This window comes from Bubalus bubalis, chromosome 1 (assembly GCF_019923935.1).
Source record: "Bubalus bubalis isolate 160015118507 breed Murrah chromosome 1, NDDB_SH_1, whole genome shotgun sequence".
NCBI classification, from domain to species: Eukaryota; Metazoa; Chordata; class Mammalia; order Artiodactyla; family Bovidae; genus Bubalus; species Bubalus bubalis.
The window spans coordinates 98009745-98153923 of NC_059157.1; the positions used below are offsets into that span (position 1 = coordinate 98009745).

The following is a 144179-nucleotide window of genomic DNA, read 5'->3' on the forward strand; positions in this document are numbered from 1 at the left end:
TCTGGTGACCAGTGTCCTTTGGGGACCCCATTCAGTCTTCTCATTAGAACAAAGATGCTCCTAATGTTCCTATCACTTAAGCATTTATTAGTTTCAGGAGCTCCATGTCGGAAACTGCGATGGGGGTGGAGTTGGGAGGGTCGGGGGGGAGGGTGGGGCAGAGACCAATGTATAAATTTCTTGCTATTTCACAAGTTGCCAAGCTTTAAGCCAATTTTAAAGGGAGAAAATGGGAATGGGAAAGATCCCTCCTTTTCTCTCTGGTTTAGGGAAGTATGTGTGTATGTGCACAACTGTGTGTGTGTGTGTGTGTGGTTCCCACATTTCTTAGTGACTAGCTTTATCCTTGTACTCTCTTCAGATCCTACATGATTATTGGTTTGCTTTATCAAAATTTTAAATTAATTGCTCAAGTATCAGGTCTCACTGATGCACAGTTATGATCAATACAATTTTCATTATTTTTGCCAATAGAAACTTGTATTTTCTCAAAATACCCTGCTCTCTCATTTTGGTAAAAATCAATCCATTTAAATTGAGTCTTACAACCTTTTTCTCTACAGTGTGTTTAAAGACAGAAGTGATTTCGAGTGAGTCCAGGATCAGGCTAAGGAGACCGCCCTGCTTATGTCTGCACCGCCGCTGGAGGCTATCACCTAGCAAACTGCAGAAGAAACGATTTGTCTGAGAAACTGAAGAGCCGGAAGATGGGAACTCCTCACAGAGGGCATAGCACAGCTGACTCACCAGACCCAAGTCTAAATCTTCAGTTCTCAGTAAAGATGGGTCTTTATCCCAACCTTTAGTTCAGTTCAGTTCAGTCGCTCAGTCACGTCCGACTCTTTGCGACCCCATGAACTGCAGCACACCAGGCCTCCCTGTCCATCACCAACTCCTGGAGTCCACCCAAACCCATGCCCATTGAGTTGGTGATGCCATCCAACCATCTCATCCTCTGTCGTCCCCTTCTCCTCCTGCCCTCAATCTTTCCCGGCAACAGGGTCTTTTCCAATGAGTCAGCTCTTTGCATCAGGTGGCCAAAGTATTGGACTTTCAGCTTCAACATCAGTCCTTCCAATAAACACCCAGGACTGATCTCCTTTAGGATGGACTGGTTGGATCTCCTTGCAGTCCAAGGGACTCTCAAGAGTCTTCTCCAACACCACAGTTCAAAAGCATCACTTCTTTGGTGCTCAGCTCCCAACCTTATATTGACTCAATTTTCAGGTCCTGAGAGAAAGAAGTCTGTAAGCAAACATAACAGGGCTATTTCCATGAATGATTCTCTCAGAAAAGAGCTTGCATTGGTATCCTTTGAGCAGAAGGAATGCATAAAGGAGACTGGTCAATGTCAGGGTCCCCCCATGTTTACTGCACTAGCTGAGCTGTGCCTGCAAAGGGCGGCAGCTGTACCCAGCAAAGGCAGCAGCAGAGCCTGCGGGCTTTGGGAGCATCCTGCATGGAGTCAGGAGGGCAGCAAGGGTAGAGAGAGGGGGAAACAGAGTGGAGACCACACAGAAGACCCATGTGGGGAACTGAATGATTTCATTCATGAGCTACTCAGAGAAACTCTCTGGAGCCTTCCAAAAGTATCAGGGGAATGGGTGCCTATAAAGGGGGATTTGCTGGGTGCTGAGGCTCCATGTCACAGATAAGAATTAAAGCCTAGGCTACACGCATAATTTAATCAAAATGCCATGTATTTAGGAGAAGGCAATGGCACCCCACTCCAGTACTCTTGTCTGGAAAATCCCATGGACGGAGGAGCCTGGTAGGCTGCGGTCCATGGGGTTGCACAGAGTCAGACACAACTGAAGTGACTTAGCAGTAGCAGCAGCCATGTATTTAGACATCCGCTCTGTAATAAAATCACAGCACAAGACAGAATGAGTGGCTGTGGTCTACACTTCCATTTCAGCCTGAGTAGCTCTGTTTCTTCTTTCTTATGGGGCGTCCACATATGATTTCATTTGAGGAAAAGGATCCTGAGCTAAAATCCCTGAGTGGGCTGCTCTCCAAGGGCCATGGCCACCACTAGGATCCATGGCTATTCCTCTGTGAGTTAGGAAGCAGTGGTAGATGCTATGATAAGTTTTAAGACCACAGCTTCTTGGAGCTTCGAGGCTGTGGTCTGGGAGGGGGTACCTGAAGTCTGAGTGCTTCATACTTCAGTAGTTCTGAGTGCTGACAAAGTCCAATCCCTGTAGATGGCAAGGCCATCAGGACAGCTGTGGCAGTGTTTAGGGCAGGGAGATGATCCTTGCAATGAGGGCTGAAATTCCTGGAGGACATGGAGGTGGGCAAGGCCCCAGACCTCGCAGGCTATTCTGAGCCAGGAATTAGGAAGCTGTTGCTCAAATTCCCAGCGTTGCAGTGTTCACATTCAGTCTGTATCACCAGCTGGCCTTAGCATCTCTCAATGTCCCCAGGGAAGGAGGCCATTTCTAAACTAACCAGAACCCAAATCAGAGACCTCATTCTACCATGATTGAAGTGTTCCGAGTAATGGGATTTTGAATAAATTAGTTATTCATCATGGGAGAGGTATTATAGATAAATACCATTCCTCATTGCTATTCTGAGCTGTCCACCAGTCATCTCCTTTAAGGAGAAAAATAGAAGAATTAATGTGGTTCTGAACAGTGATCTGCTTAATGATTTCAAGGTTTTTATCTGGAGAGGATTTCAATAAACTACTTTAAAAGAAGTGGAATGCAAAAAAGAAAAAATGTGTGAAGGGCCTATATAATTGCTGAAAGGTAAGTTCTGTAAGGCTAGAAATCAACGGAAAGGGTGAATGTTATGGAAAGATTTTTAAGTACTTATTCAGAAGAAACTAAATAGAAAATCAATCAGGAAAATAAAAAATTCATAAACCCAATTGCTTCTAATTGGCTCAGAACATAGTACAGAATTCAAAATGTTTTCCTCTGAACAGCTCTGTCTCTCGAAATTATGACTCTTATCGCAGGAAAGAGTATTCAGGTTATTTTTTTTTCTATCAAAGAAAATTCATCAAGGCCAAAGCAATTCTGCAAATGTCTCAAGCTGAAAATCTCTTCATTATGGATATTTATGGAGAAATTCCTACTAAAGTTTTACTCAAGCCAGAAAGAACGTATTTTTCTTTCAAGTCTTTAAAGATGTATTAAGCCCCTACTATGTACACAGTATTAAGCAGGACATTATGGGAAATGCACAGATTAATGAGCTGTGATTCCTGAGTATTCCCAACTTAGAAGGGGAGTCAAGTGAATGCCTAATTAACTTTAGGACAAATACTAATGCAATAAGGGCTTAATAGTAGAGACATCACCACATGGTATGAGAAAAATAAAGGGTATAGGTGATTTCTGACTTAGGAGATCTACACAGTTTCCCCCAGGGAGGTAAAATCTATATCAAAAGCTTAGAGGATATTCCACCCAAAGGGAAGACTTGGAGCTAATGTCCAGCAGAAATGTGAGCTAGGCTTGGGGAGAGAAGAGTATTTTATAATAACTTAGAAGAGTTGGCACAAGGTGAAATCCTGAAGACCATGACAATTATATTTAGTACTATAAGCTCTGCCTCTGTATCTCAAACTTTGGTGGGCGCCCTTCATTTATGTGCTGCCCTCATTTCTCTTGTTCGAATGAAAATTTCCTGATAAATATATACACTCCTAAGTATTACTCGGAGAAGGCAATGGCACCCCACTCCAGTACTCTTGCCTGGAAAATCCCATGGGCGGAGGAGCCTGGTAGGCTGCAGTCCATGGGGTCGCTAAGAGTCGGACACGACTGAGCGACTTCACTTTCACTTTTCACTTTCATGCATTGGAGAAGGAAATGGCAACCCACTCCAGTGTTCTTGCCTGGAGAATCCCAGGGACGGGGGTGCCTGGTGGGCCACCGTCTGTGGGGTCGCACAGAGTCGGACACGACTGAAGCAACTTAGCAGCAGCAAGTATTACTGATTTCATAGGTGACCTCTACCAAGGAGTATCTGCTTTTTTAAATTAAAAAAAATTTTTTTGGTTTAGTTGCGACATGCAGGATCTTCGATTTTCATTGCTTTCATTAGTTGTAGAGCACAAGCTCTAAGTTGCAGCACTTGGGATCGAGTTCTCTGACTGGAGATCGGACCTGCATTGAGAGTGCGGACTCTTAGCCACTGGACCACCAGGGAAGCCCTGCAGAAGTTTAAAATTTTTATTATGTATTTGTTTAAGGTATAAAAGAACTCAAGATATGGAAGTATTCATGATTTAAATGGTGAAGACAAAATAAGAGGTGTCTGGTCCCCTTTTCTTTGTCATGAGCATTTTTCAACATTCCAAAGCTTGCTCAGTGTTTGTTTATAAAAGAGGGACATGAGGAAAGAAGCAGTCTTTTGTTTCTAAGGTATTAACTCCTTTCTGGTGGAGGAATTGCAGATGGTATTTATTTTGGGGGGTGGGGGGGACTGACCCAGGAAGGTCTGGGAGTTGTCTTACTATTGTGGAATGGGCACATATTTTATTTATTTTATTTTTTAATCAGATGATAATTGTTTTACAGTGTTGTGTTGGTTTCTGCTATACAAGAATGTGAATCAGTCATAATTATATATATATATATATATATCCCCGCCCTCTTGAGCCTCCCTCTAGGCACATACTTTAGAGACACCAAGCAGTCCTGAGCTTCAACTCCAGCTCAGCCTTCTGATTTTGTTTTTTAATTATTTATTTATTATTTATTTTGGCTACACTGGGTTTTCCATGCGGTTCAAGGGCTTCTCACTGCAGTGGCTTCTGTTGTTGCGGAGCCCAGACTCTAGGGCAGGTGGGCTTCAGTAACTGCGACACAAGAGCAATGAGCCTGGAGCAAGTTTCTCTGCTTCTTGGAGATGCCTGTGCAAGCTGGAGGTGATCACCGACCCTTGCCGAGATGGAGAGGAGGGTAGTGTCCCTTCACATCACACCAGGAGGGCTGATTTCACCTGACAGCAAAGTCATTCCCAGCACAGACGCAGAGGAGGGAGGGGCCGTGAGCGTCCCAGGGCAGCTGCATTTTAGGCCGTGGGGACCTCATGCTCTCTAGCTCAGCACGGCCCATGGTCCTCTCCCACTACCCTACTGACCCCTACTCCCCACCCTCCCCAGTTGTTTCTTCTGGTTGGTCAACTTTCGAATTTCAGAAGAAAATTATTTTTTCCAGGAGGCTTTCTCTCACTGGGTTGGGTTCAATATCTTCTCGCTGTCAAGGCCATTTCTAGTTCACTAGCACTCAATGCCTACATTCCTTGCTAGACTGTAAGTGCCAGGAGGGTATCAGATCAAATTACAGCCTGGCTCTTGATTGATGGGCTTGCATGAAAGTGAAAGTTGCTCAGTCGTGTCAGACTGTTTGCGACCTCATGGATTATAGAGTCCATGGAATTCTCCAGGCCAGAATACTGGAGTGGGTAGCCTTTCCCTTCTCCAGGGGGATCTTCCCAACCCAGGGATCGAATCCGGGTCTCCCGCATTGCAAGCAGATTCTTTACCAGCTGAGCCACAAGGGAAGCCCAAGAATACTGGAGTGGGTAGGCTATCACTTCTCCAGCGGATTTTTCCATCCCAGAAATCAAACCAGCATCTCCTGCATTACAGGCGGATTCTTTACCAACTGAGCTATCAGGGAAGCAAGAGCTTGCATATTCTTGAGTAAACAAATAAAGGAAAGGGGAAAGGAAGGGAGGGGAAAAGAGAGGAGGGAGGGGAGGTAGGAAGGAAAGTGAAAGTGAAAGTCATTCAGTTGTGTCTGACTCTTTGCAATCCCATGGACTATACAATCTGTGGAATTCTCCAGGCCAGAATACTGGAGTGGGTAACCTTTCCCTTTTCCAGAGGATCTTTCCAACTCAGGGATGGAATTCAGGTCTCCCAGATTGCAGGTGGATTCTTTAACAGCTGAGCCACCACGGAAGCCCAGGAAGGAAGGAGGGACCCTATTAAAATTCACTCCATTATCACTATATAAACCATCCAGAGGGTGGAAGGCTGGTGTATTCAGAGAGTTGTGGCAGCCGCTGAGGAAGAATTAGGAGAAGCTCTGATTCATATGCTGTGATCTTTCCAGGCAAACAAAAAGGCAGCACCGGGGCCACTCATTCTTTCAGATGTCAACTTTGCTTTCCGTGCTATTCCTGCAAATGTTTAAATGGCAACATCACGGCCCTGGGGCCTCGTGAACTGCACATGATAAATTCCCACAAACTGACGCTCTTCTGCTTAACAGAGAGCTTCATAGTATCTTTTACCTGCTTTGCAAACTGGACCTCTTTTACTAAGTATGGTGGTGAATGAATATTTTCAGACCTGTTGCTGGCCAAAACCTTGGCTTTCTCTGCCCACTGAAGCCGAATAAAAAGTACAGAGACAGAGTTTGGAGGTAACAGAAAGGTGGCTTTAATTGTCAGCTGGTAGAAAGGGGAATACCTTTCCATTCCTCCCTTTATGAGGAGCCTTGGGGCTCATACAAGATGAAGGCTTGAAGTCAGGAGTCACTAATGATGATCAAAGGTGTTAAGATCTTGATTTCTTCCTCTAACTTTGTTTCAAAGACAGTCATAGACTGGCATGGGTAACCCAGTAATTGAGTCTGGCAGTTCGGTGGCTCTGTGGCCTTCTTTTTGATTTAAAAAAAAGAAGAACTATAAGTGGAAGAGTCTTGTAAGGGCAAACACCAGATACAGGATGTATTTAACATAGAGTCATTGAAAAATAGGTGCAAAGTGTAGCTCCTGCAGAGTCAAGGGGGCAGAAAAGCAAACTTAGTTACAGACATGTAGAGTTAGGAATAAAATAAAAAAGCTAGGAATGATCAGGCCTGTTCACTCTTCTCTTTATCTTCCTTGTCCTCAGAAAAAGGAAAGAAAAAAAAAACCCTCATTTTCCTCTCTCTCTCTCTTTTTATTTTTTCCTTTTTACTGCTACAGAACCTTTCAGAATAATATAATAGACTATTCCATCAGAAGACATTCTGCTTCTGTTTGTAATTCAAAATATCTTATGGGATCTAAGAATGGAGAAGTTGGATTATTCCTTGCGTTCTTATCTTGACTTCAGGTAGTTCTGGCAAGGGAGGGGATGAAATTAGAGAGATGTGAGGACGCAGTGAAAGGAGCCTTTTGGGACTCAGCATTCAATCCAATTCAATGCAAGGAACATCTACGAGGTACTTATTGAGTTGAGTGATTCAAAGGACTAGCAGGTATTAGACATTGTATTAATAATTAAAATGTTTATGCAAGTATGGTGCTGGATTATCTCATTTAATATTATCAGCCCTAATGTTGGTATTGTACTACTGTTATCCTAACTTTATGGATGAGAAGCCAGGCACAGGGATGAATTTTTTAAAAAGAAACAGAAACAGATCCGTGCCCAGGGCCACGTAAACGTTGAGTGGTGAGGCCAGGAATCCAACAGGGAGATCAGTGCTTCAGGCTGTGCAGTTGGCCACTGCTGGGAATGGGAGGGCAGGGAGAGAACCTGGAGATCCCATCTCCACCACTTAGAAGCACACGGTCCGTGTAGATGTCTCAGAGCAAGAACCCAGACTCCATATTTTTTATACTTCTTTGCAGTTCTGGGGGCTTCCTTTTGGAATTGGAGAGAAATTTATCCTGCCTTGTACCTGCCACCCCTACAACTCTTTCTGCCCACCTGAACCTGCCATTGTGTCCACAGCTGACTGGACCGCAAAAGCTGAAGGAAAATGCACTTTCTAGGCAGAAGAAAAGAGCCTCTGAGAAGTCCCTGTGGTAACTTTTTCCAGGGACTCAGAAAAGGAAGGTGTGCAGAGAAAAGAGAGACAGCCAGCCAACAGAGAAAGAGGAGCGAGGGGTATGCATGACTGGCCTGAAACATGCCCAGTTTTGTAGTTCAATAACTTGGCACCCTTTAAAGCTTTGTTCTTTAAACATTTACTCAACATTTATTTACATGAGAGGCTGAGTGCTGCCTGGGAAAAAGGCAGAAGAGGAAGCTGTGCTCATTTATTTCACAATCTTAATTTAGCTCTGACCTCAGGCTTCACAGACAACTCAGCCAAGCAGAGGTTCTGTGGTTAATGAGGCTCTTCCATCTTCATACTGTACCTCTCAACCGACCTCAGATCTCACTCTAGCCATCAGCTCTTTTTCCTACAGTATCCCCTTTGGGTAGTCTCACCCTCTCCTTGCCACTCTTGAGAGTCATGATTTCCCTGCTCCCACTCCCAAAGGTCTTAAGCTCTATGGTGGTGGTTTAGTCGCTAAGTCGTGTTCAACTCTTGCGACCCCATGGACTGTAGCCTGCCAGACTCCTCTGTCCATGGGATTCTCCAGGCAAGAATACTGGAGTAGGTTGTCATTTCCTTGTAGTAATCCCTGAGCAGATACTTCTCTCTGTGTGTGTTGTTTGTTTTTTCAGTTGGAGTATAGTTGCTTTGGACATGAACTTGGGCAAACTTCGGGAGATGGTGAGGGACAGGGAGGCCTGGTGTGCTGTAGTCCATGGCGCCAGCAATGAGTTGGACATGACTGGACGACTGAACAACAATGACAATAATATTTGCTTTATAATGTTGCTTCAGTTTCTGCTGTACAGCAAAGTGAATCAGCTATATGGATACATAAATCCCCTCCCTCTCTGGTGACAGTTTGGTTCCAGGTTGTATTTTGCTATCTCTCACAGAGGTTTCTCCAATGGAATTGCTTCAAGCTGGTCTTTAACTTGCCTCTGAGACAAGGATAGATGAATTGGAGAGTGTCAAGTTTGTGATCATTTGTGGCATTTACCTAAGGGCATTGGGAGCCACTGGAGGGTTTTAAATGGAGTGGTGTGGCCTGTGTTCTAAGCAGACTATCCTGGAGGCAATGGACAGAGTCCTACCTGGGCCTCGATTGATGGGTCTGGAGAACTGAGGATGGAGGGGATGGAGGAGAAGACAATATTGACATTCCTCAGTTTTCAAGTCTGCCCAAGTCCTCAGCTCTGTTTTTTGTTGTTTTTTTTTTTTTAATATTAATCACTGTTGTCATTGTAATCACTTTTGTTATTATAATTTGCAGGGCCCTGTACAAAATGAAAGTGTGGAGCCCTTCTTTTAAAAGTTATCAGAAAGTTTAAGGTGATGATAGCCTGTGGGAGGTTCTCTGAGCTCAGGACTGAGAGACTACATGGGTCACACATCCACAAAACCCATCCTGCCAGAAGCCATACCATCTCTGTCCCAGCATATCCCACCAGCTGACTCAGTTATCCCTGCTTCATCGTCTCCTTATTTGACTTTTCAGTCAAATATTTGGTCAAATATTTGACTCTATTCTCTTTTTCTGATTTACAGTTTCGGCTTACTGCCTTCTTTCTGAATGTCATTTGGCCTCTGTCTTGCTGCTGACTGATGATTTTTTCTGAATATCTCATTTTCAGACCCTACACACGACAGAGTCTGGTAATGTTGACATGGATACCATCTAACAGAGATCATTTTTGTTAGGAAGAACCCCATCAATAATTAGTCTCAAGGTCATAGGCTGACCCTGACTCAGGTGTCCACTTCTGGCCAGGCTGGCAGGGGCACATGAGCAGAAGGGGGTCTTGATGTAGCCTCTGCACACTGGTGCCTAAGAGCCTTTAAGATAGTTTCCGGTGAAGTTGAAAAAGAATAGCTTTATTGCTTTGCCAGGCAAATGGGGATACAGTGAGATTGTAACTGCCAAAACTATTTATCCCAACCCACAAGGGATCTGATAAGGAGTTACATAGAAATAGTTTAAAGGTGAGGCTGCTGATAAACACCAGGGTGTGTGCAGGGCCTGCAGAGCCTTTACTCTGGACTCAGGTGTTCTGAGGAGTTCCTGTGGTTTTCAAATTTATCAAACTGTGACCTGCTCTCTGGATTGAAGAAAGCTTCCTCAAGTAGTTAACATCATCCATTCATTGGGAATTTTAATTCTGCAGAAGTGACCAATATTGTTAAGTGTGTGTTTCCCTTGAGAGGGAAACAGGATCCTGTCCCAAGGCTGTACTATTGTTTCTTGACTGTTCCCCCTTTGTCTCTGCTTCTCCTCCCTTTCCTGAAGAGCAACTGTTTGAACCTGGCCTTTGGAACTTCCTTTCCAGTATTCTGGCCTGGAAAACTCCATGCACTGTATAGTCCAGTTCAGTTCAGTCATTCAGTCATGTCCGACTCTTTGAGACCCCCTGGACTGCAGCATGCCAGGGTTCCCTGTTCATCACCAACTCCCAGAGCCTACTCAAACTCATGTCCATTGAGTCAGTGATGCCATCCAACCATCTCATCTTCTGTCATCCCCTTCTCCTCCTGCCCTCAATCTCTCCCAGCATCAGGGTCTTTTCCAATGAGTCAGTTCTTTGCATCTGGTGGCCAAAGTATTGAAGTTTCAGCTTCAGCATCAGTCCTTCCAATGAATATCCAGGACTGATTTCCTTTAGGATTGACTGGTTGGATCTCCTTGCAGTCCAAGGGACTCTCAAGAGTCTTCTCCAACACCAGAGTTCAAAAGCATCAATTCTTTTGCACTCAGCTTTCTTTATAGTCCAACTCTCACATCCATACATGACTACTGGAAAAACCATATAGCTTTGACTAGATGGACCTTTGTTGACAAAGTAATGTCTCTGCTTTTTAATATGCTGTCTAGGTTGGTCATAACTTTTCTTCCAAGGAGCAAGCGTCTTTTAATTTCTTGGCTGCAGTCACCATTTGCAGTGATTTTGGAGCCCCCCCAAAATAAAGTCTCTCACTGTTTCCATTGTTTGCCCATCTGTTTGCCATGAAATGATGGGACTGGATGCCATGATCTTAGTTTTCTGAATGTTGAGTTTTAAGCCAAATTTTTCAGTCTCCTCTTTCACTTTCATCAAGAGGCTCTTTAGTTCTTCTTCACATTCTGCCATAAGGGCGGTGTCATCTGCATATCTGAAGTTATTGATATTTCTCCCGGCAATCTTGATTCCAGGTTTTGCTTCATCCACAGTCTGGCATTTTGCATGATGTACTCTGCATACAAGTTAAATAAGCAGGGTGACAGGAGGGTATGCAGCCTTGATGTACTCCTTTCCAATTTGGAACCAGTCTGTTGTTCCATGTCCAATTCTAACTGTTGCTTCTTGACTTGCATACAGATTTCTCAGGGGACACAGAAAGGCTTCTGTGTCCAGGAGCCCCAGAGAGTACTGCTTTGGTTTCACTTCATAGGGAAGGGAGAGATTTCTAGACTTCTCTCCAGTAAAAAATTTAGGGTTGAGTCCTTGTCCAGGCTTTACAACTATAATAAATTATAAGAAACTTGATGGGATCTTTCTTCTTGTGCTCAGAGGGCTTATAAAGTAAGAGAGAGGGCTTCTCTCTTACTGGGGAGAAAGGAGATTAAAATCTTGGTCATGTTGGGAAGTACCTGTTGAGGACTGTGATAAGAAATGCACCACACAGGTTTTGAGTGCTCCCCGCCCCTGTCCTCCCAGGGGTTTCTGGGGGGTGGGATCACCCACGTGGCATTCCTGGCCCCATCACTCGATTGTCATATGTCTTTAGACATGTTCTTCCATTTCTTTGTGCCTCAATGTTCTCAGTTGTAAAATTAGGACCATAAGAGTACAGTCCTGGTCTCAGAGAGTTTTGTGATATTGTATGAGATCATCTACTCCTTGCTCAGTAAATGATTTGCCCTAATAACTCCTACCATATATCTTTGTCTTCTTTTATTCCTAAATTTCTCCTCCCCTTGCTGAAGAGGCAAATCGTATCCCTCTCTCTCCAGAAGGTCCATGCTCCTTCCTGCTCCTGTAACTTTGCTCAGAGTGTCTCCACCTAAGTAAGTCTTCCCTCCTCTCACCCCCTCTTTCCTTTTAAGCCTCATCTATTATTTTCACAACCCAGACTCAGTCCAAGGCCTTCATACAGCTTCTCTTGATTATTTCAACCCCACATAGTCAAAGAGCTTAGATCTCAGAGTGCAGCTCCTCTTTACAGCTCATAAAATTGAGGCTGACAGAGTCAAGCCTCTTTCTCTTTCCTAATCTCCTATTTACATCACACATCTGTACCATCCCTCATAACCCTTACCTACCACTGCCTCTGTCCTCCTGCTTCCTGTCTTAACAGCTATTCATTTTAGCCTTTAGATTTCAGTTCAAATGATTCTTCCTCAGCCTTACTCTCCCCAGAAAAGATCAATCCTATGGGGTGTCCCTTCTCATAGCAACCTCCCCTTGGAAGACTTCATCAAAAAGCAATTCAAGGTTTATTGCTGTAGTTAGTTGTTTAACACCCATCTCTCTCACCTACTGGAATGAAAGTATTTTTTAGAAATCATTTTCTTATTGGGTTCAGTTCAGTTCAGTCACTCAGTCATGTCCAACTCATTGTGACCCCATGAACCGCAGCACACCAGGCCTCCCTGTCCATCAGCAAATCCTGGAGTCCACCCAAACCCATGTCCATTGAGTCAGTGATGCCATCCAACCATCTCATCTTCTGTCATCCCCTTCTCCTCCTGCCCTCAATCTTTCCCAGCATCAGGGTCTTTTCCAATGAGTCAGCTCTTCGCATCAGGTAGCCAAAGTATTGGCGTTTCAGCTTCAACATCAGTCCTTCCAATGAACATCCAGGACTGATCTCCTTTAGGATGGACTGGCTGGATCTCTTTGCAGTTCAAGGGACTCTCAAGAGTCTTCTCCAACACCACAGTTCAAAAGCATCAATTTTTCGGTGCTAAGCTTTCTTTAAAGTCTAACTCTCACATCCATACATGACTACTGGAAAAACCATAGCCTTGACTAGACAGACCTCTGTTGACAAAGTAATGTCTATGCTTTTCAATATGCTGTCTAGGTTGGTCATAACTTTCCTACCAAGGAGTAAGCATCTTTTAATTTCATGGCTGCAATCACCATCTGCAGTGATTTGGGAGCCCAGAAAAATAAAGTCAGCCACTGTTTCCACTGTTTCCCCATCTATTTGCCATGAAGTGATGGGACCAGATGCCATGATCTTTGTTTTCTGAATATTGAGCTTTAAGCCAACTTTTTCATCTCCTCTTTCACTTTCATCAAGAAGCTCTTTAGTTCTTCTTCACTTTCTGCCATAAGGGTGGTGTCATCTGCATATCTGAGGTTATTGATATTTCTCCCGGCAATCTGCATCCCAGCTTATGCTTCCTCCAGCCCAGCGTTTCTCATCATGTACTCTGCATATAAGTTAAATAAGCACAGTGACAATATACAGCCTTGATGTACCCCTTTTCCTATTTGGAACCAGTCTGTTGTTTCATGTCCAGTTCTAACTGTTGCTTCCTGACCTGCATATAGGTTTCTCAAGAGGCAGGTCAAGTGGTCTGGTATTCCCATCTCTTTCAGAATTTTCCACAGTTTATTGTGATCCAGACAGTCAAAGTCTTTGGCATAGTCAATAAAGCAGAAATAGATGTTTTTCTGGAACTCTCTTGCTTTTTGGATGATCCAGAGGATGTTGGCAATTTGGTCTCTGGTTCCTCTGCCTTTTCTAAATCCAGTTTAAACATCTGGAAGTTCATGGTTCACATATTGCTGATGCCTGGCTTGAAGAATTTTAAGCATCACTTTACTAGCATGTGAGATGAATGCAAATGTGTGGTAGTTTGAGCATTCTTTGGCATTGCCTTTCTTTGGGATTGGAATGAAAACCGACCTTTTCCAGTCCTGTGGCCACTGCTGAGTTTTCCAAATTTGCAGGCATATTGAGTGCAGCACTTTCACAGCATCATCTTTCAGGATTTGAAATGGCTCAACTGGAATTCCATCACCTCCACTAGCTTTGTTATAGTGATGCTTTCTAAGGCCCACTTGACTTCACATTCCAGGATGTCTGGCTCTAGGTGAGTGATCACACCATCATGATTATCTGGGTAGTGAAGATCTGTTTTGTACAGTTCTTCTGTGTATTCTTGCCACCTCTTCTTAATATCTTCTGCTTCTGTTAGGTCCCTACCATTTCTGTCCTTTATTGAGCCCATCTTCGCATAAAATGTTTCCTTGATATCTCTAATTTTCTTGAAGAGATCTCTAGTCTTTCCCATTCTATTGTTTTCCTCTATTCTTTGCATTGATCGCTGAGGAAGGCTTTCTTATCTCTCCTTGCTATTCTTTGGAACTCTTATTGGGTGCCTGTTGTCAAAGTCAAGTTCCTGTGCTAAATACACAGAGGTCAAATAAACCAAAGCATAGGAGGTTGGAGAGAGAAAAATTTATTATGAAAGCCTAGGAAGGAGAAAGTGTGATATGTGCCCAAAATACCCAAACTCCCTTCATTGTCTTCAGGGAAGAGTTTTTAAAGGCGAAACTTGCAGGGAGGGCTATAGGCTGGTGATGAGGTAACAGGGTGAAATTCCAGGAATCTCAGCCATCAACCTTCTGGTTTCAACCAGTTTGGGGTTTCCAACTTGCTTGTTCTCAGGCGGAAGTTACCCATTCTGGGTAGGTGCCTTAGTTCCTGTAAAACTCGGAGATATGTGTCAGATTGCTGTGTTTATCCCTTGAGCAGGAGCTATAACTTTTTTTTTTACCGCTGTGCTATTATTTCTTAAGTGCTTTTCCTTTGTTTTTGCACTCCTCACTTCCCTAATTAGTAACTATTTAATTCAGGGAAGGTGTGGGACTGAAGCCTTTTTCCTAGAAACAAGAAATGAGGGACACAGAAAGGCTTTTGTACAGGGGAGGGCCCCACAGGGTCCTGTGCATTTTCATGCCTACCACATGCATTAGAGTGTGCTGGCTATTGGGGATTCAGTGTGAACCAGGCAGATTTGATCTTTATCTCCATGGGTTTTATATAAAGTTACCAAATTAAGAAGTGAGAACAAGTTCTTAGAACTTTGGGGATCTTTCATAGATGGGAAACAGTTAACGAAAATGAACAGCATGAGAAAATTTAGCCCCACTAAACTGAAGCAAAATACTGAAGATATTTTTACAATCAAGGATAAGATAATGGAAATATCTCAAGTACTCTGGGTAGTAAGTACAGTGAAGAAAAATATTTTGAAAATGAAATACCATCTTCTTTGGGCTAGATTCTTCTTTTGAAGGCCAAGAGTCAATATTTATTCCAGTCTTAGTTGTCTAAATACTCCAATGCTTTGTGTTTCTCTGACTGTTTCATAAGAACAATCTAGTTAATTATTAGTCAAGAGGCAGAACCCTGAGCACCTGAGCAGTTATCTTGCTTTGTAAACTAATCTGAGTGCAAACAAAGTCCTTCTTTTAAAGTTCAAGAGTTTCTTCCATCTTTTATTTAAAGAAACCACAGAGTGAATGGATGGCTTATGCCCCAAACACCCAAACTCCCTCATAGTCTTCCAGGAAGAATTTTTAAAGGCAAAATTGGGGGGAGGACTGCAAGGTGTGTGATTGGCTGGTGATGAGGTAACAGGGTGAAATTCCAGGAATCTCAACCATCTGCCTTCTGATTTCAACCAGTCTATGGTTTACACTGAATTATAAGCACACAATCCATTATTTTCCAGGCTTCAAATTGTCCATTTAAGGAAAACATCTTCTGCTGGTTGCTTGAAAATACTCTCCTTAGAGATTACAATGTTCACTGCTGCTGCTGCTGTTGCTGAGTCACTTCAGTTGTGTCCTACTTTGTGTGACCCCATGGACGGCAGCCCACCAGGCTCCCCCGTCCCTGGGATTCTCAGGCAAGAACACTGGAGTGGGCTGGCGTTTCCTTCTCCAATGCATGAACACTGTCCTTTAAATGTTAGTAGATTTCAACTCAGAGAAGGCAATGGCACCCCACTCCAGTACTCTTGCCTGGAAAGTCCCATGGATGGAGGAGCCTGGTGGGCTGCAGTCCATGGGGTTGCTAGGAGTTGGACATGACTGAGCAACTTCACTTTCACTGCCTAATGGGCATTTCTGTTTAGCTATCTCATAGACATATCAACAATCCCCAAATTGAATTATGATCTGATAACTCCTTTTTCCTTCTTTATATCTGTTAGTGACAACTCTGTACTAGAAATTTGAGATGCAATCTCTTATTCAAATGCAAATTCATGCATTTTTAACCTATATATCTGCTGAATTTGCCTCCCAATCCCCTCTCCCACTCTTTCTCCTGACATTCTTCCTTCCCGGCTGGCTCAAGTTTTCATCTTTTTCACACTTTCTGCACTTGAACTGTGACCTAATTTTTCTTAACACTGTACCTCTGTCTTTCTGAATCTTACACTCCCATTGTACCATAGCCATCTGTCTGCAGTTCCCAATTCTGTCAGTTCCATGTTTAAACCCCTTTGGGGGTTTTCTATTATCGCCAGCAGTTTTCTCAACTGGGTAGGGCTCTTTTGAAAGTTTGGGAGGGACAAGAAGGTCTTCATTGTGCTGGGCTGTCTCTTCACATTGCAGGACATTAAGCATCTCTGTAAGCACACTACTAAATGCTGACAGAAAATCTCATTGTGCTGAGGAGTGTTCAGATCAGATCAGATCAGATCAGTTGCTCAGTAGTGTCCAACTCTTTGCGACCTCATGGATCGCAGCACACCAGACCTCCCTGTCCATCACCAACTCCCGGAGTTCACTCAGACTCACGTCCATCGAGTCAGTGATGCCATCCAGCCATCTCATCCTCTCTCGTCCCCTTCTCCTCCTGCCCCCAATCCCTCCCAGCATCAGAGTCTTTTCCAACGAGTCAACTCTTCGCATGAGGTGGCCAAAGTACTGGAGTTTCAGCTTCAGCATCATTCCTTCCAAAAACATCCCAGGGCTGATCTCCTTTAGAATGGACTGGTTGGATCTCCTTGCAGTCCAAGGGACTCTCAAGAGTCTTCTCCAACACCACAGTTCAAAATCATCAATTCTTCAGCACTCAGACTTCTTCACAGTCCAACTCTCACATCCATACATGACCACAGGAAAAACCATAGCCTTGACTAGAGGAACCTTTGTTGGCAAAGTAATGTCTCTGCTTTTGAATATGCTATCTAGGTTGGTCATAACTTTCCTTCCAAGGAGTAAGTGTCTTTTAATTTCATGGCTGGAATCACCATCTGTAGTGATTTTGGAGCCCAGAAAAATAAAGTCTGACACTGTTTCCACTGTTTCCCCATCTATTTCCCATGAAGTGATGGGACCGGATGCCATGATCTTCGTTTTCTGAATGTTGAGTTTTAAGCCAACTTTTTCACTCTCCACTTTCACTTTCATCAAGAGGCTTTTGAGTTCCTCTTCACTTTCTGCCATAAGGGTGGTGTCATCTGCATATCTGAGGTTATTGATATTTCTCCCGGCAATCTTGATTCCAGCTTGTGTTTCTTCTAGTCCAGCGTTTCTCATGATGTATTCTGCATGTAAGTTAAATAAGTAGGGTGACAATAAACAGCCTTGACGTCCTCCTTTTCCTATTTGGAACCAGTCTGTTGTTCCATGTCCAGTTCTAACTGTTGCTTCCTGACCTGCATACAAATTTCTCAAGAGGCAGAACAGGTGGTCTGGTATTCCCGTCTCTTTCAGAATTTTCCACAGTTTATTGTGATCCACACAGTCAAAGGCTTTGGCATAGTCAATAAAGCAGAAATAGATGTTTTTCTGGAACTCTCTTGCTTTTTCCATGATCCAGTGGATGTTGGCAATTTGATCTCTGGTTCCTCTGCCTTTTCTAAAACCAGCTTGAACATCAGGAAGTTCACGGTTCACATATTGCTGAAGCCTGCCTTGGTGAATTTTGAGCATTACTTTACTAGCGTGTGAGATGAGAGCAATTGTGCGGTAGTGTTACTGAACTGTAATTCAGCTGCTCTAGTATGAAAGGCAATGCTCAAGAGGTAAGTGCTGGTAGGAATGGAATGGTTGCTTTATTCTGAAGGCCAGTGACACGGGGAGATGGCGGACTTGTGTTTAAAAACCAACTCCAAAGATTTTGATCAACCATGAAAGTTTTTAAAGAGAGGATCATTTAGGGAGGAGGTCAGCATCTTCTTTATCTTACATGGTATACAGATTTTCTTCTGATTGGTCGGTGGTGAGGTAACAGGGTGGTGCTCCAGAAATCTTGTGCTCAGCCTGGAATTACCACCCTTCATCAAAGGTTTTATATTATACACACACACATATATATTATATACACATATATATATAATATACATATATATATATATATATACATAATAAATACATATATTTCTTGAGGAGGAGCCAGGGTCCTATCCCTGGGCAGCATTATTTTTTCTTGACTGCTCCTCCTTAGTTTCTGTATTCTCTCTCTTCCCTGATAAGCAACCCTTTGAATCTGCCCTGTGAAACTCAGGGAAGATCAAGGAGACTGAATGGAGTGTGTTTCCTACAAACAAGAAGCGGGGGACATAGAGAGAATTTGTATCTGCAGGGCCCCACAGGGTTCTGCTCCATTTAAGGAGGGGGCAGGATGCATCACCACACAATACACCATTTTGGCACATTGATTAATTGAATTAAATTTGTTTTGTAAACACCAGTGCAGGAAGGACATTCTGACCGCCTTTTGTTCCCCTGAAAACAGGAAATAAAATGGACCCTCCCTGGATCAGGAGGAAGAAAGTTATCTTTATACCAGACAGAGGAAGTTTAGGGTCAAGAAAGCTATATAAACAAAATTTCTCATTTATTTATCAGTTTACAATCCATGTTTGGATCACAAAACATGGTCCACTGGAAGAGGGAATGGCAAACCATTTTAATATTGTTGCCTTGAGAATCCCATGAGCAGTATGAAAAGCAAAAAAAAACATGACACTGAAAGATGAAATTCCCATGTCGGTAGGTGCCCAATACACTACTGGAGAAGAGTGGAGAAATAGCTCCAGAAAAAATGAAGAGGCTGAGCCAAGTGAAAACAACACACAGTTGTGAATGTGACTGGTGATGAAAGTAAAGCCCTATGCTGTAAAAAGCAATGTTGCATAGGAACCTGGAATATTAGGTCCATGACTCAGGGTAAATTGGAAGTGGTCAAACAGGAGATGGCAAGAGTGAACATTGACATTTTAGGAATCAGTAAACTTAAATGCACTGGAATGGGCAAATTTAATTCAGATGACCATTATGTCAACTATTATGGGCAGGAATCCTTTAGAAGAAATGCTGCTGCTGCTGCTGCTAAGTCACTTCAGTCGTGTCCGACTCTGTGCGACCCCATAGACAGCAGCCCATCAGCAGTAGACCTCATAGGCAACAAAAGAAGCTGAAATGCATTACTTGCGTACAATCTCAAAAACAACAGAATGATCTCTGTTTCTAAGGCAAGCCATTCAATATGACAAATCTATGCTGCAACCACTAATGCCAAAGAAGACGAAATTGAACGGCTCTATGATGACCTAAAAGACTTTCTAGAACTAACACCAAAAAAAAAAGATGTCCTTTTCATTACAGGAGAATGGAATGCAAAAGTAGGAAGTCAAGAGATGTCTGGAGTAACAGGCAAATTTGGGCTTGGAGTACAAAATGAAGTAGGACAAAGGCTAACAAAGTTTTTTGCCAAGAGAACACACAGGTCATAGCAAACACTCTCTTCCAACAACACAAGATATGACTCTACACATAGACATAACCAGATGGTCAATACTGAAATCAGATTGATTACATTCTTTGCAACCGAAGATGGAGAAGCTCTGTACAGTCAGGAAAAAACAAGACCAGGAGCTGACTGTGGCTCAGATCATGAACTCCTTATTGCCAAATACAGACTTAAACTGAAGGAAGTAGGGAAAACCACTAGACCATTCAGGTATGACCTAAATCAAATCCCTTATGATTATACAGTGGAAGTGAAAAATAAATTCAAGGAACTAGATCTGATAGACAGAGTGCCTGAAGAACTATGGACAAAGATCATAACATTGTACAGGAGGTGGTGATCAAAATCATCCTCAAGAAAAAGAAATGCAAAAAGACAAAATGGTTGTCTGAGGAAGACTTACAAATAGCTGAGAAAAGAGAAATGAAAGGCAAAGGAGAAAAGGAAAGATATAAGCATCCGAATGCAGAGTTCTAAAGAATAGCAAGGAGAGATAAGAAAGCCTTCCTCAGTGATCAATGCAAAGAAATAGAGGAAAACATTAAAATGGGAAAGACTAGAGATCTCTTCAAGAAAACTAGAGATACCAAGGGAACCTTTCATGCAAAGATGGGCACAATATAGGACAAAAATGGTATGGACCTAACAGAAGCAGGAGATATTAACAGGAGGTGGCAAGAATACACAGAGTTCAGTTCAGTCGCTCAGTCTTGTCTGACACTTTGAGATCCCATGGATTGCAGCACTCCAGGCTTCCCTGTCTGTCACCAACTCCCAGAGCCTACTCAAACTCATGTCCATTGAGTCGGTGATGCCATCCAACCATCTCATCCTCTGTCATTCCCTTCTCCTCCCATCTTCAATCTTTCCCAGCATCAGGGTCTTTTCCAAAGAGTCAATTCTTCACAACAGGTGGCCAAAGTATTGGAGTTTCAGCTCCAGCATCAGTCCCTCCAATGAATATTCAGGACTGATTTCCTTTAGGATTGACTGGTTGGATCTCCTTGCAGTCCAAGGGACTCTCAAGAGTCTTCTCCAACACCACAGTTCAAAAGCATCAATTCTTTGACACTCAGCTTTCTTCATAGTCCAACACTCACATCCATACATGACCACTGGAAAAACCATAGCCTTGACTAGGTGGACCTTTGTTGGCAAAGTAATGTCTCTGCTTTTTAATATGCTGTCTAGGTTGGTCATAGCTTTTCTTCCAAGGAGCAAGCGTCTTTTAATTTCATGGCTGCAATCAATATCTGCAGTGATTTTGGAGGCCAAAAAAATAAGGTCAGCCACTGTTTCCCATGTTTCCCCATCTATTCGCCATGAAGTGATGGGACTGGATGGCGTGATCTTAGTTTTCTGAATGTTGGGCTTTAAGCCAACTTTTTCAGTCTCCTCTTTCACTTTCATCAAGAGGCTCTTCAGTTCTTCTTTGGTTTCTGTCATAAGGGTGGTATCATCTGTGTATCTGAGGTTATTGACATTTCTCCCGGCAATCTTGATCCCAGCTGTGCTTCCTCCAGCCCAGCGTTCCCCATCATGTACTCTGCATATAAGTTAAATAAGCACAGTGACAATATACAGCCTTGATGTACTCCTTTTCTTATTTGGAACCAGTCTGTGTTCCATGTCCAGTTCTAACTGTTGCTTCCTGACCTGCATATAGGTTTCTCAAGAGGCAGGTCAGGTGGTCTGGTATTCCCATCTCTTTCAGAATTTTCCACAGTTTATTGTGATCCACATAGTCAAAGTCTTTGGCATAGTCAGTAAAGCAGAAATAGATGCTTTCCTGGAACTCCTGCTTTTTTGATGATCCAGCGGATGTTGGCAATTTGATCTCTGGTTCCTCTGCCTTTTCTAAATGCAGTCTGAACATCTGGAAGTTCACGGTTCATGTCCTGTTGAAGGCTGGCTTGGAGAATTTTGAGCATTAGTTTGCTAGCATGTGAGATGAGTGCAATTGTGCCGTTTGAGCATTCTTTGGCATTGCCTTTCTTTGGGATTGGAATGAAAACTGACTTTTTCCAGTCCTGTAGCCACTGCTGAGTTTTCCAAATTTGCTGGCATATTGAGTGCAGCACTTTCACAGCATCATCTTTCAGGATTTGAAATGGCTCAACTGGAATTCCACCACCTTCACTAGCTTTATTTGTAGTGATGCTTCCTAAGGCCCACTTGACTTCACATTCCAGAATGTCTGGCTCTAAGTGAGTGATCACACCATTGTGATCATCTGGGTCATGAAGATCTTTTTTGTATAGTTCTTCTGTATATTCTTGCTACCTCTTCTAAATACCTTCTGCTTCTGTTAGGTCCATACCATTTCTGTCCTTTACTGAGCCCATCTTTGCATGAAATGTTTCCTTGGTATCTATAATTTTCTTGAAGAGATCTCTGCTGCTGGTAAGTCGCTTCAGTCGTGTCCAACTCTGTGCAACCCCATAGATGGCAGCCCACCAGGCTCCCCCGTCCCTGGGATTCTCCAGGCAAGAACACTGGAGTGGGTTGCCATTTCCTTCTCCAATGCATGAAAGTGAAAAGTGAAAGTGAAGTCTCTCAATTGTGTCCAACTCTTAGAGACCCCATGGACTGCAGCCTACCAGGGTCCTCCATCCATGGGAGTTTCCAGGCAAGAGTACTGGAGTGGGTTGCCATTGCCTTCTCTGGAAGAGATCTCTAGTCTTTCCTATTCTATTATTTCCCTCATTTTCTTTGTATTGATCACTGAGGAAGGCTATCTTATCTCTCCTTGCTATTCTTTGGAACTCTGCATTCAAATGGGTTTATCTTTCCTTTTCTCCTTTGCCTTTCACTTCTCTTCTTTTCAAAGCTATTTCCTCAGACAGCCATTTTGCTTTTTTGCATTTCTTTTGCTTGGGGATTGTCTTGATCTCTGTCTCCTGTACAATGTCATGAACCTCCATCCATAGTTCTTCAGGCACTCTGTCTATCAGATCTAACCTCTTGCATCTATTTCTCACTTCCACTGTATATGCAGAGTACATCATGCCAAATGCTGGGATGGATGAAGCGCAGACTGGAATCAAGCCTGCCAGGACAAATAGCAATAACCTCAGATATGCAGGTGATACTACTGTTATGGCAGAAAGTGAAGAAGAACTAAAGAGCCTCTTGATGAAAGTGAAAGAGGAGAATGAAAAGTTGGCTTAAAAGTCAACATTCAAGAAACTAAGATCAAGGCATCTGGTCCCATCACTTCATGGCAAACAGATGGGGAAACAATGGAAACAGTGACAAACTTTTTCTAGGGCTTCAAAATCACTGCAGATGGTGATTGCAGCCAAGAAATTAAAAGACACTTGCTCCTTGGAAGATAAGCTTTGACAAACTTAGACAGCATATTAAAAAGCAGAGACATTACTTTACCAACAAAAGTCCATCTAGTCAATGCTATATAGTTTTTCCAGTGGTCATGTATGGATGTGAGAGTTGGACTGTAAAGAAAGCTGAGTGCCAAAGAATTGATGCTTTTGAACTTGATTTTGAAGAAGACTATTGAGAGTCCCTTGGACTGCAAGGAGATCCAACCAGTCCATCCTAAAGGAAATCAGTCCTGAATATTCATTGGAAGGAGTGGGTTGCAAAGAGTCAGACGTGACTGAGGATCTGAACTAAACTGAATCGATCCCAAGCCCAAATCCCTTTGCCTCGTCAGCTCCTCATAAATTCATTGTTTCTTTGTCTAAATGGTATAAAAGCTGCCTGCTTTCGTCAGTTCTTTGAGTCTCATATTTTTATGAGTTTCTGTACATATGTGCAATTAGGTTTTACTCCTGTTGATCCATCGTATGTCAATTTAACTATTAGGCCAACGAAAGAACCTAGAAGGGAAGAAAGAAAGAGTCCTTCTCGTTTACAGTGACAACCAAGAAATGCAAACACAGATGCCCAGACATGCGCTGCTACTTCCCCAGCTGACAATCTCCTCTAAGAAAAAACTCTGTATTTCTTACCATGGTCTGCAAAGCCCCCAGAGACCCGACCCGTACCTAGACTCCTGGCCTCCTTATCACACACTCGGTTCTCTGTTAACAGTGACTGCTGTGCTCTGCCACCTGTGTGACATCCAACCCCTCACCCAGCTGACTGCTCACTGCAGAGTCTCGTCCCCCCAGAAACCTTCCTTGAACTCCTCCCTTGCTTCTCTTTGCCCCTTTCCTCTTGCCCCCACCCTCATTCTGACACTGACTGGACGAGAGTTTCTCCTCTGCGTATACCCTGCATCCTGGGAATACTCTCCCAACACCCAGACTACCAGGTTACCCGGACCTGTTAATGCTTCATGATTCCAGGAAGGTCTTTGTGGACAGTGCGGAAGAAGACAGATGGGCTTCCCAGGTCTTTCTTCCAGGAAGCACTTGCTGTTTGTAAGGCTGTCCTAAGGCTGCTGAAACAAAGTCCCAGGAACTAGGTAACTTAAATCAATAGGAATGTATTCTCTCACAGTTCTGGAGGCCAGAAGTCTGAAATCAAGGTGTCAGCAGGACAACGTGCCCTCTGAAGGCTTTAGGTGGAATCCATCCAGGCCTCTTCCAGCTGCTGTTGGCTCCAGGCTTGTGTCTGCATAACTCCAATCTGTGTGTTTATCTTCAAATGGCCTTCTCATCTCTGTCTTGTCTGCTCTTCTGTCCCTTATATGGACATGTCATCAGATTTAAGACCAATCTGCATAATCCAGGATGATCTCATATCATGATCCTTAATTACATCTGTGATACCCTTTTTCTGAAAAAAGTCATAAGTGAAGAGGAACTAAAAAGCCTCTTGATGAAAGTGAAAGTGGAGAGTGAAAAAGTTGGCTTAAAGCTCAACATTCAGAAAACAAAGATCATGGCATCCGGTCCCATCACTTCATAGGAAATAGATGGGGAAACAGTGGAAACAGTGTCAGACTTTATTTTTTAGGCTCCAAAATCACTGCAGATGGTGACTGCAGCCATGAAATTAAAAGACACTTACTCCTTGGAAGGAAAGTTATGACCAACCTAGATAGCATATTCAAAAGCAGAGACATTACTTTGCCAACAAAGGTTCGTCTAGTCAAGGCTATGGTTTTTCCTGTGGTCAAGTATGGATGTGAGAGTTGGACTGTGAAGAAGGCTGAGTGCCGAAGAATTGATGCTTTTGAACTGTGGTGTTGGAGAAGACTCTTGAGAGTCCCTTGGACTGCAAGGAGATCCAACCAGTCCATTCTAAAGGAGATCAGCCCTGGGATTTCTTTGGAGGGAATGATGCTGAAGCTGCAACTCCAGTACTTTGGCCACCTCATGCAAAGAGTTGACTCATTGGAAAAGACTCTGATGCTGGGAGGGACTGGAGGCGGGAGGAGAAGGGGACGACAGAGGATGAGATGGCTGGATGGCATCACTGACTTGATGGATGTGAGTCTCAGTGAACTCCGGGAGTTTGTGATGGACAAGGAGGCCTGGCGTGCTGCGATTCATGGGGTCACAAAGAGTTGGACATGACTGAGTGACTGAACTGAACTGATGGGTTTAGGAAGTGGACATTCTTACTTTGTGGGACCATTATTCACCCTGTTCCACTGTCTAGCTATGAGGAGTGTGCTCAGCGAATAGCCTCTGGCTGTCAGCTCCTTCAGGCGCCAAGGAACCAGCCTGTAGGAGTGTTGTGTTAGACCAGGTTGCCTGATGGTTGAAAGTTGGGATGGGTCACTGAAAATTAGGCCACTTGTTACCTGGCAGTGATTGGAAAGACCCGCAGTCACATTCTTTCTCCTGTACTTTCATTACCTTACACTCGCTGTGACCCACTTTCTCTGGGTTTCTTTCAATAGGAGTCATTTACTGAGAACCTTTGAAACCTGCCACAGAGTGAGAAGTTGAGGTTGTGACAGAAGAAGCCTCATAGATCTCCTTGTCCTCTTGGAGCCAGGCTGCTTGGCCGGGAAGACGGGAAGCAGTGAGAACACAGGTGGGATAATCACTAAGCACCATGACAAACCGTTAAGGAAAAGTGACAGCTTCAGAAAGGGAGCTGGGTCTCTGGCCATCAGCCGCATTTTCCTGAGCTGCAAAGAGGGCCTCATTCTGAAGTCCAAGTTCTTTCAACACCCAGTCTGCTCTGTGTGCTGAGATAATTAAGGGATTTTTATGAAAGCCTTGAGACTTAAGCTGACCTGTGACGTATAGAAGAGGTCAAACAGGAGAAAGAGAAGGGAAGACAGTCCAGCCTGAACAAGAAGCTGGAGGGCCTGGGCATCTGGAAGGAAAGGGTGGGATTTGCCTTCCCTGGAGGAGGAGGAGAAATGGCCTGGGAGAGTGTCAGGGGTTGGATGTGAAGCTGAAGGAGACAGGGTGGATGAGACAGGGCCGAGGTGCGGGGCTCCAGGACCCTCTGCTGACAGTGTGCTGGAAGGGTTTCAGAAAAGGAAGGATATGAGATTATAAAAGTAGTACTGGGACTTGCCTGGCGGTCCAGCGGTTAAGATTCTGAGCTTCCACTGCAGGGAGCAAAGATTTGATCCCTGGTGGGGAACTAAGATCCTTCATGCCACTTGGTGTGGCCAAAATAATAATAATAATAAGTGGTATATGGGTGTTTTTCTTTTTTTTTAAGCTGCATGATGTGGCGAGCATGTGGGATCTTAGTTCCCTGACCAAAGATCAAACCCACGTCCCCTGCATTAGAAGCTGGATATCTTAACCACTGTACCTCCCAGGAGCCCGGGTATTTGTTTTTGAAAAAAAGTGTTTGAGATTCAGCATAGACAAGAAAAGGGCTTCCCCTGCGGCTCAGCAGTAAAAAATCTGCCTACAAGGCAGGAGACACAGGAGACGTGGATTCAATCCCTGGGTAGAGAAGATCCCCTGAGTAGGAAATGGCAACCCACTCCAGTATTCTTGCCTGGAGAATCTCACGGACAGAGGAGACTGGCAGGCTACAGTTCATCGCGTCACAAAGAATTGGATACGACTGAAGCAACTGGGCACACGCACGCCTAGGTAAGGAAAAGTGAGAGGCCAGAAACTGGAAGGTGACTCAAGACACTTTTTGCAGTCGCCCAGGTGGGGGACTTGATGTGATTGGAATTCAGGCAGCAGTAACATGAGAAACCCATCTCAGTGTTTGCTTTATCAACTGGTAGGAACTTAAGACAGAGAAATCTTAACTCCAAAGTTAGGATCCTGGGAAACATCCAGAAATAAGAACACTTGCAGGTCATAGAGATTAAAAAAGACTGTGAGCTTGCTCTGGGACCTGTAGAGTTGGGTACTGTCAGGACACTCGGATAGAAATGTCTGACTGCTTGTTAGGGACGCCTTATTGCTGCCCTGTCACCGCTGGGCTGTCCCCCTCACGGGCTGTCTCTCCAAGGCTCCTGGGAAGACAGCCTCCTGTTAGCGCCACAAAGGCATCTCTGCTATATTGAATGTGACCTTTCTTTTAATTTATACTATCTACTCTTGAATCTTTTGGTGTGCTAGCATCTGTTTTCCACTCTCTAGTGGATGAAAAGAAGCATCAGGGGTGATCAAGAGAGTGTCCATTTACTCATTTGTTCAATAAATATTCATTGAGTACCTACTTTGTGCCAGTTATTATGCTAGGCACTGGGCATCTAAAAATGAGTAAAACTCCCCTGGTTCCTCTTGTGGTGGGAAAGATGCCAAATGAGGGTGAAGAGAGGAAAATGCAGGATTCTTCAAACAAAAAGCAGGGATGTCTGAAGAATGCTGAAGGGTTACAAAAGGCTTTTAAAAGAAGCAGCATTTAAGTGACATCCTGAAGAATGCTTGGGGGTGACCCGGGGCAATGCTGCAGGGCTGTCCAGCTCCAAAGTCACCTTGTATGGTGTGCTCTGTGTGAATGAGAGGAGATGTGTGAGGACGTGGCCCAGAATGAGGGTTGGGACATGTGCTGGGGGTGGGGGACAGAGGAGGGGAGGTACCTCAGATCTGATCAGTGTTTAGACACTGACTCATCCTAAAGAAACTCCTAAGGCATTAATAAATATAAACCAGCATAGCTGTTTGCTAATTTTCATGAGAAATTAGAGTATATATCTTTCACACAGAGCAGAGATTGACAGCTTTGAGGTGCTGACTCATGCCAACTAAACTCTCAAGGCATTAATATATGCAAGTCCGTACTCCGGTTTGTTAATTTTCTAGGAGAAACACAGTCGATCTGTCAAGCGGACCAAAGATGGACATCTCGTCCCTCTCCCTGCATGGGGGCCTCCCCGGGAAGCCCAATTATCCCAGGGTTTCATAGCAAGCCTGGAATCAGAGGAAAGAGCAGTTAGTTACATGACCTGAGGACTTCAGGACCTCAGGCTATGTATCTGATGTGTCCATCTCTCCTTGGGGACGAGCTTAGTGGATTTGTGGGGGGAAAGAGAGGTGGTAAGGGCCTGGCCCACCCTGACCTCTTTGCACCTCTCCACTCCAAAGCTTATTAACCTTCCCTACTCTGACAGTCTTCCTTGAAATGTGTGAATGTTAACTATAGCTTGGGATTAACTGCTTACTGCATCCCTTTGTTCAATCAACTAGGATGTTGATGTTAGCGTTTCATGCCAGGGGCACTCCCAGTGTTCAGGTCCTCCGTGTCACCTCTCTGCTGTCTTTAGTGCATGTGTACAAGCTAATTTGGTATCTTGGGCTATTGTAGTAATTGCTACGTGAATGGTTTTAGGGCACAATGAATGCAAATCAACTTTTAACCAAGGTAAAAAGCAAGGCAGGTCTTCGGATATACTTTAAGTCCTCTTACCAAGATTAGAACTCACACCTCCTGACTTCTGCTCTAGCCCCTCCCCCTGGTGCCTGGTGCAGGACTAGTTAAACATGCCCTGACACTGGGGCAGCTCAGGCCTGACCTACACTGGTTTTTTTTGATCTGGATACTTCGTGCAAAAGGTAGAAGAGTGTCCCCCCAAAAGAAGTCCACATCCTAATCTCTGAACCTGTGACTATGTACCAAGGGACTGATGTGGTTAAGAATCTTGAGATGGAAGATTGTTGGGGATTATCTGAACCCAATATAATCACAAAGCTACTTAGAAGAAAAGCAGGGAGGCAGGAAAGTGAGAGAAAGAGTTAAAATGACAGAAGCAAGAGGTCAGAGAAAGAGATTGGAAGATGCATCTTTGCTGGCTTTTCTGGGAGGGAGGAGACAAGAGCCTCTAGAAACTGGAGAGAGCAAAACAATGGACTGTGCCCTAGAGCACTTAGAAGAAATGCAGCCCTACTCCCATCCTGACATAGGGTTTCTAAAACAGAGAACTCTAAGATAATAAGTTTGTGTGCTATGACATCACTAAGCTGGTGGTAATCTGTTACAGCTGTGATAAGAAAATGATACATTCAGCTTCTCCTGTCTCCAGGACCTACCTAGTCTTGTCCACCCTCCTGTGTAGAGCCCCTCACTCTGGAGAGTCTGCTGATGGGAGACAAGACACGCAGTGCCTGCGCAGAGTGGGGGTTACGCTTCTCACAAATGGTGCAGCATTTAAAGCTCTGGTTTACTGCTGCCCATGCATAAGTGTTGATTCCATGCTCTGGAATTGCAGTTGCAAATCTGAAAATGCAGTTGCCCTCTCACTGCTTGTGCTGTGACACAGGCCTCCTAGGGTGCTGGTGGCGATGCCAGCTTCCTTTGAAGCTAGTCATTCAGATCAGCTCTACGGGAGCCCTCAAGCAAGGTGAGAAATAGGTCCAAGATTCTCATCAGGATGCAAGTTTCATATCAAAAATGCACAATCAATTGACTGGAACAGGAAATAATTAATCAGGACATTATAGAGCAGTTAAGTATAATTAATTCAAACAAAAGGATGTGAGTGTGCAGTCTTAGCTACCAGAGTAATTTTATTTCCTTGCAAATTTAGTTCAAGATAAACAAACATCAGAATAATCTTTTCAGGTTTTTCATGACTCATGGGTTAATTTCCTCCTTTCTAGTTATCAAAAATATTATTAAACTCACACGCCAATACCTCTAGGTTGATCATACTCTGTAGAAAAAGCTCCATGCTCCTGGTAAATGAGAAATTAACTCTGACATTAGGAATCAGTTTCCATGTATGTATGTGTGAGTTTGTATGTGAGGGGATGGTGCTGAATAAAAGCTGGAGGGAAATTTGATTTCTTATCTAATATCTTAAAATCTAAGCACAAATGCATAAACATTTATGTTGTGAAAACGCCATCTGAGAAAGTGACTTAATCTCAAGGGTAAACTTATTGATACTGTGTAGGTTTTTCTTTCCTCTTATCTTTTTTTTGCCCCTAGAGCTGAGAGCTCTTATAAGGAAAGAGGTGAAAAATGTAAGGCAATATGAGCTGGCTGCAGCACAGCATTATTGTTCTCCTACCCGGTTTTTTTTTTCTTTTCTTTCCTTTTTTGTCATTGTTGGGACATTCAAAAAGCCCATAAGACAGGCCTGTAAGCACGGCTTTATGTAGAGGTGGAAGAATTCATCATGCAGCAAGATTGGAGGGAGTATTTTCCCCCCTTTGTAGCTTCAGAGAGCACACTGAGCCCTGTTGAGCTAGAAAAATAGAACTGGGTTCATGTGATGGGTGATTACTGTTTGGAAGTGCAGATCCATCAAGTTAACAATGGGAGAGGCAGGGCTTCTGGGCAGCTCGCAGGCCTGCAGGGCTTCTCTCTCCCTGATAGATTCACTCCCCAGATTAACCTAATCACAAAGTACAGCCAAAGGGCTGTCTGGTCACCTAAGGTGGAGCTTGTAATGTGCTATTACGTGACAAATATAAACAGGTTCTAATTTCTGATTTAATTCACAGTGTAATAATAAATCAGTCAAGCTCCTGAGAACTTTACTCTGATGCCTTTGATCTCTACCTTCACTGTAGGGGATGGTTATGGATGAAAGTTATGACCCATCAACAGGTTTTTAAATAAATTTAGTGTATTGCATGTGTGCATGCTAAATTGCTTCAGTCATGTCCCACTCTTTGTGACCCTATGGACTGACTGTTGCCTGCTTCTGTGCCCAGGAAGATTGCCATGCCCTTCTCCAGGGGATCTTCCTGACTCAAGGATTGAACCCAAGTCTCTCAGTCTCCTGCATTGTCAAGTGGATTCTTTACCACTCAGTGCTACCTGGGAAGCCATTAGTGGATTATTACCAGCATTTTTTTGTAAAATAAAAGAATAGAAAAGAAAATATCAAAGCATATCACATGAAGTAAGATGATGGTGTTTAGTTTAGTTAGATGACAGTTAGTTTGAAAGATTAGTTGTGTGCGTCCAACTATATATCTATATTACAGCATGTACATTCACCTCCACAAGTGCATGTGTGTGTGTACTTAGTTATAATGAAAATCTATTAAACAGTGGCCAAAAAGGTTTGAAAGCATTTGCTGACTGTGTTAGACATTTGAATGCCTATTTCACCCACAGAAGAGATGCAGGGTAGAGCATCTACTAGTATAACAAAGCTAGTCTACACTGGGAAAGAGAAATGGACAGAGCTAGAAAGAACTGACGGTGCAGAGGCACGCACGCCGATTGTGACTGCTCTGGTCTGGGCAGCTGCCCTGGACCCTGTCGACGTTTCCAGGAGGTCTACTCACCCACCGGGCTCTTTACCAGGGTGCCGGGTGCCTGCGAGAGCCCCGTTTCCCTGTTGCTCTGTGTGCACACAGAGTGAGTTTTCAAACAGCAAATGGGACTTAATATGATTGATTAACTAGGGGAAATGAGCTTACACCCAGTATTAAAGTAGCTTGCTGGGGCAGAGGGAAAGACCTGCTGCTTGAGGTCACCACGCTTTGTGATGCTCCAAGTAATGGAAATGCATAAGAAATGCTGCCTTGTTGAGCACATAACACGTGATCCTTGAGCAAGAGCTAGAGGGACTCTCACACTGCATGTTTATGTGTACATTTAAGTATTCTAGCAGCACACATAAAACTATAGCAATGATTATTTTATAGCAATTCCTACAACCCTTGGAGTTCACCCAAGTTCACATCCATTGAATTGGTGATGCTATCTGGGAGCTGGTGAAGGACAGGAAGGCCTGGCATGCTGCAGTCCATGGGAGTCACAGAAAGTGGGACACGACTTAGCGACTGAACAACGACGACGATGACAGCCCCCATTCCTCCTCTCTCTCTCTTTTGTAAAAATACAAGTTTGTATGACGCTGTTTTTGTTAAGGTAAGGTTGCCCGGGTACACAGCTCTCATATCCTTGTAGACAGCTCTCCTGGAGCCTCCATTATTTGGGCCAAGCCAAGGGAATTACTCTGACTAGTAACCGACAGGATCTTTGACTCAATAGTAACATATCCAATGTCTCAGATTCTTGATTTTTGATGTATATTTTTGGGGGTAGTTCTAGTAAATGAGAAAGTCATCTCAAAAGTGATGATATGACCTAAGCAATTATCATCATAGCTCATGGCATCCAAAGATAGAGACAGTCAGGTATGATGAACCTCATGATGGAAATACTACAAACCCCAAACTAAGTCTGCACAAACCTCCAACTCTGCACACCATTTTATAAGAAATTGGGGAGAAAAGGAAGCTTATTAAACAACATCACGGGCATGCCACCCGCAGAGCCAAACTGTGGGGAATTCAACCAGACAAAAGACCTGGGTTCTTCAACAATAACAACACAACCAACAGAAAAAAGTATAAACTTTGTTTGGATCCTGGGGCAAATAAACTACCACAAAAGGAAAAGGGAGAGGAACTCTCAGCATTAAAAATTTGCCTGCAATGCAGAAGATGTAGATTCAATCCCTGGCTTGGGAATCTCCCCTGGACTAGGAAATGGCAACCTGCTCCAGTATTCTTGCCTGGGAAATCCCATGGACAGAGGAGCCTAGTGGGCTACAGTCCATGGGGTCCAAAGAGTAGGACACGACTTAGTGACTAAGCAACAACAACAGGGAACTGTAGATACTAAATGGATATGAGATGATATTCAGGAATTGTTAGTGATTTTAGGGAGTGTGATGATCCTGTCATCATTGTTTTTTAAAAGCATCAGTCTTGGTTGTTTACAAATATATACAGATACATTTATCAGTGAAATGCCCTGACATCTGTGATTTTCTTCAAAATGACCTGGATTGGGGAGGGAGTGGAAGAGAAAACAAAATCACCTGAGTTGAAAATCCTGAATTGGGTGATGGGAGTTCACCACAGTACACTATCTACTTTGGTATACGTTTGAAACTTTTTCTAATTAAAAAAAAGTCAGTGTCTATTTTGTTGAGATATTCGTACTTCTCATAAACATATTGAAATCATACTGCCTGCTATATATTGGGGATATAGAAACAAATTAGGGTTCTGGCTAGACTTGTCATCATTTCGTATTTCCTATTTCTAAGATACCATTGGTTTTAAAACACACAATTATTTTTACTGCAGCTTTTGATATCTCTTGATTTAAGGTCAAAGCCCACTTGGGGTGGGGAGGAGAAAAGACAGCCCATTAAATGACATATTGACTTTGAGACACCCAGCTTTCAGACTTCCCAAACTACCTATCTTGGAATCAAGGAAGGATGGTGATTCTTATTTTCTTTTAGTTCTAAGGAAATATTTGTTTGTACAACCTGAAGCTTTCCTAAGAGGAAATGTTACTGTGATCAGTGTAACTGTAGGTTTTGTCCTTTATATATTTCCTTCCCCTCAGTGTGTCGGAATCCAGCCATCAAGTTGAAATAGGTTAATCTGGTCTTAGCAGACATGTCTCAGTCATCTGGAAGAAGATATCAGCACAAGGAGGAAGTATGGGGACATTCTTTAGAAATTGTGTTTGCAGTTGGTTTAAAACTCTTCCAAGAATTCAAGGTGAATTCAACAGTATGAGACCAAAAAATGTTTCCACAGCACCATCTTTGCAGGCACAGCTGCAGAGAACAGAGGGAGCTTTGAGCCAGAAGGAACTGATCCTGGGTGGATCAGTTAGCAACTGAGTGACCTTGGATTGCTTCTTACCCTCTCCGACCCTCACATGCCTCAGCAATAAAATATGTCTGGAGAAACTACTGTTGAGTTCTGGAAGTAAATAGAATAACAACATACAGAAGCACACCTATGCAGTATTAGAAGTTAGAAACTCAAGTTCTGACCATTTTCCTGGTCAGGCCCCTATATACTCTGGAGGGAAGATGTTAGCCCAGCCTTCTGACTGGTGCTCACAGGTTAAGTGGTCATTCTGCAAAACGATCATTTGGTGGATTTGTTGCTGAAGAATTCAATTTGGGAGGTATCTTAGCTCAGGCTGCCATAACAAAAATACCACAACTGGGTAGTTTAAATAACAAACATCTGCTTCTCACGGTTCTGGATATCCTGTGAAGTCCAAGATCTGGGGTCCACCAGATTTCCCAGATCTGATGTCTGGTGAGACCCAGCTTCCTGGTTTGCTGAGGCCTACACTGACCTTCCCCTTTTTTGAAGGCACTAATCCCATCATGAGGGCCCCATCCTCGTTATCTAATCTAACTCTAGCTGCCTCCCAAGGCCCCACCTCCAAATACCATTATAGGGGGATCAAGGCTTCAACATACAAATTTTGGGGAGACACGTTCAGTCCATAGGAAGTGAATCGGCTGCTTCCACACTGACTTGGAACTTCAGACATAGAAGCCTTGGAACTTTCTTCGGATCTGGCCCATGGTCAACAAACAAGCTCCTCTGTGGCTCCTGTGGCCTCATCCAGGGATGCTGAGGACTGTGTATTTTCTGGGTACCTAGCACAGAGTAGGTACTCATCAGATAGGGATTGAGTAGATGACTACCACTGAGGCAGGGCCACCCAGAGTCCACATCTGGGGCTATAATGTTACTGCACCCACACCAGTGCTACTGGGTTGCTCTTTTGCTAGGATGTTTATATACCCTCTGTGCATCATGACTGCACTGATTTGGCTTCTGCTCTCAGTCTCAGTTCCATTTCAGAGCTGGGATAAGTATTTACTCCCTTCCCAATGCCCTCTAGACTGGGATCCAGGCAGCACCAAGCAGCCTTACCTAGAAACCTGGGTGAGCTTATGGCCTATCCTTGTCCACACCTGCTGAGGGCTCCAGCTCCTGGCTCTCAGCGGTCAGCCTCAGGTGGTGGCAGCTGGCAGTGGCCATCCCATGGGCAGCAGGTCCACAGCATGCAGAGACCAGCTGGCTCCTCTCCCGGCACCACTCCATCTGCTCAGTGAGGGTGACACCAGGAGAGGATGGGAGGAGCTGGCCAGCTTACAGCCTTACAATATGTGTATGTTCATGTTGCCTTTGAGCTGGGAGAACAAGGAAGGGCTGGGTTGGAAGGGCATCTCACTGTCCCCAGAGAAAGGGCAAGGAAAAGTTCCCTTCTCAATCCCCTTTCTAGACCAGCTGATACTGGGATGCCACCCTTGGGGTATGATACTTACCTGTGTGAGCCTAAATTTCCTCATTTGTGTGAAAGATGGAGAAAGTCATCAGAGAAAGCCCTGTTATTAGTATCAAGCAAATGAACTATGGATTAATGTCCTAGATTCCTACCTGCCCAAAGGCTGATGGATGAAACTTGTCAAGTTTGCTGCTGATTATGACAAAGCAAGGTCTTAAGATAAGAGGACTCCTGCCAAGGTTAGGTGCCAAGCCCACCCCACCATGACCTTACATACCTCTGAAAGAGGAAGGTCTGGAAGAAAGCGGCAGACTGTCTGCAGATTTCCATCTTCCAGGTTTTCCAGGGAGAGGAGAAGAAGTTCACTGTTTTTGTGAGTTAGGCAGGTAGTGGAAATGAATGGAGTATGCTTGGTGTCTGCATAGTAAGCATTAACTACCTCTCCCACTTTCACAATGATGCTTTCTCTACTTGCTGGTAAAACAAGTGGTCCTCTGTGTGTATGTTTTGTTTTCTCATTTTTTTGTGAATTTGTGATCACAGGGAAATTATTCCTCTAGTACAAATTCTAAACTACAGGATCACATTGCACCTTTGGAAACCCAGGAGCTGTGCCACTGAGCCCTTTGTTGGGGGGTGGGCATGGGAACCAGTGTGGCCAGATCTTCTACTGTGTTTATTTAACAAACGCTGGAAATATATATATATATTTTAAATGGAGAGCCTCCTGTTTTCACAGTTTCCTTTTATTCTTTTCTTTTAATAGTGCACATGTTGTTTAAATCTTTGTGTACACCACATAAAACCTACCCGTCTGTGGTCTGTTTGTATCCCACCTTCTGCATGGTACTCTGAATGTTGAAGTGTTCTTGCTAAATTATTCCAAATTTAGCATTCCACGTGTGCCTCCTCTTTCAGTTGGGAAGTTGGGAGCTTTGGGAACCCTCATTGACTAAGGGAAGCTATGTCTTTGACCTTAACTTGGGCCTCGTGTCCTTAGGGGATGTCGGGGGCTGGCATGGGCTGGACAGAGGTACAGTCTCCTTCACACAGCAGAATTTCTTTCCTGGGGTCTTTCTATCACCCTGAGCCATTGGTTCCTTCTGTGGGCCACCTCCTGGCTTCTTGTATGATGGATACTAAGAAAGGAACACTGCCCTGCTATTTGCACTGACTTCTGGGAGAGATGTCAGACCAGTAGTGCTAGGGAGAGCCCTTCAGACATGGAGGCCAAGCCCCTCACTTTACACATAAGGAAGAAGAGATGCAGAAATCTCCCAACAGCTTCGAGGGCCCACTGCTTGTGGATGACCCCTGAGGGATGAATCCCGGGACTCCTGCCTCACTGCCCAGCACTGTTTACTATCTCCTGCTGCGCCTGCCCACACAGGGCACACTTAGCCCTCCAGGCCTTCTCTGGAGGTTATGGGCATTCGCGTGCGTGCAGAGTCGTTTCAGTCGTGTAGCCCACCAGGCTCCTCTGTCCATAGAATTCTCCAGACAAGAATACTAGAGTAGATTGTCATGCCCTCCTCCAGGGGATCTTCCCAACCCAGGGATCAACTCTCATCTCGTGAGACTCCTGCACTGCAGGATGATTCTTTACCACTGAGCCATCGGGGAAACCAGATTGGATCTGCATAAATAGCAGACCTCAGAGCAGAGGCTGGGAAAAGTGAGGAAGGCCAAAGGGAAACAGAGGTGGGAAGGAACTTTGGAATATTCTCTCTTGGAAGTGAACAAAATTTTCCTGAGATCCCTCCAAAAAAGGCTTCTTGCTTATTTTGTTCCCAGAGCCTGGGAACACCAATAGGTCATGCCAGGCAAATTCAACTTGCAGGCCACCCTGGCAGAGCTGGTCTCCCCAGTTCACAGAGCTGCTCCCCCAGGTCAGCCAAGGAGCTGGGCACTGGCTCTGCAAAGACTTTGGCTCAACCTCCCAAGGTCTCTCCCTCCATCCTTTCGGCTCAGGGGTTTCCACTATCTTGAGATGAAAAACTACACACTTCTGACTCAGGCGAATGATTTGCTTTTTCTGATAGAATGTATCCTGGGAGGGAAAGAGTGGCTTGAAGATTCTGGTCCTGTGATCTCTAACCTGTGATCTGCTGTTTCGTCCTAAATGACGTATTCTTTTAAGTGAAGACCTTAAACTTTCTATTAAACAACAATCTATTTTTTTAAAAATTGTTAAGAAATGGGGAAATGTGTGAATTCAGTTTTTTTTCCTTTTCTTGCTTATGATGGGGGTGGGGGAAGTAACATGATTAAACTCTTAAGTTATATTCCACTAGACAATTTTATATACATTATCTCAAATAATCCTCAAAAAATTTCTGGAAGGCATGATACCTATTTAAAAAAAATTTTTTTTTCTATGTTACAAATAAAGGGATCACGGCTCAGAGAAAGTGAGAAACTTACTAAATACACAGCCCAGCTTGGAGGATTGTGTCTGTCATTGCAGCTGTATCCTTAGGCCTTTGTATGGTGCCTGGCCGGGAACAAGTGCTCAGAAGAGTTGCCAATAATGTTATTTCCCCTGTGGAAACCGGTGAGCAATGAGACCTTCAGGAAAGATGAAAAAAGACCTTGTAGGATGAAGAAAAGAAAGAGGTTTGCATAATTAATACTGAAATAAGAAATGACTTTGATTTATACCACCGCATCTTTCTTCCAAGGATTTTGAGGTATTGGACAGTTATCTCACTGTTTCTTCATCAGTCCTGGCAATACTCTTGCCAAGTGAGAGGACATGAAACACGGAAGGATTTAGAAAGGGCCACACACAGAGCCCCGGGGCAGACACAGTTACTTCCTGCTCTGTGTGCCTGCCTTCCGGCCCCACTGGAACCTTCAGGGCATCCCCTCTTCAGTACCTCTGCGGAGAGGGACTTCTGCCCCCGATTCCATTCCATCACCTTGGAGATGAACTCAGCAAAGAGGAATAACTCGAATTCACCTTGGACTCTTAGCAGGTACAGAGAAAACAACTTAGAAGAATTGACTGTAGAGAAGTGTTTACCAGCAGTCTCCAACTTTTTGGCAGCAGGGACCGGTTTTGTGGGAGACAATTTTTCCATGGGCTGGGTGGGGGTGGGGGACTGATCTTTGGAATGATTCAAGCACACTGCATTCATTGTGCACGTTGCTTCTATCATTATTACATCAGGCTCCATCTCAGATTCTCTGGCCTTACATCCCAGAGACTGGGAACAACACAGATGAGAAATGACCTCCCAGATCTTCTTCCCCAAATCTGATCTGTAATGCTTTCTGTAAGACCTAAAACATTGCAGGAAATTGAGTTGAACTGAAGCAAAACCTCATGTAAACGCAGTGCTGAACATTTCTGTGTTGCTTTTATTATTAGAAAAAAAAGAACATACTAATAATTTTAGCTATAGCTTTAAGCTTTGCTTTTTTAAGTCTGAAATGGTATCTTTTTATCAAAATGACAAAATGAAGGTAATAGAGGAAGGGGCTTTACAGTTGCAATACTATTAGGAGAGTTCTGTACCCAAACAGGAAATCTAAAGACCTGTAAACTGAAAGCTGAGGCAAGTTCATTCGAGATTCTTAAGTACACACTTGCCACTACCTGTCTCAAAAGCTTGTCTGAGACACAGAAGTCTTAATTAAATGCAGATGAAAAGGTGTCCTGAGTTGATTTTCTCGTTTAACATTAACATTTCTTGAATTAAGCAGCTCAGTAAGAAACGAGACATAATTGAGTCTTGCTTTTAATTAAACATATAGAGATATATTTATTTATTTACTAGTTCCACTAAGATATTGCTGAATTTTCATTAACACCGTTGATTTTTTTCTTTCCATAGAACAATACTCTTGTTAATCTTGCTTGAATGCAATTAATTGTGCTGTATTTATCTTCCTGGCTTCACCATTAATTCCAGTGTAGAACCAATTATTATCCAGTGTAGAACCAATTATTTATATTTTTCACTGCTCCTAACATCCTCCCTACTGAACATTCATCAATAATGCCGTGACTCACAGTATACTTTAATTTGGGTGGAAGAAAGTGAGGAATCAGTTTGGAGGAAGAAATGAGAGAGAGGTGTCTATAAAAGATGTTTCATTGGGTAGCATGGATTGGAAATGTCCCTGATGAAGGACACAAGTGCCTACTTTTGGATATAATTATGGTGCTGTGATTGGCTTTCTGCATTACTCTCTCTTTCTTCAGATGCAGATGACAGACTAAGAAAAGACTCCTATAGTTACTGCATCTCTAAACACCCAACAAACATAAACAGTAAAACACCTTAACAGACTGTGACATATTGATTCACAACACACATCTGGCCAAGTCGGGAGTCAGGAGCTGAAACAACGTACGAGGATAGCTCAGATTCTGTCTCTGTGGAAAGTACCCAACAGTCTAAGCATTCAAGGCTTAATAGAAAACCAAGCCTTCAAATGAACTGGGGGCCTTTAATCAAGCACTCTCTGAAGCACGTTTTGTACTCCACTCAAAGGACTGCAGCCAGACAGCCCCACTTGGCTTTTGATCCCCCCTTGAACTGGGCATCATCCGTGGCCATATGAGTAGGTGGAGAAGAAGTAAATAGAAGTCACTTCCAATTCACAGCATGTCTCCAGCTGCCTTTTTTGCTCTCTGCAGACACCCAGGAGCACTGGTAGAGCAGAGACGCTTATCATTTCAAAGAGAGTGAGCTGATTACATATCACCTAAGCCTTATTAAAACCCCTGACTGAAATACTTCCATTGGTGAAAGAATATTTACCAGGCCTCTATATTTTCAACAAGCACCTCCACTCCCATGTATCAATACTTGGCTTTAGTCTTTGCTAGTTATCAGCCTAAAGGCAGCTCTGAGTTCTCCCATGAATCTACAGTGATTTAAGGGCCTGCTCTTAGCACACTTTTAGAGTCTTGAGCATCAGCCTCTGATATGAATGAATAAATGGGTGAGTTGAGTATTGCTGGCAGGCAAAGTGGTTTCTAAAGACCCTCCACATGTTTATGAGGACAAGCTCCTGTCTCTCCAGGAAAGGGCGAATCAGATCTTCCGATGCCTTTCTCTCTCACTTGCCATCCTCTGGTTTCACTGAAGGAACCAGCACACGTACGTGTGTGCTAAGTCGCTTCGGTTGTATTCAACTCTTTGCAACCCTATGGACTGTAGCCCTCCAGGCTCCTCTGTCCATGGGATTCTCCAGGCAAGTATACTGGAATGGTTGCCATGCTCCTCCTCCAGGCGATCTTCCCAACCCAGGAATCAAACCTGTGGTTCTTACCTCTCCTGCATTGGCAGGCAAGTTCTTTACCACTAGTGCTACCTGGGAAGCCCCAAGGGAACCAGAGGGTACACCTAACAAGAACATCGTGTTTGGATGGATCAGGTCTGCAGTGTAGCAGTGCTTGTCGTATCACTTTATATGCCAAGTCAGTTTATGTTTGATTTGCTTCTTTGGCAGTAACCCAACATAGGTAAGTATGAATTCCAGTATATGTTGTGCTCATCTCTAGACTATCATGCTAAGTTTTTTCCTCCCCAGCCAAAGTTTAATAAGAAGGGGAAAAAGAGAAATAGTTGACAGTTCCTGAGTACCTACCATGGGCCAGGTACTGTGCTAAATACGTCACATGCATTATCTTATTTCATCTTCATGTGTAAAAGGGAGGCGCAGAGGGCCCAAAGAAGTTAGGTTACTTGCACAGGGCCACACAGCTGATGAAGGCACTCTGACTCCATGCGTACTGCCTCTCCTTTAAGCACCTGCATGGGGAGCTGGCTCTAAGGTTTACTAGGTGATAGGAAGAGATGAAATCTAGAAGCATAGGCAGCATCTCTACTCCAAAGAAAAAGGAACTGTTGTCAGAAAACACTGCAACCACTGTGGCCTTCTTTCCAGGATAAGAATAAATTTGCTGAATTCTCCTTTAAGGCACTAATGACTGGGCTGCTGAACTCCATGAGCTATTATTGTTTTCCAGGCTGACACTTGGCTGGTTCTTTCTCTTCTTTACTTTCAGGCTAATAATTAGATCTAAATCCCTGACAGGACTCTAACCACCACCCCAGGGGGTTCTAGATTTCTTTACTATTGCTTGTAAAGATTTCATTTTAAAAAAGCCCTTTGAAGCTATAAGTTACACTCAGCCACAGCTTTAAAAAAAAATCTATTATCTATTTGAGTCTTTTGAAGAACACACACTACCGTCTCTCTCCTCACCTTGAGAGATCAAATCTTATTTTTATCTCCAATTTGAAGACCAAAGATCCCCAGGAAGACCAGAGAAGTTAGCGTCATCAAATGTCGTTTCCATCAGCACCTGTGTCTTTGAGAGGCTCACTTGGATTGCATCCAGGCTGTTGGAATGTTTTAAATATAAATTTTCTACATATATGTGAAAATTATGGTGGTGGCTTTGCTCCTCAGGGGGGAAAATATAAAACTGCTTTTTATATGAACAAATGAATCTCTTGGCCTCATGCGAGGTCGCTTTGAGCAGGGCGTTTAGGCTTTGCTGTTTACCCAATGCTGCACTGCTCTCCTTCACACCGACGCTGATTTATAACCACGCTTGAGTGGTTGTGATCATGGAAAGCGGCTATCTGACCCAAATGGGGCACTCTAAATCCTTTGAGGAGCAAGAAAAGCCACACAAATATGAAGCTGGCTCAGGTGGGGGATCACGGGCCTCATTAACATATGTTAAAGCCACTGAGTGGCCTCTTGGGACCCAGTCACTCAGGAGAAATCTGTTCTGAGACTGTCTTATCACTTAATATTATAACTCCTTTGGAGAATCCCTGGTGCCTTTGAGGAGGGAGACAAAGGGCTGGCTGGTCTCTCTTTACTAAGTCTTGTCTATTCACACAGTAAAGTAAACGATTCCAGCCAGAAGGCCCAAGGATGTGATTTGGTAAATATTCCAGCCAAACATTTCAATCAAATGTTTTCTGGGAGATTGCATCAATGACTTTTTCAGAGGCATAAAATAATATATGAGTGTTTAATTTTACCAAACTTGTTGCTTTTGAAAAAGTTGAAAAAATGTTTTGTGTAATTTCAAGCACAATGATTTTAAGCCATTAATAAATAAACCACAGTCTGTCAATCAGCTTAAAGAATAAAGATTCTATAATTTTTTTTAACAACTTCCCTTGAATGGGGGTGAAAACAACTGATATTTGTTGATGCTTTCAAATACATCCCTGCCCAGGACCCAGAGTAGTATTTTCTATTCCACATAGTGATAGCTGTTAAGCAACAACCCCAGTTGATAGTTAGGCATATAGTTAAAGATATGAGGAGGCATGAGTTCTATTGAATCAAGGATAATAAAACTTTAAAAAACCCAACATATATGCCTACCAATTCAACCGCAAGAATTAAATGACTGTTAACATTGCAATAAAGAAATGTTTCTTGGGGTAACCACATATATGCATCTAACTTGCAAAGAGGTTTATGAACATTACATTCTAAAAATGTCTGGTGGAGCTGGGGGTGGAGACTCCCTGGAGAGTGAGCAGCATTCCTAGAATGACTTACCTGGGAGGTGGGTAAGTCATTCCAACACAGGGCTTACACGAAGGTGGTGGGGCAGCTACTGCTACAACTGTTGGAGAAAGAGATGTAGCAGTTTTCAGTGCTTTCTGGTTGCCCTCAGTATGAGTGCATGAGAGAAAAATTACCCCACAGAATTTACACAATGATTGCTATGTACCCCAAAACTTCACCCATAATGCAACCTAACCACAGCACCCCCAAAACAAACACTTTTTAAATAAAATGACTCAGAAGGCCTTTATGGACTGGCTTAAAAAGATTAATTATCGTTTATTTAAGAAATTAATAAGTAGAGAGTATATCCAGGGAAGATATAATCCACATTTTAAACAAATACGCTTTAACTCTGAAAACTACATTTGTTTAGAATGGAAGTCCACCAGATTTTACGTTGTCAGTTTGACCTTGAAGAATTTAGCAGGCAATTCAAAGAAAATTAGGAAGCAAACCATAGTGGTTCTTTTTTTGGAAGACACGTCTATGATTAAATAAGGTCATTTTAAGAGGAGGATCTGGGCGCCCGGTACAGTGCATGCAGTTGCAACATCTGTAAGGGAAAAGCAGCAGCAGGTTCATGAATCCGCCAGATTTGCCTGCTATCTGGCCTCCAGATTGACATCGGATGGGTCTTCTGACATATAAATCATTTCTCTCCAAACCAGACTCTTTACCAAACATTTCTCATCCTCCAAACTGGGATGACATACCTGGTCTTCCACAAGAGACTATGAACAGAATTGAAAAGCTGCTGTCTTATCGCCAAATGACTAAATAAATAAATGCTGAATAAGTGGAGCTCTAATCATTTAATCCACGATCACTTCTATGTAGTCTGCAGTGCTGTCTTTGGCATTAAATAATCAATCCAATTATCCATAACTTAAATACTTCATTTCCCTCTGATCTGATGGATGGGTACTTGAGCATGAAACTTAAATACTCAAAATAAACACCAGGGGTTGAGTCCCAGTACAGTCTCACTTCAAACACCCAACTCTGTCAATTGTGCAGAATCTCTGAGCTACTGGTGAAATCATGTCCTACATGGATGGTGTTACCATAATACATTGTTTTCTAAAGCTGTCAGACTTGAGGCCTTGAGCTGGAAGGGTTGCCACACAAAAACGAAATCCAGATGCATCTGGAAGCCTACACCTCCGTGGGAGTTTGAAAGAAGTTGAGCGCTGTTCTGAGCTGCACAGAACAGCTTTCTGTACAGGAGGTAGGCTATTAAATGCCTTCTGAACTCCATTTAGTTACTCCTGCTGAGTGAAAAAAGTCCTCATAAATGCATAAAAATTAAATTGCCTATGAGGTAAGGAATGAGACGGTACTTTGCTGCCAAATATTATTTTCCATTCAAATGGTTTACAATCACACATACAATGCAGAATCACAGTATATACCCGCAAGAAACAGGCCTAAAATCTAATGCCATCTTAATTTGGTTACAATCACGGTTTTGCTCCAGTTAACTCCCTCTCTGTCCCCCACCCCTATCCCAGATGGAGTCCACAGCTCCATTCCCTCCAGGACAGACAGACATGAGGTTCAGGTTGGCCCAACCTGGGTGTCAGAGATACTGGGCCCCACTGATTGAGAGGCCCCTGGCCCAGGCCGAGCTCTGAGCTGCAATCTTGGGTGTATAGGACTATTCAGAAAGGGAGAGACACTCTTTTTTTCTCCCCTCTCCCCTCCCTGAACTCAGGAGAAGGTACGGGTACTGGATTGCAGTCAGCCATTCTGCCATCACACACAGGCTCTGAAGAAGGCAACAGGAAGGAGACTGAAGCTGAAAGTTGGAGACTCTGATCCTGAGGACACTGCTGGGAGGCCCTCTCCAGCTGGACAGGTGAATTTTCAGTTATATGAGCCAATAAATCCCACTTTTCTTAGATTTAGTTTTACTTTCACTTGCAATCAAACTAGACCTAGCTGATAACCAATTAACATGGAGAACCATTTCAATTTGCATTTCAGTCTTAAAGAGGCTGATCTGATTCTACAGATCAGGGGGGACACAGAGGCAGGTAAGTTGGCTTGCTGAGGTCCTCTGCTAGTCCGGAGTATGTATACCCAGGACTAGAAAAACTTAGTATTCACTCTATCATGGGGAAAACTAATGTATTGGACTTACTTGGAACTTTCAATTAAAACTCTGCTCTGATCAAACATTTACTTATTGGATATTGTTATACTTTAAAAAAAGAACTTACAAATTAATATTTTAAGTCATCATTTGCATTGGTACATAGGATATGGACCTGAAAATACATTGATAAACTAAAATTTCTCAGTAATGCACTTGTCGCCTGCTGAGGCAGCAATAGAAATAAGCCCAACAAAAATAGCTTAAAATGTTTTATTAAGTATATATAATATTACAGGGTAATATTTACAAAGTTATGTTTTTTAAATAAAAAAGTATCTTGGCAAAGATTGCAGATATTCAAAGCTTCAAACAGTGATAAATTGATTTAATACATATAAAAAGAAAACCTTTAACAGTAACACAGCTGTAAAACAACTTTGGTCTTTAAATCACTGCAAAAAATGGCTACTGACAAATAGCACACCTTTAATTGCTATGGAAAAAAGCCCCCAGGAGAGGATCTCACGCATAGCAACACCAGAGTTTCCTTTATTTAGAATCTTTAATGGATATTTATACGGTGTGGAATCTAATTCTCAACAATGGCTCTTTGTAAATAATGCTCTGTTTAATAAAAACAAAAATGCTTCCGTCTCTCACCAACCCTGATAACAACATTTAAGATTCCACTGATATTGCCTTACAGAGAAGTTCATTATAGATGCTCTCTTCTTTTCAAAAGGCTAAATTTATGGGAAAGCTGTTCTTAAATATTAAGGAAGGGCTGTCAAAAGCCAAAGGCAGGAAAGCTTCCTGTTCACTGCTCATCTTTGAAAAGTTACCTGGATTATCCCTATTAGCCATGGAAGATGACTTAACAAAGGACCCCAGTGGGTGATGGCAGTTAGTGGCTGAAAACATGACACGTGAAAGACTGTTTCTAAACAGAATCTTCATCAAATTACACACAATATAACGATAAAGCGTTGCCCAACAATCACTTCTCTAGTTTCCAATAACAGGTAAACAAGGGGTGTGCCATTCCATACATACACTACAGATGTCTGTTTTTGAATACCCATGTTAGGACAAGAGAAATCTAGGTGATACAGAGCTTAATTCTTATTAATGAGAAGGAAGCATAAACTCACAACTTTTTCAGCTTTATTATAAGTCAAATCACAATTTGGTTGGTCACTTACTAAAATAATTACAACATCCTGAAAAGAACAATAATCTCAAGTATGGGATAACCCCATTATTTTCATTCTGACATTCTCAGAAAATTAACAGATTGGACCTAGGGTTTTCAGGTGAAAAAACTATCACCTTTGAAGGTTTTCAGAGCATGTGAAATTTGTCTAAAAAGAAAAATTTCTGGCTCACTCTATTAACAATATAGGGAAACTGAAATACAGCCTACTCAATCATCAAATTTACAGAGTGAGCATCTAATGTATGCAAACACTGCAGGAAGAGAAAGGAAGGGGAAAAAAGGCTCTTGTTTTATGGTGGAATTTTTAAAACTGAATGAGAGGAGCAAGACAAAAACCCAACAGAGCTAAGCAGAGACACACAAAGTACTAGGAAAGTTAAGTAAGAGATGAGAGGCAGCCAGATAGGCACAGACCGCAAAGGAGAGCCAGAAGGGGAGCAGAGGTGGGAGGATAATGTTTTGAAGGAGAGAGAATTTGATTTGTTGCCAAAATGACAAATGTTGTCACTCTGAGAACATACAGTAAATAAAACTGAAGTCGACGGCAGAAATTGGGATCACTGATTAAAAAAGCATATTATGGGGGTAACAGATAATATTGATACTCAAAACAGCTAACAACTTTAATTTGGTGTCACAGAAAACTTACTGTCATTACAAGTCTAATTTAAAGAGAATGAACTGGCCCAACGATGCCCAAGTTAAGAGGACGCCTGCTGCTGTGGTCCCTCTTCCAGAGAAGTTGACAAGTAACAGCAAGGGTAACAGTAACATACCTGGCCTTTCTCCTGCCACCTCTGTGTGCTGTCTAGGGCAGGACTGCCTCCAAAGACAGGTAGTGTTAAAGAGAACACAAAGGATGGATAAGTCCCAAGACTGAGCTCCAAATAAATGAGAGCTGACTACATATTAAAAGGTACAACTCTGGTTCACAAAAAAGTTTATTATAAGATTTCATATAGAGAACAGGAGTTTGGATCTTTTTCAAGTCCATCTGCTTTTTTCCTCCTTTCATCAGAATTGATTTCTAAATTAACAAACTATATTAGTAAAATACAAATGTTTTCAGAAGGAAGAAGAGCAGTGGGAGCCATCAAATTTGTATAAAGGAATAGAGTTCCCTCTACATGTTAATACTTTGGACAGGAACACAATTAGGGAAGAACATTTATTTTTCTTTTTTTCAAAAAGAACTGTTTTCATAGTATGTTCACTTTTCTAAGAGGCATCAGCAGGTCATAAATTTTGGTTTGCCATGGGCAAACCACTTGGTCCCAACGTAAAATATGACGAGTAATTTGGCATAAACGAGGTACATGGGAACATTCAATGGACTAAGAATTAACTATTAATAATGCAACTACAATAGCAATGTCTTATTACACAAACAGGAAGAAAACCCAGTATTTTTAGAGGGCACTGGTGAGCAGTCAAAAAGCTTGGCAAATTACCTAGAACTTTTTAAACGTTTTAAGTGATCGACTATTCACATCAAATAGAAGTCCACCCAATAAAGATCTTTGTTTTTAAATGTTCTCACTAGAAGCATGAAATTAACATTTGCTCTCCCGTAGGTACCTCACTGTTGTCCATACAGAAGAGGTACGTGCCTATCTTACACATGTGCACACACAAACACACACCCGCAAGGGAAGAAAACCTAATAATCTAAAAGTACTCCAGGTGACCACAACTGTCAGAATGTTAATCTTCTAATGGGGGGTAGGAAACGTGGGGGGTGGGTTTGTTTTACTTTTCAATCTTCGGGTAAAGTGAATATGAGGCAGGACTACAGGAGGAGATGATGAGTGTTTATCATGCAACACAGATACAACAGTAGTAAAACCACCCGTTCAGGGCCGGCCTGTTGGCCTGACGGTGACACACATGTTGCCATGCAGGAGACTCAGAGTTCAAATCTCAATCTTGGTTTTTCATGCCCCAGATCAGAAAAGAAGCGAAGAAACACTGTAGATTGTGCCTTCAAATCCGAGGGAGGGGATACATATGTTACAACCATCGCTATTTCTGCTGAAAAGTGTGAACATAGTTCTTTGAGAATAAGTCTGGCTCCTTTCTGAAGTGATGCTACTGTGTCACTGGACCATGTTCAAAGAGGAGAAAAAGCGCTACATCTCATACAGCAGAAGCAAATAACAGGAGGACAAGACAGCATGTAAAGGGATGTGAAAAAAAAAAGGAAGAAAACATCCATCAACAAAATTACCCTCAGTCTGGAAAGGGTCTGGTACACTGTATGTTGAGGGGACAACGTGTGAGTGGCAACCCCCAAGAATGAAGACCATGATCCTCAGCAGTATCATACCCCATGTAGGCAGCCGGATGTTCCTAAATGAATTTCTCGTCTGTACTTAATATTATGCCCCTGACCCAGAAGAGGCAGACATTATTCAGTTAACACCATAACAGCCAAAGTGGCTGTGCCAAAGTTTGCTAAGGTTTGATGGAAGCCTCTGTTTTCATAGATTGCTCTGGGTAACCAAGGTAGTGCCAGGAAATTTTCACCTTGAACCAATTTAAGTTGGTGACCTAGAGTTAAGAGGCCCCAGGATCTGGAAGGCATCATTCTTGGAAGTTGCCCACTCTACTTTTGCCCCTAATTGAATAAAAATAACAACAAAAACCTGGATTATCAATTGGGCACACAACACAGATCATAATTCATTTATTAATTAAATTTTAAAATGCTTTGAATAAAAACTTAACTGTAACAATCATTTAAAGGTCAATTATTTACTTTCTCCCATAGATGGAAACCAGTTACTTTTCTTGTTTTCTTCTCCAGGACAATGAATCAAGGCCATGGTGCTTAAACACAAGTGTATTTCTTTCATGTCATACTACTCTCCAAATTAGAGTCCATCACTCCACTTCAGTTACTCTGGAAAATTGAAAAATGAATATATAATTGCTATGCATGTCTATTTTCTATGCCTTAACAAGTTGATGTATTTTAAAAATTGAAAATTGTTTCAGATATACAGTATCTAAAAATAAGGAAAAATTATTTAATCTTAGATTTGCAAAGGTCACAAACATGAACTAGACAATCCATTAGCCTCTTTAGCTGCAGTAAGCAAAAGGCCAATGCCAAATGGAAATGTAAATCAACAAAGTCTGATAACCTCAGTTTGTTGGGTTAGCTGAGAAGAAATCAAGAGAGGTTGATTTTTCCAAAGCAAAAGACACTGATCCTAGAATAATATGCTATCACTTTCATTTTAGATTGACACCACTCATTTAATGTAAGAAAATTAAATATGTGATCAGGTGTTAAGTGAAAGAGGAAATGGGACTGTGGTCCCAAGGGGGCACCTGGTACCTCACTCACCAAAAAGGCAGATACACCATGGGCATTGTGACCTGTTAGTAGGAAGAGCCCACCACAGAGACATTTGGAAAAAACCCAACAATTTCTGAACAGCTAAAATTAACAAAATTAAGGGAATTTCAAAGGTTGCTATAGTTATCATGTGCTATGAAAATACAAAATCTGCTGTCTATCCAATGGTGCCCCAAAAGTCATATCTTAAGGGAAATTAATAAAGGAAGAGGCAACTCAAGGCTCTTCTACTGGTTTTCTGAAAATGGGGAAGAGTTCTTCATACGACTACAGAAGAATGACACCACAGTAGGAAAAGGAGAAAAACAATGAAATTAAAAAAAACAAAAACAAAAAACCAACAACAGAACACGACAATGCAAACACAGACAAACCATGCCACACTTTCAGGTATCAGTTCTTTTTTAAATGTCATTTAATGTTTTCCTTCTAATCCTGTTTTTTTAGGAGTGCAGTGGTTAGCAGAGCATGCATTTTTTGTAATAAAGGCTGTGACACAAATTTACAAAAGTGGGATCATTCTGTGACTGCTTACTGAACACAGTCCAGGCACCGTTTTAAACTGAGTTCACCAAACACAACTGGCGTGTTTTTAATCTTATGCAAAAATTAATTGCACTCAGGGGAATATAGCCTCTTGAGTTAAATGCTGCATTTTGCTGTAGAGGTGAGCACATAGGTCACAGACTTTAGAACAGTAAAACTGAAAGCAGACTATTTTACATGATCAAGGAATGACTATAAATATCAAAGGTATGAAGAAAGTTTTGATAAAATGAAAACATAATTATTCAAATGTTAACAGAACTCAAATATCAGAATATGATAAGGTAAAATTAAAATGAATGCTTACAGTACTCAATATCTCATACTAAATTAGCTTTAAGAACTAATAAATATAGGTCTTTGAAACAGTCATTAAAAATTAAAAATTATTAGCCCAGAGTCCCCCCTTCAAAAAGCTGGAGTGACTAAATATCTCTTTTTCAATCCTCTCCCAAAAGGTTAGAACCCAATTCTTGCTTGGAAAAGCAGAGATATTAAGTCTCCACAGGCTAAATGCAACAAAAATCACCAAACATGAGCACAAAAGAAACCCTGTCAAGATGATAAAGATTTGTGCCAAATTATCTAAGTGTCTTACAAAGAGCATTTAAAGTTTCAGTCATCAGACACTGCATCTGAAAAATGTTTGTTTATTTTTTAAAGCAGTTATTTTTCTTTGTTATGAGCAATATGACTGGAGAGTCTGATTAGTGATACCCTACAGCTTTTATATTATTAGTTTTGCAACTTGTAACAGAGTAAATAAGTTTTATAAACTGAGAAATGTGGGCCTTTATGATTTGACAGTGTCCCTTAAAAAAACACACCACACTTTCAAGAAGCAATTTTACTTCTTTTCAATGTCCATATTTTAACCAAGCTATAATTGCAGGTGGATTTTATACTTACCATCATTCATCATCCCTTTTGATTCTTTAAATGCTAAGAATTAGTAACAAGCCAAGCAGTTAGTAAGATTCCACAATTAGAAATCATTTCTAGGCAAACAAATATGCAGTAATATCATGCCCAGTTAATTTTAAGATTACTATTTATTTACGAAAGCCTTCCTGTGGGTTATACCCACAGGCTCCACAAAGGACACAAAGTCGTTGGGAATACAGATCTAGATTTGGGGAGAACTGAGATACTTTGTTCTCACTCCATGATGATAGACTGTATCTGAAATTTATAATTAAAAATTGAAACTAATTGAGATCCTTCTCTACTGGGGGTGTTACATTTCATCTTGGCCAATTAAAAAGGCAAGAGAGTCCCCCCACCCAAAATCACTTGGCTCGAGAGACACAGAACAGTGCATTTTTCTCTCAGAGATGACTACACTACAAAAGCAATACTCTTAATTCTTGATGAATAATCAAGAAAAGAGAGGTTAGGCAATTAAAAAAAACAAAAACAAAACTAGATTCTTCTCACGGCACAGAGAGCATTCTAACTGCTTTGGGGGCTAACTCAATTTATTATGATCTGGTAATGGATCAAGAAGAACATATAAATTTGTAATAACCACATACCATTAAGAGGTTCCTCTACAGCTTTCTGGAAAATATTTAAAATATATTTACATAAAAGAGAATTTATTTCATGTTCTTTCATACTATAATTTATATATGCTAACATTTAAACTGTATATAAACAGTGAATCCTACAGCCAAAAGACAAAGTAAGGCAATAAAGGTTAGGAAGACAGAGCTTGCCAAGTTTAGCTAATAGTTTGATAATAACAGAATCATTCTCTTAATACTTTCTGTGCAGAACTTCCCACCCTACCCTACCTCTCTCTGTTCAAGAAATCCTAATTACAGAACACAAACACAGATAGCAACATAATAAGCAATACAGTTAAGCCAGATATGAGAGCAATCATTTTCAAGTCATGCAAACTGAACTTGGTAACAGGAAAGACAGGTGTTAGGATTGAAGGGTCTAATGGCAGAATTATCTTTAACAGAGGCACTTTTAAAACTTCTAGCTGTTTGGGACCTGTGTAGCTATGGTATCAATCTTTTTAGAATGAACACGTGGGGTAAGGTGACCCCCACTTCCCTCACCTTTCCGGAATGTCTGTGGAGGCTTATCAGCTTTACAGGCATGTGTAATCACCCCTTCCTGCCACAGACAGGACAGAGTCTCACTTTTGGCATCCCAGACAGAGCTATTACTAATCCTTAATCCTTTTTAGGAAGATGAATACAATATAGCCCTTTACAGATCTTATTTCCATAAAGTAGTTCCTGTCCCTGTCACCATGATGAAAAAATGGCTTTTTTCATCCCCCACCATTTATCCCTTTCAGTTTACCTCCTAAATTGCTCCTTTTCTTGGAATTTTATCAGGTAGCTTATGATACAGAAAAACTACAGTGCAATTTGGAGGAAGAAAAATGCTTATAAAATGGGGGAAAGAGGGAAATGAATCAATTTAGAACAGCTATTTTTTGGCCATAGTTCCATTTATTTTATAGATTATTGTTTTTAATGAAATCAATTTAATATGAACTTCTCTCCTCATTTTTAAGCCTGAAATATCATTCTGTATATGCAACTCAAATGTGTCCAACAGGTGAGGCGATATATTGGAATCAGATTCTTTCAGCAGATAATGACCATTATTCTTACACACCAACTTTCCAGTTCTGGGCATGAGAAAACAGCACAATCTTAAGGAATCATTTATTCTAACCCATTGCTAGTAAATGACCAAGTTTTAAACTAGATTAGATCTATCCATGCAAAGGTCATAAAGTGACTTCGTACATGTGTGCTAAATTGCTTCAGTTGTGTCTGACTATTTGCAGCCCTGTGGACTGTAGCCTGCCAGGCTCCCCTGTCCATGGGATTCTCCAGGCAAGAATACTAGAGTGGCTTGTCATGCCCTCTTCCAGGGGATCCTCCTGACCCAGGGATCAAACCTGCCTCTCTCATGTCTCGTTCATTGGCAGGTGGGTTCTTTACCACCAGTGCAACCTGGGAAACCCTGAAATAACTTCAGTGTTCTCTTAATTTGATGTCATGGTGAACAGTGAGTAATGGGGTTCAATATCTCAATTACCATTCCTCAGAATAAATCATCAAGTATCACACCCAATTCATTTAAGAAATTTTAACTTACCTTAGGAGGTTGTATAGTCCTGTGATTGGAAGCTGATCACATTAAAAAAATAAGAGAATTAATTTAATAAATGAAAGAAATTAAGGCAATATTATGTTTAATTTTAAGATAAAACATTTAGGGCTAAAACTAAACATGTCAGAAACTCCACTGAAAGAGATTGGCTTTGACAGATTAAAGGTACAGAACACTCAATCATATACACTGACACAAAAAAACGATGCAAATAATCCATTCCAATCAAATAATAAACACACACACACTCTCATTTGTACATGCCATATGTCCCTCAAAATCAGTCACTTGTTATACTTCGTGGTGGAAAAACAGTCATCTACTCACCCCCGCAGTAGGCTTTACACCCGTCCCTACTCAACCCACCTGGAATGTGGAATTGCCCACCCTTAGCTCCCTGCTGTTGTTCTTGCAGCCCGTCCTTTTTTTTTTCTCCCACCATCTTTCCAGTTTTCAAAGCTCCAGCTAGCTTACAAACTAAATAAAATATCAGATCCCTCTGAGTTTAGAGAATTATTTGAGGCCAGCTAGTTTTAGCTACAATCAAGCCCTTCTCTGTCTGTATTCCTTCCTAGCTTTTCAAATTACCCTTCACTGCCTCTCACTGGATTGGTTAATGAAGATGAAGAAAGTGACACAAGAATGGCTCTAGTTGCACAGGGAAGAAGAAAAATGCTCCTTATAAAAACCAAGTGAGAAGGTCCAGGAGCAGCTAAAACTGGTCTTAAATACAGAATCGAGTCCTACAGATACAAAAGCATCAAGGGGCGACACCCTGCGGGTCATTCTGTAGGAAGAGGATGCTACTGGATGGTCAATTCCACTGATCTCTGGATTGGATGATGGCACTGGATTTATTTATGAGCAGACTGAGGCAGGCCCCTAGAACTGCTCTGGTCTTCTGTGCTCAGTATTTCCTACCACTTCTCCATGTCCTTCTCTATCAAGCTTCCAAAGCTGATGGGAAATGGGGGTAAGACCTGAGCCAAGGGAAGCCAATCTACAGACAAGTCAGAAGCTTGGTAAGACTTGTTCCAAAAGGGAAAATGGCAACTGACTGGCCTGAAAAGTTTCTTTCCCACTGGAACCTGGAGAGAAGAAAGAAGACAAGAAAGCTGGTGAAGGGAAAGAAAGGTGAAAAGGAGACAGAAAGTAAGCAAGGAGAAGCTCAAAGCTTAGAGCCAAAGGTAAGAAAATAGACCAGTGAGAAGACACGAATAGGATCAAAAAAAACAAAAACAAAACATTAAGGAGAGGATGAGCTATCTGGCTAGCAGGCAAAGAACCAAAGAGAGAGAGAGAGAGGAAGTAAGTACACTGGCAGGAGGGCATCCGCTATCTCTTGCTACTGAGAGGGCAAATCATGACTCATAGACTTCAAAGATGTGTTGGATTCTTCCAATTCCTAAACCACTTAGTTGTTCCACTCTCTGTGAGGATCAGTTATGTATCTGCTTTCACGAGATTCCAATCTCTGTTAGTGCCATGTGTGGTGTCAAAGTAAATCTCCTTTACTGGAGGCATTTGAAAGCACCCTTGAGACCAAACAAGAAGAAATGTCTTTTTAAAGTACTATGGAATAAAATGTGTTGGGAATATGGGTAATCACAATTAGCAACCTCTGAAATAAACCAAGCAGAATTATAGAACTTTATTTGGGACAATCATGGTAGTTAAATGTATATACAACTTACTTCAACTAAACCATGCTCTGTGTCCATGTTCTATCTAGGAAAAGAGAACTTAACAGCCATGTAATGTGAAGGGTCAGAGGTAAGATTTTAAAGCTATATTTTTGACCTCATAAATTGTTAGAATTAGTATTAAGAACTGCCAAGCAGCTCTTTTAATAGTCTTAAAAAAGTGTGAAGAAGTTTCTGAGTTCTAATTCTTAGGTCCAAGGAGCATCACATTTGGCTAGCCCATTCTGAAACAAAGAGCTCTATAAAGAACATTGAGTCAAAGGGCACCAGTCAGCTGTGACCCCTCTAATGTAAGACCAAACAATGCAGAAGTGAATTTAGCTTGAGTTAATCCTCTCTAATAGGCATATGACCTATGTGACTAAAGAATGATTGTGATTTGTCTGCTGTTGCTATGGGCCTAAGGCATGACAGCCATGTATGTATATATGTGAGTGTGGGTGTGTGTATAAATCACAAGCCTTAAGCATTTCATGTAAGCTCACTTGCAAAGCTTCTTCTCTACCAGAAACACTTGACACAAGGAGTAAATATATTTCCAGGTTTTAAATTTTCAGGGACAACTTTATCTTTTGATACCAGATTCACCTCTCCCCAACAATGGGCAAGAAAATTTCACTTAATTTTACATATCTATTCTGTGTCTTTCTAAAATACGTGAGATGTGGTCAATATGCTTCCTAACTGTTAGGAGGTTGATTTGTATCAAAACATTACTATATTCCCTTATACAGAATTAAATAGTAATGGCTTAAGAAAATTAACAAGTAATGACCCTTATGAAGAATGAACATAAGCACCCTACATAGATAATACACCCAACTTCACTGCTGAGTTTAGTTAGTTCTTTTTAATCTTCTATATTTTCTCATATTGTTATTGTTCTCAACCCTTGATTTCATTTTATGAAACAAATGTTTCAGTAAACAAACTTCAACACAGTTAAAAAATAACATAGAAAATGAAATTTAAAATCCTACTCTTTAAGTAATATTTAAGGCTACAAATTTAAATTGGGAAATAATGAAAATAATGAAAGTTAAATCTCTCACAGGGACATAAACAGCTTGGATTTAAAAGTCAAGACACATTCTTTAGACTTTTCCAAAATAAAGCATCAGCAACAAGTAAAAGTTACACTGAAAGCATTTACAATTTTTACTTCTTAATACAAATGCTCAAATTTGCAACCTTAAATGTTATATATACTCATATTTACATATTCAGTTATATATGAAAAATACATCAACTTTTCTAGTCTACCACATTATCTAAAGAGCTACTTCCCTGTACCTTTTCTCTTCTTGTCCTTCAACTGACCGAAGGCATTTCTCTGAACTCTAGTATCAGATAAGTTGATTTGAAAAGTTAATTTAGAAAAGTCTCAAAATGTAAATAAAACCTAACTTAATTCTTCACTTACATATACTTATAAAACTACCATAAAGAAAAAACAGTTTGAGGAACTTGCTAGGAATTCAGTTTCACTTTGAATTTGATGTGAGAATAATACATTTATAATGATAATGGTTTCACAGGCTTCTCAGGGGTGTAGTGGTGGAAAAAGGGAGAGAGCAACATCAAGGGGGCAGTAGCTAGAAGATGCCTATTTCCATTGAGTCAGTATCTCAAGACCTGCTGGTCATCAGACAGGGAAGGCAAGAGAGAGCATGGGAATAAAAGGGAGGGAAATCCAGATAATGAGGGGAAAAAAGAACAAAGAGCTGACCACCAGTCAAAGACACCTAATACTACATCAGCTGCATGGATACTGCAGGTCACATACTATTCTCAAGTATTAATAGGGAGCAACATCATTAGCAGAGTCATCTTCAAGAACCAGACAAATGGTGATTAAAAAGTTAAACCCAGGTCTCAGGGATCGAACCCAGGTCTTTCACCTTGTAGGCAGACACTTTACTCTATGAGACACCGGGGAAGCTTGCTGCTGCTGCTGCTGCTACGCCGCTTTAGTCGTGTCTGACTCTGTGCGATCCCATAGAAGGCAGCCCACCAGGCTTCCCGTTCCTGGGATTCTCCAGGCAAGAACACTGGAGTGGGTTGCCATTTCCTTCTCCAATGCATGAAAGTGAAAAGTGAAAGTGAAGTTGCTCAGTCATGTCCGACTCTAGCGACCCCATGGACTGCAGCCTACCAGGCTCCTCCGTCCATGGGATTTTCTAGGCAAAAGTACTGGAGTGGGGTGCCATTGCCTTCTCCACAGGGAAGCTTAAAGGGAGACTAATATAAACCAGGGACTTCCCTAGTGGCTCAGTGGTAAAGCACTCGCCTGCCAATGCAGGAGACACAGGTTCGATCCCTGGGTCAGGAAGATACCTGGAAAAGGAAATGACAACCCACTCCAATATTCTTGCCTGGAGAATGCCCATGGACAGAGGAACCTGGAGGACTACAGTCCACAAGGTCACAAAGAGTTGGACACAACTGAGCAACTAAGCACAAGGCACAGCACAAACGATTTCAAATCAATTATTTAAAAAATAAAGTGGCATTTGCTGTGTTTTCTCATTTTTGGAATTACTCATGCATTTCTTTGGTCCTAGACAGTAAGAATCAACTAAAAGCATTATCCAGATTGTATATTTGAAATTCCTGGCATAGGCTAACAAAAATAAGGCTGACTTACCAACACATTTCATATAAACTAATCCAAGTAATTCTGCTAGAGCTATAATACCCAAACCTGAAATCAGAAGAGGACCATGCACCGGGATACACTCTGTAAAAACAAATAAAGTTCTACATTAGAAAGTCATATGAAATAATTGATTTTTTAAAAGAACTAGCAATGACAGTAATAATATTAAGTTTTAAGAAATTACCCTTTTATTAAGAAACAAAAATTATCTACATTTGTTCATCACTATTAAGTCAGTCAATGAAATGACTTCAAATTATTAAAAGAAAAAAATCCTTTGTCTGTATAATATGTACCTTATCACATCAAGACTAATGGGAAATAGTGTGTAAAGCCTAAGGCCCCAACCCACTGGATGGAGCCTAGTTATTTTAAAAGCTCTCTCACAGATATAGGCAGAGCAGTCTTGCTGCTGAAAGAATCAACCCACAAGCCATATACAGCCAGTATACCCATGGCAATGTGGAAAGCACTATCCTCGGTGCGGGGAGCACATGATACTAAATGCCGGCAAGGATGTTGAGCAACAGGAACTTTCATCCATTGCCGGTGGTAATGCAAAATGGTATAGCCACCTTGGAAGACAGTGTGGCAGTTTGCTGAAAAACTAAATATGTTCTTAACATACAACCCAACAACTGCACTCCACTGGAGTTGAAACTTATGTCCACACAAAGACCTGCACCTGGATGTTTAGAGCAACTTTATTCTTAGTTGCCCCAAAATGGAAGCAACCAAGATGTCCTTCAATAAGTGAATGGATAAACAAACTGTAGTATACAATACAACGGAATGTTATTCAGTGCTAAAAAGAAATGAGCTATCAAGCCACAAAAAGACAGAGAAATCTTAAATGAATATTACTAAGTAAAAGAAGCTAATTTGAAAAGGCAACATACTATGGACACATTAAAAACACTGGTGGCTGCTGGGGTAATTAGGGAGAGGGAAGATAAACAGGCAGAAGAGAGGATTTTTAGGGCAGTGAAACTGAACTGAATGATATCATATCCATGACTATGATCCATATCATTACACATGAATCAAAATCATAGCATATACAACACTAAGAATGAACCCTCATGTAAACTATGCATTTGGGGTGATAATATGTCAGTGTTGGTTCAATGACTATAACACATTTACCACTCTGGTGGGGGATGTTGATAGTGGAAGAGGTTGCTATGGGGGTACACAGGAACTCAGTACTTTCTACTCAAGTTTGCTGTGAACCTGAAACTGCTCTAAAAAAAATTGAAGTCTACAAAATAAAAGCAAGAAGAAAACGAAAGAGAACTCCATCCGAGAGAAAGCCCTACTAAGACAAGGTGAGACTAGAGAAGGCTGGGACTCTTACCTGAGACACAGAGGCTGAATCCAACCACAGAGAGCACATAGCCCAGTACCTGAATGATCAGTATGCTGATGGTGAAGGAGGACATCCCCATAGCTGGATGGAGGAAAAGCGGGTTGAGAGTATTTAAAAAGCAATCACTTCTGCTTGTATTTTCTGCAATCAAAAATAATAGCCTATGACCAAAGACCACCTCTGGAGTTCTTGTCAGATGGTAAATTCTTTCCCAGTGACCTATCTTCTATGTCTAGATCTGTAATTTTATAACAAATCAATACTTTTCCAATGTACAGCAGGCCAGAGATAGGCTCTAAGGCTGAGAGTCACATGGGTAACAAGAAAAAAATAGATTTTAATATTAACAAAAATGCTAGTGATTTACTCCTAAAATGCAGTTAAAATGACACCAATTACAGGTTGGATATCTACATGTTAAGATTTGCCATAACTAAAAAAAAAAAAAAGCTACTCTTTCTTATTTATAATTCTATTTTGTAGAACTAGTTAAAACCTGAAATAAAAATATGATAATAATCATTAGGAAATTATATAGCATAACTTTAAAAATACACTGATATCAAATATACATAAAAATAATTTTTTACAAGATAACTGAATACCTTGAAAACCCAAGCCAACTTTAAAATAATTCCATATGGGTAAAATATCACTAAGAATAGCCTGGGAAATCTTTTAATAAAGCAACTTCTATTGAGTAGTTAAAAAAAAAATACAAGAATATTTTAACCAAAAATGCTGTTCTTTAAATGAAAAAGGTGGGCAAAATCATTCCATCACAACAAATACTCACCTATCATAAATACACAGTAATGAAGTAATATTAATATTACTGTAGGAAGTACAATTAAACCAAGTCCCGAAGCATTCTTTGTTGAATATTCACCTGTTAATAATTAAACATAATAATCAATATTTTCCTACAAACCTCCTACTCTTACAAAAGATTACTTAATTTATTAAATGTATTAATCTCTATACCACTCTTATAAACTACAAAAGGTTTAAAAATATTTCCCCCAAAACTTCACACAAAATAAATGACTATTTTTTTTTATTATTCTAGACCAAATTTAAGACACGTAAATGTCAGCACATAAGTCTGAAGACGTCAAACCTTGAGTTGGCTCTGCCTCCTTCTTAACTACTTCACATAATTACAATGAGAAACTCGGATCTCTTACCATTCCCTTCACTTACTATACACAACCTGTCCCAAAGTCAAAGCAATTGTTCTTTCAAATTGTCTTCTGAATTAATCTCCTTCCTCCCCCTGTTAAAGTAGTGCTCAAAATTCTACAAGTCAGGCTTCAACAGTACGTGAACCACAAACTTTCAGAGGTTTAAGCTGGATTTAGAAAAGCCAGAGGAACCAGAGAACAAATTACCAACATCTGTTGGATCATCAAAAAAGCAAAAGAGTTGCAGAAAAACATATACTGCTGCTTTAGTGATTACACCTAATTCTTTGACTGTGTGGATCACAATAAACTGTGGAAAATTCTTAAAGAAATGGGAATACCAGACCATCTGACCTGCCTCCAGAGAAATCTGTAGGTAGATCAAGAAGCAACATTTAGAACTGGACATGGAACAACAGCCTGGTTCCAAATTGGGAAAAGATTATGTCAAGGCTAAATCTTGTCACCCTGATTATTTAACTTATATGCACAGTTCAGTTCAGTCACTCAGTCATGTCAGACTCTTCCTGATCCCATGGACTGCAGCACAGCAGGCCTCCCTGTCTATCACCAACTCCTGGAGCTTACTCAAACTCATGTCCATTAAGCCATTGATGCCATCCGACCATCTCATCCTCTGTTGTACCCTTCTCCTTTCGCCTTCAATCTTTCCCAGCATCAGGGTCTTTTCCAGTCAGTTCTTCGCATCAGGTGGCCAAAGTATTGGAATTTCAGCTTCAACATCAGTCCTTCCAATGAACACTCAGGACTGACCTCCTTTAGGATGGACTGGCTGGATCTCCTTGCAGTCCAAGGGACTCTCAAGAGTCTTCTCCAACACCACAGTTCAAAAGCATCAATTCTTTGGCGCTCAGCTTTCTTTCTAGTCCAACTCTCACATCCATATGTGACTACTGGAAAAACCATGATCTTGACGAGATGGACCTTTGTTGGTAAAGTAATGTCTCTGCTTTTCAATATGCTATCTAGGTTAGTCATAACTTTCCTTCCAAGGAGTAAGGGTCTTTTAATTTCATGATCACCATCTGAAGTGATTTTGGAGACCCCAAAAATAAAGTCAGCCACTATTTCCACTGTTCCCCCAACTATTTGCCATGAAGTAATGCGAAAGGATGCCATGATCTTAGTTTTCTGAATGTTGAGCTTTAAGCCAACTTTTTCACTCTCCTCTTTCACTTTCATCAAGAGGCTCTTTAGTTCTTCTTTGCTTTCTTCCATAAGGGTGGTGTCATCTGCTTATCTGAGGTTATTGATATTTCTCCCGGCAATCTTCATTCCAGCTTGTGCTTCTTCTAGCCCAGCATTTTGCATGATGTACTCTGCATAGAAGTTAAATAAGCCGGGTGACAATAAACAGGCTAGACATACTCCTTTTCCTATTTGGAACCAGTCTGTTGTTCCATGTCCAGTTCTAACTGGTGCTTCCTGACCTGCATACAGATTTCTCAAGAGACAGGTCAGGTGATCTGGTATTCCCATCTCTTTCAGCTCTTTCCACAGTTTGTGGTGATCCACACAGTCAAAGGCTTTGGCATAGTCAATAAAGCAGAAATAGATGTTTTTCTGGAACTCTCTTGCTTTTGCGATGATCCAGCAGATGTTGGCAATTTGATTTCTGGTTCCTCTGCCTTTTCTAAAACCAGCTTGAACATCTGGAAGTTCATGGTTCACATATTGTTGAAGCCTGGCTTGGAGAATTTAGAGCATTACTTTACTAGCATGTGAAATGAGTACAATTGTGTGGTAGTTTGAGCATTCTTTGGCAGTGCCTTTCTTTGGGACTGGAATGAAAACTGACCTTTTCCAGTCCTGTGGCCTCTGCTGGGTTTTCCAAAAATGCCTGGCATATTGAGTGCAGCACTTTCACAGCATCATCGTTCAGGATTTGAAATAGCCCAACAAGAATTCCATCACCTCCACTAGCTTTGTTCACAGTGCTGCTTCCTAAGGCCCACTTGACTTCACATTCGAGGATGTCTGGCTCTAGGTCAGTGATCACACCATCTGGGTCGTGAAGATCTTTTTTGTACAGTTCTGTGTATTCTTGCCATCTCTTCTTAATATTTTCTGCTTCTGTTGGGTCCATCCATACCATTTCTGTCCTTTATTGAGCCCATCTTTGCATGAAAATGTTCCCTTGATATCTCTAATTTTCTTCAAGAGCTCTCTAGTCTTTCCTATTCTATTGTTTTCCTCTATTTGATTGCACTGATCACTGAGGAAGGCTTTCTTATCTCTCTTTGCTATTCTTTGGAACTCTGCATTCAAATGGGTATATCTTTCCTTTTCTCTTTTGCTTTTCGCTTCTCTTCTTTTCACAGCTATTTGTAAGGCCGCCTCAAAGGCCATTTTTCTTTTTTGATTTCTTTTTGTTGGAAATGGTCTTGATCCCTGTCTCCTGTACAATGTCACGAACTTCCGTCCATAGTTCTTCAGGCACTCTATCAGATTTAGTCCCTTAAATCTATTTCTCACTTCTAAAGTATAATCGTAAGGGATTTGATTTAGGTCATACCTGAATGGTCTAGTGGTGTTCCCTACTTTCTTCAATTTAAGTCTGAATTTGGCAGTGAGGGGTTCATGATCTGAGCCACAGTCAGCTCCTGGTCTTGTTTTTGCTGACTATAGAGCTTCTCCATCTTTGGCTGCAAAGAATATAATCAATCCGATTTTGGCATTGGCCATCTGGTGATATCCATGTGTAGAGTCTGCTCTTGTGTTGTTGCAAGAAGGTGTTTGCTATGACCAGTGCATTCTCTTGGCAAAATTCTATTAGCCTTCGCCCTGCTTCATTCTGTACTCCAAGGCCCAATTTGCCTGTTACTCCAGGTGTTTCTTAACTTCCTACTTTTGCATTCCAGTCCCCTATAATGAAAAAGACATCTTTTTTGGGGTGTTAGTTTTAAAAGGTTTTGTAGGTCTTTATAGTAGTGTTGAACTTCAGTTTCTTCAGCATTTCTGGTCGGGGCATAGACTTGGAATACCGTGATACTGAATGGTTTGTCTTGGAGCACAAGCTGGAATCAAGATTGCCGGGAGAAATATCAATAACCTTAGATATGCAGATGACACCACCCTTATGGAAGGAAACGAAGAGGAACTGAAGAACCTCTTGAAGAAAGTGAAAGAGGAGAGTGAAAAAGCTGACTTAAAATTCAGCATTCAGAAAACTAAGATCATGGCATCTGGTCCCATCACTTCATGGCAAATAGATGGAGAAACAATGGAAACAGTGTCAGATTTTATTTTTGGGGGGCTCCAAAATCACTGCAGATGGTGACTGCAGCCGTGAAATTAAATAACGCTTGCTCCTTGGAAGAAAAGTTATGACCAATCTAGATAGCATATTAAAAAGCAGAGATATTACTTCACCAACAAAGGTCTATCTAGTCAAAGCTATGGTTTTTCCAGCAGTCATGTATGGATGTGAGAGTTGGACTATAAAGAAAGCTGAGCGCCAAAGAATTGATGCTTTTGAACTGTGGTGTTGGAGAAGACTCTTGAGAGTCCCTTGGACTGCAAGGAGATCCAGCCAGTCCATCCTAAAGGAGGTCAGTCCTGAGTGTTCATTGGAAGGACTGATGTTGAAGCTGAAATTCCAATACTTTGGCCACCTGATGTGAAGAACTGACTCACTGGAAAAGACCCTGATGCTGGAAAAGATTGAAGGCGAAAGGAGAAGGGTACAACAGAGGATGAGATGGTTGGATGGCATCAATAGCTTAATGGACATGAGTTTGAGTAAGCTCCAGGAGTTGGTGATAGACAGGGAAGCCTGGCGTGCTACAGTCCATGGTGTCACAGAGTTGGACCCAACTGAGTGACTGAACTGAACTGAGCTGAACTTCCCCTGTCTTTACTAACTCCAATTGCAAAAAGAGCTACCATATTGATATTCCTAAACATTATGCCTATACTGTGTTCTGCTCAAAAAACAAGGCTTCTTCCAGTTTGCACTTGAGAGTCCCAGCCTGTCTCTGCTGCTCTTTTCATGTGATGCAGACCCTTCCCCCCAACTCACACTGCCATCCTTCATGGGCAACTGCAATTTCAGACCCATCTGGATTCCCAAGTTCATTCCCGCTACCAAGTCTTGGCTAATAAAGTGTGCCTCTGTAGTGGCCTAATGGCTGCCCTAAAGATATGTCCACCTCCCAGATACTCCAAATCTGTGAATATTAATGTATATAGTAAAATACATGAAGAAGTTAAGGATCTGAAAGAAGGAATGTCCCCTGGATTTCCCAGGTGGGTCCTGAATCCAGTGACAGGTAGCTTTGTAACAGAGAAGCAGCAGGAAATTAAGTGGAGACACAGAGGGGAGGAGACCGCGTGACCATGGAGGAAGTTGGGAGCTATGTTACCACAAAAGCCAAGGAGATGCACAGATGGCCAGCAAACACCAGAAGCTAGGAGAGCATGGAATGGATTCTCTCCTAGAGTGTCAGGAGGGTGTAAGGCCCTGATAACATCTTTATTTCAGATTTATGACCTCCAGAATGGTGAGAGAATTTCTATTGTCTTAAGATACCCAGTTTGTGGTAATTTGTTAACAACAGCCCTAGGAAACTAACATGCACCTCTCCAGAAATGTCCTCAACCTTATCAATCCTCTTTTCCCTCATAATAACTGTATATCTTACCTGGGATGAAAAGAAAGGCTCCAACAATGACAAGGACAGTGAGCAGTAGTCCAGCAACTAATAGAAAAATGGCTTTCTCCTTCGTATAATTGGATTTATATTTAAGCGCTTAAAAAAACACAAAGAATTACATGAACTCAATCACAGGAAATAAAGCCATTTATGTAACTTACAAGGTACAAAGATTAAACTGGTAACTTACTATAATTGAATAACCTTTGAGAAACAAAACTCCACATCATGTCAAGCCACCTCAAATCTCTTTCATAATGAGTCAATGGCTAAATGGTATCATGGCAATATAAATATGGATGCTGACTTTATAGGTGATACTTTATTCCCCTAAAATAAAGTTATATATATAAGGCTTTCTTAATCATAGCATTATTAATACTTTAGGTCAGGTAAGTTGCTGCTGTTAGGCACTGCTCCACACACAACAGAATGTTTAGTACCATCCCTGACCTCTGCACATCTCATACCAGTAATAACCCCAAACGGTGTCAATTAAAAATATCTCCAGACATTGTTCCCTGAGGAACAGAACTGCCGTGTCTGTTTATGACTGATAGACACACTGCTGAGGAGAAATAACTGGCTAATCAGTTTAATGAGAAAAAGAGAAATTTGTAATACCTTCTATAAAATTAGTAGAACGTCTGGAAATCCAGATATTTTGTTTTGAAAAAGTATACATTGGACAAATCCCACCCTCTTGAAATCCTGAGGTGGGGGGAAGTGCTTACATTGTTCAATTAAAATACTTTCATACAAATAAACTACAAATACTCCACAGGTTTTAACATATATGTTACACTTTTGATGCTAGCTCTGTTGTCAAGAATCCAGCTTCCGTAAAAGAGTGATATAATGCATAAACCTAAAAATGTTATTTTTTTAATCATGTATTTACCCTTCCAGTTTTGTTTTGGTTAAGATTAAAATTAGTGTTTCACCGAGAAAGTTGCTAAGAGTAACCTAAAAGCACACTGAGTAGCCGAGAGAAAGAGTGTGTGATTGAAATTCAGCTGTTCCATCCATACATGATTCTCTCCATGTTATTTACCAATGGGCAGTTGTCTTGAGGAGAATTTTTTCAATAATTTTATATTTAGCATTTAATTTTCATCTAGTAAAATGACAAACAGATAAATTACAGTAAGAACAACTAATAAACTCCTAAATGAACATGGTAAGTCCATGTTTAAGGTATTATAACCTAGAGTTAGATTATAACCTATGGCTAAGCATTTAAAAGGTATAATTACCTTTTAAACTACTCATACTTTAGACTGTAACCTCAACTTTGTCCTCTTTAGGGGGATGGAGGGCTAATCGTAATTAATTCTGAAACTGAAAAGTGAAATTCACATTAATCAGAAAAAAGTAAGAAACAATAAGCTTGCCAAGCCTTCATTTGATCTATCCAGCCTTGGAACTTATGTGACTATGACTCAGTCATGTCCCTGCCTTCTTATAGGGCACAGATTTTTTCCTATAAGCCTACTTTCTAGTCTCAAACACTGGCTATGATGATAAAAATTCAGTGCATATGTTACAAAAGGCACAGATAAAGACAGAAAAATAAACCTTCTCTTTTTAATTTTTTTTTTCAAAATTTACTTTTAATTGGAGGATAAATGCTTTACAATATTGGACATACGGCAAGGTTTTCATTTTAATCCCATGTATGTGTGCTCAGCCGCTCAGTTGTGTCTAATTCTCTGCGACCCCACAGTCTGTAGCCTGCCAGGCTCCTCTGTCCATGGGATTTCCCAGGCAAGAATATTGGAGTGGGTTGCCATGCCCTTCTCCAGGGGATCTCCCCAACCCAGGGATCAAACCCACGTCTCCTATATCGGCAGGCAGATTCTTTACCGCTGTGCCACCTGGGAAGCCCCAATCCCATGTATACTATTAACTAAAGAGAGTTTGAAATTTCTGCAAAAGGCTTCTAAAATAGAAGCTGTTTCAAATTACTTCACAATCAAATAAATATTCCTAAGATACACCCCTAGGTTTAACTCAGCACATAAAAGAGCTACAAAGATCAAGCAGCAAGACTTCACCCGAGTCCAGTGTGTGAAAGTAGCTCAGTCATGTCTGACTCTTTGAGATTCCATGGATTGTATTCTCCAGGCCAGAATACTGGAGTGGGTAGCCTTTCCGTTCTCTAGAGGATCTCCCCAACCCAGGGATTGAACCCAGGTCTCCGACATTGCAGGTGGATTCTTTACCAGCTAAGCCACAAAGGAAGCCCAGAGTCTAGTATGCTGCAGCTACGTCACTTCAGTCGTGTCCAACTCTGTGCAACCCCATAGACGGCAGCCCACCAGGCTCCCCCGTCCCTGGGATTCTCCAGGCAAGAACACTGCAATGGGTTGCCATTTCCTTCTCTGATACATGAAAGTGAAAAGTGAAAGTAAAGTCTCTCAGTCATGTACAACTCTTCGCGACCCCATGGACTGCAGCCTACCAGGCACCTTCGCCCGTGGGATTTTCCAGGCAAGAGTATTGGAATGGGGTGCCATTGCCTTCCCTAAGAGTCTAGTATAAGTACATGCAAAATGGCTGATTTATACCATTCTTAAGAAAAATAAGAGTTTGAACCTCATATAAAATTCAATCTCTTCAGGCTTAGCAGAGCTACAGGAGAAAAATAATGTCAACAACAGAAACAAAAATAAAATGCCACAAAATGCTATTACTGACAGTGTTTTACCATAGAATGGTCTTTTTAAAAACTTTTGGATGTAGCTTTCATTTCTGCTGATTGGTTCAACTAATTTTCAAGGCTACCTAAACTATTCCTCAAATTTAAGCAGCAATTTCCAATAAATATATTAGTGGAGTCTACTTAAGTAATCACAGGCAATGAAAGGTTATGTCCATGCTTTCTTTAGTGAACCTTAAAAAGGGTTTCTTTTGACTCATTTTCTTTGCTCACAATGGCCATGTTTTAGCAGGTCCCATAGCAAGTCTGTAGAGTATCTTATTGTTAGGGTCTGTTGTTTTACAGTTGGAATCACATAGCATGTAGCCTTCTCAGATTGACTTCTTTCACTTAGGAATATATATTTAAGGTTCCTGCAGCAGCAGCAGCATATCGTTTAATGATTGACAGCTCATTTGTTTTTAGTGCTGAATAATATTCCATGGTCTGGATGTACCACAGTTTATCCATTCTCCTATTGAAGAATATCTTGGTTGCTTCCAAATTTTTGCAATGATGAACAAAGCTGCTATAAACATCCATGTGTAGATTTCTGTGTGGACTTCAGTTTTCAACTCCATCTGGGTAAATACCAAGGAGTAGGGCTTCCCTGGTGGCTCAGAGGTAAAGAATTCACCTGCAATGCAGGAAATGAGGGTTTGGTCCCTGAGTTGGGAAAATCCCCTTGAGAAGGAAATGGCAACCCACTTCCAGTATTCCTGCTTGGGAAATCTCATGGACAGAGGAGCCTGGTGGGCTACAGTCCATGGGGTTGCATAAGAGTTGGACACAATTTAGAAACTAAACAACAACTATTACTGGAAAATATGATAAGAGTATATTTAGCTTTATATGAAACCACCAAACTGTATTCCAAAGTACCTGTACCATTTTGCATTCCCACCAGCAGTGAAAGAAAGTTCTTTTTGCTCCACATACTGACCAACATTTGGTGTGGTCAAAACTTATGTTTTTAAGAAAAACCTATAAACGTAGTGCTGCCTGACACAGGAATACCAAATATACAGGGAGACAATGTCAAGTTTTTTTCAACAAATTAGGAATTCCAAGTTTCCCTTTTATACATTTTATAAAGTAATTAAATCTAGCCAGCTACTTCTCAGAGATGAGATGGGTAGTTCATTCATTTGTTCTATCTATACTGTGTGCCTACCATGTACTGGGCCCATTTATTAGCCCAAGTCACATCAACCAAATTGAGGCACAAGTAGAAGTTACTTTATTCAATAATAATAATTGATCACACACCTACTAAGTGACAATCACTATTCTAAGTGCTGGCAGTGAACCAATAATTCTGCCTCAATGCTCCTTATATTCTAATGTATGAATGAATGTGTGTGTGTGTGTGTGTGTGTGTGTGTGTGTATTGGTGGTGGGGAATGAGTGATGGGAAGTGTTACTCCCAGACATTCTCCTCCAGTTAAGTAAAAGATGTGGGTCTAGCCTAAGCAAGGCTTATTACATATTTAAGCTTTCAAATTCATGTGAACAGAGAAATGACATGTCCCTCTAGCCACCTGAAGAAACGTAGCTAATACTATTGATAGATACTCCATTAAGGCTTTTTTGTGTCTTCATCACTGATGTAAAGGACATATACAACAATGCAGGCTGTCGTTGAAGAAGTCTCGTGAAATCACCAGGTTCAACCTGGAGATCAAATAAAACTATCATTTTAGTGTTCATGACATCCCAAAGATGGAATTCAATAAGCCCATATTGATCCACCACAGGCTGAAGTCCAGCTAACAAAACCCCAAAATTCATGAATTCAATGCCTGTTCTAACTGCATGACAATTAAATGATCCCTAAGTAATTAGTGAGTTTAGTAGTGAGATAGGAAGGTTAACCAGTGAGGTAAAAGACACATCAAATAAAGAATAAATAGAGAAGACATATGCTTGATTTTATTATTACAGTGCTATCTTCTGATAACTCTCAGAAAGTAATTTTAGGATGTTTTTGGTGTGGATCACAATGAACTGTGGAAAATTCTGAAAGAGATGGGAATACCAGACCACCTGACCTGCCTCTTCAGAAATCTGTATGTAGGTCAGGAAGCAACAGTTAGAACTGGACATGGAACAACAGACTGGTTCCAAATCGGAAAAGGAGTATGTAAAGGCTGTATATTGTCACCCTGCTTGTTTAACTTATATGAAGAGTACATCATGAGAAATGCTGGGCTGGAAGAAGCACAAGCTGGAATCAAGATTGCCAGGAGAAATATCAATAACCTCAGATATGCAGATGACACCACCCTTATGGCAGAAAGTGAAGAGGAACTAAAAAGCCACTTGATGAAAGTGAAAGAGAAGAGTGAAAAAGTTGGCTTAAAACTCAACATTCAGAAAATGAAGGTCATGGCATCCAGTCCCATCACTTCATGGGAAATAGATGGGGAAACAGTGGAAACAGTGTCAGACTTTATTTTTCTGGGCTCCAAAATCACTGCAGATGGTGACTGCAGTCATGAAATTAAAAGACTCTTACTCCTTGGAAGAAAAGTTATGACCAATCTAGATAGCATATTCAAAAGCAGAGACATTACTTTGCCAACAAAGGTCCGTCTAGTCAAGGCTATGGTTTTTCCAGCGGCCATGTATGGATGTGAGAGTTGGACTGTGAAGAAAGCTGAGCGCCGAAGAATTGATGCTTTTGAACTGTGGTGTTGGAGAAGACTCTTGAGAGTCCCTTGGACTGCAAGGAGATCCAACCAGTCCATTCTGAAGGAGATCAGCCCTGGGATTTCTTTGGAAAGAATGATGCTAAAGCTGAAACTCCAGTACTTTGGCCACCTCATGCAAAGAGTTGACTCGTTGGAAAAGACTCTGATGCTGGGAGGGATTGTGGGCAGGAGGAGAAGGGGACGACAGAGGATGAGATGGCTGGATGGCATCACTGACTTGATGGACGTGAGTCTGAGTGAACTCTGGGAGTTGGTGATGGACAGGGAGGCATGGCGTGCTGTGATTTACAGGGTCGCAAAAAGTTGGACACGACTGAGCGACTGAACTGAACTGAACTGAGCTGCACATTGGTACTCTCCCTGATGAAGGATAAAGCACATCTGGTAAGTTTTAAAAAAGGTTACAACTTCAAAATTTGTATTTAATTATATTAAAATTACTATTTTAAAAATATTTAACACACATTAAAAAAAGAAGGCTTTGTGAAACTGGTACTAGATAAAAATGAATAAGAATGCCAATAACAAACTGATTACTTGCCAGAAGGCGAGTAAAATAATTTTATAATGAACGCCATGCACTATCCAACTTTCTTTGATGAAACAATTTTGTCAAAATGAAGATGGATGAGAAATCACATTCCTAGTCTACAGGAGAGAGAAATAAAAGAGTTCAAGTTTCATGAAGTCTGGGCTTTGAAGTACTTTGACTATAAAAGATAAAAGAAGGCAACGCCTAACATACTGACTTCTTTTCTTTAGTTCCAAACATTCCTGGTCTTATGGACCATGCCACACCTTCAGAATAGATGTAGGAAGGTGGCACGTTTGAATTTGGAAAGAGTCAAAGTAACAGCAACTGTATTTCTACAAAAGAGTATATTGCTAAGCTGTAGGTTTGTTCAGTTCCTTCCACAATAAAATCAGTATATAAAAACATGTTTTAATAAGCAGAATTGGATAATTATGTGGACAGGACCAAGGAAAAGCAATGGGAGTTCAAGCTTATTTAATAGAATCTTAGTAATAATATTTACTATGATGATATTTTGCCTTCCTGGATGGAAGTTTCCTAGTACAGTTAATATGTCTTTGTGTGTGTGCATGTGTGCTTAGTTGCTCAGTCATGTCTACTCTTTGCAGTCCCACGGACTATAACCTGCCAGGTTCCTCTGTCCACAGAATTTCCCAGGCAAGAATACTGGAGCAGGTTGCCATTTCTTTCTCCAGGGGATCTTCCCAACCCGAGGATCGAACCCAAGTCTCCTGTGTCTCCTGCACTGGCAGGTGGATTCTTTAGCTGTAGTGCTGCCTGGGAAGCCCATATATGTCTTTATTTCTTCAGAATGATTTTTCTAATCTACAAAGAAATTCTGTTCCGTTACTTCTTTTAAATGTGGTTTCATGGCCTAATCACTTTCAAAATCAAGCTAGTACTCAAGATTGGACTCAAGAACTTAGCAGGATCTCAAGGGTGTTGTGATGGAGAAATTTTTCCTTTGAATTTTCTAACTGATTTCAGTAGAGGCCTCCAGTCAAAAACCTCTGAGCAGTAACCAAAATCATTGTGGAATAATATTGAGCAAGGACTAGAAAGTTAGAAAACAAAATGAAAGATGCCTACAATGAACAAATTTGAAATTACAGCTGTCCCTCTCTTTCCCTGGTTCTGATATGCATCAATTTCAGTTACCATCATTTAGTTAAATAACACAAGTCCTCCCAAAACACAGTTCAAATTTCCACTACCCCAATATAATAACTGAGTAATTGCATAAAGTGTAAACTTCACCGTTATCTCTTCAATCCACAACTCACTATATAAATAAGAGATGTGCATCACCATCAGTGACCAATCATGTCACCCTTTTCAAAGACTATTGGTGACTGCTCACTGCACATCTGTTATTCAATTCACACACAGACAGCAAAACATATGTTGTGCTACCTCCTGTCTCCCAGTCATAAACCACGGTGACATTTTACAATGGATAATCAAAAGAGGAAACTGGGAAATAAAGATGAAGGAGCAAAGAAACGAGATGTGATAATGCTAGAAGCGAAATTCCAATAGACAGTAACTGGCATTATAGAATAGCTAACTGTGGAAAGTAAATACTATTGCCATTCAAGAGACTCTAGATATACTGTTAGAAGAACTCAGTAAAAGTGAACTTATTGGCATACATGAGGACAATGAGGTGGCTGTGACAAAAACGAAGATGTCCCAGAAGAAGTGACTGGCAAAAAAAACTTCATATGAAAGCAACTCTTGGAGACAGTTCATGACCATATATGCATAAAGGATAGTTCAAGACATGAAAGTGCTGGGAGCTGATTAGAGCTTAGAAAGGAGTATGACAATTCACCAAGGTGTAGACAAGATGCATGCTCTGTATTCAAAGTTATATAACAAGAAAAGGCAAGCATTTTCAATCTGCTCTTGATAAAATTCACCAATTCTCAATGTTTTAGCATGTACTAAATATTAAATTTACTCTTTTTTCATTTCCTAATACATTTATTATTGACAATAAGAGAGGTTTTAATGTTTTGACAAAAATTTAAAGGTCATGGAACAACTGTAGTTTTTGCATTTATTATTAGATTGCTTTGCAGAGTTTCAGCTTACATGGTCATGTTTATAGTCCTGCAGTTCTGTGTAAAGCAGGGATTCACTGAATATAACAAAAGTTCTAAAAAATAAAAAATAAGAACAAGCAATCATATCACAAAGAATTTCAACATGTTATCTAGTTCTCAACATGGAGTTAAACATTAATCCTATAAAAACTGGATATCTTGGTGAGAAGCACTTGAAATCATTCATTACACAGCTAAATGATGGAAAATACCTGTCATATTGACAAGGAGTAAGGAAGAACAATCCTGAAAATCAGTCAGGAACATATTGCCAGTGCAGTGGGAAACTGAGTTGGTACAGTTTTCAGAACAAAAACAAAATACCTGAAACAAAATCCTATTAGAGATTCATTACTTCGGCCAGCAAATCCATAATTTGTTAGCCAAAGTAACTTGGTTAGCAGAAGGCTCGGTGTTTGATTCTAGGATTCTCTGAGCAGTTGGTTTACCATAAGATTCTGTTCAGACGTTTGTAAGTTAAAGCTAAAGGCAAAGGTATTTCCCTGTGAGGGACCTTTGTGGTCGAAACATGGGCTAGGGCTCACCATATTTGGGAGTCCTTGGCTTGGCTTCCAGAGTTTAGAGGTCTCAAAGCTTTTTTCTCAGTAAGATTGATGGCATCCTGAGACAGAGTTCAAAATACAGTTCTGGTATAAAGAAACTTTCTCCTCAAAGTGAAAGTGTAATCTGATGTCTTTACTGGATGTTTAGCTGATGGAAAGTCTAGGTTTTATTTTGGGTGATCAAAAGAATGACACACAGAGCCAGATAAATCAGAGAGAAATTCCCTGTGTATAAATGATATAAATGAAAGACTATAAATGATAATCAGGAAAAGTTAAAAGGAACTGAAAATCTAGAAAGGGAAAGACATGGGTCTGAGTTACCATTAATACTGTAGAGGCTGTAAGATTCTGCACTCTAAAAAATGCATAACGAAGCAGCGAGTGCAAAACAAAGGGGTTTTCCTTGGATGGAATCCCCAGGCCACACACAGAACGTCTCCCACAAACAGTACCGAGAGAAAAGTGGATTTTAGATTCATGCCTATCATGAAGATGTAACAGAAGGCACAGAGCATGTACACTTACATATCACAACAGAAACGGGAATGCTATAAAGCCAGGGGCAATGCACATTTCATTTCCACATCTCGAGCACACAGCCCAGTGCCTAAGAATCAGTATGTACCCTGTCAAAAGACATTTATTTAAAAAAGTGAGTCCACATTCTATTCTATCAATAATGGTTTCACGTACTCAGTGTGTATACCCAGATACAGGTTCACCCTTTGTGGAAAAAAAAAGCACACTCTTAAAATAATTTCAAGACAAGGAAGCAGTATAATGTAGTGGTAAATAGCACTGTATCAAATCCCAGTACCATCAAGAAATGGCTGGGTGACTGTAGGAAAATTGCCTAGTCTATCTGTGCCTCTATTTCTCATCTATAAAATGAGAATGAGAACCCCAGTATCTATCCCTACAGAGTTCCCGAAAGAAGCAGATGTGATTTCAGATGTAGAGTACTTTGCATAGTGCTGTCACACAAAGCTTAGGTGCTATTATCACAAACACTTTAAATGTGAGTGCAGGCTGGGTCAATCAAGTATATTGGTTCCTCCTAAACACACACACACACACACACACACACAAGCATGCACGCACACAAATGGGCTTCCATGGTGGGTCAGACAGTAAAGCATTCTCCTGAAATACAGGAGACCTGGGTTTGATCCCTGAGTCAGGAAGATTCCCCTGGGGTCGCAAAGAGCTGGACATGACCAAGCAACTAACAGTACACACACACACATTTACCTGTTCTAAGATGAGTCTAAATAAACATTGCCACAATTTTTTTTTTTAGGTTTATGATCACATTTGTTAAAATATGACCAACAAAAGGGAATTCCCTGGTAGTCCAGTGGTTAGGACTCTGTGCTTTGACTGCTGGGGGCAGGGGTTCGGTCCCTGGTTAGGTAACTAAGATCCCACAAGGCATGGTCAAAAAAAAAAAATATGACCAACAGAATAAGTATAAAAAAGAATTACCATCACTAACACAAAAATGAAAATTAAGATGATGTTTTTTTCAATCATTGAATTACCAAAGATTTATAATGATGTCAAGTTTGTGAGGTGGAAGATGGGTGTTCTCACCTGCAGTAATAATTGATAAAATGGTGCTGGAAAACATGTTGGCAATATGTATTAATATCATGAGCCTTAAAATACTTTCTCTGCCATTTCAAGTGTTACATATCTTTAGCACACTTACTTTCATAACATCAAGAAAATTTGGAAACATACTTAATATCCATCAAGATGAGAGTTAAGTAAATTACAGTACATCCATGAAAGTAGAGCACAGGCAACTATAAAAAGATTTCTGAAAACACAGGAGGAAAATCAGCATTCACAAGTATATAAGCTATATGAATCCATTTACGGGTTTTCCTTTTTTAAGAAAAAAAAAAAGACAGAGAAGTGGGAAATTCCCCAGAATACCTCAATAGTTTATTTCTAGGTTCTGAGACTCTAGATGATATTTGTCTTTTCTTTACACTTCCTATGTTGCATAAGGTATCCTAAAGTCGTATGTATTACTTTTTTAATTCAGAAAAACAATGGTAAAGCTTACTTTTGTAAAAATATGGCTATTAGTGAACATACTCCTGGTTCAGTTGACTAATGATAATGCCATGATCAGCACAGTTCAATCAATCCACATGCAACAAGTCACACTTCTGTTAAGTGAGTTCATGATCTTAGAAAAAGGCTATTTCCCACCTAAATCATAAGACATAGGCCTTAACACCTGAGTCTGCCAATAGGATTAAAGGCTTCCCCTAATGTCAGTGGACAAGGTCTCGATGCTATACTAGTTATTTTCTTAATATAAAAAGCTTACTGAAACTCTAAGAAATTGCCATAAGAATTTCAGACATTGTTTTGAAAGAGTTGTGCAATGTCTTGACAGTTGTCTTTCTTAGCCCTTTCTTTGTCTTTTTTGCCTTTTAGACAAAAGCTGAGAACAGCTTTGAAATCACAAAGCATTTCCAGGGTGCTCTACATTGAAAAGAGTCTTTAGAATATATAATCAGTCGTCTCACTTCTACTTTTATGTATCACTCTAGATACACATGACTGAAAAAAAAGGAAAGTGAAGTTGCTCAGTCGTGTCCAATTCTTTGTGACCCCACAGACTGTAGCCTTTCAGGCTCCTCCATCCATGGCATTTTGCAGGCAAGAATACTGGAGTGGGTTGCCATTCCCTTCTCCAGGGGATCTTCCTGATGCAGGGATCAAACCTGGGTCTCCCACACTGCAAGCAGACTCTTTACCATCTGAGCCATCAGGGAATCCCATAATAGCTAATCTGCTACAATATTTTACTAGCTTTCTTTTTATAAAGGCTGCAGAATAAAATAAGTAAATGAAACCACCCATTAGTTACTCCTTGCCTTATTTAAATGTACTTTTCCCCTTTCCTTTCTTTAGTGGCCTTCAATGACTAACTTATTTCATTGTGTTATAAGGAGATGGGAAAGAAATCTTAAAGTTTAAAAGTTTAGACTATCATCTCAGAACTTTACTAATTTAGTAAATTTCCTTTACCAAACTGGTACAGAAATACAGTTGAATATAAACATCAACCAAAATGCAAAATACCATTTTTTTAACTACTAATGACAATTCTACATTGCTGATGCTAAATCTGATACTGAAAGATTTGCCCTGAGAAGTTCAGTCACATGATTATCATAGTAAAATATAATCCAATAACATCACTTTCTATGGCTACTTTCTTAGAGGCTGCAGAACTGTATAGAAAGGATGACAAAATATGGCTTAAATTGGGCTTTTCCAAGCACATGTATTTTCCTGGGAAGTTCAAACTGGAAAAATTAAGAGAGGGAAATAATTAATACTTAAAAGAACAACATCCTGAAGTACAGTTGACACATTATATTCATTTCAGTGTACAATATAGGGAATCAACATTTATATATACTACAAATTGATCACTGTAAATCTAGTAAAGATGTTACCACACAAAGTTAGACTATATTTTCCATGCTGCACATTACACGCCCCATGACTTATTTATTTTCTAACTGAAAGACTGTACTCCTAAATCTCCTTCACCCATTTTGCCCATTCCCCTCAGATCCGCCCCCTTCTGATGACTACTGTATCTATGAGTCTGTTTCTATTTTGTTTTGTTTGTTCATTTGTTTTGTTTTCTAGATTCCATGGATATTGAAACCATATGGTATCTTTTTTCTTTCTTAAGATTGTATATTCAGAGTCTTTTATATTTCCATGCAAATTTTAGGATTATTTGTTCCAGTTCTGTAAAAAATGCCACTGATACTTTGATAGAGATTCATTACATCTGAAGATTGCTCTGGGCAATATGGACATTTAAAAATATTAATTCTTTCAATATATAAGCACAGAATATCTTTCCATTTTGTTGCTGTTGCTCAGTCGCTTAGTTGTGTCCAACTCTTTGCAACCCCACGGACTGGCTTCCCTGTCTTTCACTATCTCCCAGAGTTTGCTCAAACTCATGTCCATCGAGTTGGTGATGCCATCCAACCATCTCATCTTCTATCTCCCTTCTCCTCCTGCCGTCAATCTTTCCCAGCATCAGGGTCTTTTCAAATGAGTCAGCTCTTCGCATCAGGTGGCCAAAGTATTGGAGCTTCAGCATTAGTCCTTCCAATGAAAATTCAGGGTTCTGTGTTGCTTTCAATTTCTTTCACCAATGTCTTTGTCTTTAGGGTTTTCTAAATGCAGTATCATGTTATCTGTAAATATGACAGTTTTACTTTTTCCTTTTCAGTTTGGATGCCTTTTATCTCCTTTTCCTGTCTGACTGCTGTGGCAGTCATTCCAATACAATGTTGAATAAAAGTTGTGAGAGTGAGCATCCTGTCTTATTTCTGATCTTAAAGGAAAAGTCTTCAGTTCTTCACTGAATATGATGTTATTAATAGCTGTGGGTTTGTTATACATAGCCTTTATTGTGTTGGATATACCCACTTTGTTGAGTCTTTATCATAACTGGATGTTGGATTTTGTCAACTGCTCTTTCTGCATCAATTGAGATGATCAAATGATTTGTATCTTTCCTCGTACTAATGTGGTATATCATATTAAATTAATTTGTGGATACTAAACCATTCTTTCATTTCTGGGGTAAATTCCATGTGATCATGGTACATGATCCTTTTAATGTACTGTTGAACTTATTTTGCTACCATTTTGTTAAGGATTTTTGCATCTATGTTCATCAGGGATATTGGCTTGTAATTTTCTTTTCTTCTAGTGTGTTTCTAGTGTGTTTGTCTGGTTTTAGTATCAGGATAAATATAGTTTCATAGAACAAATTTGAGGGTGTTCTCTCTTCAATTTTTTGGAATTTTTTGAGAAGGATACCTAATAACTCTCCTTTAAATGTTAGTAGAGTTACCTGTGAAGCTATCTGCTCCTAGACTTTTTTCTGTTCAGAGTTTTTTTTTCCCTGGTGGCTCAGATGGTAAAAAAAAAAAAAAATCTGCCTGCAATGTGAGAGACCCAGGTTCAATCCCTCGGTCAGGAAGATCCCCTGGAAAAGGGCATGGCAACCCACTTCAGTATTCCTGCCTGGAGAACCCCATGGACAGAGGAGCCTGGTGAGCTATGGTCCATGGGATCACAAAGAGTTGGACATGACTGAAATGACTTAGCATACAATTCAATTACATTTCTAGTAATTGGACTGTTCAGATTTTCTATTTTTTTTTTCTTAATTCAGTCTTAGAAGATTGTATGTTTTTAAGAATTTATGTATCTCTTCTAAGTTGTTTAATTTGCTGGTGTATAATTGTTCTTAGTAATCTCTTACGGTCCTTTGTATTCTTGTGGTACCAGTTATAACTTCTCCTCTTTCATTTCTTATTATATTTGGGTCCTTTCTCTTTTTCTTAATGAGTCTGGCTTAAAGGCTCATAAATTTTATCTTTAAAAAAAACTAGCTCTTAGTTTCACTTATCTTTTTTATTGTTTTTTAAGTCTCTTTTTCATTTATTTTTGCTCTGATCTTTACTATTTTCTTCTTTCTACTAATTTTGAGCCTTGCTGATTCCTCTTTTCCAGTTCCTTTAGATATAAGATTATATTGTTTGAGATTTTTCTTACTTCTTGACATATACCTGTATCACCACAAAATTCCCTCTCAGAACTGCTTTTGCTGCAATGCAAAGATTTTAGATCATTGTGTTTCCATTTTCATTTGTCCCGAGGTATTTTAAAATTTCCTCTCTGATTTCTTCAAGTGACCCAATATTTGTTTAGTAGCAAGCTGTTTAGCCTCCACTTATTTGTATTTTTTCCATTTTTCTTCTTGTAACTGATTTCTAGTTTCATACTGTTGTAATAAGGAAAAGATGCTCATTATGATTTAAATCTTTTATTTTAATTAATTAATTTATTTTAATTGGGGGCTAATTACTTTACAATATTGTGGTGGTTTTTGCCATATATCAACATGAATCAGCCATGGGTGTACATGAATCCCCACATCCCCTGCCACTTTCCTCCCCACACTATGCCTCTGAGTTGTCCCAGAGCATCAGCTTTGAGTGCCCTGCTTCATACATCGAACTTGCAGTGGTCATCTATTTTATATATGGTAATATACATGTTTCAATGCTGTTCTCTCAAATCACGCCACCCTCAACTTCTCCCACATAGTCCAAAAGTCTGTTCTTTACATCTGTGTCTCTTTTGCTATCTTGCATATAGGGTTATTGTTTCCATGTCTCTAAATTCCATACATATGTTTTAATATACAGTATTGGTGTTTCTCTTTCTGACTTACTTCACTCTGGATAACAAGCTCCAGTTTCATCCACCTCATTAGAACTGACTCAAATGTGTTCTTTTTTTATAGCTGAGTATTATTCCATTGTGTATATGTACCACAACTTCCTTATCCATTCATCTGCTGATGGACATTGAGGTGTTTCCCTGTCCTAGCTACTGTAAACAGTGCTACAATGAACACTGGGATACATGTGTCTCTTTCAATTTTGATTTCTTCAGTGTGTATGCCCAGCACTGGGATTGCTGGGTGGTATAACAGCTCTATATCCAGTTTTTTTAAGGAATCTCCACACTGTTCTCCATAGTGGCTGTACTAGTTTGCATTCCCAACAACAGTGTTAGAGGGTTCCCTTTTCTTTACACCCTCTCCAGCACTTATTGTTTGTAGACTTTTTGATGGCAGCCATTCTGACCGGCGTGAGATGGGTACCTCACTGTGGTTTTGATTTGTGTTTTCTGATAATAAGTGATGTTGAGCATCTTTTCATGTGTTTGTTAACCATCTGTATGTCTTCTTTGGAGAAATGTCTGTTTAGTTCTTTGGCCTGCTTTTTGATTGGATTGTTCATTTTTCTGGCATTGAGCTTCATGAGCTACTTGTATATTTTGGAGATTAATACCTTGTCAGTTGTTTCATTTGCTATTAGTTTCTCCCAATCTGAAGCCTGCCTTTTCACCTTGCTTATAGTTTCCTTCATTGTGCAAAAGCTTTTAAGTTTAATTAGGTCCCATTTGTTTATTTTTGTTTTTATTTCCATTATTCTGGGAGGTGGGTCATAAAGGATCTTGCTGTGATTTATGTCAGAGCGTGTTCTACCTGTTTTCCTCTAAGAGGTTGACAGTTTCTAGTCTTACATTTAGACCTTTAATCCATTTTGTTTATTTTTGTGTATGGTGTTAGAAAGTTTTCTAGTTTTATTCTTTTACAGGTGGTTGACCAGTTTTCCCAGCACCACTTGTTAAAGAGATTGTCTTTTCTCCATTGTATATTTTTGCCTCCTTTGTCAAAGATAAGGAGTCCATAGATGTGTGGATTTATCTCTGGGCTTTCTATTTTGTTCCAGTGATCAGTATATCTGTCTTTTTGCCAGTACCATACTATCTTGATGACTGTAGTCATCAAGTGTCGTCTGGAGTCAGGCAGATTGATTCCTCCAGTTCCATTCTTCTTTCTCAAGATTGTTCTGGCTATTCAAGGTCTTTTGTGTTTCCATACAAATTGTGAAGTTATTTGTTCTAGTTCCATGAAAAATACCATGGGTAGCTTGATAGGGATTGTGTTGAATCTACAGATTGCTTTGATTGGTGTACTCATTTTCACTATATTGATTCTTCCAATCCACAAACATGGTATATTTCTCCATCTATTTGTGTCATCTTTGATTTCTTTCATCAGTGTTTTATAGTTTTCCATATATAGGTCTTTTGTTTCTATTCAGTTCAGTGCAGTCACTCAGTCGTGTCCGACTTTTTGTGACCCCATGAATCGCAGCACGCCAGACCTCCCTGTCCATCACCAACTCCCGGAGTTCACTCAGACTCACGTCCATCGAGTCGGTGATGCCATCCAGCCATCTCATCCTCTGTCATCCCCTTCTCCTCCTGCCCCCAATCCCTCCCAGCATCAGAGTCTTTTCCAATGAGTCAACTCTTCACATGAGGGTAAATTTATTCCTAAGTATTTTATTCTTTTTGTTGCAATGGTGAATGGGATTGTTTCCTTAATTTCTGTTTTTTCACTGTTAGTGTATAGGAATGCAAGGGATTTCAGTGTGCTAGTTTTATATACTGCAATTTTACTATATTAATTTATTAGCTCTAGTAATTTTCTGGTGGTATCTTTAGGGTTTTCTATATAGAAGATCATGTCATCTGCAAACAGTGGGAGTTTTACTTCTTCTTTTCCAATCTGGATTCCTTTTATTTCTTTTTCTTCTCTGACTGCTGTGGCTAGGACTTCCAAAACTATGTTGAATAGTAGTGGTGAGAGTGGGCACCCTTGTCTGGTTGCTGATTTTAGGGGAAATACTTTCAATTTTTCACCATTGAGGATGTTTGCTGTGGGTATGTTGCATACACCTTTTATTATGTTGAGGTATGTTCCTTATATGCCTGCTTTGTGGAGAAGTTTTTTTTTTAATCATAAATGGGTGTTGATAAAAATGAATTTTGTCCAAAGTTTTCTCCACATCTATTGAGATAATTATATGGTTTTTATCTTTAAATTTGTTAATATGGTGTATCACATTGACTGACTTGTGAATACTGAAGAATCCTTGCATCCCTGGGATAAAGCCCACTTGTCATGATGCATGATCTTTTTAATATACTGTTGGATTCAGTTTGCTAGAATTTTGTTGAGGATTTTTGCATCTATGTTCATCAGTGATATTGGCCTGTAGTTTTCTTTTTTGTGTGGCATCTTTGTCTGGTTTTGGTATTAGAGTGATGGTGGTCTCATAGAATGAGTTTGGGAGTTTACCTTCCTCTGCAATTTTCTGGAAGAGTTTGAGTAGGACAGGTGTTAGATCTTCTCTAAATTTTTGGTAGAATTCACTTGTGAAGCCATCTGGTTCTGGGCTTTTTTGTTTGTTGGAAGATTTTTAATTACAGTTTCAATTTCCGTGCTTGTGATGGGTCTGTTCAGATTTTATATTTCTTCCTGGTTAAGTTTTGGAGGGCTATACTTTTCAAAGAATTTGTCTGTTTCTTCCAAGTTGTCTGTTTTATTAGCATATAATTGCTCATAGTAGTTTTTTATGACCTTTTGTATTTCTGTGTTGTCTGTTGTGATTTCTCCATTTTCATTTCTAATTTTGCTGATTTGATTGTTCTCCCTTTTTCCTTTAATGAGTCCAGCTAATGGTTTGTCTATTTTATCTTCTCAAAGAACCAGCTTTTAGTTTTCATTGATTTTTGCTACAGTCTCCTTCATTTCTTTTTCATTTATTTCTGCTCTGATTTTTATGATTTCTGTCCTTCTACTAACTTTGGGGTTCTACTGCTCTTTTTCTATGTTGCTTTAGGTATAAAGTTAGGTTGTTTATTTGATGTTTCTCTTGTTTCTAAGATAGGCTTGTATTGCTACGAATCTCCCTCTAAGCACTGCTTTAACTGAATCCCATAGGTTTTGGGTTGTCATGTTTTCATTTTCACTTGTTTCTTTTGATTTCCTTTTCAGTTTCGTCCATGGTGATCTGTTGGTTATTCAGAAGTGTGTTGTTTAGCCTCCATATGTTTGTGTTTTTAATAGTATTTTTTCTTTTTTTGCTGTCGCTGACATCTAATCTTACTGCATTGTGATCAGAAAAGATGCTTGAAATTATTTCAATTTTATAAAATTTACCAAGGCTAGATATATGACCCAGGATGTGATCTATCTGTTCCATGTGCACTTGAGAAAAGGTTTAAATCCATTGTTTTTGGGTGAAATGCAGATATCAATTAGGTTTAACTGGTCCACTGTATCATTTAAAGCTTGTGTTTCCTTGCTAATTTTCTATTTGGTTGATCTATCCATAGGTGTGAGTGGGGTACTAAAGGCCCCCACTATTATTGTGTTGCTGTTAATTTCCCGTCTCATACTTATTAGCATTTGCCTTATGTATTGAGTTGCTCCTATGCTGGGTACATATATAATTGTTATATCTTCTTCTTGGATTGAGCCATTGATCACTATATACTGTCCTTCTTTGTCTCTTATTATGGTCTGTATTTCAAAGTCTATTTTCTGATATGAGTATTGCTACTCCTGCTTTCTTTTAGTCTCCATTTGCCTAAAATATCTTTTTCCAGCCCCTCACTTTCTGTCTGTATGTGTCCCTAGATTTGAGGTGGGTCTCTTGTGGACAGCATATACAGGGGTCTTGTTTTTATATCCATTCGGCCAGTCTTTGTCTTTTGATTGGGGCATTTAACCCATTTACATTTAAAGTATTTATAAGTATGATCCTTTGCCATTTACTTTGTTGTTTTGTGTTCATTTTTATAAACTTTTTCTGTGTTCCCTATCCAAAGAAGATCCTTTAGCATTTGTTGACGAGTTGGTTTGGTGGTGCTGAACTGTCTCAGCTTTTGCTTGTCTGTAAATCTTATAAAATTTATTGAGACTGTTTTGTGGCCCAGCACATTATCTATCTTGGAGCATATTCCCTGTGCACTTGAAAAGAGTGTGTACTCTGTTGGTTTTTAATGGACTATCCTATTAATGTGTGTATGCTCATATATATGTGTGTGTGTGTGTGCTCATATATGTGTGTGTGTGTGTATCTGTTCAGTTCAGTTCAGTCACTCAGTCATGTCCGACTCTTTGCAACTCCATGAATCACAGCACACCAGGTCTCCCTGTCCATCACCAACTCCCAGAGTTCACTCAAACTCATGTCCATCGAGTCAGTGATGCCATCCAGCCATCTCATTCTCTGTCATCCCCTTCTTCTCCTGCTCCCAATCCCTCCCAGCATCAGGGTCTTTTCCAATGAGTCAACTCTTCGCATGAGGTGGCCAAAGTATTGGAGTTTCAGCTTCAGCATCAGTCCTTCCAATGAACACCCAGGACTGATCTCCTTTAGAATGGACTGGTTGATCTCCTTGCAGTCCAAGGGACTCTCAAGAGTCATCTGTATGTATATATAAGTTACATGAAGCCTGACAAGGAATTTTCTGTGCAGATGATCTATTCACTGATGTAAGTGGAGTATCAAAGTAACCAACTACTGTATTACTGTCAATTTTCCTATTATTTGTTAATACTTGCTTTATATACATTAGGTGCTCCTTTGTTGGATACATAAATACTTTTGAATGTTATATCCTCTTCTTGGATTGAGCCATTTGTCCTTATGTAACACCTTTTCTTTTTTTGTCTTCTATTAAAGTCTTTGTTTCAAAGTCTATTTTGGTTGATATGAGTACAGCTGTTCAGCTTTCCGTTTGTTTCCATTTGCATCAACATATTTTACCAGCCTTTTATTTCCAGACCATGTATGTCTTTGGGTTTGAAGTGAGTCTTTTGTAGGCAGCACTTAGATGGATCTTGTTTTTGTGTCCAATCAGCCATCCTGTGTCTCTTGGTTGGAGCATTTAATCCATTTACATTTAAAGTGATTACTGATAGGTATGCACTTTTATTGCCATTTTGTTAATTATTTTCTGGTTGCTTTTATAGTTCTTTTCTGTTTCTTTCTTCTTTTAGTTTCTTCCCTCATGGTTTGATGATTTTTAGCTTTGTGTTTGGGCTCCTTCTCCTTTACTTTTTGTGTATATATTATAGGCTTTTGGTTTGTGGTTATCATGAAGTTTACATATATGGATCTATCAGCAGATTATTTTAAGCTGATAGTCACTGAAGTTCAAATACATTCTGAAACTGTTTTTACTCCTCCCTATTCTCAAACCATGTTCTATGTTTTTGATGTCATATTTATATCTTTCTATTCTGTACACACAAATAACACTCACTGTATATAGTTACATTTGATTTTACAATCATTTTACAAAAATTATTTTTTGTCATTTCACTTTCACTTTTTAAGTGACAATCCTTTGCCCTTTGAGGATGACCTAGGACAAGATAGATGGCATCACTGACTCGATGGGCATGAGTTTGAGAAAGCTCAAACCAGGGAAGGCTGGTGTGCTGCAGTCCAGGGGATCACAAAGAGATGGACATGATTGAAAGACTGAACTGACTGTACTTTTGACTTCAGTTATTGTATTCTTCAGTTCTGATGGATTCTTTTCTTCTATTCTCTAACTCCTTGTTGAAGTTTTCACTGTTTTCATCCATTCTTCTCCAGACTAGTAAGCATCTTTATGATTATTACCTTAAACACTTTATCAGGAAAATTGCTTATCTGTTTCATTTAGCTCTTTTTCTGAGAGTTTCTCTTGTTTTTTCATTTGAAACATATTCCTCTGTCTCCTCATATTGCCTAATTCTCTGTTTATTTCTAGATATTAGGTAGGTCCATTACACCTCCTAATCCTAGATAAGTGGCCTTATGTGGGAGATGTCTTATGGGGCCCAGCGTCAAGGTTCTCTATGGCCACCAGAGCCAGATGCACCAGAAGTATCTCCTGTGTGTGCTCTTCTATTGTGGTGAGGCTGACTCCTGCAGGCACACTGGTAGGCATGATAGACTTCCCAACACTGCTGGCTGTGCAACCTGTCAGTCTATGACTATTACCAGTCTCATGACTGCTGGTGGGCTGCGCCAGCCCCAGGTGCTAATATGTGAGAGAGACAATTCCAACATGGTGCCCACCCGCTCAGGCATCAAGAGGGGTACTACAAGATCACAAAAATGGCTGCCACCAGCATCTCAGTTCTGGGGGGTAATCCCAGCTGCCTATGGTCTCCTAGCAAGGCTCTCCATGAAAAGTCACTGGGTCTGACCCAGACAGCTGTCAAGTGCTACCTCTGTGCTGGGACTTGAAGCAAGTATGCTTTTGGACACACCCTTTAAGAGCAAAGTCTTGGTATACCACAGTCACTGGTTCTCCCAAACCTAAGTCCCACCAGTATTCAAGGTCAGATACTTTGGGCACTTGAACTGCACTGTTCTTGCCTGGAAAATTTTATGGACAGAGAAGCCTGGTGGGCTACAGTCCATGGGGTCACAAAGAGTTGGACATGACTGAATGCATGTGCGTGTGTGCATGCATACATGCGTGCGCGTGTGCACGCGCGCGCACACACACACACACACACACACATACTTGGTTTAGGACCTCCAGGATGGGGAGCCAGATGTGGGGCTTGACCCCTCAGGGAGGATCTCCACTGCTGTGATTTTCCTCCCACTTAAGGACTCCAAGTGTGGGTTCTGACCAGACCACATCTCTGCCCCTCCTACTCATCTGGTTGTGGTTTCCTCTTTACAGTTGTAGAATATGTTCTCTATCAGTCTTTGGGTCATTCTCAGAGACAGCTGCTCTGAAAACAGTTGTATTATAAGCTTTGATGTGCCAGGGGAGGTTGTAAGCTCAGGGTGTTCATATGCTGCCATCTTGATTCCTCCTTCTACAACATCCTATCTTATCACCAATGAAGACTGTAACCATATTTTTACCAAAGAAAAAAATATTTGTATAAATGTTCTGTAAACATTAAAACCAGCTGAGTCAAAGGTACTGTTATTATCAGGATTCACAATGTTAATTCTTAAGAAGTTAAAAAATGAAAACTTTCTGTGGAATTAAAAGTGAACCGAAGTAAACTATGAAGGACAATATAGACTTCAAGGAGAATATTAATATTGATTGCACATTCTTACTTATCACAATATCATACTTGCTAATACAGTTCAGCTAAATTAAACATTTTGCCAACACTGCCTCCCAGAAATAACAATTTAACCAGTAAAACATAAATGAAAAATAGAAATAAATACTTACTCACAATACCAAACTGTCCCCAGAACAGAAGTATAGCCAAAACTGGGAAAATAACAATGAGGATATTTTCATTTGGAGAAAACCATGAAACTGGGAAGAAAGAAAACAAAAATCACAATTAATACTTACTATAATCACTTTATAAATCCTAACTTCATATACTAAAATCACTTTATAAATCCTAACTGTGACTAGTCAACAATATATATTATTGTGGAGATGGAAAATAAAAATAATTGAATTAAAAGTTCACCTTTAAAATAAACAAACTACACATATAATTTACTTATACCACAAATTTTACTTATGAAACAAAAAATTATTTATGTAAGTGCTTTTCACCACATTTTCCCTAACCTATGACTTCTAGAAGGAGGTGGTATGGCACAGGAATTAAGAACAAGGTTCTACAGCCACAGTGTCTGGCTTTGAAACGCAACGCTAATTTACAATCTCTGTGACCTTGAACAAAGTCTTAACCCCTCTTGTTCTTCAGTGTCCTCATTGTTACACTGGACTGTTACACTGGACTATTGTGACTGTTAACAAAGTTAATACATAAAAAAACCTTGGCACTTACCAAGTGCTCAGTAAACATTAACTACAATTAAAATTATGCACTCCTACAATGAATACCTGTTACATGTAAATGCCAAGAATGTATCTTAAGCTAACAGTGACGCCTTTCTGTAAAGACTGACTCAGGGTATCAAAGTGAGTAAGTTGTACTACTGGGTACCTTCACCTTACTCTGACTAAAACCAAGACAGATGTGAGCCCTAGCTTTTCTCAAACTTACTCTAGATTAGAAGATGCATTTATGAATAATTAGGCCTCAAATGATTGTTTACGTGTAAAGTAACTTGAGGGGCTTTAGGTATTAAGTGAAGTGAAGTGAAAGTCACTCAGTCGTGTCTGACTCTTTGCAACCCCATGGACTTTACAGTCCATGGAATTCTCCAGGCCAGAATACTGGAGTGAGTAGCCTTTCCCTTCTCCAGGGGATTTTCCCAACCCACGGATCAAACCCAGGTCTCCCGCATTGCAGGCGGATTCTTTACCAGCTGAGCCACAAGGGAAGCCCAAGAATACCAGAGTGGGTTAGCCTATCCCTTCTTCAGCGGATCTTCCTGACCCAGGAATCAAACATGGGTCTCCTGCATTGTAGGCGGATTCTTTACCAACTAAGCTATTAAGGAAGCTTCTATTAATTGTGCAAAGAGCCGACTCATTAAAAAAGACCCTGATGCTGGGACAGATTAAGACAAAAGAAGAGGACAGCAGAGGATGAGATGGTTAGATAGCATTACCGACTCAATAGACATGAACTTGAGCAAACTGTGGGAGATAGTAGAAGACAGGGAAGGCTGGCATGCTGCAGTCCATGGGATCACAAAGAGTCGGATACGACTTGGTGACTGAACAACAACAATTAAGTGTGTTACAAGTTACCTAGAGAATGATATTATAAAATGATACATTCTATATAAAAGAAATTGTGATGTTAAGTCTTCAAAGAAGGTTTGTTGAGAAATTTAAAAAAATTAAGTTTAGTTGCATATGGTCTTAAGACCATAATTTTACCTGTGAAATTTCTTCTCTAACAATAAAGCAAAGTAAATGCACTGAAAGCATTTCAGAGTTTGTCTGTATAGAGGAAATGCTAATTTTATCCAAAGCAAGCACTCATGTTCTTCTAAAATTAACTCTTTCAAATCTTCCACTGTTCTGCCTCTTTATCAGCAAGTAAGGAAACTATCTGGCTTTCATACAGTAAGGCTAACTATGCATTTCCCACCTTAGCTTATAATGTTAAGCTCTGGTAGATGTTAACAATAATCCACAGAATATAATAATGTTATAAACTCTATCTCACAGATATTTGCTTTCCATAATCTAACATTTTGCCCTACACATGCAGAGACTCAATTGGTTTGTTGCTGAAGGTCCCAACAGTCAAAAAATACTGAGTGAATGAAAGACAGCTTTTTTGGGTGATGGGTGGATGCTCTCATGGTTGCAGGTCTCTACCAAGAGACAGATGTCTTCTGAATTAATACCTTAATTTTCAACAATTACTGAGCATCTTCCTTTACCAAGGAAAATCCATTTCAATTCAGTCTAAAATCCTACCAAGAGAAACCTTTATGAATTATCCCTAGGTTTTCACATCTAAATGCCCAAAGGATTTGGTAAAAGCTCTATGATTTAATGATTATTCTTAATTGACTTATTTTTCTCTACTTCATTATTTTGTTTTGAGTTGTGTGTATCATTAACTCCCCAAATCCTCACAATTATTACAGGAGGATTAATTAACCCCTCCTTATCATATGGGAACTAAGGCCTAGATAATTAAGCAACTGACTTCTGACACAAGTTCCCCCTACTCCTTCACCAAACCTACCCTCTCAGTTTCCCCATTTCAGTAGTGGTGACCCCATTTCTCCAGTTGCTCAAGCTAAAAGCCTTGGAATCATCCTTGACTCCATGGTTTCTCTCACACCCTACTTCTGGTCTGACAGTAAATCCTGTGGTTGCTGCTTTCAAGATACAGCCAGTATTTGATCTCATGTTCAAGATGGGCTGAGAAGGAAACGTTATTTCACAGGCCTCCCTGCCTACACAACAGAATGATATTCAACATTCTTGGCATTTATTAACAGAAATCTACCAGTGAAAATAAGAAGTATGTTTGACCTGGTCTGACCACTCATTTTTCATTTATTACACAAAATTTATTAAAAGCCCACCATGGGTAGGGTGGGTTTCCCCAGCAGCTCAGTGGTTAAACAATCTGCCTGCAATGCAGGAGACAAAGGAGATGTGGTTCAGTTCCCTTGATTGGGAAGATCTCTTGGAGAAGGGAATGTTAACCCACTCCAGTATTCTTGCCAGGAAAATCCCACGGAGGGAGGAGTCTGGCAGGCTACAGTCCATATTGTCACAAAGGGTTGGACACAACTGAGCAACGCATGCATGGATTGGATTTCTTCTAGGTATCTGAGATTCAGCAATGAACAAGCTAGGTGAAGCCATAGACTTGAGGAGGGGGAGGGGCTGAGGGACAAGACTCTTGTGGGTAGTAAGGAAAGGCCTCTGGGGAGAGGAATTGGCCCCAAACCTTGGACTGGAAATAGCCTGCCATTTCCAAACAGGGGAGAAGATACACCAAAGGAACAGCAAGTTTGAGCAACTAAATGATGGCCAGTGTGACTAAAATTTAATGATACACAATGAGATGGAAAGAGTTTGCTGGGATTAACATCATGCTGGGTCTTATTAGCTTGTTTAGAAAGTTTGGATTTTATTCTACAATGAAGAGTTATTGGAAAGCGTCAAACAGAAAAATGATTTACTTAAAATCTTCCTTGGTAGCCATGAGGAGAATGGATTACAGAGAAGCAGGACTTATCAGAAAGTTAGTGTAGCAGTCAGGTAGTAGCACAAAGGTAGGATGTGTTTGACAAATGCAGTCCAGTCTTGTGTTCAGTTTACTCATCAAATTTAAAGACATAATAGGGAACTGTTACAAAGGAAAGTGACTAGAATGGGGATGTTGAAACTATGAGCAATGATTGAAAGAACTGGGGATTTTTACCTTAAAGAAGAAGAAACTTGGGTGAGAAATACCACAGCCCTCCTAGTGAGTGAGAAATTGAAGGGTTGCAAGCTTTAGTTTGACTTCAGGAAGAATTAGAACTGCCTAATAATAGACTAAAATCCTTTGGGAAGTAACAGCTTTCTCATGTCAAACATTTATGTAAAAAGTCTGAATGACCAACTACTTATGGTGTGATAGAAGGAAATCATGAATTAGATGGGGAAACAGACTAGATGACTAACAGCTAACTCTATACCTCTAGGCAGAAATAACACGTATAAGAGCTATTTCAAAGATGTGGGGTAGGATTATGAATAAATAACATTATTGACTAAGTGATTCTTAACTGAAACTTATCAAAACCACCTGGGGTTTATCCAAACATCACATACTCTCCAGGGCTTCCCTCATAGCTCAGTTGGTAAAGAATCTGCCTGTAATGCAGGAGACCCCAGTTCCATTCCTGGGTTGGGAAGATCACTGGAGAAGGGATAGGCTACCCACTCCAGTATTCCTGGGCTTCCCTTGTGGCTCAGCTGGTAAAGAACCCAGCTGCAATGCAGGAGACCTGGGTTTGATCCCTGGGTTGGGAAGATCCCCTGGAGAAGGAAAAGGCTACCCATTCCAGTATTCTGGCCTGGAGAATTCCATGGACTATACAGTCCATGGGGTCATAAAGAGTCGGACACGACTGAGTGACTTTTGTTTCACTTCACTTTACATACACTGCCCTCTCAGCTTTTACTCCAACAATTGTGTGTGTGTGGCTATGGGGGTCGGGGCAGGGGGGAGGGGGTGTCCACAACTTACTGTTTAAAATCACTACTGTAATTTATCTTCTCTCATTGACATAAACATGGTACCTCTAACTGGTAAGATGGGAAAAGTATGATGATCACTGAATTGGATATTCAAATATAAAATGAGATTCTAGGGTAAAACCAATGTTTTATATAAAATTATGTATATGACCTAAAAGATGATGCTGTGAAAGTGCTGCACTCAATATGCCTGCAAATTTGGAAAACTCAGCAGTGGCCACAGGACTGGAAAAGGTCAGTTTTCATTCCAATCCCAAAGAAAGGCAATGCCAAAGAATGCTCAAACTACCGCACAGTTGCACTCATCTCACATGCTAGTAAAGTAATGCTCAACGTTCTCCAAGCCAGGCTTCAGCAACACGTGAACCGTGAACTTCCAGATGTTCAAGCTGGTTTTAGAAAAGGTAGAGGAACCAGAGATCAAATTGCCAACATCTGCTGGATCATCAAAAAAGCAAGAGAGTTCCAGAAAACCATCTATTTCTGCTTTATTGACTATGCCAAAGCCTTTGACTGTGTGGATCACAATAAACTGTGGAAAATTCTGAAAGAGATGGGAATACCAGACCACCTGACCTGCCTCTTGAGAAATCTATATGCAGGTCAGGAAACACCAGTTAGAACTGGACATGGAACAACAGACTGGTTCCAAATCGGAAAAGCAGTACATCAAGGCTGTATATTGTCACCCTGCTTACTTAACTTCTATACAGAGTACATTATGCGAAATGCTGGGCTGGAAGAAGCACAAGCTGGAATCAAGATTTCCAGGAGAAATATCAATAACCTCAGATATGCAGATGACACCACTCTTATGGCAGAAAGTGAAGAAGAACTAAAGAGCCGCTTGATGAAAGTGAAAAAGGAGAGAGAAAAAGTTGGCTTAAAGCTCAACATTCAGAAAACGAAGATCATGGCATCTGGTCCCATCACTTCATGGCAAATAGATGGGGAAACAGGGGAAACAGTGTCAGACTTTATTTTTGGGGGCTCCAGAATCACTGCAAATGGTGATTGCAGCCATGAAATTAAAAGACACTTACTCCTTGGGAGGAAAGTTATGACCAATCTAGACAGCATATTAAAAAGCAGAGACATTACTTTGTTAACAAAGGTCCATCTAGTCAAGGCTATGGTTTTTCCAGCAGTCACGTATGGATGTGAGAGTTGGACTGTGAAGAAAGCTGAGCACCAAAGAATTGATGCTTTTGAACTGTGGTGTTTAAGACTCTTGAGAGTCTCTTGGACTACAAGGAGATCCAACCAGTCCATCCTAAAGGAGATCAGTCCTGGGTGTTCACTGGAACGACTGATGTTGAAGCTGAAACTCCAATACTTTGATCACCTCATGTGAAGAGTTGATTCATTGGAAAAGACTCTGATGCTGGGGGGGGACTGGGGGCAGGAGGAGAAGGGGATGACTGCCGGGAGCCAGCACAGGAGTCCCCACCCATGACAAGGTCATGCAGGAGAGCTCTGATGGGCAAGGCGAGTCAGAGCTCGAGGGGGCCTGCCCCCCGGACCTGCCTGAGTGTCTGCCCCAAAACCAAAATCTGTCTGTTTTACTATTTTACGACTTTCACCAACTCTTCTGACATTAACGGGGGGCTATCCCCGACCACCTTTCTCTGTAAGAAAATCAACTTAAAACTCTAGTTAATAAGTCTCCTGGGCATAATAGGAGTGTTTCAATTCAAACCCCTCTGATGACTTTCTAGCTTGCCTGACAGGTTTGTTCAGATTCACAGCCTCCCAACCATGAAAGGCACAGGAAGCTTAAGATATTCTAACAATGCAGAGCTTCTCAGAGAGTTAAAATTGTTAAAATAGAACTAGTAGAGGATTTCTTTGTTGAACTAATGCTTGCTGCCAAGTTTCCATATCCCTTACCTACTGTGTCACTGGGAGTGTATTGATTAATATAGTTGGTGTATAGAAATGTAAGTAGTAGCTTTAATGTTTATAACCTTGGGCCCTTGAGTTAATTTTTTTCTTGTTATAGCCCACCACACTTCTGCCCTATAGGAATGCAACTTTATCTAATGCTTTTGGAGGGTGGCGCCTGACTTTAGAATAATCACCTTTAGAGAAAAATAAGTTTTCTGAAGAAAAGTTAACAGGCCTCCTGGCCAGATGATGTAAATCACCTAAAACTTTTGCATATGATAAGTTTGCAGAAAGAAAGCCTGGCTTTCATAAGGATCAAGGACTGCTGACCTTGCATGACTCTACCCCCTCCCCCATTATCCTCTATGCACAACTTAAGGTATAAAAACTACTTTGGAAAATAAAGTGCGGGCCTTGCTCACCAAAGCTTGGTCTCCCCATGTCATTCTTTCTCTTTCCTTTTCCTTTTCAGGCTGATCCCCTGGAGCACAAGGGCCCTCTGCGTTCACTTTCCTGCCTGGGCTTCTAAGACCCACTAGAGAAGGTGCCTAAGGTGGGGCACCTTCAGCTATTCGAGAGGGCGCCTGCGGCCTACGTGAACAGAGCAAGTCCTGTGCTGGGGCTTTATTGGCTTTCTGCGTAAACCAAGAAATATCAGCCTCTTTTCTCTCCTCTATTTTCTTAACTGCAAAATTCTTTCCTTATCTTTTTCTCTTTTTATCTATCCTTTCGCCAACGCCGTCCTCCCGAGGGAATCCCTGGATCCAGCCGGGGCTGGACCCCGGCAGACGACAGAGGATGAGATGGTTGGATGGCATCACTGACTCAATGGACATGAGTTTGGGTGAACTCCGGGAGTTGGTGATGGACAGGGAGACCTGGCATGCTGTGGTTCATGGGGTCGCAAAGAGCTGGACACCTGAGCAACTGAAGTGAACTGAACTCACGTATATGATCACTTTCCTGGTCGCTCAGTGGTAAAGAATCCACCTGTCAATGCAGGAGATGTGAGTTCCATCCCTGGATCTGAAGGAAATGGCAACCCATTCCAGTATTCTTGCCTGGGAAATCCTATGGACAGAGGAGCCTGGAAGGCTACAGTCCATGGGGTTGCAAAAGAGTTGGACACAACTTAGTGACTAAACAACAACAACTCCTTCAAATATATACAAGGTACACCTCCATGCACAAAGAACACATTTCCATAAAAGAAGATCACAATAAAATTTCTAACAATAAAATTCAAACCACATTTTTAGTGATGCTTTAGGATTGTGAAGGGGTTTTTTTGATGTATTGACTTGGCTAAGATATAATCCCTAGTTATTTAATCAAAGCCAGAATTCTAAGGTGGTTCCCAAACCCTGCCCCCTGCAAGCCTTTTTTTAAAAAACTCCTTCCCCTTGAGGGATGGGCCTGTGAACATGATGGATTTCATTCCCATGATTATGTTGTGTCACATGGCAAAGGGATTTTGCTGACTGTAAATTAAGGTCCCCAATCAGCTGACTTTGAAAAAGAGTGATTATTTTTGAGGGAGAGGAGGCAAACCTAATAAGACCTTAAAGGATCTGGATTGTTCTAGCCAAAAAAACCCCAAAAATCAACATGTGCAAAGGAATCAATAAGAAGAAGATCATTCTTAGCTGACTTTAAATATGGAAGAGGTTCTGGAGCAAGAATGGAGCAACCTCTAGGAACTAAGCGAAGCCCTCATCAGACATCCAGCAAAGAAACAGGGACCTCAGTTCTACAACCACAAGGAAATTAATTTTTCCACAACCATGTGTGCTTGGAACATACCCTGAGCTTCTGATGAGAACACAGCCTTCAAACATCTTGATTTTAGCCTCATAAGACTGAATGGAGAACCTAGTTATACCATGACCACAACTGTGATCTACAAAGTGGTGAGCTAATAAATGGGTGCAGTTTAAAGCTGCTACATTTGTGGTTGTTTGCACATGCACTAGAAAACCAACACAAGGATCTCAAAATGCCTTCATGTCAACATTAGGAACATAACATATTTCATGTTGATAATAACGGAAATGGCAACTTTTCTAAACTTGAACAGACCTTTTAAAACAAAACCCTAAGAGCTTACTCAGAAAAAAAGTAAAGATTTATGCTTCTAAGTTTTTGAATCACTATACTATACATACAAATAAGAGTAACACATTGTATAACTATTATTATTTACATTTAGTAATTTGGTTGTTTACAAGATGTTTTCATAGCAACCATATACAGTGGTAGTAAACATACTGGTTTTAAAGAAAGACAAAACTAGGTTAAAATCCTGTCTATGACACTGATTTTGAACAAGTACTCAAAATCTCTTACTTCATGTGTTAAATGGTAAGACTGATAACTAACTCCCAGAGTTCTTAAATTAAAGACACAATAAACATAAACTACTTGGTATGTGCTCTTATAAGATTATTTTACCATGGTACTGTACTATCACTTCCCTGAAATCAGGGATTTCGCCTTAGTCATCACTGAATCCACTGTGCCCAGGACACTGCCCAGCACACAGGAGGTGCTCAATAAATCTCTGGTTAAGTAAGCAAGACATTTTGAGAAAGACTTTGATGAAATGGTCCGCATTTAGCGGGTAAAAACAGAGGGCCTGACAGGTTGACTTTCTTATCCAAATTTTCTTGAACTAGAAAATAAAAATGCATATAAAAAGCTTTCTAAATTTGAGTCCTGTGCTTTGTCCATGGTACCATATTATACATAGGCACCAGAGGTATATAAAAAAAAAAAATATATATATATATATATAAAAGATTTTCTATATATTTGACAGTAGTTCTAAAATACTGTACTTAAAAGTATGGCACAAAGAATGGCCACCTTAATTCACATTCTACTAAGTATAATTCTCTATGACACAATTTCAGTTCCTCATCTGTGCCTAAAAAATTGGTTTCTATTACCTAAATCCCCAATGTCCATATAAGGGCAAGTTCCATGATCACAATACATTTGTATTCCACTGTAACAGTCCTGCTCCAGTTAACTTTTTGTTGGAAGAAGGTTCTTTTTTTTTTTCCCCAGTAAAAAATGGATGCAAAACAATGATATGACAACAGCAGACGCTAGCAAGGATGTGAAGAAATGAGATCACTCATATGTTGCTGACGGGGTGTCAAATGGACCAAGCACTCTGGAAACCAGTTCGATGGTTCCCTTAAAAACTAAGCATACACATGCAAACAACCAAATAATCTGTACTTATTCAGAGAGGTGAACACTATGCCCACCTAAAAAACCTCTACATGATTAATCCACTGCAACTCCAATTGTAATAGCCAAAAACTGGAAACACTCAAGATGTCCTAAAACAGGTGAACAGTTAAACAAGCTGTGATATGCCTATACCATGGAATATTACTGAGCCAAAAAACACAGAAAGAGAACAAACTGATACAGGCAACAACTTGGTTAGATCTCAAGGGCACTGTGCTGACCGAAAAAAGCCAGTCTCAAAAGATTACACACCGTATAATTTCATTTACATAACAGCGCTAATGTGACAAAACTATGGACAAGGAGAACAAATCAGTCCTTGCCAGGTTAGCGTGAGGGAGAGCTCTGTGCTAAAGAAATCGTTCTACATCCTGATTGCAGTGGTAGTTACACAAATATACATATCACAAAATGACAAAGAAATATCCACACATTGTACCACTGTCAACTTCCCAGTTTTGTTTTTTTTAAAGTTACACAAGATTTAAGCATTAGGGGTAACTGAGCAAAGAGTACACAGCACCCAGCACTGTTCTGTATTATTTTTGTGAATCTTTTATTTCTGTGAACTTCCTGTGATTCTATAGTTATTTCAAAAAATAAACAATGAGTGCAAAGCCAAATGTCTGAGACCTCTGGTAGAATTTTATACATTCTCGCCAATGAATACTTCCTCAATGAATACTTCCTCCAATGAATACTTCTCTCCAAACAATACTTCCTCATTTGAATGGCCCCAAAGTAAACATAGTTCATATTTTTATAGGGTACTTTGAAAATAAAGAAAAATAAAACAATCACAGACACACAAAATTATAAACTTTCTCTTCATCTCCAGATGCTGGTATTCCTTTCCCATTCATCTTCATTCCATCTCCTGGCCTTTTGAGTCTCATATCTTGAGATTACCTCTCGGTGACCTACACAACTACCAAATGATTGATCCCTATGTCTTGTTTTTTCATTCCAATGAAACTGTACATTCCTTCAGAAAAAATTTCAACTAGATATTAGATTATGCAATTCCAGATTCGACCCCCTGTTGAAAGGTATACTTTAAAATAAACAAAACAAAAAAAGCTCTTCAGCCTAAATTACTACAAATTAATACAAGTTACAATGTAAGAGAGATTTCTGAGCAGAAAAGCCTTCCAGATTCTGCTAGCCTACTCTAAGCCATCTCTCAACCTCTCCTCATGGTGCAAGAATCCCTCTTACAACTGCAGGCCAGCTTCACAGCTTGACACCATCCTTTATAAAACAAACATCCAAAGAACACAATTCACAACTGTAAAGCACTTCAGTTCACATAGTGCTTGTACACAAGGGACCTCATTTGGTGCTCATCAGACTGTTAGGATAAGACATAAAGGCAGGAATCTATCTTCATCCCCATGTTAGAGATGAGGCAACTTGACTTGGCAAAGTAACTTCTCAATAGCATAAATGTGAACAGTTAAGTTGCAGAATAGGGGATATAACCTGGATCTGCTGATTTCATAATACTAAGCAATGTCAAAGGATTCTATCAACCCAAGCACCTCATTGCCAGTGTGGTAACAGACATTTATTAATGGTAAATGCAAGAAGAACAGAGGCAAATAGTGGATCCAATGGAACTGATCTGAGTCCAGGAAAAGAGCAGATTCTCAAAATATGGTCTAATCCTGAGATCAGTAATATAGCTAGCAATTCTAAATAGAGATTTTAAAACAGAAAGCTGAAATGTACCTCTGTGTGGCTGAAGAACTTAGCTGGCACTGCAAGGAATAGGAAAGAAATGAAAACTTTTTACTCAGCTAACTTTACTGCTTTATGCAACTCACCAACTCAGAAATGGCAGGATCGTGCTACTATAATCAAAGCTGAATTTAAATATATTAAATTGAATCCCTAGCTCTCCCACATCTTAGCCAAGGTGGGGAGGGGGGAACAACACCAAAGCAAGGCTAAGCACAGGAAATCTCAAGGAATCAGCTATGATAACATGATTTTTAATATTCTTATTCTCCTCCTAATCTGTTCTTTCCAGAGGAAGCATGTTTGGGACTGGGCAACCCTTGATCAAAGTGTAAGGTTAAAAAAAAAAGGTGAAATAATTGGGAAAAAGGCTTGAAAATTAATCACATGAAAGAAAGTACTTCTGATGGCAGCAAACAAAACCTCAGAGGAGATGACCCCTGGACTGCTCCCTGCAAATGTCACAGTCCTCAGACCTAAAGTTTGAGGACCATACAATGCACAAATTATCAACCAACAAAGGAGATTTATTGAGAAAAGGAGAAGAGCAAATAAGATAAAACTCACGATCTTAATGCTGCTAAACACTCCAACATTTAGTATTAATAGTATGCTTTTTGATTCAAAGAAGTTCCTAGCCCCATTTTACCCTCCTTTAACAGGATCATGTTGCTGCAGAAGAAATAACAGGGAAACTTTATAGAAGTCTTACCAACACGATATTTTAGTTCTATGATGGTTTCCCCTTCTCTGCTCAATTCCGTTACTTCGCAAGTGTAGTTTCCTAAGACGGCATCACTCTTAGCCATCTTCAAAGAGGCAATGCCACGCAGTAATTCTGATGGTGTGATTTTTGCACTAGAAAAGTTACTGCTGGACTTGGACATCCGCTGACTTCCATCAAAGATGAAAATGTTTTCTCCTTTAAATTTCCATCTGACATACAATTCAGTAATGTTCTTCGTCTCCACATTATTAACAAAACATGGGATGACAACGGTTTGATTGCAAAGGGTATATTCTACCGATTTGATTACATTAAATATTAGTTGAGCTGAACCTGGAAAAGAGAAATAAAATTGTTTCATTTCATACAGAACACTATGAGATCTTAGGTATGTTACAAATTCTTAAGATAAAGAGAAGTGCTTCTATTGTTCACTTAAGCAAGTGAGCAACTATAGAGAAGATGGGTGAAGTGAAAAGAACAAATTATTTTAATATTAATGTGCTCAGCTGATAGACAACACTGTACCTCTTCTTTATTCATTCCCTCTAACACAAAATATACATTCTCATGTATCCTGGGAATAAACTCAGCAACTGTGTTAGAACATGCAGATGTAGTATCTGGCTTTGGAAACTCTGAAGCTTGTGCATTCTGATATTTAAAGAAAAATACTTACTTTACTATGAGAAAATTTTTAAATTGAAAGTAAAACCAAATAATATATTCAGTCTCAACTTCTATACATTTTCTCCAAATAGAACTTGCTAAACTGATAGGAAGTTTATTTCTATGCCTAGGTTGCATTTCCAAAAAAGGTAGCAGGCTCCACTGTACTTAAATATAAAAAGTAAATCACATGAATCACATCACATCTTTCCACTAGAATGGTAAGCCTTAGAATGCTAAGGATTAAGGAAAAAAAATATTCTCTACAGCTATTTTCCCATTGCAAGATACAGACAGCCACAGACATTCAGTATGCATGTATCATAAAGGATTATACACAATTGAATGGCATTTTCCCACTCCCACATTTCACTGAAACTAAGGAACAACTTCCAAATATATTACAGGCGTCCTTTTCTTCTAGAAACCACAAACCACCCAAAACAAAGCTAAGATGCAAGCTGAAACCAAGAACGGATACTACTAATAAGTAGCATGTATCAGATCAACTCTTTTCAATAGTATAAACTACTGGTTGTTGCCTTATAAAAGAGAGGTTGAGAAATGGGTCCCCTTTCATGTGGAATGTGCAAAAATGTGGACAAACTGTACTTGTCCTCCATATTCTTCAGCCACTTATGACTTCTTTCATGTAAGCAGTGAGTTGGTGTTTCCTTTCAAAAAAGGATTGACAGATATAAATAAAACCTTAGGTTTAATTGTTCATCTTTAAGATTTTTCCTTTATCAGGGGCACAGGATATTATTACTCTAGGAACATAATTACTCTTCAATAAATGCCCACTGAATTGAATGCTGGGCTGCTGCATGGAATATGAACTGAACAATGCTCAGAAGCCTGAGAACAAATCCCATCTCTTGTCTGTCACTTTTCAGGGTGCAACCTTAAGCAATTTGCTTAACTTTCTATGCCTTGGTTTACTCTCTATAAGTAAGAGGATCAAAAAATGAACACTGGGCTGCTTCACAGAATTGTGCATGCTAAGTTGCTTCAGTCATGTCCGACTCTCTGTGACCCTATGGACTGCAGCTTGCCAGGCTCCTATGTCCACGGGATTCTCCAGGCAAGAATCCTGGAGTGGGATGCCACGCCCTTCTCCAGGGGATCTTCCTGACTCAGGGATCGAACCTGCATCTCTTGCGTCTCCTGCAATGGCATGCAGGTTCTTTACTACTAGCGCCACCTGGGGAGCCCCTCACAGAATTGTGGTCGGCATCAATGGAGAAAACATTGGTAAGTGCTCTGTACTGTGCTATAAATATGTAAGGTCATACTATTAAAACTAGGCACTCCAGCATCTTAATGTAATGCTCTGGACCTTCTCTGACTGGCAGGTCTAAACATTTCTGGGAACTGCAGTCTAAATCAACCCTGTGGTCATCCACAGTTCACCTTCCCCCAGTTCTCTCCATTTCTAGCCACCTAAGTATCAGGAAGCTCCAGACAAAACCTGGACTTCCAACTGCATTCTTCAAAACACTGGAGTTATGAATTACTTCCCCTGAGAAATAAGCACTGGGTGGAGACTATAGAGTGTACAAGGACAGAAGAAAGTGGTTATGATGCTGGAATTAGAAAGGAAGGAAAGTGTCAGAAACTATGGTCAATGATTTTGAAACGGACTAAAAGATTACCGGGAGTCCTTTCAACGGGCTGCTGGGCCTTATCAGACAGATCCATTTGGAATAACTCTATAGCAGCCTGGGCCTCTTGCCAAGACTAGGCTGTTTTTACAGTTTTGTAAGATGTAGGAAACTGATGGTAATGCAAATGATTCATATCCATAGAGATACAAACAAACTTTGTTCTGCAGTTGATTTGGACCTGTTAGAAGAGAGGAATTTTTTTAAAAATGACGTTTTAGGGACTTCCCTGGCAGTCCAGTGGTTAAGACAGTGCTTCCACTGCACGGGGCATGGGTTTGATCCCTGGTTGGAAAACTAAGATCCCACATGCCACACAGCATGGCAAAAAAAAAAAAAAAAAAAAAAAAAGATTTTATTGCCCTGAGGATACTGACCAACTTTGCATCTATCCACAGATTCATTTCACCATTCCTGACTGCCTATATGTACATGTGTCTATTCTTTCAATTCTTTTTTTAAATTAATATTTATTTGACTGCATTGGGTCCTTAGCCACAGCATGCAGGATCTTTAATTGTGGTGTGCAAATTCTCAGTTGTGGTATATGGGATCTAGTTCCCTGACCAGAGATCAAACCTGGGCCCCCTGCACTGGGAGTGCAGAGTCTTAGCCACTGGACTGCCAGGGAAGTCCCTTCCAATTCTCTTTTAAAACCAAGATGGTTATACCATCTTGTTGGTTTGCTTGTTAACTAATGTGTGAAATAAAAACTTAGACACATGAGCATTTCATATTTGTTTGAGTCAAACTATACCTCTTAAAAATTATCCTTTAATTAAAGAGATACAAGTGAAGAGCTAAGTTACCTCAGCAAACTTTTTTAGAAGCGACGGGGAAGCCTGGTGGGCTGCCTTCTATGGGGTTGCACAGTCAGACACGACTGAAGCGACTTAGCAGCAGCAGCAGCAAGTGAGTACAAAGTGGTCAGCAAGCACTCAGTGACTTTATAACTTGTGTTTGGAAAATGAATTTTCTAAAGCATACAGAAAGCACTGATTCCACTGCAGTATTTGTTGTAATATCAATACAGCCCTTTTTATAGCTGAAGCAATTTAAGTTTAATAAATGCTGTCAATAAAATTCAAAGTGAAATTGATCTGGATCAACTATAATTTGAATAATCCTTGCACTAACAATTAATAAATACAGTCCAAAAATGTTGCTTCATCAGCTGTTAACTACAACTTCACCCTCTACAAACATTTGTTAAACAGCTATTAAGCAGTGAAATTATTTGATTTGGTTTTTCTCTATTTTGCCTACTGCCTTCTGATGAAACAGCAAAGTGAAGAAAGGATCTAAAATATACAGAGCAAATAAAGGATCATATAGATAATTATCATGAATAAGTAAATTCTGAATAATCAAGAAATGCCTACAGCAGTCTAATCAGATAGAAGTATAACCATTGATAAGTATAACCATCCATGATGCTGGAGTTACAGATAAATTAACAAATGAAATGGGGAAATTAACATATCAAATGCCAAAAATATTGGACCTTACAACTTCTATGAATACAAACTGCCAGCTCAAACCATCTCATCTGATCTGAAACACTTAACAGGAGGTGAGGATACAACAATGAAAAAAATGTAGGAATCATCTTTAAAAAACTTAGAATTCTCACCTGGGGGACTGATGAAAGTGAAAGTAAAAGTCTCTCAGTCGTGTCCCACTCTTTGTGATCCCATGGACTATACAGACCATGGAATTCTCCAGGCCAGAATACTGGACTGGGTAGCCGTTCCCTTTTCCAGGGGATCTTCCCAACCCAAGAATCAAACCTAGGTCTCCTGCATTGCAGGCGTATTCTTTACCAGCTGAGCCACAAGGGAAGCCCTGGGGGACTGATATATACTTTTTATAACCCAAGGTTGTTAAGTGCTTTCTTTCCTATATGAACAAAGTGCTATGGATGGGCAAGAGAGTAATTAGTCTTTAGACTTATAGGAAAATGTTTGTTGCTACTACAGGAAAAACAGAAGACTATCATAGACTCTGTCCATTTATTTAAGCCTTCATTCTTTTACCTTTTCACATGTTCCATGGAAAATTTCTCTCCTTTAGAACAACTCTGAAAATACTCTCCTTTTGTAAGAGCTTATCCAATACTCTCCAAAAGAGCCCTCCCTTCCTAATTACTTCAAATTGAGTCCTCCAGATAAGAAACCAGAAGCTTCCAATACTTCCCCCTGGACATTCTCCTGCTGCCCTGCCTATCCACACCTCGCTTCCCCTCACTTCTTCCACTTCAGAAATGAACTCCTTCACTTGAGAGCTAGTTTCCATTTCTGTCTCCATGCTCATCAATATCAAGGACTTCCCCTAGTTGTTTACCATCCTGTGACATCCCCCAAGTTCATTTACAATAAGTTTTTAAAATCTTTTTAAAATACTTGAATATCAGCCAATTGAAAAAAAAATCCTTTGTACTTGTCTCTCTCTTTCCTAGCATCTAGAAAGATAATCTAAATGCATTTCTTCATCTCTTACTTCCTACATCCCTGCTACCTGGCCTCCACCTTGCCTTCTTCACTACAACGGCTCTTGCCAACGTCGCCAATCATCCCATGAAAATGGAATGCACATGGTTCGCTCTCCATTTTGACTTCTCTACAGTTCTTGAGCCTGTGGGGAGCCCCTTTCTTGTCTCTTGGCTTCTGTATCTCTGAATTTCCTCCTAGTGCTTTCTCCACCTCATAGCAGCTTGCTTGCTTTACTGAAATCTATTCCTTGACTCACAATACATATTAGGTTGCTAAGGACTTCCTACCAAGCCCTGACCCCCACCCCTCCCCACTCCAGCATTCTCCCTAACTCCAGGTTTTAACTACCCACACATTTTATTAACTAGGTTCCGCCTTTCTCCTTAGCTGCAGAGCTTGAGAAGACAACCATGTACTATGTGTTTCCACTTGGATATACTACAGTTACTTCAGAGTCAACATGAACAAAAATCTATCTACTTTCTGCCTACATTCATCCCAAATCCTCACCTCCCTAAAGTACTTTTTATTATCTAGCAGTCAAGCAGACCTAGAGAAGAATCATGCTAGATTCTGCCCTCTCCTCAGCCAGGCGAGTTCTGGGTAGGCTCAACCTATGTAACTGCTCCTAAATCCAATGTCTGCTATATGAATTAACTAGACATTCATCATTTCTGCCTTGAACTATTGCTGCAACCCCTAACTAGCTCCCTGCCTTCAGCCTCAAAGTTTCCCCATCCCAGACATGCATTTTGCACAGTTCCCAAAATAACTGTTCCAAACACAAATGTGCACTCCTTTGCCTAATATACTTTAACAGCACCCCTTCCCCCACTTTCAGGCTAAATTCAAGTGCATTATCATGGAATACAAACCAAGTCCTTCAGGATCCTGTCCATCCTCACCTCCTACACTCTCTTATTTCCCAAGTAAGCTTCAATCATAATGACCTAGCAATTCCCAGATATGCAAATGTACTCTCATCTCCAGGCCTTTCCCCACTCATACAAGCTGTTACCCAGCCTAAGGAGGCCCATACCTTTCACTGGAGGTACAAGTAAGAGCACACACTTGGCTCAAGACTTAGCACTTCCTAGGTGTATAACCTTAGGCAAGTTACTTAATTTCTGTATCTCAGTTTCCTCACCTATAAAATGTGACCAGTGATCATGTACACCTCATAGAGATTTTGTTGAGATTTAACGAGATAATGAACATGGAGTTCCTGCTGCAATGCCTTTCACTTACACAGCAAACGTTCAATAAATGGCAGCTACAATTCACTAACTTTGGCTCTTCCTGAAGGCACAGCTGAGATGTTCAACCCAGTCCCCATCATTGCTACTACTCAACTCTATTCTTCCCTCCGTACTGCTCCTATTCCCCCCGTTCAAGCGCTGTTGCTCAGTTCCAAATTTTGTAACTACTGTTTTACTCTACTGATTTCTCCATTAGGATAAAAAGGTAGAAACACAAGGACAATGTATTCATTTGATATCCTGTGGATCTAATTCAGGGTCCAGCCAGTAGGGCTCAATACATTCCTCCTGAATGTAAAAATTTAAAGTATGAATCCCATGAAAAGAAAATCTAAATATCATATCAGGGAAGATTCATTCTTCTTCCTTATTTCAAGAGACTCCTCCACTGTTTCTTACTTCTATAGCCCTAATTGTAGTATTATGAGGCTACATATTTTAATGAAAAATCTAAACCAAGTTGGATGCAGATTGGATGGAACAGTTCCTTTAAAATCACTTGACATCTCTAAGAATGCTCCTCCTACAGGGCGGTGTTTAAACTGGATGAGTTGCAATGTCCTAGAAAAGGAAGGGCTTTTCAGGCCATAACAAGTACAGAGGAATACAGAAAGAATACCCGAAGGGCAATGATTATTCAAGTGAACTCCAGGAAAAGGGGCTGGAAAAGATGATTAAGACTTACTGTAAAGGCTTCCTTGAATGTCATTGTGGGAAGTCTGGAGCTGATAACCGAAGTAATGGCAAACCACTCAGACTTAATGACATTAAAAAAATAACAATAACACAGCAGTATGAAGGGTGAATTGAGGACAGGAAGAGCTTTGGGAAAGGAGATTCATTAAAAGATGGCTGCAATAATCCAGGAAAATGACAAGTGAAGAGAAGGCCAAAAATAATAGTGAAAGAACAAAAAAAGCAAACGGACTAAGTCAGATGTGAGAGGTAAAGGAGAAGAAGCAAGAAGAATTACAGTTATTAACTAAAATGGTATGTATAACTATTTAGATTGTGGATTAACTATACAGTAAAGATACTTAGGAGATTCAGCAGTAAATATTCTTTCAATATTCAATAGTCTGAGTATTAAAAGTACCAGTGGCACACTGAAATGGAGATGTCCAGTAGATCCCAGGATATGTCAATGTGGATTTAAGAAGAAAGGTCTGGGCTACAGAGACTTGGGAATTACCAAGAATATAGCTGGTAACTGAAACTGTGAGCATAAACAAGATCACTCAGAGAGTCCCTGCAAACAGAGCAGGTACCAGAGAATAAAATGCTGGGGAATATCAATATTTATGGAGCAAATAGTTAAAAAGGAACAAACTAAGGATGTGAGAAAAGAGGTGAAGTAGGTGAGGCAGCAAATAACACCACTGCAGACACAATGGAAGGGTCTTAACTATGGACAAAATAGATGTTAAGCAGGGTGAGTAAAAAAAAAAGAAACCTCTAGATTTAAATTTTCATTCTTAGCTTCTTTATCTGCAGCGATGTAGCAGACGAGGGACTGGAGTCAGACTGCGTTTGGGAAGTGAAGGGGAGGGGAGAAAGAAGAGGCAGTGATTCTCTATGAATAAATTTGGCAGTATAAGAAAGCAGGCTTCCTTCGTGGCTCAGCTGGTAAAGAATCCGCCTGCAATGCGGGAGACCAGGGTTGGAAAGATCCCCTGGAGAAGGGAAAGGCTACCCACTCCAGTATTCTGGCCTGGAGAATTCCATGGACTGTTTAGTCCATGGCGTCGCAAAGGACTGAACGACTTTCACTTTCACTTTTGTGGGCTTCCCTGCTGGCTCAGATGCTGCCTGCAATGTGGGAGACCCAGGTTCTATCCCTAGATCAGGAAGATCCCCTGGAGAAGGGAACGGCAACCCACTCCAGTATTCTTGCCTGGAGAATCCCATGGACAGAGGAGGCTGGTGGGCTATAGTCCGTGGGGTTGCAGAGTTGGACACAACTGACTGAGTAACACACACAAGAGAGCAGAGAAAGAAGGCAATAATGGAAAGAGCATGGAACCGCTCTTCTTGTTTGTTTTTAATATGGAGTCAAACTTGAGCATGTCTTCAAACTAAGATGAAGGAATCAATGAAGAGGGAAAGATCTAAGGTACAAGACTGAAGGATTAAGGTGATCAGGCAGGTCTCCAAAATGGTGGAAGTGCAAGACCTGTAGACAGGGGGGGTCCTTCCTTGGAAAGGTGAATAGGGGCACTTCCGACACTGGGTGAAGGAGGAGAATGAAATGAATGTTGTCTAAGATATTACAGACAAGTTTAGTAATGGTGGGTGGGAAGTTGAAAGAGTCCACACCACACATCACTATTTTCTGCAGCAGAGTAGGAAGTTAATTATTTGTTCAGGATGGATGATCAGGAATGGGGTAAGAAGCCCCAGCAGTCACTAAGGTAAATGAAGCAAAGCTCATGAGTCAAGACACTTGCTAGAAATGAATCCATCTAATTTCTGCCATCAGGCTTGGGTTCTGGTATGAAGAACTGGAGTCTCAAACTGAATCAGGTTAAATTTAGGGTCAAAGCTAGGATTTAGTCAGATCTCTCCTCAACAGAGACCAAATAAAGTCAGGTTTTTAAAAAGGCAGGTGTCCACAGGTGTTTGGTTCTGACTCAAACTGATCTCCCACTGGGGTTTTAAATGGTCCCTATAAGAACAGAAGTAGTCAACTTAGAGTTATAAGGCCCAGGGCAGTTTAAAGGCAGTAACATCCACAATTACAGCCTTTTCAAGCACTTAAAATATATTAAGTACTATTGAGGTATAAAAACAAAAAAATCCCTTCTCTTTATAAATTACATTTAAGTTATTAAGAGGCATACAGTCTGAAATTTGTCTGTATGCCCAAGAAGGCCTTGCAAATGCTTAAAGCATAACATGGGTTCATACTTACTTGAAACAGAATAAGCGATGTTGACAGGCCCTGCACTTCCCCAATCCCTTGACTTACTGTTTAACTTGTGTGTGTGTGTGTGTGTGTGTGTGTGTGTGTGTGAGTCGCTCAGTCATGTCTGACTTTTTGCAACGCCAACAGGCTCCTCTGTCTATGCAATTCTCCAGGCAAGAATACCGGAGTGGACTGCCATTCCCTTCTCCAGGGGATCTTCCCAAACCAGGGACTGAACCCAGGTCTCCCACATTGCAGGCAGATTCTTTACCATTTGAGCCATTAAGTTCAAATATGCACTTAATTTAAATCCGAATTTAAATCTCAAACCCTGGGATTGGCCAGATTCTGATGGCTCAGTGTTAAGTAATCGACCTGCAATGCAGAAGACACAGGAGATGAGGGTTCAATCCCTGGGTCCGGAAGATGCCCTGGAGGAGGAAATAGCAATCCACTCCAGTATTCTTGCCTGAAAATTCCCATGGATGGAGGAACCTGGTAGACTACAGTCCATAGGGTCGCAAAGAGTAGGACACAAATGAGCAACTGAGCACACACACATCATGGAGATGGAATAAAATATTCAGAGCAGGGTGCAGCTTCTAATTCCTGTTTCAACTCCATGTAACCACAGAGAATGAAAATCCAGACTCTACTGTCTTAGTCTAGGTATATCACAATCAAATTTCCTGAGTGCTCTATACATTTTTTTCACTTTAGTACTACAATGTGTTTAGCAAAACTGATTCTACACTATCATTCTTGTTCTTTTATCATAGAAGAAATATCAGCACTAGTACACAGAGTGAAATTTGCTTTCTCACAGCCCAAGAGTGTATTATATTAGGCTGAGCCACAAGATACAGAAATTTTTTTCTTGTATAAAAAGGTATGACAGCAAAATAAGCTAAAAGAGGGGTAAAATGGTTACATGAAAACTATGTCTCTAAAAGAAGATGAATGTATTAAAAAAAATGACGCCTATTCTAGCTAGAGTTGATTTAATATTAAGGAATGCAAACTTAGTTTTAATAATGCATTTTGGATTTACAATGTTTATCAATTTTGGGGAAACCACCTATTTCTCTATTTTAGAACCTGGCCTTTCAAATCTTCATTAACAACTCAGTGGCAAACATAAAACATCTGCCAAAATACAGATGACAGCATAAGCAAGTGTCCTAATAGTAGGCACTTAGCTCGATGCTTTAGCACCCTGCCTCTAGACTGCTGGGCGGCCCCGGAAATAAGTACATTTAAAGAGGCATTTACTTCCTTAAAATGGCAAATTGTGGTTCAAAGTAATGTATCTGTTAGGAGAAAAGAAAACATTTTTGTTTAAGCCAACTAAATTACTACTAGACTTAGACAATAAAAATGCTTTAAAATCATGTGTACCCGTGATTCTAAAAACTCACTTTAAATAAAGAAAAATCATTCAACCGCTGAAAAGACGGTTCCTATCAGTGTCATTATCTGAGTAACCTTTTATTTACCAGTTAGTGAATATCACTGAAACTGATGATGTGCTTTCAAACAACATATAATTGGACATATGGAGGAGGGAGGAGGAAAGGAGAATAGTAATAATTCATTCTGTATCTTGTAAACCAATACAGAAAACTGTATTTTGCCTGTAATTAAAAGGAATGGGCATTTTAAATAACTTTCTTTACTGTAAAGATCAACTGAATCTGTAGTGGCTACCAGGAAATAGCCTTTGACCACCAATCATTTATAAATGAAACCGAAAGCAAAATCAAACCTGAGTACAAATAAACATACAAATCCATGACTTCCTTACTCATTTGAGAATCTAAATTCAGCCTTCCAAATACTTGGGTTTACAAGTACTTGTGTTCTGAAATGTAACATTTCTTCCTACATGCTCTTTTAAAACTACATATTAAACACACATGCACAAAAATACATTATAGCTTATGACAAACACTATCCCTTCCTGTTTTATATTCAACACTTAACAACTCAAATGTATAATATCTCTGTTTTGTTTTGTTTCTTAGGTCATTATTAACTAAGTACAATAAAAGACCATAAATTCTGAATTCTAAGACTCTGTAGGGACTTGAGCATATTAATATTGTATGTAAATGAAAGCTAATCATACGTGATCATACCTATTACTAAAGGAGGCCTAACCATTTCTATCCTCAAAAGTACCATTCTAGCAGTTCTTTCTAATCTACTTGAAAATAGGACCCTTGTTTTTAAAACAGTGCATGATTCACATTTTTTTATGCTTCAAACTAGCTTTGAGACCACCGGTCTGATTTAGTAATATTTTATTAAAAATTCATTACCGGGTTCAGTATAAGGCTTTCCGATCATACAACAGGTTTCTGAAAGCAGTATTATCTGAGCTATGATGGTAACGGGAAACAAGATGTTAAGGATGATAACAGAAAACACTACCTTACCTAGTATCAACCCTTTAGATAACAGAGATTGATTATTAAGAGCTCCAACATCCCAGGAGGTTTCACAGAAGGGAAAGAAGCTAAGTCGGGACATAAGGGCATTTTGTAAACAGCTTGAAGTCACAAGCCTTCACAAATGGTAGAGGGAGGGTAATAACCCATTTAAAATCTAATTAATTTAGCATTCCAGAATTAAATGTAACAACTGCTTGATACTACTACTCTAACTCAATTCTGAATTTTACAAAAAGTTCACAACAGAATGTATAGATATGAAGCATGACAGGCACTATAGAGCCACGAAAATTCCTATTCCTTCCTCAGTTTTTACAGGCGAAGCACACGTTCTAAAAAAGCGAAATGGATTCCAAAAGCTTGGGGGGCCAAAATGTCTTTGGCGTTGAAAGACACCAAATCCCACTCTACCGCAAATGTGTTTTGACTAGAGGTTACTATCTTCATACTTGAAGCGAAATCTGGATTACTTTTAAAACGGTTCCCCTAAATAATGTAGGAAAACTTGAACGCGCAATTTAGAACGCGTATTGAAGTGGTTGATGGTGGTGGGGCGTGGGGGTAGAGTTTCCACCCAGTAAGCTATATTCCTAGGGTTAAAAAAAAAAAAAAAAAAAAAAGCCAGAGAATCTTCTGATTAAACGCTGGGTTGGAAATGAAACTTAATTGTGTCCTTTACGTCCTCTTAACTCCTATGTTCGTGTGGGAGGGCAAACGGAGGAAACCCCTTCTAGCAGACTTTGCCAAAATGCGTACTTGCATCACAAGAGGCTGGGGCCCTCCTACTCTCCTTCCTTCAACCCCCAAAACGTTTAAAGCACGGGGAGGGACGGGTACCCTAACAGCTGCCAACCCCTCGCCTCCGATCGTGCCCCTTCTCTTCAGAGCTAATTTTTGCGCGAGGTGCACGGTTGGAGTCTTCCTCGGTGGTGACAAACAGGGGAGGATGTGCCCCGCTCTCACCCAGGGGTAAGAGGAAGAGGAGGGAAAGGAAGAAAGGAAGGGGGTGCCGATTACCCGCTGGGCCCTACCGCGTCCGCACCCGGGGCCTTGCACCCGTGCAAGGGCCCGCTCGTCCCGCGCCCCGGCCACCCTCTTCAGGGAGCCGCCGGGCCAGCCGGGACGCAGCCCACACACACGCGGGGGAGCCTAGACACAAGCTGTAGAGAACCAAGAGCTAGTGACCACTCACCGCAGCGCACCGAGCCCAGCAGCAGAACCACTACCAGGGACCACATCTCCGCGCCCGCCGCTGGGTCGCCGCAGCCGCCGCAGGCGTCTAGAGCAGGCGCCGCAGCAGACACAGAGAGGACCCGCCGCCACCTCCTGTCACAGGCAGGACCCGCTGCCCAGGCTGCCTGGCTGGGCGCGCGCGCGCGCTCCCGCCCGCGCGGGCCGCGCACGCGCACTCGCCTCGCCTCCGCCCCGCCTCGGTGGCTGTTGACGCCGCGCCCTCCAGACTCGCAGCTCTAGTTCCCGCTCCCGTCTGCTCCCTGGCGGTGGCGCGCGCGGCGCTTCCCCGTCACGCCCCGCGGCCCCCGGCCGCCTCCTCTCACGTCAATGTCCACACACCGCCCCTCACCCCCCACCCGCTGGAGGCTGAGTGTGTGTTCTCCCGCTCACCCGGGACCTCACTGGACCTGTCCCTGTCTGCTGTTCCCTTTTATGTCCCTGGGGACCCCCTATCTTATCTCAACTGGTCCTCTCCTGCGTTCACGCCCAGACTCACGCTTCAGGAACCCCCTCCCCAGGCGCTGCTCCGAGGCGCTACCTCGAAGCCCACTTCCCTCTGGAGCCCACAATGGCTCGCCTCTCCCTTCATCCAACGTCCTCCCGCGCGATGGGACCTCCGCGGCTCCACACTTCTCACCCCTCTCCATTTCCCCCAAAGCTCCGCCGCCTGCAGTGGGAGCGTACACCACGTGGGGGCATCTCAACTTTTCCCCCGCCGGCAGCGAGCCCGGAGGGACCACGCCTAGGACAGGTCGCAGGCGGTCGCGTGTCCTCTGGGAACTTCCACTCGCTGCTCGTGGGCTGTCGGGCCTTCCGGGGTTCTCCGCGTCCCGTCTGCTTTGGTTTTCTCGGCCGCTCTCAGATCCTCCGTTCTTTTTCTCGCCTAGTTCTGTTGTGTTTTCAACCTTTGAAGGGGATTACTCAAGTTCCTTTCGTGGTGGTGAACACTTTGTTGTTGTTCAGTCTGTAAGTCCTGATACTGAAACCCTAGCAACCATCAGGGGTGGTCGCAACGGTTAGCAGAAGTATCCACGATGCCCTTCCTGCAAAGTCATTGGGCCTGGTTAGTTCCCTCGCAGTGGTCCCTCTTCTTTGCTGTTTGAGTTTACCTTGCTTAATGGGTTCAAAGTGTGTCTCCAAGCCACAGTGTGGACAAGGTCTTTGATTAGCTCTCTGAATCACACAGACCACATCATTTATACAGAAGCAAATTCCCTTTTAGAACTCCCTTTAACATTTACCCAAAATGATGAAAATGCTTGCTGAAAAGTCATGCTTGGTGACTACTGTATTGGCGTGCATATTGTCAACTTAAAAATTACATGCAATCTAAATGTTGAGGGTTAGGTTTTATTCAGCAGACATTTTTAGAAGGTAAGCCAGGGAGGGAACCTCTCAAGTAACCCTGAGAGAACTCCAAAGAGGCGAGGGGGGAGGAGCCAGGTTACATAGAAGCTTTGCAACAAAGGGCAGGTAGTCTGAACATGAGAAGGTTATTGTTAGTTAAAGAAATCCAGATATCCCAAGTTAAGGAATTTAGTACTTTTCTATGTATGGAAGGGACCACTTTTCCCTGGTGGTTCAGAGGTAAAGAATTTTCCTACCAAAAAAAAAAAAAAAAAGAATTTTCCTACCAATGCAGGAGACTGGAGTGCAATCTATGGTTTTGATCAGTGGATGGGGAAGATCCCCTGGAGAAGGAAATGGCAACTGGTTTCCAGTATTCTTGCCTGGGAAATTCCATGGACAAAAGAACCTGCTGGGCTGCAGTCCCTGGGGTTGGGTAACAAAGAGTCAGACACAACTTAGTGACTAAACCATAACAACTGTGTATGGGAAAATGCAAGAGTCTGGGCTCACTGAAATCATTCCTTTTATAGGCATCATAGCTATCTGGGGCCAGCATCCTGTGTTTTCATTCTTGAGCTTCCTTTCCCCAGGGCTCATAATAGAGTTTGGCTATAGTCTACTGGCTACTAGATAGCAGGTATTCTTCTACCTAAGTTCCCTTAGGGCTCACCTGCTCACCCTGGATGGGTGCAATCACTGATGATTGTGACATCTTGTGTACCAACCTGGTAGGAAGTATTCCATTTCTCAATATCCACTGCTCCCTTGGTTGTTTTTCACTCACCTGGTGGAAAACAAAAAATCTTCCCACCACAATATTCCAGTCCTCCAAATCCTCTACCCATGGTGTCTCTTTCATTGCATCCCCATAGTAATAAAATCCAGGAAATAAAATTACCACTCTCTGACCTTCTGTAGCATTGTGTTATATATACTGCATAACTTTCCCTTCGATTTGTGTGTGTGTGTGGGTGTAAATCTCTTCCCCACAGCATTATCCATTTTTTACAATCAGAGAGGATATATTAAGTATTCCCTTCTCCAAGACTTCCTGTTGAACTAGGCAAACAGAAGGGGTTTTAATAAACATGTAGATGTGACTTGAGGCAAGCATTGCTCCAGTGAAATTTGATTGTTTTTTAATGATTAAAAAAAGAATGAAAGAAAGAAAAAACAATTGCCTGGCAGATATCTTACTAAAACAATGGTTAATAATTATGATGGTAATGATTTGAATGACAGCTTTGACACCCTGAGGCTACCAAAGGGACTGATGGACTCTCCTCCAACTGCTGCTTCTGTGGATACAAAAGAATCATCCATCAGACTTTGAGCATTCAGGACATTGTGTATCACAGAGCAGCTGGTTGGCTAAATAAGGCTGTCAGCTGTCCCTGAGATCCACCAACCCCCCTAAAGCTAAAGAATGACTGGGAAGAACTGTCCCTAACCTTCAGAGGTGGAGATCAGTGATGCTCTGTTTTATTGTGGGAACTGCTGACGTCATGTGCTTAAGGTAGTTTGTGAAGAAAATGGAATAGCTTAAGTCAGGTGAATGAGAGGCCACCTGGGTGACCACTTCTGCTTTGGGAATCTGACCAGGATATGTTTTGATGGTGGGGCATGAGGAGGCCTGTTCCGGGAGAGATGATCCAAAGCAACCTACCTAAGTTTGATGATTTTCTCTTTGAGATAACCTTGGGCTCCTGTCTCTAGTATCTAAGCACCTCATATTTAACATTTTAACATTCCCTTTTAACATTTGCAAGCATTTTGAGGTGGGGGGGTGGATTTTGAGCTCATCTTATCTTTACATAAGGAGTTTTCTTGGATAGAAAGCAAAAGAATAATGCATAGAATGTTTTGAACAGAAGTAATACACATTAGGTATATTACCTAAATCTTCACAAGAACCTTGGAATGGGTTTTATGATCTTCATTTCAGTGACAAAGAAGCAAAAGGAAAGAGGGATGATGAGCACGTTGTCTATGATCCTTTGTGTCTAACTCACTTGCCTTCTTTTTCCTACTTTTTCTTTTCACTCTGTAACATCAAAGATGTTATAGTTTCCCCTTCGTAGGTAAATAAACTCACAAACCCAAACAATTGCTACCCTTTCTCATCATCATTACCCTTACAAATAAGGAAGGTGAACTGTGCTCAGGGAGGGGATGGTGGTTAGTCTGACTCCAAGGCCAGCGAAAATGTTCACAAGCTTCCCTTCTCAATTCATGGTCAGTTCCCCTTTCTTTCACTTTCTATCTTAACAGTATATCTACTTTTATCTTCCTCCCCAAACTATACCTACATCCTACCACATGGCCCATATTGTTAGGATATTATCTAAAAATTTGTGTTGATACAGTTATGTCCTTACTACAATTTTTCATTCAACTAGAACTTTTTTTGTTCCCATGTTGGTGTGCCATACTTGATCCTTGATACTTTGGAGAGTTAGCTCAGAACGGTACCTGCCTAACTGTGCAAGGCCTATAATTTGTGGAGGGCTAGATACATCTTTTTATGTAAGTGAACCTACATCAAATGATCCCACAGCAGACCAAAGCCCAGGATTCCCCCACTGTAAGTTCAGGGCCCCTTCTCCGTATTTTCTGTTGTTTGGTACATATCAGTTACTTTGTTATATTAAAAAATACCTGTTTGTGTTGCTTTCTTCCTGTTCAATAGTAACTCCTTCCTAAGCCCAATGAGGGGAGAGGCCACATGAGTCTTGTTCTCTGCTAGCCCCACTGCCTGGAACACAAGAGGTAATCAAAAATCGATCATTAAAATGATGAATGAAAGAATGATCAATAACCTCTCAAGGCCAGGAACTCTATTTTCTATGATTGTCTGGCAAAGTACCCATCAAAAGGGGATGCTCCATGAACTGCACTAATGAGCTAACCCTGATGTTTGTCTGGTACATCAGAGGCTTTTATCACCATTAAGTTCCATTTTGGGGCTTATCAGTCATCAAGTTAGTTGCCGTACATGATGAATATTATCTCTCTTAGTGTTTCTGAATATAATTTGAGAGGGGGAGCTATTTGTAATGAAGATTCTTGTATTTTTAACAATTCTGGCCAATGTGCTCCTAGCTAATTTTCATGCCCCGGTCAAGCGCTTTACACTCGTAACAGTGGACTTTTCCTTGCTGGGACTATTCTATTTTCAAGCTTCCGTGTTTCAGTCATGCTGTTCCCTCTGCCTCATGTGTCCTCCCCCACATTTTTTTTCCTTCTCTCTTCAAGCCAAAGAATTCCAACTCATCCTTCAAGACTAAGACCAAATTTTACCTCCTCTAAGTAGCTTTTCTCAACCTTATTTTTCCCTTTTCTCTTAACTCTCTCTGCCACTTTTAAGGTCTAATAACCTCTTCTATTTGTTCATGCCTCAATAAACATTGCGGCATGAAACAGTTGTGTTCATGACACAGTAAAATGTGTCAATATATATTTCTATATACCTGTCCTCTTCTATCATGCTATCAATGAAAAAAATGAAACGTTTCTGGGTCTATTTGTATCTCCAGGGTCTGGCACAGTGCCTGGTTGAGTTCTAAGGGTTCTGTGTGTGTTAAATCAATCAAGAGAACTCAGTGTGCTGCGTGTGTACAGAAACACCCCATAGCACACTGAAACACATTAGCCTAAGTGTGAGTTACAGCCGTGTACCACCAGCCAACCTTGGACAAGTTATATAATCTTTCTGAGTCCTATTTTTCCTTTCCTCGTTTTAAAAGTTAGATGACAAACTGATAAAAATAATAGAAATTAACTCTTCAAGTTGCCTTGAGAATTTAATAACACTTTTATAGCTACATAGAGCTGTGTACACAATAATCACACAATCAGTATCAGCTCTTAGGATTACAATCTTCTTATAGTGAGATGGGTCTCCTAGAAGGGCAGTGAAAAGTATTTCAAAAGGATCCCCAACTGCTGATCTGGAGCCTTGAAAAAGCAATGTAGTTGGTGAACAGTCTACAATTTTGACTTAAGCTAGAGGCACATGTCTGTGCCCAGTGGGAAGTCCTTAATCCTCTTGCTCTTCTGCACACTGTGTTGGTGATTGAATGCTGAGGAACCCTTGTCTCCCTCACCTAGCTCAGGGCCCAGTGTCCTAGGATGTTACTTCAATTTGACCCAGTTATTAAAGCTCAGGTGGTGGTTTAGTTGCTAAGTCATGTCTGACTCTTGTGACCCCATGGACTGTAGCTCACAAGGCTCCTCTGTCCATGGGATTCTCCAGGCAAGAATACTGGAGTGGGTTACCATTTCCTTCTCTAGGGGATCTTCTCAACCTGGGGATCAAACCCAGGTCTCCTGTTTTGCAGGCAGATTCTTTACCTACTGAGCCACCAGGAAAGCATAGGAGTCCTGGTCGTTGAAGAAAGCTGAGTAGCAATGAGGGTCTGTATTCTCTGGGTTTGGTTCGTTAGGCAGCTGAAAAATATCCATGTATGGCTGGGGAAATGGATTTGGTGAGAGAGTTGGAAGGAAGGCTCCAGCAGCAGGAAATGATCTTTTTCCTCACTGGTGTTTCAGTTAGAGGTGAATACTGGAAATAGAAGCTGCCTCCCTGGAGGAGGATGGTAGCAGGACTAAAGGTTTCCAGTAAGAGATATCCTACCAGAGAGATGACAGCCTGCTCTGGTGTGAATTTCCCTGCAGGTGTCAGAGGTGCACAGGCTTGTTTCGCTTGGGTCACAAGGAAGCACAGCGTGTCCTGCTCTTCCTGCTGCTGCTGCTGGAGGTTACCCCTGTAGGAGGCCCATCCTCATGACAGCTGGAAAGTGCTAGAGAAAGACAGCCTCCACATTAGGCTGCAAAATTGCCACAGGCTTATTTCTTGAAGAGCACATGACATTTGGGATGCTGGGAAGGCCCCTTGTATCTTGCCTACCTCTCCTCTTTGAGGGCAGGGAACATATATATAGGGGGTCACCTTAGGTACCAGACATTTCCACGCTAGTGTGTCATTTTCTATCATTGAGGGTGATGCGGGCCTGCTCAGTCGTGTCCGACTCTTTGCAACCCCATGGACGGTAGCCTACCAGGCTTCTCTATCCATGGGATTCTCCAGGCAAGAATACTGGAGTGGGTTGCCATTTCCTCCTCCAGGGGATCTCATCAACCCAGGGATTGAACCCACATCTTCTGAGCCTCTTGCATTGCAGGCAGATTCTATTGCTGCCAGAACAAATTACCACAAATGTAGGGACTTAAAACAACACCCATTTATTATCTCACAGTTCTGTAGTTCAGAAGTCCAGTGGCTCAGCTGATTTCTTGGCTTCTGGTCTCACAAGGCCAAGATCAAGGTGTTGACTGGGCTCCTTTCACTTCTGGAGGCACTAGAGGAGAATCCGTTTCCAGCATCACTCCCATGGTTGGCAGAATTCAGTAGCTATAGGACTAATGTCCACAGTCCTTTGCCTGCTGCCTTTTAGGGGGGCTCTTTAGCACCTAGACCTCTTTGGGGTCATTGCAAATAGTTGCACGTAGTCTCAAAACATGTCAGAACTAGCAACAGTACCCCAAATCCTTCTTCTGTCGTCATACTTCTTCTGCCTTCTCACCTTCTGCCACATTTCTATGACTAACTCTTCTGCCTTCCTCTTCTTTAAAGTGCTCAAGCGATTAGATTGGGCCCCTCCAGTAATCCAGGATAAGCTCCCTATTTTAAGGTCTGTAACCTTAATCATATCCACAAAGTCTCTTTTGCCATGTAAAGTAATGTAGTCACCGACTCCCAGCGATTAGGGGCTGAAATCTTTGGGAGGCATTATTCTGCCTACCACAGTCAAGCTCTTTCCCAGTTATGTCCCTCAATCCTCATCACAGTCCAATAAGGAAAGCATGATTATACCCATTGTGAATGTGTAGAAACTGAGGCTCAGAGAGGTTTATATTACAGGTAAGAGATGGTAGAATTGGAGCTTGAATGTTGCTTCAGAGCTCACACCCCTTCCTCTGCTAGGGAAAAGGAACAGTGGAAGCAAAGCAATTGTATGATCTGTTACCGTCACTGTGGTTCCCACTATTGTTTTGCTAGTGCTGTTTCTCAACTTAGTGAAGTAGTCACCATTGTGTCCACCAAGTTTTCGGTTCTTCTCCTGGGTCCCAGAGACGTGTATCCACTGGGCATCAGCAGAAAACAGGTGGCACACTCAAATGAATGATTTAGAAGAGACTGGTTAAAGGACAGTTTACAAGGATGTGGGTAGGATTAAAAGAAACCGACAAGGAAAGAAGAGGGGCTTTTAGCTAGCAATAGCTATTGCTCCCAGGTCCCTAGGTCTGGAGGTGCAAGAGGAGGAAGCGATTATAAGAAAGAGAAAGGTGAAACTGAAGGAGGGCTTCTGGGCGAGAGCTGGTGGCCTTTGATAGGGGAACACAGCCACTATCAGCCTGGCAGAGAAAAAGGTGTCAGAGTAAGTCTTCACTCCCATCCTCTGAATTCCTGCCATGGGCAATTCTCAGCCAGAATCCACAGGGGGAGAGGTCTGAGCAGGCAGTTCTTGAAGTTCCGTTTTCCAGGCTCTGCAGAGTATGAAAGGGTGGAGAGTTGGTCTGAGAGAGAATATTCAACACAGCAAGACTATCCCTCTCCATTCCCCTGAAATTGGCTGAGGCTGACTTTGCCCAGAGTCTTAGTTTCCTAGGGCTGCCCTATGAAATTACTATTAAGAGGGGGCTTAAAACAAGAGAAATATATTCTAGAAGTCTGAAGCCAAGGTGTCAGCAGAGCCACACTCCCTCTGATGGCTCTAGAGAAGAATCGTCTCTTGCCTCTTCCTAGCTTCTGGTGAAAGTGAAAGTCACTCAGTTGTGTCTGACTCTTTGTGACCCCGTGGACTATACAGTCCATGGGATTCTCCAGGCTGGAATACTGGAGTGGGTAGCCTTTCCTTTCTCCAATGGAACTTCCTGACCTAGAAATTGAACCAGGGTCTCGTGCATTGCAGGCAGATTCTTTACCAGCTGAGATACCAGGAAAGCTTCTGGTAGACCCTGCCACTACTGGAGGCAACACGTCACCCTCTGCTTCCATCCTCATGTGGTCTTCTGCTCTGTCTGTGTCCTCTCTTCTTATGAGGACACCAATTGTTGGATTCAGGGCCCAACCTAAATTTAGTATGATGTCATCTCCAGATTCTTAACTGAATACATATGAAAAGGCCTTACTTCTGAATAAGGGCACATTCTGAGGTACCGGGAGGGGACATGAATTGGGAGGGGATACCATGGGATCCCAAAGAGTCAGACAGGACTGAACGAATGAGCACACATACAGGCACTAGTCAACTCACTAGAGCCATTAAAGCATGTCAGATCTGAGCATGGGATTTGCCACTCTCTCCTCCCCTTCCCCATGGCAATCAGCAGCCCTCCCGACAGTGGCTGCTCCCTCAGCCTGGGTCCCGGAGTGAAGATGCAGCAGAGTGGTGCCCCAGCTGATCTACAAAGGAAGCACAATAAGAATAGAAATAAATATGTCATCTCTCCAGAAGGGATCACATCTGAAGGGTTTAATGACACCGTCAAGCCCTTCACAGATATTTCCAGCAACTAATGCGGCTCCCCCATTCCCTACCTCACCTAAAAAAGAACACCCTGAATACTGGCATTACCCAAAAGGACTTTTGCAGGCTCACTGTTCCTGTTAGTCCCAACTCCACTGGCAACATTTTGCTGCTTATCCTTCCTCTTTGGGGGCCAAGGTGTAAAAACAGAAAGGTTTTATTTTATTTATTTATTTTATATTTTATTTATTTATCTTATATTTTATTTATTTATCTTATATTTTATTTATGTATTTGGCTGTGTTGTGTCTTAGTTGTGGCACACAGAATCTTCATTCCAGCTCATGAACTCTCTAGTTGCAACACACAGGCTCTGGAGCTCAGTAGTCACAGACTTAAATTGCTCTGCAGCACATGGGTTCTTAGTTCCCCACCAGGGATCAAAATGACATCCCCCCTGCATTGCAAGGTGTATCTTTAAGTACTGGGCCACCAGGGAAGTCTCAAGAGAAAGATTTTAAAGATAGCCTTTTGTATCCTTAGAGGAGCAAGTTTTCCAGAAAGAGAGAAGAAAAAAAAAAAAAAAGAATGAAGGCTAGAGCACATGGGTGTTCTTTGAAATTAGCTGCAGAGGAACTGTGTACATTTCAGGTTGACAGTCTCACCTCCAGTTTCAGAAGAGTTCCCCACCTGCAGCAGCTGGGAATGTCTGCTGAGGAACCTTTGTTCTCCACCAAAACCAGGACTCCCTCAGTGTGCTCTTCCCTGCCCTACTACAACCATGACACAAAATGACTCAAGACTCTTGTGCCTCGTGAAGTTTGCTTAGGTCTACTTTTATGCCAACCTACTTTTCTCTAATACTGGCCTAATTGCTACGGGCATGGATCAGAGACTCAAACTATCATCAGATGAGCTTTAAAAGTGAAGTGGATAAACTAGGATCAGACCGCCAGACAAGACAGATGTATATATTTGGAATCATGAGAAAGGTTGACTAATTCCATGTGCTTTTACTCTCACTTATCTGTGTGTCTTGAATAGCAGCCTGGATTTGAAGGCACCACATGCCCCCTGCTGCTGCAGCTGAAATTTCTATTGCTTTCCCCCAATCACAGGTTCCATGAACCCCAATAGCAGGAGGAAAAAGAAAAAGTTATCAAAACACTGTGCTTAGAAGGATGGTTCCCCAAGCTTGGTATCTGGATCAGCAGCTGCCGCAACACTTGGGAACTGGTTGAAATGCAAATTCTTGGACCTTTCCCCAGAAACTCTGGTCTGAGGGCTAGGAATCTGTGTTTTGGGGAGTCTTCAAGGAGGTGCTGGTGCATGTGAGAATCTGAGAGCCACCAGCTTAGGGCTTGATCTCAGAAGTCAGGTGGCCTGCCTAGGAGGTCATCCATCTTGGTAAAAACATCATCAGCTCCTCTGTCCCCTTTGATTTGGTGGGAAGTCCCACATGTAGTATAGTGGAGAATCCCCTGCAGATAGATTATTATTACTAATGCAGGTAGCCTACAGCAAGTGCAAAATGCCCCAGGTTATCTCCCGGCCTCCAGGCATTAGGTCACAAGTGTAGGCAGGCTGTGGTGGTGACCTGAAGAAAGAATCACAGCACCCTCAAGAGAAGTGTCTCTCACCTTGGGAGCACGCTTTCTCTGATATCTCATGGTGAAGGAGCTCATACTCTGCCCCTTTCCGAAAGAAACAGACGTGTACTTCCAAGTAGCTTGAGGATCTCTTTAGTGCTATACTGAGTGAATTTAGAAACTGGTTTTGTTGTAGTTTACCAATGGCCTTTCCTGTGTGTCCATCAGGGTACTTAGGACCTGAAATCTGTGCTAATCTCTTCTGAGTTTCCACATACAAGATGCCATTTTGATGAAAATGCAGAAAATTTCCATATGGTTACATAATTGTGCTTCTTTGCCTAGAAAATGAAGTGACTAAAATTGGGGGATTCCCTGGAGGAAGGACGCATCAGTACCTGTTACTTCAGATGACAAATTCAGAGGTACCACAGGGCAGCATGTAAAGTAGGAGAGAAAAAAAATCATACTCTATCGTAATTCAAAAGAAAATGAGGTGTTCATGTTCAACAGCTACACTGGCTAGACCACCTGGAGCAGGTTCTGGTAAACTAAGGCACAGGGCGCGTCTTAACCCTCTCTATCACTAAGGGGTAAGTGACATTTTTGTCCAGGGGGTATGCCTCTGGAGGCAAGAGAAGGGCTCTGGACAGATGAATCAGTCAGATTTGCTAATGGGTATGTTCCCTGGTGGCTCAGATGGTAAAGCGTCTGTCTACAATGCGGGAGACCGGGGTTCAATCCCCGGGTCGGGAAGATCCCCTGGAGAAAGAAATGGCAATCCACTCCAGTAATATTGCCTGGAAAATCCCATGGACAGAGGAGCCTGGTAGACTACAGTCCATGGGGTCACAAAGAGTCGAACAGGACTGAGAGACTTCACTTTCGCTTTCATGTTCCTCTCCAGTTGTTTGGATGGTTCTCTTAATTTTGTTGGCAGTACTGGAATGCCAGAGAAACTCCGCTGGTTTCCTGGCACAGCACAAAATCTTGTGAACTAGGAATTTTATTTTTTGTGACTTTTCTGTGATTGTGTTTCTCATGCTCTTCCTCCTTCCACCCTGAGAGCCCTCACTCTGTTTTGGAGCATGGTAAATTCAGCCCCAGAAGGCCAACTGAACATGCTTGTGGTTTGTGCTCTAAAAGTCATCTCACCTTTCCCCGTCTCCCCTCTTTGGGGAGTTAAGTCTATGCTTATCCAGCTTCTTCTCCCTCCCCAAGAAGTGGCTTTGTGCCAGTGGAACTGTAAGCTAGATGAAAAGCTATCAAAGCACAAAGGGAAGGAATCGATAGTAATATGTGTAAGTGTGGGTATATATCACAAGTGACAGGCTCGTTTCCATGCAAGTTAAGATATTCTCAGTGCATCTAATTGATGCCCTGCCTATCTGTGTGTGTGTGCGCACATGCACACACACACACACACACACACACTTTTATGGGGATATACACAGCTGGATTCACCCTATAGAGGTAAGTGGACAGCTGCCCATGGGCTGGGATTTGATTTTGCTCTAGAGCCCTCTCTGTGACGACCCCAAATGGCCCAGGCCATTTGCCTGCTGGGAATTCCCACATCACTGGCGTCTTTGGATTCAGGCACTGAAAGCTGTTTAAATGCAAATTATTTTCTAGGTGGTAGAGACATTATTATTCATTAATATTTGGGCTTTAATGAGTTTATTAGCTTAGAAAAGAACAGACCAGAGTCTTTGGGTAATAGAAGCCAGAGAGATATGTTTTAATAACAATAGGTGGAAAAGACTACAGTGAAAGTGAAAGCCTCTCAGTCATGTCCAACTCTGTGACCCCATAGATTCTAGCCTGCCAGGCTCCTCTGTCCATGGGATTTTCCAGGTAAGAATACTGGAGTGGGTTGCCATTCACTTCTCTAGGGGATCTTCCCAACCCAGGGATTAAACCCTGGTTTCCTGAATTGCAGGCAGATTCTTTACTATCTGAGCCACCAGGGAAGACAGAGTGAGACTGAAAATACTACAGAAACTATAGCCATAGGCTCAAGGAATAGCATAAGGACATTAATTACATGGTAAGAAATGAGATGAAAAAAAGGAGCATGGGAAATAAGGTGGGTCCCCAAGTCCTTGGGTCATTTAGGCCAGCTACTCCTAGAGATTCTTTCCCAGGCAGGTGTGTTTGTAGAAACCCTTGCTGATACACGGGTACATTTCACATTTGCTGTAGCATCACTATTTCCAGGGGTTTATTTAGCTATTCACAAATATTTATTGAATATCTAGTACATGCCTAGCCACTGTGAGTGTATGAGAACAGCAGATGGGACAGACCTTAAAGAGCTTGCATTTTAGTGAGAAGGGGTATGGGGTGTGGGGAGAGACAACAGACACAATGCATAAGGGAAGCGTGGTAGGTTAAATGCTGATAGGAGCTCTGGAGAAGAAGAAAGCAGTGAGGGGCTGGGGAGGAATCGCCATTTAAAATAAGATGGTCAGAGATGGCTCACTGAAGGTGACCCTTGAGTAAAAAGTGAGTGAGGAGTAAGGAAGCCCCACAGGTGTCCATGAGGAAATCATTTCCAGCAGAGGGGAGAATAAAAAAATACAAAATCCTGCATCAGGAATCTGTCTGGCTAATTTGAGGAAGGGTGGGGGTGTGTGTGTGGGGGGCGTGTGGTCAGACAAAAGTGAGCACGGGGGAGAATAGCAGGGATAAGGCCCAAAGATCATGGGGCAGGGTGGGGATGAGGTCCAGTTCACACAGAACCTTGAAAGACTTAACCTTTACTCTGAGTGAGAGAGTTTTGAGGGGCAGTGTCATTATCCAACCTTCAATTTAATAGGCTATTGCTGGGATTGGCTAGAGATGGTGTGTGCTGTGCTCAGTCGCTTCAGTCGGGTCTGACTCTGTGACCCCATGGACTATAGCCTGCCAGGGTCCTCTGTCCATGGGATTTTCCAGGCAAGAATACTGGAATGGGTTGCCCTGCCCTCCTCCAGGGAATCTTCCCGACCCAGGCATTGAACCTGTCTCCTGCACTGTAGGCAGATTCTTTGAGCCACCGGGAAAGCCTAGAGATGATAGGTATCTTTAGTAGGTCACAATGTATCTGTTGTGACTCTTTGATGATGCTGCCATAGCAGAAGGTAAACTAGTGAGTGTGGCTGTGTTTCAATAAAACTCTATTTACAAGAATAGGCGGCAGGCCAGATTTGGCCCCTACTGATCCTTGTGTTGTTGCAATAATGCACAGGAGAGATGAAGGTGGATTGGACCAGGTTGAAGCGGTGAAGTTAGATCAGATATTGGCTACATTCTGAAGCTAGTGCCCTCAGGACTTGCTGTCAGACCAGATGTTGGGTGTGAGAGAAACCAAGGAAAGTGACGAGAGAAACCAAAGATGACTGTAAGGCGTTTTGCTTGAGCAACTGGATAAACAGAGTCACCACTACTGAAATAAAGGGAGAAAACCCAGCAGGGAGGTTAGTGTAGGACTGGAGGGTATCAGGAGTCAGTTTGGGAAATGAAAATGCAAGATGCCTTTAGGATAAAGGAATTGGGCCTTCAGTTCCCTCTAACTCTCTGTCCAGTCCTCATATTCTATGATTCCACAACTGTGAGAGAATAAACAGCTACCCTAGTGGCTTCTATCGTAATTGTGTTCTTCAGAGAGATCTTCCACTCTGTTTTACTCCACTTTCTCAAATGCAATTGGTGAGTATGCTAGCTAGAGATCAGTTGCTGGAAGGCAGGCACACTGAAAGGGAGCAACTGCCAGCTGAAACTAGCAGGAGCACTTGGAAGAGCAGCATGAATGGTGTGCGTGCTGAGGAGGTTTTGAGAGCTGGAGGCAAATTCCTGTGTATCTTAGTTTCCTGGAGGTTACTCATAATGGAGGGTTGTCAGCCGACCAGGCTAAGAATGTTCAATTTGTTTTCAGAGAAAAAGCAAAACATCTTCTTCAACTTCACCTCAGCTCCACTCTCAGAATGGCTACACTTCAGACCCACTCACCCTCTGCATAGACACCCGGGAGCGAGGCACTGATCCCGACGGCCCCTGAGGACCCTTAGGACACAGACGTGGTCTTTGCCACTAGCTTCTGCAGGCAATTTCCTTCCTCTTTTCTCTCCTCCCTGGGAGGTATATCCTCTGTCTGCCCGAATTCTTTCCACCCAAGAAGTGGCTCGGTGCCAGTGGGGTTGTTTGCTGTGTGGGGAGCTGGCAAACCACTTTGAGAGTGAGCTGATAGTAATATATTTAAAATATGAGCATTTATCAGAGCAGCAGATGGAGGCAGCAGAGTGGAGCTCCCAGAACGGAGGGCAGGGAGTGTTTCATTCAAGTGTAAAGCTCGCACCATCTAGACTCAGCTGGCACCAGCTTCTGAAACCAATGAACAGGAGGGAAACAAAAAAGGCCACCTTTGTGCTAAGTTCCAAAGGTCACAGCGTTCCCTGACCGGGTGTCCTCAGTGCCTCAAAGGCTGCATTCACTACAGAATGGGAGGGAAAACCCTTCTCGGTTGTTTTCCTTAATATGTTTTATTTCCTTAAAGCTGAGTAATTTTGATAGAAATTCCAAGCCTTGGAGCAAATGGAAATAGAGACCAAATTAATGCATTTATGTATGCGTGCATAAATTCATTCCACAAGCACTTACTACATGCCTGGACATGCCAGGAGCTGTGGCATATTCTGGGACAGTGAACCAGGCAGATGTATGCCTGTTGTAATTCCTAAATATTACAGCTGTCAGAAGTATTTTCATTTTAATTTTTTACCACCATCTCCACAACCCACCCTAAAAGTAAGAATATATTTAAGACCTATTCTATACACTATTTGAACTATATAAAAGAGTGTATTTTTTAGTGGTAAATTTCCTGAGGGTCCAAGTGTTATGCTCAATACATTAGTGTAAAAAAAAACTATGATATTAATTTCAAATTGCCTGTTTAGAAGCGTGTTATTTTTATCATGTCAGGATAAAGTAGATATATTAGGTAACACTTGGTTGTTATGGATGACTATATCTCTAATCTTCAATCTACATGCTCTTAGAGCTCTATTGTTCTTTTTATTTTTGTTTTTTTTTGTTTTTAAAGTCATTTATTCAGCAATGTTTTTGAACGCTTATTCAATTTCAGATTGTGTGATTCCCTGGGCAAGTATGAAGGTGATCAATAGGCATTCCTGCCCTATACACCTGCCCTCCCACACTGCAGGAGGTTGGGCCAGTACTACATTCAGGAGAGCTAAGGACTGTGGAAGGAAAGAGCCAGGAAGTACCAGGGTTGGAGAAGGAGACTGTGGTGAGAATGATCAAGGCTTGAAGGAAGCTCTAGAGTTGGTCAAGTTGACTAAAAGTTCTCAGCAGAACAGATATTGCTCCCTCCAAGAGTTTGAGAACCTTAGTGGATGTTACCATTGGTCACTGATAGGAGGCATTTAGTGGATGAAGGCCAGAAATGCTAGATGTTCTGCTACGTATGATTTGATCTTACTCACAAAGACTCATTCTGCATCCAACAGGACATTTGAGTGTTCCACCAGACATCTGTCTGGGTGACAGTTTGGTTACAATTGTCTGAGCCTAATATCCAACTCATGTCACATGTAAACACAAAGTATGCTTTACCCAGTTTTAATAAAAAGTGCATTTCCAGGAATACAACTCCCTTATGAGTCAAAGAAAGATTGTGTTCTGTTCTTTTTGGAATTTTGCCAAGAGTCATTCACCAGCCTGAAAAGTCATATCACTGACTGTCTCATTGCTCTTGGCATTTGTGTCTCTGAAACAATACACTTGAATCGGTTCATTTGGACCTATCAGTCCCCTTTGGTTCTAGGCAAATATTTGTTATGTCTTTGAGTGTAGGTGTGCCCAAGCATATACATGCAGAAACATCCATTTTATTCCATACTACTTGCATTTTTTCCTATTACAGTTAAAGTATTATTTTGGATTTTTAAAAATTATGAGTGTATATATCTTATCTATAGCATTTGTTGCAAGATAGTAAAAAGCAGGATACCTTTTAAAAATATATAAAATGGGGGCATTCCATCTCTAGGGTGAGAACCCATGACTTGGGCAAAGTAGGTGGAAAAAGCATTCTAGGCAGTACTCTAAAATTTTAATGTGAATAGAATCACCTGGAGATTTTGTTAAAACATGGATTCTGATTCAGTAATAAGCTCTTGGGTGATGTTGATGCTGCTGGTCCATGGTCCATACTTTGAGTGGCAAAGTATAGATGATTGTAGGTACAAAGGTATGAAGTCTTAGAAGAGTTTTTCTGGGAAACAATCAGGAACTTTGTATAATCAGAGCACAAAATGTGAAGGTTGTGAGGTGGGAAATAAATTAAAGAGGGAGGCAGGATCAGATCAGGTAGGACCATGGCCACCCTGTCTTGACTTCACTTTGTAGACAGCGGAGTGCCCTGCAAAAGCTTTAAGCAGAACTGTGTAAGGTTACATCTCTGCCACCATGGGTGACGGCTCTGTCGGATGTAGGAAGTTGTGAGAAGGGCTTTCACAATTAAGTTCCGTGAGAAAATAACAAAAATAAGGACCTGAACTGAGGAAGCCAAAGCAGAAGTGGAAGGAAGAAGACAGGTTTGATGATTTGAAGTTAGATTTACTGGGACTAGATGACTGATTGAACACAGGGAGTAAAAGACAGGAAGCATCAAGAATGACTTTCATGCTGCTGGCATGAGCTTTGGGTGTATAATGATGCTATTATTGACTAGTATTGGGAGCAGAGAAGGATATACAAGTTTGAGGGAAATGTTTAGGGAAACTGACTTTCAGATAAATGAATTCCAAGTGTCTTCCCAATCAAAAACTAGAAAGATGTCCAGTTGAACTTTGATGTGAGGACTTTTATTGAGTATAGCATGGAGAAAAAGAACCCTGTACACTGTTGAAAGGAATGTAAATTTGCATAACCACTATGGAAATTAGTTTGAAGGTTCCTCAAAAAATAGAAAAAAAATACTATTTGATCCAGCAATCCCACTTCTGGATATATTCTCAAAGGAATTAAGATCAGGATCTCAAAGAGACATCTGCACTCCCATGCTCATTGCAGTGTTATTTACAATAGCCAAGGAATGGGTGCAATGTAAATACAATGTAAATGTCCATCAACAGATAAATAAAGAAAATATGGTATATACATACAATGGAACATTTTTCAGCCTTAAAAAAGAAGAGAATCCTGCCATTTGTGACAATATGGATGAACCAGGAAGATATTATGCTAAGTGAAATTAGCCAAAGTAGGACAACACATGATCCTATTTACATGAGGAATCTAAAATAGTCAAACTCACAGAGCAGAGAGTAGAATGGTGGTTGCTGGGGCTAGGGGGAGGCAGAAATGAGGAAGTTATTTGTCTAAAGGTACAAAGAGAGTCCCTTGGACTGCAAGGAGATCCAACCAGTCAATCTAAAGGAAATCAACCTTGAATATTCATTGGAAGGACTGATGCTAAAGCTGAAGCTCCAATGCTTTGGCCACCTAATGCGAAGGACCAACTCATTAGAAAAAGACCCTGATTCTGGGAAAGATTGAAGGCAGGAGAAAAAGGGGATGACAGAGGATGAGATGGTTGGATGGCATCACTGACTCGATGGACATGAGTTTGAGCAAGCTCCAGGAGCTGGTGATGGACAGGGAAGCCTGGTGTGTCTAAGGGGTCGCAAAGAGTCAGACAAGACTGAGCGACTGAGCTGAACTGAACTGACAAAGTTTCAGTTCAAGATAAATAAGTTCTAGAGATCTACTACTACAAGCAAAGTGCTTATAGTTTATGATACTATCTTATATACTTAAAAGTTTTCTAAGATGGTAGCTGTTATATGCTATTACAAAAAATTAAAAATAGTAAAAGGCAGTAGAAAATTTTGGAGATGATAAATATATTGATATTTATGGCATAGATTTTGGTGATGGTTTCATGGAAATATACATATCTCCAACTCATAAAGTGATATATGCACAAACTATATAGAGCTCTTTGTATGTCAATCATGCCTCAATCAAATGGTCTTTAAAGAAGCATATTGTATTTCACTCTAATAGGCATCACTTTCGTAGGAGTTCATCTGTCACACAGGGAGTGGAGGAGGAACATGTGCAGTTCCTACAAGCTCCATGGTTGTCCAGGCCAGCAGTGATAATGAGAAGAAAAGGGGCAGTACAACATATTTATTTCATTATGAAAAGTGGATGAAGTACTGTAATCATCTGGGAGGTGTCAGAGACTCTTCACGGTCCCATGGACTGTAGCTTTCCAGGCTCCTCTGTCCATAAAAGAATTCTCCAGGCAAGAATACTGGAGTGGGTTGCCATTTCCTTCTCCAGGGAATCTTTCCAACCCAGGGATTGAACCCAGTCTCCTGCATTTCAGGCAGATTCTTTACCGTTTGAACCACCAGGGAAGCCTGTAGAAGACACAGGTGGAATTATAATTCCTGCTTCCCAGGGTCAATCTCTGTCTCTGTCTTTCTGTTTGTGTCTTTGTCTGTCAACATACACACACACATACAAACACACACACACACACCAGAGTCCTGTCTTTGTGTTGTTGCCAGTTTACAGACATTGGGATGGCAGTGAGTTTGAGGTGGTCCCTGTGAGGTCATGGGCCTGGAGTTCCCTTTTTTGTGTTTAGTTGTATCAATCTCCACAAACACCAAGAACAACTAGTCTACTTTGAGAGCTCGGAACCAGTCCTTGCCTTCATCTCAAATTGCTTTATCTTATTTGATTTTATATGAAAAAAAATCATAAATGAGAAAACCGAAGCTTGTAGAGAGAGATCAGGTCATATGCCTATGGTCACACAGAGAGAAGGAACGACAAATCTAGCCTGGATCCCATTTCCTTTCTTACTCACTCTGTAATTCACTTCCTCTAACCTCTCCCAGTCACACCTAAATAATGGCTGCTCCTTAACACCCCATGCTGCTTCACACATCTGTATACACTGGATACTTCTGCTTGGACTCCTCCTCTCTGATATTCAGCTGTCAAAGTCCTGCCTAGTATTATGTCAGAATTCTACCCAGGGACCCTTGTATCTGTGGACACTCTCCTGAGCCTCCTGTCTCGATGCCTGTACACATTCTCCTTTAGCATGTACCAGGCTTCACTGCAATGATGTGTTTTCACACCCCTGCCTCTTTCCAGGTTGTGGGCTCCTGCAGGCAGGGCCAGTCTTAGTGTTATTGTGTCAGGTAGATATAACTATCCAGTAAGGGGCTCTGAACTAAACTGTTGAGTACAGTCATTAGTGAGTTCTCAGTAAATGTTACTGGACATAATAGTGCCTGTAAGAACACATCAGTTTCTAGAGAATGTAAACACTAGAAATGGGGGGGGGATGACTTGGAAAATCATAATCTTTGAACATATTATTTATGTATAAAACTTTTAATGAATGTCTTCTTCTCCTGTAATCCTTCACCATTAATATTAGGCTTACTTATTAAGTTTAGTTTATTGGGAGTCAATATTTAATTTAAAATTTTAATTCTTATAAGGGTTTTAATAAATAACATGTAATAACTGTCAATGATATTTTAGCAAATAAAGCACATAATTTTTAACATAATTAATTTTTAATAAAATGTAATAGAAAAAGTCAGAGAAGGCAATGGCACCCCACTCCAGTACTCTTGCCTGGAAATTCCAATGGACAGAGAAGCCTGGTAGGCTGCAGTCCATGGGGTCGCTAGAGTCGGACACGACTGAGCGACTTCACTTTCACTTTTCCCTTTCATGCATTGGAGAAGGAAATGGCAACCCACTCCAGTGTTCTTGCCTGGAGAATCCCAGGGACGGGGAAGCCTGGTGGGCTGCCGTCTGTGGGGTCACACAGAGTCGGACACGACTGAAGTGACTTAGCAGCAGCAGCAGCAATAGAAAAAGTACTCTATATGCAACTCTACACCTGAACAAGTTTTAGGTCTAATCTTATCCTTGTCTCTTTGTATTGCTCATTCTACAGCTTTCTCTCTCTTTCTTCTCCCTATTATTTCTTCAGTAAGGTTCATGTGAAAGAAGATGGACTTTCTTCAGGCCTACAATAAAGCGGGGGAAACAACAATGACTAAAGAAAAAAAACAAAATATAGTTATTTTAATATATAGGAAGATATAAAAATTTATACAAATAAACATTTTTGTGTTTAAAAATTAAATTCCATTTTTCTGTAGCCTGTGGTTAATTTTATTATAAATCAACATGTATTTAAAATACCTACAATACTGTCTTCCTGGCTTTTGTGATTCAGAAGAGGTTCTGGTACTTTGGGGCATACATACATACACACACACACACACACTTTCATATTAATATCTCTAAAAGCATTTAACTAACAGAAACACACTGCTGCTGCTGCTGCTACTAAGTCGCTTCAGTCGTGTCCGACTCTGTGCAACCCCACAGACGGCAGCCCACCAGGCTCCCCCGTCCGTGGGTTTCTCCAGACAAGAACACTGGAGTGGGTTGCCATTTCCTTCTCCAATGCATGAAAGGGAAAAGTGAAAGTGAAGTCTCTCAGTTGTGTCTGATTCTTCGCGACCCCATGGACTGCAGCCTACCAGGCTCCTCTGTCTATAGGATTTTCCAGGCAAGAGTACTGGAGTGGGGTGCCATCACCTTCTCCAAACAGAAACACACTACTGTATATAAAATATCAATAGATAACCAACAAGGACCTACTTTATAACACAGGGAACTAGATTCATTATCTTCTAATAACCTATAATAGAAAAGAATCTGAAAAAGAATATGTGTGTGTGTATAGCTTCCCTGATGGTTCAGTGGGTAAAGATTCCACCTGCAATGCAGGAGACACAGGAGATGTGGGTTTGATCCCTGGGTTAGGAGGATCCTCTGAAGGAGGAAATGGCAACCGACTCCAGTATGCTTGCCTGGAAAATTCCACAGACAGAAAAGCCTGGCAGTCTACAGTCCACAGGGTTGCAAAGAGCTGGACATGACTGAGCACGTGGCATAAATATATATATATATAAAATATATAGTTACATATAATATGTATATAACTGAATCATTTTGTTGTATACCTGCACCACCCTAAATCAACTATTACTTCAATTAAATAAGTAAATAAACCAAAAAATCAAACCAAACCAAATTCAGTTGCAAACTAATGTCCTTAGCAACAAAGCTCAAATAGTAAATTGCAAACTTTCACTGTCAACTTAAAAAAAAATCTCCCTAAAAGCATGTATTAGAATCTTCAGGGACCAGTCACTCAGATAACCTCAGGTAATGGTAGCGTGTCATGCAACCATGTTTCTCAAGCTGAGGTCGCCACACCTCCAAGGATTACAAGAGTTACTGGCCAGGAGTTATGGGAAGCAACTGAAAAAATATATGGCGTCTCTCCCTAAGATGTTAGTTTAAATTAATGGGTTGAACATCATATTTATGTAAAAATCAGTACAGATATATTAAGGAGGAGAATGCAAATTTCTCATGAAATTTTAAAGATAAAAATAACAAGAGATCACAAAGAAACGTTGAACTTGTGATCGGCTGCATGGACTCCATCCCAGACTGCTAGTAGTACACAGGCTCTTCTTCTCTTTGGTTAAGTGGAAAGGTCAGAGAAGTATTGCTTAGGATTCACACACAAATAAGGACAAACTCAAGAGATGCACAACAGTTATGTTGGAGATTGGAATATTGTTCAAAGAACAGAGTGAGCTGAAAAAAAGTCCAAGATGGCTCTAGCAAATGAATTATCTTGACATCACCTCAGCAGTAGAGTGTTTCATCCTCTGCCCATAGCATAACTCTGAAGGACTACTTCAACAGTCCTTACTCCCACCAGCCAGCCACCCTGTCCTCTCTTTTGTATATCTTTTGGTTTCTTCTTTCCTTATGTATCTGTTGGTGTCTCTAATAATTTCAGTATGTCCAGTGGTCTTTCATATCCTTTATAGTCCATTTTCTTCCAGGGTATCTTCTCTTCTGTTCCATCTTCCAAATGCTCAAACCAATTTGTGTATTACATGAGAAACTCTTCAAAAGAGGGAACATAATTCCTTCAATTAATTGCTGTCATATTAACCCTATTTTGATACAGATTTTGTGCCAAGTTGCCTCATAGAGCACCAGCCAGCTTACACGTCGAGTTCAGCTCCCACTTCTGGGGAGGCTGTCTGTTGTTGTGTCAGGGGAGTAACAGCTTATAGATTAAAAGCATGTCAGTTGACCAGTGTCAGGTTTCCTCTGCAGGAGACCGTGGAAGTATGTCATGGGCATTCTGACTCTTGCCTTTTCCAAAACAGGTTCCATAAAAGATATCAGAAATGGTTGCCTTTGGAAGGATTAACAGCTGATAAAACAAGATAAAGGTCTGAAGCCTGTTCATTGACACATTCTGGATAAACTTATACAGAAATTTAAAAAACAGAAACATTGTTTGAAGAGACCACCTAGGTAATGCATGTATTCTTTCTTATTAATTAAAAAAAAAAAAAATATATATATATATTTTGTATTTTAGTTATAGAGGGTTGAGTTACCATACTCCTTAGTTCCCAGCCCACCAGCACTATTGGTCTGAGCAAGACCTCCCTTGGTTGATTTATTGGTTAATTGGAATCCTCTCCACAATGTCTCTGATGGATGCTTTAACCTACTTCGGGAACTCACTATCTCTAAAGGGAACAGCTAATACCGTATATAGAGCCCTCCAACTCTTAGATAATTCTTTCTTACATTATACCAAAAATAGCTTTTCTATAACTTTGCCCCAATGTTCCCAGGTTTTTTCTGTAGAATCATACAGAAAAAAAAAAAAATTCTTTCCTCAACTGATAGCTTTCCAATCCCACAAAGTCATCTATCATGAAGAAGTAAATCTTCACTTTTCTATATGAGATGCATTCTACTTCTTGAGTCTTCACTGATGTGGTCTTAAGACACTTTATGACCTAGTTACCTTCCCTTGGGCAAACTCTAGTTTGACAATGACTTTTTAAAAAACAGGTGTCTAAATATCTTGAAACTGATGTGCTTTGCCAATGCAAAATATAATGAGTGTAACCCTCCCCCTACCTTCCTTAATTTCAATTTCTATTAATGCATACTAAAATTTCTGTTAGTTTTTTAAAAAAATAATACCACATTTTTGACTCTCACTGAACTTTATATCTTTTCAAGTGAACTGCTGTCAGTCCAGAGCTTTTCCACCTTATATTTAAGTAGTTGATTCTTTGAACTTAGATGCAGAACTTAACATTTAACCCTATTAAGTTGTATATCATTAATTTCATTCCACCTTTCTCCTTTGTCAAGGTCTTTTTCAAGTTTGATTCTTTAATATGGTTTATCAATTTTTACTCCAACTTGGAATCCACCTAACTTACTGATTAATATATTTAAGATTTCAGAAAAGAGAGCAGAGAACTTTGGTGTGGCTCTCAGATTTTAGTGTACAAAAGAATTATCTGGAACATTTGTTAAACATGCAGATTGCCAAGTCTCATTTCTGGAAATTTTGACTCAGTAAGTGTGGGATGGGACTTCAGATGTGCATGTCTAACAAGCACCACATGTGATCCTGATGCTTTGGTCCTAGAGCACACTTTAGAAACTTAGAAATTTCCTTTAAGCCTGAGTTGACAGTAGTGTGTTCATTCATTCTAATAGGGTGGTTGTCTCTGTAGTGCTGAACACATGATTAATACTGAATGAATGAGTGAAGGAATGAAGAATGGGAAGGAAGACTCAGCTAATCACCCACTTTATATTTTCCATTTTAATCACAATACCAATATGATTGACTTTTTCAAATACTCTGTTGCAATTAAATTGTATCTTTGATTCCCCTCTGGGAAAGGTGTTTTGCATGGCTATTCTTCATAACAAACATAGACAACATATTATAAAGCAAAGACAGCATTTTGCCAACAAAGGTCCATATAGTCAAAGCTATGGTTTTTCTAGTAGTCATGTACAGATGTGAGAACTGGATCACAAAGAAGGCTGAGCACTGAAGAATTGACGCCTTTGAATTATGGTGCTGGAGAAGACTCTTTTTTTTTTTTTTTTGACAAATTTAAAACATGTATTTAAAACGCAATTTATAAAATGCCTCATCTGCCGACTCAGGAGCCCGCGGTGCGGGTGGGGTGGGCACGCCAGCTGGACCAGCAGAGCAGGACGGCAGGGGACAGGCTCCCTCCCAGGCCCTTTGCGTTCAGACGCCCGGGGGCCACATGGCCGAAAACAGGACCCCGGAGGCTTCCAGAGTCTCTGCCTACCGGGGATGGAGAAGACTCTTGAGAGTCTCTTGGACCGCAAGGAAATCAAACCAGTAAATGCTAAAGGAAAACAACCCTGAATTTTCATTGGAAGGACTGATGCTGAAGCTGAAGTTCTAACACTTTGGCCACCTGATGCAAAGAGCCAACTCATTGGGGAAAAAAAAAAAACAAAACCCGATGTGGGAAAGATTTAATACAAAAGGAGAAGATGGCAGAGGATGAGATGGTTAGATAGCATCAGTGACTTAATGGACTGAATCTGAGCAAACTCCAGGAGATGGTGAAGGACAGGGAAGCCTGCCATGCTGCAGTCCATGGGATCACAAAGAGTTGTACATGATTTAGCAGCTGAACAACAAAAATTCTTCATAACATATGCCATCTCCTAATGGTTATTCTTTTGCTTTCTAAGTGCTCACACATCATGTATTTAATTCCTCTAAAATTTCATTGAGAATTAAGTGGTGTTTAAATGGCAACCCACTCCAGTACTCTTGCCTGGAAAATCCCATGGACAGAGGAGCCTGGTAGGCTATAGTCCAAAGGGTCACAAAGAGTTGGACACAACTGAGTGACTTCACTTTATATTAAAACCCAGAGATCTCCCTCTACTAATTCCTGCTTGACTTATAAAAAATTAGGGTGTATTTTTAGTGTTTGACTTATTCGTTCCCATTCAGGCCATGTTGTTCATCTTTTCTGTTTTAACAGGTTTGCAGATAAATAAGAAGCCAAGTGCCAGACACTTCAACAAGAAAAGATATCTTACTTTTCCCCTGAATTTATAGTTTTGAAAACGTCAAAGTCCACAGAAAGACTCAAAGAATAATACATACAATGTATTTTACCTAGATCAACAATTACCAGAATTTTGTCCCAGTGTTTTTGGGGTTTTTTTTGTATCTAGCGATCAATGCAAAGAAATAGAGGAAAACAACAGAATGAGAAAGACTAGGGATCTCTTCAAGAAAATCAGAGATACCAAAGGAACATTTCATGCAAAGATGAGCTCGATAAAGTATAGAAATGGTATGGACCTAACAGAAGCAGAAGATATAAGAAGAGATGGCAAGAATACACAGAAGAACTATACAAAAAAGATCTTCACGACCCAGATAATCACGATGGTGTGAACACTGACCTAGAGCCAGATATCCTGGAATGTGAAGTCAAGTGGGCCTTAGAAAGCATCACTACGAACAAAGCTAATGGAGGTGATGGAATTCCAGTTGAGCTATTCCAAATCCTGAAGGATGATGCTGTGAAAGTGCTGCACTCAATATGCCAGCAAATTTGGAAAACTCAGCAGTGGCCACAGGACTGGAAAAGTCAGTTTTCATTCCAATCCCAAAGAAAGGCAATGCCAAAGAATGCTCAAACTACTGCACAATTGCACTCATCTCACATGCTAGTAAAGTAATGCTCAAAATTCTCCAAGCCAGGCTTTAGCAATATGTGAACTGTGAACTTCCTGATGTTCAAGCTGGTTTTAGAAAAGGCAGAGGAACCAGAGATCATATTGCCACATCCACTGGATCATAGAAAAAGCAAGAGAGTTCCAGAAAAACATCGATTTCTGCTTTATTGACTATTCCAAAGCCTTTGACTGTGTGGATCACTATAAACTGTGGAAAATTCTGAAAGAGATGGGAATACCAGATCACCTGATCTGCCTCTTGAGAAATTTGTATGCAGGTCAGGAAGCAACAGTTAGAATTGGACATGGAACAACAGACTGATTCCAAATAGGAAAAGGAGTACATCAAGGCTGTATACTGTCACCCTGTTTATTTAACTTATATGCAGAGTACATCATGAGAAACACTGGACTGGAGGAAGCACAAACTGGAATCAAGATTGCCGGGAGAAATATCAATTACCTCAGATATGCAGATGACATCACCCTTATGGCAGAAAGTGAAGAGGAACTAAAAAGCCTTTTGATGAAAGTGAAAGTGGAGAGTGAAAAAGTTGGCTTAAAGCTCAACATTCAGAAAACGAAGATCATGGCATCGGGTCCCATCACTTCATGGCAAATAGATGGGGAAACAGTGGAAACAGTGTCAGACTTTATTTTTTGGGGTTCCAAAATCACTACAGATGGTGACTGCAGCCATGAAATTAAAAGACGCTTACTCCTTGGAAGGAAAGTTATGACCAACCTAGATAGCATATTCAAAAGCAGAGACATTACTTTGCCAACAAAGGTCCGTCTAGGCAAGGCTATGGTTTTTCCTGTGGTCATGTATGGATGTGAGAGTTGCACTGTGAAGAAGGCTGAGCGCCGAAGAATTGATGCTTTTGAAGTGTGGTGTTGGAGAAGACTCTTGAGAGTCCCTTGGACTGCAAGGAGATCCAACCAGTCCATTCTGAAGGAGATCAGCCCTGGGATTTCTTTGGAAGAAATGATGCTAAAGCTGAAATTCCAGTACTTTGGCCACCTCATGTTGACTCATTGGAAAAGACTCTGACACTGGGAGGGATTGGGGGCAGGAGGAGAAGGGGATGACAGAGGATGAGATGGCTGGATGGCATCACTGACTCGATGGACGTGAGTCTGAGTGAACTCCGGGAGTTGGTGATGGACAGGGAGGCCTGGCGTGCTGCGATTCATGGGGTCGCAAAGAGTCGGACATGACTGAGCGACTGGTCTGATCTGATCTGATCTGATAGCTCCATAGATTTCTGTCCCCTCAACCAACTAGTCACCATGTTTCTTTGTTCTCTTTTAGTCTTGAAAAATTTCTCTATCCTGTTTTCTGCCTTTTGGGGTGGACATCTGGATTATCTAAATATGCGTCTTGTTTTTGTTTGTTTAGTATTATAAGTGTTGCCTTTTGAATTACATTGTTTTACATATTCAAAAAGTAAAATTAAAGAGGATTTTTTTTTTAAGTTAACTTTAAAATTTGCTCCTAAAGGGGGATTGGAGCACATCACAGGGTTCACCATAGATTCTAAGAAATCAGATCCTGAGTACAGGAGAGGGAGACAAAAAGCTGGGTGGAAGCTTCTGGGACTCTGTGAAACCTCAGGAAGCTTCAGCAAAGCCATGGGGGATTTCTCCAGACAAAGTTAGTCATCAGATCAATCTCCCTGCTGGCCCAAACACAAGGATGAATTTCAGATCCCAGTCCCGGGTCTGTGAGAGGAGACCTGAGAGGGGACACAGGCTGCCATGCCAGAGTCTTTCCCTCTTCCCAGGGTGGTCCTCACCTGATTGGTTGCTGGGGTCCTAAGACCACTGCCCTCCTGCCCCAACTCAGGGGCGTTTCCCACAGAGGCTTTGTTAAGATTTCATCACAATGTCCGGCTCTGTTCAATCCTTCTTCCTTCCTTTAGCTACACCCGTTGAGAATTTAAGGCACATTCCCTAATAAACTCCCACACACCTATCTCCAAGCACTGTTCCAAGCACAACATATTAGCTATGAAGGTATGTGATCCGCAAATGCTATGAAAGTGAAAGTGTTAGTCACTAAGTCTTGTCCAACTCTTTGCAACCCCATGGACTGTAGCCTGCCAGGTTCCTCTGTCCATGGGGTTCTCCAGCGGAGAATACTGGAGTGGGTAGCCATTCCATTCTCCAGGGAATCTTCCCAACCCAGGGATCAAACCCGAGTCTCCTGCATTGCAGGCAGATTCTTTACTGCATGAGCCACCAGGGAAGGCCCTGCATACCCATCTCCAAGCACAGCTCCAAGCACAGTATATTAGCTATGAAGGTGTGTGATCCTCAAATGCTATGATGTAGGTCTATTAGCCATTTTATATGTGAGGACATGAAAACACAGAGTGACTAAATGATTACCCAAACAAAAAAGATGTCCTTTTCATTATAGGGGACTGGAATGCAAAAGTAGGAAGTCAAGAAACACTTGGAGTAACAGGCAAATTTGGCCTTGGAGTATGGAATGAAGCAGGGTAAAGGCTAATAAAGTTTTGCCAAGAGAATACACTGGTCATAGCAAACCCCCCTCTTCCAACAACACAAGAGCAGACTCTACACGTGGATATCACCAGATGGTCAACACTGAAATCAGATTGATTATATTCTTTGCAGCCAAAGATGGAGAAGATCCACACAGTCAGCAAAAACAAGACCAGGAGCTGACTGTGGCTCAGATCATAACTCCTTATTGCCAAATCAGACTTAAATTGAAGAAAGTAGGGAACACCACTAGACCATTCAGGTATGACCTAAATCAAATCCCTTGTGGTTATACAGTGGAAGTGAGAAATAGATTTAAGGGGCTAGATCTGATAGACAGAGTGCCTGATGAACTATGGATGGAGGTTCGTGACAGTGTAAAGGAGACAGGGATCAAGACCATCCCCATGGAAAAGAAATGCAAAAAAGCAATGGCTGTCTGAGGAGGCCTTACAAATAGCTGTGAAAAGAAGAGAAGCGAAAAGGAGAAAAGGAAAGATATAAACATCTGAATGCAGAGTTCCAAAGAATAGCAAGGAGAGATAAGAAAGCCTTCCTCAGCAATCAGTGCAAAGAAATAGAGGAAAACAACAGAATGGGAAAGACTAGAGATCTCTTCAAGAAAATTAGAGATACCAAGGGAACATTTCATGCAAAGATGGGCTCAATAAAGGACAGAAATGGTATGGACCTAACAGAAGCAGAAGATATTAAGAAGAGGTGGCAATAATACACAGAAGAACTGTACAAAAAAGGGCTTCATGACCAAGATAATCACAATGGTGTGATCACTCAGCTAGAGCCAGACATCCTGGAATGTGAAGTCAAGTGGGTCTTATGAAGCATCACTATGAACAAAGCTAGTGGAGGTGATGGAATTTCAGTTGAGCTATTTCAAATCCTAAAAGATGATGCTATGAAAGTGCTGCACTCAATATGCCAGCAAATTTGGAAAACTCAACAGTGGCCACAGGGCTGGAAAAGGTCAGTTTTCATTCCAATCCCAAAGAAAGGCAATGCCAAAGAATGCTCAAACTACTGCACAATTGCGCTCATCTCACACACTAGTAAAGTAATGCTCAAAATTCTCCAAGCCAGGCTTCAGCAATACGTGAACCGTGAACTTCCAGATGTTTAAGCTGGTTTTAGAAAAGGCAGAGGAACCAGAGATCATACTGCCAACATCCGCTGGATCATAGAAAAAGCAAGAGAGTTCCAGAAAAACATCGATTTCTGCTTTATTGACTATTCCAAAGCCTTTGACTGTGTGGATCACAATAAACTGTGGAAAATTCTTCAAGAGATGGGAATACTAGACCACCTGACCTGCCTCTTGAGAAACCTATATGCAGGTCAGGAAGCAACAGTTAGATCTAGACATGGAACAACAGATTGATTCCAAATAGGAAAAGGAGTTCGTCAAGGCTGTACATTGTCACCCTGCTTATTTAACTTCTATGCAGAATACATCATGAGAAATGCTGGGCTGGAAGAAGCACATGCTGGAATCAAGATTGCCGGGAGAAATATCAATAACCTCAGATATGCAGATGACATCACCCTTATGGCAGAAAGTGAAGAAGAACTAAAAAGCTTCTTGATGAAAGTGAAAGAGGAGAGTGAAAAAGTGGCTTAAATCTCAACATTCAGAAAACGAAGATCATGGCATCTGGTCCCATCACTTCATGGGAAATAGATGGGGAAACAGTGGAAACAGTGTCAGACTTTATTTTGGGGGGCTCCAAAATCACTGCAGATGGTGATTGTAGCCATCAAATTAAAAGACACTTACTCCTTGGAAGGAAATTATGACCAACCTAGATAGCATATTGAAAAGCAGAGATATTACTTTGCCAACAAAGGTCCATCTAGTCAAGTCTGTGGTTTTTCCAGTAGTTATGTATGGATGTGAGAGTTGGACTGTGATGAAAGCTGAGCATCAAAGAACTGATGCTTTTGAACTGTGGTGTTGGAGAAGACTCTTGAGAGTCCCTTGGACTGCAAGGAGATCCAACCAGTCCATCCTAAAGGAGATCAGTCCTGGGTGTTCATTGGAAGGACTGATGTTGAAGCTGAAACTCTAATACTTTGGCCACCTCTTGCGAAGAGTTGACTCATTGGAAAAGACTCTGATGCTGGGAGGGATTGGGGGCAGGAGAAGGGGATGACAGAGGATGAGATGGCTGGATGGCATCACCGGCTCGATGGACATGAGTCTGAGTGAACTCTGGGAGTTGGTGATGGACAGGGAGGACTGGCGTGCTGCGATTCATGGGGTCGCGAAGAGTCGGATACGACTGAGCGACTGAACTGAACTGAACTGAAAGGTACAAGGCTTGACTCAAACACAGACAACTGACAGCCCTGTCACCTCCTGGTCTGCCACAAGTGGCTCTCCTCTGTGATAAGTGATGGCTGTTGGCACACACAGTATGTTAACGCTATCATTTTTTCCAGATGCTTCCTAAGCAAAGATGTAGAAAAACTCCCTGTAGATGTAGCATGGGAGGGGATTTGTCCTGATGGTTCAAGAAAGGCAGGTAAAGGCAGTCTAACCTGAATCCTTGTTCTTCCAGAGGGCTTTAGCCCTAACTGGGAGTTCACTTCACCCTCTGAGCTGATTCCCCTCAGCTCCTCTAAGCTGAGCTCAGTTTTCCTCTGGTTACATGTTACACCTGCCACTCCCACTCTTGCAAAAGGAAAGAATATGCTCAGCACAAAAATGAAAAGAGAGATAAATAAAATAGGTTTCTCTTCTCGAAGACAAGAAAGAGGTAGTTGTTTCCTGACCTATTTGGGTATGCTTTCAGAGCCTGTGTAATGTAGCTTAACCAGCCTTAATGTAGCACTGATGCAATCTGCCCTGCTTTCAACAAACTCTTTGAGGCATGACTTGTTTAAAACTCTTGATAAAAATCTGCAAGGTCAAAATAGCCACTTCTATCCATAAGGAGACTCAAGGAATCATCGTGACTGCTTTTGCAGTTCACAGTTGGGATTTCTTTCCACCCGACTGATTTTTTTCAAGCCAAAAGATAGGATGACCAACCGTCCTGCTTTTGCCTGGGCTGAGAGGGCTCCCAGGATGTGATATTCTCTTTGTTAAAACATGTGAGTCCATCACCCTACAGTAGACACTTTATGACCCAGCACTATTGTGTTACAGGAAATGCCTGTTTATTGTGTATGCTTTTATCTCAAAAATATTATATTTTATTATTAAACTAGAAAATTTAGAATCCATGGAAAGAAATATGGGAGAAACTAAAAACCACACAAGTCCATAATGCAGTGATCACGATTTAAACATTTTGGCAACTTCCATGCATTTTCCTTTGGGTGTGTGTGTGTGAGAGTGTGTGTGTGTGTACATGTATTTTACAAATCTAAATTGTGCTGTACGAATAATTCTGTATCTGATTTTCACTTAGCATGAGTGTGCCTCCATATCAGTAGATACTTTTTTAAAAACACCATTGCTAATAGTTGTATGCTTTCTGCTGAGGGTTGCTACACTTTATTTAACCATTTTCCTATTGTTCAGCATTTGCACAGATTTTTTCCCGTTAAAGATAATGTTGCTTTGAACATGTTGCTTTCAGTGTCTAATGATTTCTTTTGGAAAGGTTTCCAGTACCGAATTGGGTGAAAAATTATGGGCTTAGTTAAAGCTACTGAATTCTAGCTCTAAAATGCTTCCAGAAAATGTACATCAGCAGTGTTTATGCCTGCTCCACTGACCTCCTGCCAGCACTAAGGATTTTTTCAATCTTCATCAATGTTACCAATTTTTAAAAAGTTACCCTAACCAATCTGCACTTTTTGTTTATGAATAAAGCTTAAACCTCTTTCATAATATTTGTCATGTGAATTTTTCTGTAAATTGTTCATATACTTTCTCAGATTTTATATTTAATATCTTGCTTCTCAGTTTATATGAACTCTTTATAGACTAACTATAATAACTCT

At 41.1% G+C, this 144179-nt stretch overlaps 1 protein-coding gene and 2 long non-coding RNA genes across 3 annotated transcripts; all 3 read right to left on the reverse strand.

Moving 5' to 3' along the window:
- Positions 1-23299: 23299 nt before the first annotated feature.
- On the reverse strand, positions 23300-24438 carry LOC123465683. Its single transcript, XR_006640952.1, has 2 exons — positions 23847-24438; positions 23300-23398 (listed from the first exon to the last, which is right to left on the reverse strand). It is a non-coding gene; the product is annotated as an uncharacterized LOC123465683 (long non-coding RNA).
- A 2573-nt stretch (positions 24439-27011) lies between these two features.
- On the reverse strand, positions 27012-40158 carry LOC123465684. The gene is made up of 2 exons (XR_006640953.1): positions 34580-40158; positions 27012-34299 (listed from the first exon to the last, which is right to left on the reverse strand). It is a non-coding gene; the product is annotated as an uncharacterized LOC123465684 (long non-coding RNA).
- A 4693-nt stretch (positions 40159-44851) lies between these two features.
- CD47 (CD47 molecule) lies at positions 44852-111688 on the reverse strand. The gene is made up of 12 exons (XM_006052430.4): positions 111465-111688; positions 98816-99163; positions 86791-86880; positions 64448-64555; positions 59396-59488; positions 58588-58680; positions 57219-57311; positions 52854-52885; positions 51257-51281; positions 50631-50663; positions 49164-49195; positions 44852-48713 (listed from the first exon to the last, which is right to left on the reverse strand). The coding sequence occupies exons 1-12, from the start codon at positions 111508-111510 to the stop codon at positions 48705-48707; spliced, it is 1002 nt and encodes a 333-aa protein (XP_006052492.1). The 5' UTR covers positions 111511-111688; the 3' UTR covers positions 44852-48704.
- Positions 111689-144179: the final 32491 nt, after the last annotated feature.

Excerpts from the sequence above, each read along its gene's own strand:
- CD47 (XM_006052430.4), bottom strand. The coding sequence starts at position 111,510 with ATGTGGTCCCTGGTAGTGGTTCTGCTGCTGGGCTCGGTGCGCTGCG. Across the intron at positions 99,164-111,464 it reads GCTGGGCTCGGTGCGCTGCG|GTTCAGCTCAACTAATATTT; the intron begins GTGAGTGGTCAC and ends TCTCTTTTCCAG. Across the intron at positions 51,282-52,853 it reads GGACTATACAACCTCCTAAG|AAAGCTGTAGAGGAACCTCT; the intron begins GTAAGTTAAAAT and ends AATATTTTCCAG.